The sequence below is a fragment of the Oncorhynchus nerka genome, linkage group LG14 (genome assembly GCF_034236695.1).
Source record: "Oncorhynchus nerka isolate Pitt River linkage group LG14, Oner_Uvic_2.0, whole genome shotgun sequence".
Classification (NCBI taxonomy): domain Eukaryota; kingdom Metazoa; phylum Chordata; class Actinopteri; order Salmoniformes; family Salmonidae; genus Oncorhynchus; species Oncorhynchus nerka.
Window position 1 is genome coordinate 41010640 of NC_088409.1, and position 143324 is coordinate 41153963.

Consider the following 143324-nt stretch of genomic DNA (forward strand, 5'->3'; position numbering starts at 1 on the left):
AGCTGTGGCAAGAAGGTGTGCGGTGTCTGTCAGCGTAGTGTCCAGAGCATGGAGGCGCTACCAGGAGACAGGCCAGTGCATCAGGAGACGTGGAGGCGGCCAACAACCCAGCAGCAGGACCGCTACCTCCACCTTTGTGCAAGGAGGATCAGGAGGAGCACTGCCAGAGCCCTGCAAAATGACCTCCAGCAGGCCACAAATGTGCATGTATCTGCTCAAACGGTCAGAAACAGACTCCATGAGGGTGGTATGAGGGCCCGACGTCCACAGGTGGGGGTTGCGCTTACAGCCCAACACCGTGCAGGACGTTTGGCATTTGCCAGAGAACACCAAGATAGGCAAATTCACCACTTGCGCCCTGTGCTCTTCACAGATGAAAGCAGGTTCACACTTAACACGTGACAGTCTGGAGACGCCGTGGAGAACGTTCTGCTGCCTGCAACATCCTCCAGCATGACCATTTTGGCGGTGGGTCAGTCATGGTGTGGCATATCTTTGGGGGGCCGCACAGCCCTCCATGTGCTCGCCAGAGGTAGCCTGACTGCCATTAGGTACCGAGATGAGATCCTCAGACCCCTTGTGAGACCATATGCTGGTGCGGTTGGCCCTGGGTTCCTCCTAATGCAAGACAATGCTAGACCTCATGTGGCTGGAGTGTGTCAGCAGTTCCTGCAAGAGGAAGGCATTGATGCTATGGACTGGCCCGCCCGTTCCCCAAACCTGAATCCAATTGAGCACATCATGTCTCGCTCCATCCACCAACGCCACGTTGCACCACAGACTGTCCAGGACTTGCCGGATGCTTTAGTCCAGGTCTGGGAGATCCCTCAGGGGACCATCCGCCACCTCATCAGGAGCATGCCAGGCGTTGTAGGGAGGTCATACAGGCACATGGAGGCCACACACAATACTGAGCCCCATTTTGACTTGTTTTAAGGACATTACATCAAAGTTGGATCCGCCTGTAGTGTGGTTTTCCACTTTAATTTTGAGTGCGACTCCAAATCCAGACCTCCATGGGTTGATACATTTGATTTCCATTGATAATTTGTGTGTGATTTTGTTGTCAGCACATTCAACTATGTAAAGAAAAAAGTATTTAATAAGAATATTTCATTCATTCAGATCTAGGATGTGTTATTTTAGTGTTCCCTTTATTTTTTGAGCAGTGTATATATTTTCTTATACAGTCTGTAGCTGAATTTTTCCATACAAATAAATATGTTGACAAGAAACAAAACATCCTTTATGCATGGTGTTGCAATAATGGCCATTGAGCGTTAATTAGAAATATACTTAATTGCATTAGATGGTTTCATGTGTCTTTGAGACGTATTAGAGCGCTGACCCAAATCCCTGACCCGTTTCCTCTCCAACTAGTCCTCATCAATCTGGTTCCTGTTGTTTAGCTTTCTTCTATTTTTTAGAGGTATGGAGTCCGATACATCATGCAACCTGTCCTCTACTGTCTGCTTGTCCTCCTTGCATTTTTTCTTTTTACCTTTTATTTTAGGTTCCTCCTACACCGTTCTCACTTCCTCTATTGCTCCATCCCGTTTCTTTTTCTCTTTTGGAGAGGAGTCCACCAGGTTCCGATTGGTTGGTTTCTCTATCAGAGTGTTCCATCTCCCCAGCCACCATAGTTCTTGGAGGACTTCTTCTTGGTAGTAGTGTCTGAGTCAGTCTGTTGCTGAGTGGCACCTTCTCCCTCTGAAGCCTCTTCACAGCCGCCTCCGGCTTAACTCCCTATAGAAATGACAGCAGTTTCACACCTCTCCATTTAGATGACAGCTCTCGCCCTCTTCCAACACCTTCCACTGTTTTGAAAGTTTCCTCTTGGTTGGCTGAGCGTTGTCTGTTGTATTATCTTCCACAGAAGATAATAGTTCTTCCTCTACAGGAACCACTGCCACCTCTCCAGTGTTCTCCTTTGAACTTCCCTTTATTTCCATGTTGGTACTTCTGGAGACGACAGCAGAATCAGCATTCTCTTCAGCCACATTCTCACGGGTGTCCTCAGTGACTCTTTCCCCCCCGGGTCTCATCCTTCAGTTCATCCTCGGGGATCTGGGCAGCTGGTTGGGTAACGGTGGTGATGCTATCTGGTGTTGCACCCGCTAGTTGGTTTTTCTTGCCATACTTTGCCATGAACTCTTGCTCCTGCTGCTCCAGTCTGGCTAGCTTGGCACTCATGGTAAGGCCGTATCTGGCTCCTCTGTGGCGAACAGGAATAGGGACAAACAATGTTTAGCTTCCTTATTAAAACATGCAAGACCAGGTTCAAGCCCTTCACTAACAGCATGCACCAAGATAGAATACACATTCATGTGATTTGTTTATGGTTTATTACAAACTTATTGGTGACAAGCAAAATACTTACTTGTGAGCGGTGCGTCCTCCACAAGCCTTCACCAGGTCAGCGTCAAAGGGAAATAACATTTATTATTTAAACCTGTGAGTACATAAAACCACTGTCGTTAATCTTCACATTGATATGAAAGCGAATAACATTCAAACTGATATCAATCCCTGTATGGTGGTGGATGGTATTGGGCAGTGAGGTTCTTACTTGGTGGTGCTGGAGAGTTCCAGTCTCTGGTCTTCATCGTCAGAGCTGCTGCTGTCATCTGTACTGGAAGACTTCTACTCTGGCTGCTCCAGTCCTGCCAGGAGGGTGGCAGACTAGGAGGAAGAGAAACACAACCGTTCCAGTCCATATCATTAGCCTAAGTGCAGTATATTTCTGTACTATCAAGAGAGCTCATTGGCACAGATATGAAAGTGTGTTCCAGTTAGATTTGTTTATCTGTACCTTCACAAAGCATCCATAAAATTTATCTTCCCAACATGGCTTTCGTTGGCTGCTGGTTGGAAATCATTCCTTCCTCCTCAACCAACTTCTTCACCTGCACACCATTCTACAACAGAAAGGTGGAGATGTAGCCTAGGCCCAATGTAAGTGTGTGTGTGTGTGTGTGTGTGTGTGGTAGTGGTAAAATACTCTTTCATTTAACACACCCCTTCTGAGGACTTACCTCTCCAAATTCCACTTCCAGTCTAGAAGATATCCCACCCCTCCCTTGCCACATTCACTATGATAGCATCACATACCATTCTTCTGCCGACCAAGCCCTTTACCTGTGAACAGTGAGGGGTCTTCTATTAGTGGTAGACTATGAACATTAGACCTAGTTACCATTCATAACACAGAATTAGATACAACTGGCAACTACTACTAGTAGGGACAGCAAACATTCCGTCTACTGCACAGACAGAGGCTCTAGTCTAGAACGCCCGGTGTAATTGTTTGAGAGCATTTTTTTTAACACTAAATCATTAAATTAGTGAGAAATAGATGTCATTGTTGCAATAGTTTGACACAATCATCTTAAATTGACATGTTTCATTATTTTGCCATATTGAATATTGCGCTCATTTCCCTAATGTGGACATTTTGTTAATACCTTGCATTTTCAACCCATAATAAACTCGGCAAAAAAAAGAAAAGTCCTCTAACTGTCAACTGCATTCATTTTGAGTAAATCTAACATGTGTAAATATTTGTATGAACATAACAAGATTCAACAACTGAGACAAACTGAACAAGTTCCACAGAAATTTAATAATGTGTCCCTGAACAGGAGGGGGTTAAAATCAAAAGTAACAGTCAGTATCTGGTGTGGCCACCAGCTGCATTAAGTACTGCAGTGAATCTCCTCCTCGTGGACTGCACCAGATTTGCCAGGTCTTGCTGTGAGATGTTACCCCACTCTTCCACCAAGTCACCTGCAAGTTCCCGGACATTTCTGGGGGGGGGGTCTAGCCCTCACCCTCCCATCCGGTCCAACAGGTCCCAGACGTGCACAATGGGATTGAGATCCGGGCTCTTCGCTGGCCATGGCAGAACACTAACATTCCTGTCTTGCAGGAAATCACGCACAGAACGAGCAGTATGGCTGGTGGCATTGTCATGCTGGAGGGTCATGTCAGGATGAGCCTGCAGGAAGGGTACCACATGAGGGAGGATGACATCTTTCCCTTTAACGCACAGCATTGATATTGCCTACAATGACGACAAGCTCAGTCCAATGATGCTGTGACACACTGCCCCAGACCATGAAAGACCCTCCACCTCCAAATTGATCCCGCTCCAGAGTACAGGGCTCGGTGTAACGCTCATTCCTTTGACGATAAATGTGAATCCGATCACCACCCCCGAAGAGACAAAACCACGACTCGTCAGTGAAGAGCAATTTTCGCCAGTCCTGTCTGGTCCAGCAACGGTGAGTTTGCGCCCATAGGCGACGTTGTTGCCAGTGATGTCTGGTGAGGACCTGCCTTACAACAGGCCTACAAGCCCTCAGTCCAGCCTCTCTCAGCCTATTGTGGACAGTCTGAGCACTGATAGAGGGATTGTGCGTTCCTGGTGTAACTCGGGCAGTTGTTGTTGCCATCCTGTACCTGTCCCGCAGGTGTGATGTTCGGATGTACCGATCCTGTGCAGGTGTTGTTACACGTGGTCTGCCACTGCGAGGACGATCAGCTGTCCGTCCTGTCTCCCTGTAGCGCGGTCTTAGGCTTCTCACAGTACGGACATTGCAATTTATTGCCCTGCCCACATCTGTAGTCCTCATGCCTCCTTGCAGCATGCCTAAGGCACGTTCATGCAGATGAGCAGGGACCCTGGGCATCTTTCTTTTGGTGTTTTTCCCAGTCAGTAGAAAGGACTCTTTAGTGTCCTAAGTTTTCATAACTGTGACCTTAATTGCCTACCGTCTGTAAGCTGTTTGGGTCTTAATTAATGACCGTTCCAAAGGTGCATGTTCATTAATTTTTTATGGTTCAATGAACAAGCATGGGAAACCATATTTAAACCCTTTCCAATGAAGATCTGTGGATTTTTACAAATTATCTTTGAAAGACAGGATCCTTAAAAAGGGACTTCTCTTTTTTTGCTGAGTTTATTTAGTGGAATTACATATCCTTTTACCTCAGTTTGGTGATGTTAGTATAAAAGAATATAGTCATCACGATGACATAAGATTGATTACTTAAAACAGATCAATATATTTGGTTTTGTACTCACGTTTTGTACACGCATGCTGGGATGCGCAGAACGCCGCCGTTAATGAAATGGCACGAAAAATTTGGGTCAGTCTCTCTATAATAAAGTTTCTAGCCACACCAATGGATTTGACAATCAAACTATCACTTAAATATCAGCCACCCGTCGTCACTGTTGATATCCTATGGGTCGTGATAACCCAAATGTGATTTGTTTAAGTTAACAGAAAGTGGTTTGTTCCCTTTTTTGTGATGCAGCGTCGGGAAATCAACGTCCGACATTCCAAAATATAGATATCAGCCTTCTACAAGTTCTCATCTAACCAACCATATACAGGTTATTCCAAGATTCTGTGTGGCCTTTAAATAGTGTTAGTTTAAACAGCGCTACACTTCAAACGTTTGCCCCCTGTTCAACACTTGTTTACCCCCTGTTCAACAATTGTAGCTAGCAGTCTCCTACAAAATTGTCCTCAGTGATGTACACATTATTCCATGTGGTTTTCGATATGAGTGATTGACAAATGTGTTGGGTTTCTTTTTCTGTTTAGGCAACCCTCAAATCAAAATGCATCACCCCAATGTAGCCCACTGTCTTCTACAGGTGATGTAAAAATATCTCCAGTGTTTTTAGTTTCAACAGGGCGTACCCGATGTCCCCCCCTAATCGATATCAGTGATTTATTGCCACCAGTCAAAACAGGGTTTTTGGTGCATAAAAAAATACAAGTAATATGATTACTAATGGTTGCACATGTATGATAGTACATTTTATGTTTAGGTTTTCAAGATACACGGTTTCTGCATATTGGGTATTGATTTGGACATGTTAAAACTATTTTGACATTGGGCTATTTATCCAAATGGCTTGTGGAAAGGAAGCAGTGCCAGCATCATTTAACACAAGTAATATAAATTTAACTTTCAACATTAAATTACAATGGTATTGCTGAATGAGTCCAAAAACGTGCTGTGATGGATTTATTTTGATGATATACCATAAAATCACCAATATCGCCCTGCCTACTAATGTAATTTACAAGCAAGTTCAAGCTGACATATGTATAACGTTACACTTGACATATTATCATTGCTACTGTTATTTTCACTGTTGTTTTTATTTCTTTATTTACCTATTGTTCACCTAATACCTTTTTTTTTACTTAGAAATTGCACTGTAAGTAAGCATTTCACTGTAAGGTTGTATTCGGCGCACGTGACAAATAAACTTTGATTTGAGAAACTCCTGCCCGTAATCGATGTTCATTAGCTAACAGATTGTCTATCATTAATTGACTATACTGTTACTAAATACATTTCTGAAAATCTAACATTAACGTTACCTTGTTCCCAGCCACGACGCAGTAGTTGTTACGGAGTCTAGTTGATAGGTATTCGACTAGCCGGACTGTTCCCCGGACTCCATGTGTAGGGATTTGTACAATGCACAAACAAGGCTATTGAACCTGACATTGGTGTCTGTCTTTATTCCTTTATCCAACATATCATACTGAAACAGTAGTTGTTGCTCTGCAAACTTCAGTCCACGGCTCTTTCCCTTAAAAGTTTCTGCCATTTACTTCCAAAGAAATGAACATGTTAGCTATATTACACTGCATTTGGCAGGTCTTCAGTCTCAGGTGTCAACATTTATGTATTAATTAGATAGTTGAACAGTAATGCACAAAGCATACACTATTTTCTCAAATATTATATACAAATTCCCGTTTGGAAGTCGGCAAAAAAAATAAAAAAAATACTGCTCAGTCAAAGCAGAACCCAAAATTCAGTTTGGGTTTAGCTAACGTAATCTAACAATAGTAACGTTAGCTAGGTAGTTTTAAGAGAACATTTACACTTGAATGCAAGTCATTAACGTTACTGTGCTAATAAGGGCTGGAAATGAAATCACAAACAACGACCGGAGTAATGGAACTAATTACTTTTACCTCGTCTGGTTATCTAGACTCACGTCGTTGTTCAAAAGAGATACATAAAAACGTTTTCACAGTTCTATTGAAACCATGAGATAAATTCAGCACGCTGACACGACACCGGAAAATACAAAACTTCTTGTTCTTCTTCGACGAGGTTTAACGGCAGTTGGCATCCAATAAATGTTCCATTACCGCCACCTACAAGACTGGAGTATAACTCCCTTGTACTTTGCTTGTAAATTCAAAATAAAAACAAATCACCAAATACCCTACCATCTAACCCTACACTCACCACCCTACTCCACTATTTAAATATATCTAGGCTACCTCAGGCCAACAGCCTGAAAGGACAGGTCACCACCACTCAATACACCCTGTAACTCTTCTGACGTTAAGTCTCATACAGCCAAATATCTCTCTGTAGCATCCACCACAACTTTTCTGCGACTTACAGTCCATCCCTGCAGTACAGTTGAAAATCATTGCTATAAATGCAAAAACTCCAATCTGACTGAAGCATACAGTAACTGTCAAAAGTTTGAACACACCTACTCATGTAAGGGTTTTTATTTTTACTATTTTCTACATAATAATGGTGTCAGGTAACCTAGTGGTTAGAGTGTTGGACTAGCAACCGAAAGGTTGCAAGATCAAATCCTCGAGCTGACAAGGTAAAAATCTGTCGTTCTGCCCCTGAACAAGGCAGTTAACCCACTGTTCCAAGGCCATCATTAAAAATAAGAATTTGTTCTTAACTGACTTGCCTAGTTAAATAAAGGTAAAATAAAAACATCAAAGCTATGAACACATATGGAATCATGTAGTAACCAAAAAAGTGTTAAACAAATCTAAATATATTGTATCTTAACCAGCTTCACCTGGAATGCTTTTCCAACAGTCTTGAAGGAGTTCCCACATATGCTGAGCACTTGTTGGATGCTTTGCCTTCACTCTGCGGTCCAACTCATCCCAAACCATCTCAATTGGGTTGAGGTCGGGTGATTGTGGAGGCCAGGTTATCTGATGCAGCACTCCATCACTCTCCTTCTTTGTGGTCAAATAGTCCTTACACAACCTGGAGGTGTGTTTTGGGTCATTGTCCTGTTGAAAAGCAAATGATAGTGGGACTAAGCGCAAACCAGATGGGATGGTGTATTGCTGCAGAATACTGTGGTAGCCATGCTGTTTAAGTGTGGCTTGAATTCTGAATAAATCACAGACAGTGTCACGAGCAAAGCACTCCCACACCATCACACCTCCTCGTCCATGCTTCACGGTGGGAACCACACATGTGGACATCATCTGTTCACCTACTCTGCATCTCACAAAGACATGGTGGTTGGAACCAAAAAGTCCCATTTGAACTCATCAGACCAAAGGACAGATTTCCACCGGTCTAATGTCCATTGCTCGCGTTTCTTGGCCCAAGCAAGTCTTTTCTTCTTATTGGTGTCCTTTAGTAGTGGTTTCTTTGCAGCAATTTGATCATGAAGGCCTGATTCACGCATTCTCCTCTGAACAGTTGATGTTGAGATGTGTCTGTTACTTGAACCCTGTGAAGCATTTATGGGCTGCAATCTGAGGTGCAGTTAATTGCCGATTTCTGAGTCTGGTAATGCTAATGAACTTGTCCTCTGCAGCAGAGGTAACTCTGGGTCTTCCTTCCCTCTGGCGGTCCTCATGAGAGACAGTTTTTCACAGTTTCTTCGTAGTTTCTGCGACTGCACTTGAAGAAACGTTCAAAGTTCTTGACATTTTCTGGATTGACTGACCCTCATGTCTTAAAGTAATGATGGACTGTCGTTTCTCTTTGCTTATTTGAGCTGTTCTTGCCATAATATGGACTTGGTATTTTACCAAATTAGGCGATCTACTGTATACCACCCCTATCTTGTCACAACACAACTGATTGGCTCAAACGCATTGAAGGAGGAAAGAAATTCCACAAATTCGCTTTTAACAAGGCACAACTGTTAAAACCCCTCTGGGATATGTGGGAACTAGCGTCCCACCTGGCCAAAAGCCAGAGAAAATGCAGAGAGCCAAATTCAAATAAATTACTATAAAAATCAAACTTTCATGAAATCACACATGTAAGACACCAAATTAAAGCTACACATGTTGTGAATCAAGGCAAAATGTCAGATTTCAAAAAGGCTTTTCGGCGAAAGCAAACAATGCTATTATCTGAGAGTAGCACCTCCGTAAACAAAGAGAGAATACATATTTCAACCCTGCAGGCACGACACAAAACGCAGAAAGAAAAATATAAATCATGCCTTACCTTTGACGAGCTTCTTCTGTTGGCACTCCAATATGTCCCATAAACATCACAAATGGTCCTTTTGTTCGATTATTTCCGGCAATATATATCCAAAATGTATTTATTTGGCGTGTTCCAACTTGCGCAACGTGACTACAAAATATCTCAAAAGTCACCTGTAAACTGTGCCAAAACATTTCAAACTACTTTGTAATACAACTTTAGGTATTTTCTAAAGTATATAATCGATCAAATTGAAGACGGGATGATCTGTGTTCAATACAGGAAGAAAACAAACTGACACTACCTTTCTGGTCACGCGGCTCTAACAAACAGTACACATGAAGTGACCCTCGTTTTGAACAGGACTACTTCTTCATTACACAAAGGAAAAACCTCAACCAATCTCTAAAGACTGGTGACATCCAGTGGGAGTGGTGGGAACTGCAAGAAGGTCCCTTAAAAATCTGGATTCCCAATGAAAACCCATTGAAAAGAAAGTGACCTAAAAAACAACAACATCTGAATGGTTTTTCCTCAGGGTTTCGCCTGCTACATAAGTTCTGTTATACTCACAGACATGATTCAAACAGTTCTAGAAACTTCAGAGTTTCTATCTTATCTTCTGGGGATGAGTAGCAGGCAGTTGAATTTGGGCATGCATTTCATCCGGACATGAAAATACTGCCCCCTGTCACCAAGAATTTAATTGAAATGCAAACCAGGTGACTACCTCATGAAGCTGGTTGAGAGAATGCCAAGAGTGTGAAAAGCTGTCATCAAGGCAAAGGGTGGCTATTTTGAAGAATCTCAAATATATTTGTTTAACACTTTTTTGGTTACTACATGATTCCATATGTGTTATTTCATAGTTTTGATGTCTTCACTATTATTCTACAATGTATAAAATAGTAAAAATAAAGAAAATGAGTAGGAATGAGTAGGTGTATCCAAACTATTGACTGGTACTGTTTATCACTTGTTGGCCTATCCCTCTGTACTGGTACAGATCTACTATGGTACTCACACCACTCCTCTCAAAGTCCCTCCCCCTTGACCCATCCTCCTCTACTTTCTTCACTGCCTCAGCATATGATAACTTCTGCACTCTAGCCCTGAAAACCTCAACCTGCCTCTTTCGCACTGCACATTTCTGATCCACAGTCCCATGGGCACCCCTACAATTAACACATATCCTGTGGTGTAAAGTACTTAAGTAAAAATACTTGAAAGTACTACTTAAGTTTTTCAGGGTATCTGTACTTTACTTTGCTATTTTTGACAACTTTTACTTCACTACATTCCTAAAGATTTTTTAAAAACTTTTTACTCCATACATTTTCCCTGGCACCCAAAAGTACTCGTTACATTTTGATTGCTTAGCAGGACAGGAAAATGGTCCAATTTACACACTTGCCAAGAGAACATCCCGGGTCACCCTACTGCCTCTGATCTGGCGGACTCACTAAACACACATGCTTCGTCTGTAAATTATGTCAGTGTTGGGAGTGTGCCACTGGCTATCCGTACATTAAAATAACAAGAAAATGGTGCCGCCTGGTTTGCTTAATATAAGGACTTTTACATTTTAATTTACCTTTTGATACTTATGTATATGTTAGCAATTACATTTACTTTTGATACTTAAGTATATTTAAAACCAAAATAACTTTAGACTTTTACTCAAGTAGTATTTTACTGAGTGACTTTCACTTTTACTTGAGTAAGTTTCTATTAAAAGGTATCTTTATTTGTACTCAAGTATGACAATTTGGTACTTTTTCCACCATTGCACATATCCCTACTTTCCCCAATGCTACACATTCCTTTGTCTCATGCCCTTATGCACACTTCTCACACCTAGGAACCTCCCTCCTACACACTGCTGCCACCTGTCCAAAGGCTTGACACGTGTAACAACCTAAGGCACAAAAGCTCATACGGGATAACTAACATCACTTTGTCGGGCAAAGACTCAACATCAAAACTCAAAAGAACAGACAACGACTTCTGTTTCACCACTCATGCCACCCTGTATGCGTTGCACCAAGTGACTAAACTCTGTGGTGTATTCTTTACGTTTCTGAAACAGAAGCAAACAGAACGCAACGGGGAGAGACCTAGCGGAATTTGTCCAATAGTAACTCTCGTTTGGACCACAGGAGGGTGTTGGGAAGTTGGTGGCACCTTAATTGGGGAGGACGGTCTCGTGGTAATGGCTGGAGTGGAATTAGTGGAAAGGTATCAAATAAATCAAACACATGGTTTCCATATGCTTGATGCAATTCCATTTACTTCGTTCCTGACATTATTATGAGCCATCCTCCCATCAGCAGCCTCCACTGGTTTGGACTAATGATTACACCCCCAACGTGCAGAATCGGCAACGTTCTGAACTTGTTTCCAGTTTTAGTTGATTAGAAGTGGTTTTGAACTTGCAAATAATCATTATTTAATTGGTCAATTTTGTACTTGTCAGCCAAACTGAACAGAGAATGTGTTGCATTGCCATTCCAATACCAACCCATACCCAATACATATGTGAAACTCACAGAAGGCTGCTGAGGGGAAGACGGCTCATAACAAAGGCTGGAACGGAGCTAATGTAATGGCATCAAACACATGGAAAACATGTGTTTGATGTATTTGATACCATTACACCTATTCCGTTCCAGTCCTTACCACAAGACCATCCTCCCCAATTAAGATGCCACAAACCTCCTGTTTTGAAACTACAGTCATTTGAAATGAATGTGCACTATATCCTTCCAACAGTGGACTCTTGATTAGCCTGTCACAGTTCTGACAGTGGGCCTACCTGCCCCCTTGTTCTTGCAAACCTGCTTCCTAGGGCCCCAATGGAGAAACCCCATGTTAGGGCCCCAGAGAATATTGCATTGTGATAACGTTTTCCTCAACAGCTGTTTTCCCAACATTTCCAACTTATACCCATCCTGTTTGTAAAAATGTTGCATGTTTCTTATAATTAATGGAGCCTATGGGAAGACGTTGTAATTGTTTTACTTATCATGCTTTGAAAATGTCAATGATTTATAATTAATATAATATTTTATCACAATATTTTAAAGCAGCAGCTTGCCACATGAGTAAGTCTTTCATAACCCACAAGGGGTCATATGAGATAGAGAGAGAGAGAGAGAGAGAGAGAGAGAGAGAGAGAGAGAGAGAGAGAGAGCAATCTGAAAATCAACAGATGGGCCATGATCAAGTACATCTTTACATAATATGTCATTTGTCTTATTCCATGAATTTCTGCATGACATGCGCTCAATTGATTTTAATTTAGCTTTTGAGTTTGTGTAGAGACATAGGCTACAGTTCCATTCTAACTGCGTCCCCAGGCTCAATTAGTGCACGTCCGGCAGGTGGACATGATTAGTTCCATCCTACAGGAGTCCACTCAGGCTTTGCCTCACAGGGCCCTGGTTGAGCACTCCAGCCTACAGGAAACCATTTTATTTTTTCCTTGGGCTCTTGGTTTCCTCACGACAAGGATGTGTGCACCATTAACCCACCATGCTGTGCTGTTTATCTGTGTGAACACTCGGCGGTAGGAAAAACCCACGTCCTGAAGTCCCCAGTTATCATCACCAGCCTACTGTTTACCAGGAAACTCTTCTCTTGCTGCCGTACAGTCCCTATATACCACCCAGACACACAGTTAGCACAGCAGTCGCAACATATATTGTGAGCCAGAAATACCCCATGTCAATAAGACGTGTGTCCACTGTCTGGTCATGTTTAACATTCCTGTCCTGAAACTCAGTGCCCTACTGAGGAGGGGAAAACCCCAAGGGGAAAGAAAGAATAGGATAATAAGGTATAATGTGCAGTGTGCATATTGTCATTTTTCAACAGGAGTACATTTACATGACTAAACCTTTACAACACCAGGTCTACTATGTTGAATTATTGCTTCTGTACAGTGGTGAAAAATTATTTAAAGATGCCTTCATCAAACACTGCGTCTACATGATGTCACGGATGCACTCGGTCTGTCCTCCATATGAGCCAGTCGTAGCAAACTGATGTTCTGTCTACCTAGCATGCAATGAGTTATTTAGTTTCCCATCGAGATTTCATTGCCGATTGGTCCTTACTTACAATCTGAACCACAAATTCTTGATCATATCTCCTCATCCACTTCTTCAGATCTTAAAACTAGCCTACAGTAATGAATAGCGATCATGTATGACAAAGAATTGAATAAAACTCCAATGTGCACTTTGACGTGATCACCTGCTGTATTAGTTCAATCCCACTGAAAATGTACTAACCATATACTTTAGGCCTTCAACAAGATAATAAATCAATTTTCCAATTTCGTTTTTGTTTATTGTGAAAAATCTAATTGCAATCAAATGTTTACTATTCTATACTTGTATCTCTCTTTCTCTTTCTCTTTCTCTTCTCTCTCTCTCTCTCTCTCTCTCTCTCTCTCTCTCTCTCTTCTCTCGTTCTTCTTTCCTGTCACAGTTTTTCAATTCGCTACTCGCCTCTCCTCCTCTCAATCCACAATCTGCGACGACAGACCCTCCCCCGATGGATGCGGCTGAAACCAATGCACGGAAGTTGTGAAGTTATGCTACTGCTCTTTCTTCACTGACTTCATCTGGAACTCATTTTTCACCCCTGGAAATGTGTTATAATATCTTGAGGTAGCCTACTTTGAGATCGCAAATACAGTGGATTAACAACAAATGATTTTCACCCAGGTGAGTACAGAAAACACATGCGTTTAGAAAACAAACGATAAAGTCTCTATTGTAAAACCAAGATTATGATTATGCCTGATTATTTGCAGATTATTCAAACTGTAGCGGTCATATTTAAATCTGTATGATTTTTTAAATTCTCTCCCATACTGTTGTCTTGCTTTTTTCACTGAAGTACAGCACATACAGTAAGTAGTACATCCTGACATGCCTGCTTATTACCATGTATATTAGTAGATAGTAGAAAATAACACGTGAATACTGAACATTTGTATTTGGAGTGCCGATTTTGTGAGTATTTCTTGTCATTAATGTTTGCTGGGGCATAGCCATATCCTCAGTCTTCATAACTAAACCGGGTCAATTCATATTTTGTTAAAAGGATTAGCCTATAGTCTTGATATGCAATGCATGATCTGACTATCATAGAGTGCCATCTTAATGGGTATTGTTTGAACAGGCTTGCAGGTGAATGGTTTAGCGTTCAAGTTGTTTCAATGAGGGTGCCAGTTTTCATTTTATTAAGTGCCTCTGGGGTATTCCAAGATCTTAATTGACCTTGCGGCCTATGTTGTGGCAAGGCAAGAGTCATGACTAATGGCAATGAAACGTGGAGATGAGGTGGTTGTCACTTCTAGCAGTGTGCGACACATTGTGACACGGCCTGAGTGACTGAGTCAACTTTCAACTCTTCCATGTATAGTCTGTCAAGTTGGAAACATACCAAATAGGACAATCATAGGGCAACGAAACGTGGAGATGGATCTGGCGGATCTGTCTCACCCAGTGGCTTTCATATCTATGTGGAGCACATTTCCTCTTTGGATGACACATATAAAGTTGAAGTCGTAAGTTTACATACACTTAGGTTGGAGTCATTAAAACTCGTTTTTCAACCACTCCACAAATTTCTTGTTAGCAAACTATAGTTTTGGCAAGTTGGTTAGGACATCTACTTTGTGCATGACACAAGTAATGTTTCCAACAATTGTTTACAGACAGATTATTTAGCTTATAATTCACTGAATTACAATTCCAGTGGGTCAGAAGTTTACATACACTAAGTTGACTGTGCCTTTAAACAGCTTGGAAAATTCCAGAAAAAGATGTCATGGTTTTAGAAGCTTCTGATAGGCTAATTGACATCATTTGAGTCTATTGGAGGCGTACCTGTGGATGTATTTCAAGGCCTACCTTCAAACTCAGTGCCTCTTTGCTTGACATCACAGGAAAACCAAAAGAAATCGGCCAAGACCTTAAACCTCCACAAGTCTGGTTCATCCTTGGGAGCAATTTCCAAATGCCTGAAGGTACCACATTCATCTGTACAAACAATAGTACGCAAGTATAAACACCATGGGACCACGCGGACGTCATACCGCTCAGGAAGGAGACGCATTCTGTCTCCTAGAGATGAATGTACTTTGGAGCGAAAATCCCAGAACAACAGAAAAGGACCTTGTGAAGATGCTGAAGGAAACAGGTACAAAAGTATCTATATCCACAGTAAAACGAGTCCTATATTGACATAACCTGAAAAGCCGCTCAGCAAGGAAGAAGCCACTGCTCAAAAACAGCCATAAAAAAGCCAGACTACGGTTTGCAACAGCACATGGGGACAAAGAACATCCTTTTTGGAGAAATGTCCTTTGGTCTGATGAAATAAAAATATAGCTGTTTGGCCATAATGACCATCATTATGTTTGGAGGAAAAAGGGGGAGGCCTGCAAGCTGAAGAACACCATCCCAACCGTGAAGCACGGGGGTGGCAGCATCATGTTGTGGGGGTGCTTTGCTGCAGGAGGGACTGATGCACTTCACAAAATAGATGGCATCATGAGGAAGAAAGATTATGTGGATATATTGAAGCAACATCTAAAGACATCAGTCAGGAAGTTAAAACTTGGTTGCAAATGGGTCTTCCAAACGGACAATGACCCCAAGCAAATTTGAAAGCATAATTGTGGCAAAATGGCTGTAAAAATGGCTGACAACAAAGTCAAGGTGTTGGAGTGGCCATCACAAAGCCCTGACCTCAATCCTCTAGAAATTTGTGGGCAGACCTGAAAAAGCGTGTGCGAGCAAGGAGGCTTACAAACCTGGCTCAGTTACACCATCTCTGTCAGGAGGAATGGGCCAATATTCACCCAACTTATTGAGGGAAGCTTGTGGAAGACTACCCAAAACATTTGACCCAAGTTAAACAAGTTAAAGGCAATGCTACCAAATACTAATTGAGTGTATGTAAATTTCTGACCAACTGGGAATGTGATGAAAGAAATAAAAGCTGAAATAAATAATTCTCTCTACTATTATTCTGACATTTCACATTATTAAAATAAAGTGGTGATCCTAACTGACCTAAGACAGGGAATTTTTACTTGGATTAAATTTCAGGAATTGTGGAAAAACTGTGTTTAAATGTAATTGGCTAAGGTGTATGTAAACTTCCGACTTCAACTGTACTCTTTGTATGGCTATTTCTTATTGCTATAAAGGTAAGCTATATGTCTTTGTTTTTCACCCAGCTTTACCTTAGGACTGCGAACTGGCCTAAAATCCTCCAGTGTAGTACCCAAAGAGATCTTGTGAATGGAGGCTCTTGGGAGAACCTGGCGCTGTAGCACATAGAAACACTTTAACACTCAACACCTGGAAAGGAAAGATAGGATATGTGATTTACACAGTAAGCCGCTGCCACCTGGACCTGACAGCACCTAAACTCCCATCTACTGTGGTCTTTAAGACAGCTCACCAAAATCCTCAGGAAAACACATTGATATTTGTCTGTAGTATGCTGACCTCTTTACAATTTTAGATACCCACTGGGCACAGACGTCAATTCAACATCTATTCCACGTTGGTTCAATACCATTTCTAGAAATTTTATTTGATTATTTTTACATTTTTAATTTCACCTTCATTTAACCAGGTAGGCTAGTTGAGAACAAGTTCTCATTTACAACTGCGACCTGGCCAAGATAAATCATAGCAGTGTGAACAGACAACAACACAGAGTTACACATGGAGTAAACAATAAACAAGTCAATAACACAGTAGAAAGAAAAAAGGAGTCTATATACATTGTGTGCAAAAGGCATGAAGAGGTAGGCGGATAGTTACAATTTTGCAGATTAACACTGGAGTGATAAACGATCAGATGGTCATGTGCAGGTAGAGATACTGGTGTGCAAAAGAGCAGAAAAGTAAATAAATATAAACAGTATGGGGATGAGGTAGGTAAATTGGGTGGGCTATTTACCGATGGACTATGTACAGCTGCAGCGATCGGTTAGCTGCTCAGATAGCAGATGTTTGACGTGGAAACATAATTAATTCAACCAGCGTGTGCCCAGTGGATAAATCGAGATTCCGTGTGGATTTTTCTGTCTGATGTCCATACATACTGCTCTGCATATTTACAGTACACCTCTTGGATACGTGTCTGTTTGTCTACAGACTGTTGCTGACATCAGTCAGTACTGTATGAAGATTTGGTGATCTCTTTTCTGTCTGTGGTCTAACTACAGATTCCTCTCTTCAATCAAACAGCTGGAGTTTCTCCATTGCTCTCCTCAGACTGGCCTTCTATGACCATCTGTTTCTCCATCCAAGAGGTGAAGTATGGAGGTCTGGTGAGCCATCGGATATGTTTTGATTTGGGATGACACTGGCCAGACACACCAGAGCCGAGGTAGAAATAGGACGAGTAGAGATGAGGTAGTTACAGTATATTTACTTCACGTTAATTTGATCTTCCAAATGGCAGAAACCCTCTGTTTGTAAAGGTTTATTGTAACGCCACAGAGTACACTGGGTCTCTATGTGTTTTCTTTTGAAAGCTAGGGCTTTTCATGAAAGGTTTATACCAGGCCACACACCATTTGTGTGTTGTTATTGAGTTGAGATTGTAGTTGTGGATCCTTGCTTGTTTTTTATCCAAACATGTCACTTTATGGACTCAAAACATTGTTTATATAGAAGGTGGATTAATGGTTGTACTGTACAGAGGGCCTGGGAGGTTCTTACGAGGTTTTTTGACATCGTAGTCTGGCAGATTTAATGTTGTCAAATCTACACAGCAAACTCCCAGTTGATTCATAAACCTCCCAAGGATTTCTTTCCATGCCAAAGTGATTGTCAATATTAAAATTAGTACTCGACTTGATTTGATGATTGGTCAATCTTGTCTTTTCAGTCTTTTGTGCAGATAAATCATCGTAATGGAAAACAGCAAAGAGCAATGGCACGTTCAAAAGAAGGTGACAGAGATGTAATATTCCTACGACATGATTGTATAAGTCTCAACTCCATATGCTCTGCAGCCGTGCAGATCATTTGGAGCAGATACGACTGCAGCCATGCAAGACGTGGTTTTGGACCGGTTTTGCTGTGGAACATGGATAGTTACTATAGGCTCTGGCTCAAATAAACTTTCATAAAGAACAGTTGGATAGAGGATCGGGGGGAGGGGACTGGAAAGGGCTAATGGAGTGACCACAGAGGACTTGTACTGTGGTGAGTGTCTTTGAAGCTGCTTGTGTTGTTGGTTGGTTGGGTGGGTGGGTGATGTTGGGTAGGGAGGGTGGTATTGTGGAGGAGGTGGTGGAGACGTGTAATTAAGATTTGGGGGCCTGTTCTGGTGCCTCTCGTTTCATGCGGTGTCTATAGAGGAAGGCTGTAGCAAACAGAAACCTGAGCTGTGGAGGGAGGAAATGTATTCCCTTTAACGTCTCATTGCTTTCTCAAGCCGTCTTGAGAAAATGGCTGTGCTTTTTCCACTCTTCGTTTCTTTCAGCAGCTGGTGTGAGGTCATTTATGTAAATGAAGCAAGAGCCATTTATTTTCTCAACTGTTGGATAAGAGGTCATATTTATAATATAATGTGAATTCTGAATGCTAAAATAAAGAACTGTTATGTCATGCTTGGCACCCCAGTGACATGAATTGGTAGAGCCCCACTTGATGTTTTTCCCAGTTCCTGACCTACAGCCAACCCAGTCGTCCACCAGCTGTGTGGAGCAGTGACTCCATGGCTCTCCATCATGCATTTTATGAGATCCCCTCCGCTCACAAACATTTCCATTATTCAGGTCAGGTAATAAAAGGGAGAGTTAGTCACAGAGAAATGCAGAATGAGAGAGTATCCCTCGTCAACATCACCATTATTCAAAACAACAGACTATGTTAGCGTCCCAATGGATTTGCTCTTGGAAATTCTGGGTACAGCAATGCCAGGATGGGTATGATGGTGTTGGTAGAGGATCGTTTTTGTTTTACCCGCTAGAATCTCTCCTCAGTTGTGTTTACTTGTCAGAGGAAGGGAAGGTTGGGATGCAGACCTGGGTTTACAGGCAAGATGTTTCCTATCTGCTTCCTATTGTTTGTCCTAGTTCTGTCTCCCTGCGCTCCACAGCGATGAGCGAGGGAAAGAGCTATGAGAATGTGGACTTGTGGGGGGTTTGGGAGACTGGGGATGTTTTAATTTCGTTTTCTTTTTGCACCCTGGCAGATAAACAGAGCAGAACAAACAAACTATTTGCGTCAAGAGACAGCTTGGCCCCTGTGTTTTATAAGAGGTGAGCGAGCACATGAGTTAGTAGAGTCCATATTGAGCCATCTTTTTTTAAATGATAGAATGACCTATATGATCAAGATGACCCCATTTAAAGGATGCTTTTGAAGTAGTGCTGAAGGAAAGGAAGAAGCAGTAACACTTACTTTTACAGTGTGTTAACTACAAGGAAATGACTTGGTACCTACTCATAGCTATAGCCATTTATAGTTATTAGTTGTTAGGCTACCATTAGTCCATGCTGCATTTCCACTTCAACTTATTTTTTATATATTTTTTTACATAAGTTCAGATCTCTACTGATTAGTTCCCACTTTGCACACATGAAAATAAAGTGTTACATTTGTTTGCCGTGTCCTTGATTGGCTAAGATCATACCCAAAGTGGAAGGGATGCTCCTGGCCCCTCTCCTTCCTTGCCTGCCCCCCACGTTATTTGCCCAGGACGTCCTTTGTGGTGGCAGTGGTGTGCATCTGGCCCTTGTTTCCAGGTCGCCCCCTGCCTTCCTGTTCTGTCGAGCAGACCTGCAGGTGTGACACAAAGCATTTGTTTTACCATATGATTACATTTTGCATAATGACCACATGGCTGTATTTTCCTCTTACTCTTTGCTGAATGTATCGCTTTTATGTTTTGGAGCCGAAGTGAAAAAAGTAATGCTGCCACCTATAGGTCTCGAAATAGGTTACAGCACCACAGCTGTGAAAAGCATAGTCGCAAAGACAAAGGATAGGAACATTTCTAAGGGTTCACCTTCAGGGTAGCACACGTGGCTCAAGTTCTAAAGTGACAAAATAAAAAAATGAGTTTGGTCTTTGACTTCCAAATGCTCAGAACGAGGGATATATTTTGGTTCTGTGAAGAAAAAGCTGCGATAAAAGAATCACATTAATAAGGAGCAGATTTCCTCCTCGTCCTCCAAAGGCAGTGCACCGAAGGCCAGAGGCAGGCCAGTAAATCTATTGGGTTTAACTGAGAGGAATTTACTGGCCCAGACTGAACTTCCTGGAAAAACAGAGAGGTAGTAGAGATAGAGAAAGAAAGAGACAAGTACCTTATGATATGCATCCCACTCTTAGTTCTTTCCCTTGTTACTGTCCCATTGAGTTATTTTTGCTAGCATGTCACAGTACGTTTCTGATGTGCAGTCATTCAGCCATAATGCAGACAGAGGGACGAGTCTGTAGATGCACATCTGCCTGCATGTGTTTAGGTCTATGTCTCTTCATGCATTATGCATAATGACCTAACCACATACCCTGCAGGCTTTTTACATTTAGGGGGTACATGAGGTAAATAAATGCCCAGATGGGACACCATTATTACTCCCCAAACAGGAAATGATGCCCAGAACTCATCCTGTAAATTTAAAGAAGATGAAAAACAACAACAGCCACAGAGAAAAGATATACCAACAGCTACTCAAATGGGTTCCAGCTCGCGCCTGTCTCACTGACTGCAAATAAACTTGGCAGGTAGTTACATTAGAAGTGTTGTCTTAATCGAAAGCAGATGCTGCGTGGTCATAGTCTGTTATCGTAAATTCCTCTCAGTTTCATGGAACTGTGAAGTTAAAAAAAAAATGTGAAGGCCCAGTGCAGTCAAACTTCTGTTTTGTATCATATTGTAAAGAGCTTATGAAACGAACAATGTAAAAGTATGTACAAATGTGATCAGTGGTATTTCCTGATAGTTGCTGGTTGAAAATACAATATACACAGGACCTTCTAATTAGCAGGTTTTCATGGGAGGGAGTTTGGGCTTTCCATGGCGACATGGGGTAAATTGGTTAATAGACTAATAACAAAGAGAGTTCTAAACCTCTCTGCCAATAACAGCTAGTTTTCAGTTTTCCCCTTCCCACTCTGAGCATTCCCAGACAGTCCTAGCAAATGTTTTGCTTGAGAGATAGTTTTTTGCTTAAATACAATTTTTCCCATTTGAATGGAAATCTATTACAGTAAGGTACTTAATTGTTACCAAGAAATGATTTAATATTGATATAAAACGGCTTCATTAGGCCTTTAAAGCTAAATGCCCATGGCATGAAATGTGTGGTGCTTGAACCATGTGTTATTCAAGAGGACACTGAATCAGATACTCAACCACGCGATACTGAAGGATCAGTGTATGTTACACTAAATGTTGAAAATCTTTATTTATTCCTTGGGATGTCTTTAGTTTTTCTACAGATCTGCATTGCACCGAAACTTATATATTAGGAATTACAATGTCTGTATTGTAGAAATACTTAAACTAAGGTATATTGTAACATCCAAATCTGTGTTATTGTACCTATCGGGGCCGCTGTGTGTCCTGTTGAGACCATGGTTCTGTTTGCTTTAGTGTTAGCCAAGGCAGAGGGGGGTTGCTACCACACCTTGCCACTGGAGAAGGGACTGCAGCAAACATATGGGACTAGTAGTATGAAATGTGCATGGGATTCAACCAAGGGAAAGGGGATAGTGGATAGAGATGGAAAGTGTGCGTGCACACACTTGTTGTGGGGGAGGGCATGTGAGGCCCTCCATGAAGTCACTGTTGGTCTCTGTGTGTGCACATCTGTGTTTATGTGGAGGTTTGATGCAAGGTTTCTTTGATGGCCAGGCAATTTTTGCTGTCCACATCAGTTCAGCATTTCCTTTTGTTAAAGTACATTATGCTTGGCTGTTTCCCTTAGTGAGAAAATACAGAGCAAAACATTATTGGAATACTGTACCAGTGCTGCTCTATGGCCACGATTAATTGGGTATTGATTGACAGACCGCAAAATTGAGGAAGTAGGAGAGGCAGAGAGTGTTTTTGAATATGCCACCTCCAGTGTAGTAAATCCAGATGTGCACAGTTTCAGACTACGGTGTGGTCATAAAACAGGCATGACTTTTCTAGACTTGGGTGATCATAAGGAGGATAATTGATATCGTAACAGGACTTCTACGGTCCTCAAACATCATTTGATGGCAATTTGCAATACTCCAGAATGTTATGATGAGTGATCAGATGAATTTAAATTAATTGCAAAGTCCCTATTTGCTGCTGACTGCTGAGGACTGGGGAAAAGTCATTTTCTCGGATGAATACCCTTTCCGATTGTTTGGGGCATCCGGAAAAAAGCTTGTCTGGAGAAGACAACGTGAGCGCTACCATCAGTCCTGTGTCATGCCAACAGTAAAGCATCCTGAGACCATTCATGTGTGGGGTTGCTTTTCAGCCAAGGGAGTGGGCTCACTCACAATTTTGCCTAAGGACACAGCCATGAATAAAGAATGGTACCAACACATCCTCCGAGAGCAACTTCTCCCAACCATCCAGGAACAGTTTGGTGATGAAGAATGCCTTTTCCAGCATGATGGAGCACCTTGCCATAAGGCAAAAGTGATAACTAAGTGGCTTGGGGAACAAAACATCAATATTTTGGGTCCATGGCCAGGACACTCCCCAAACCTTAATCCCATTGTGGTCAATCAATGGATTGTGGTCAATCCTCAAGAGGCGGGTGGACAAACAAAAACCCACAAATTCTGATAAAACTCCAAGCATTGATTATGAATGAGTGGGCTGCCATCAGTCAGGATGTGGCCCAGAAGTTAATTGACAGCATGCCAGGGCGGATTGCAGAGGTCTTGAAAAGAAGGGTCAACACTGCATATATTGCATCAACTTCATGTAATTGTCAATAAAAGCCTTTGACACTTATGAAATGCTTGTAATTATACTTCAGTATTCCATCATAACATCTGACAAATATATCTAAAGACACTGAAGCAGCAAACTTTGTGAAAATGTATATTTGTGTCAAAACTTTTGGCCACGACTGTATATGACAATCACTTGTGTTTATAAAGTACCATATGCATCCTTTATGATGAAGTCCACTTTTGTTTATGGAATTACATACATTTATACACTACCGTTCAAAAGTTTGGGGTCACTTAGAAATGTCCTTGTTTTTGAAAGAAAAGCTATTTTCTTTGTCCATTAAAATAACATCAAATTGATCAGAAATACAGTGTAGACATTGTTCGTGTTGTGAAACAAGAAACACAAACAACGCACAAACAGGAAACAATGACACCTGGGGAAGGAACTAAATGGAGTGACATATATGGGGCAGGTAATCAAGGAAGTGAGTCCAGGTGAGTGATGACACGCAGGTGCGTGTTACGATGGTGACAGATGTGCGCCATAACGAGCAGCCTGGTGACCTAGAGGCTGGAGGGTGAGCACAAGTGACAATTAGAAAACCCTTTTGCAATTATGTTAGCACAGCTGAAAAACTGTTGTTCTGATTAAAGAAGCAATAAAATTGACCTTTAGACTAGTTGAGTATCTGGAGCATCAGCATTTGTGGGTTTGATTACAGGCTCAAAATGGTCAGAAACAAAGCACTTTCTTTTGAAACTCATCATTCTAGTCTTGTTCTGAGAAATGAAGGCTATTCCATGCGAGAAATTGCTGAAGAGAAATTGAAGATCTCGTACAGCTCTGTGTACTACTCCCTTCACAGAACAGTGCAAACTGGCCCTAACCAGAATAGAAAGAGGAGTGAGAGGCCCCGGTGCACAACTGAGCAAGAGGACAAGTACATTACAGTGTTTAGTTTGAGAAACAGACCCCTCAGAAGTCCTCAACTGGCAGCTTCATTAAATAGTACCTGCAAAACACCAGTCTCAACGTCCACAGTAAGAGGCAACTCCGGGATGCTGGCCTTCTAGGCAGAGTTGCAAAGAAAGGCCATATCTCAGACTGGCCAATAATAAGAAAATATTAAGATGGGCCAAAGAACACAGACACTGGACAGAGGAACTCTGCCTATAAGGCCAGCACCCCGGAGTCGCCTCTTCACTGTTGACGTTGAGACTGGTGTTTTGTGGGTACTTTTACTGCTTCTTTAATCAGCACAACAGTTTTCAGCCAATTGTGCAAGTTCTCCCACTTAAAAAGATGAGAGAGGCCTGTAATTTTCATCATAGATACACTTCAACTATGACAGACAAAATTAGAAGAAAAAATTTCAGAAAATCACATTGTAGGATTTTTTATGATTTTATTTGCAAATTATGGTGGAAAATACGTTTTTTTTCTAATTTTGTCTGTCATAGTTGAAGTGTACCTATGATGAAAATTACAGGCCTCTCTCATATTTTTAAGTGGGAGAACTTGCACAATTGGTGGCTGACTAAATACTTTTTTGCCCCACTGTAATTGCAAAAGGGTTTTCTAATGATCAATTAGCCTTTTAAAATTATAAACTTGTATAAGCTAACCCAACGTGCCATTGGAACACAAGAGTGATTGTTGCTGATAATGGGCCTCTGTACACCTATGTAGATATTCCATTAAAAAAACAGCTACAATAGTCATTTACAACATGAACAATGACTACACTCAATTTGATGTTATTTTAATGGACCAAAAATGTGCTTTTCTTTCAGAAACAAGGACATTTCTACGTGAACCCAAACTTTTGAACGGTAGTGCATGTGTAGTCCGACATTATGAGGAGGGTGTTGTGTAGAGGTTTGACTGATATCCAAGTTTATAACCCCTTTTTTCTCGTTCTCAAAAAAAAAAACTTCACACCTTACAGACTCATAACTCTTCACTGTCAGGCGCCAAGGCCTTTTTTGATCATGGCATCATGTGTGAAGTGACTCAACGGGTAGTATAACAATAGGCTTGTGGGGTCCAGGGCACCACAGAGACCTTCAGACTATAGGGAACGTCCTGTTGTAATGTCACCACCATATTGTAGTAGGAGAGGGGATTTTACTACGGGGTTTGGCAGGAAGAGCAAAGGAAGGGCTAGTTCTGAACAAGCAAGCTACTGATGATGATTCATGCTGTCACAGCAGAAAAATCTACATTCCTGTGAACGTTTCAATGGTTATGATTATCAGGATGTCTAGAAGTCATAACACAACTTGTGTAATTGTGAACATCTCAAATGATGTAGATATTTATTGTTTCGTTATTCAAGACCTGTATGTCAGGATGCTACAGTATTTCTTGAGGATAATTATGGTAAATGTGAATCTACAGCGGACGATTCGGTTATGAATGAGGTTATACCATTAGTGGATTGTTCTTTTATACCAACTAAACTGTACTAAACACCTTGTCTCCAGCATGGAGGTTCATTCACTATGAAAGCTCACTGTACACGCATGGGGTCTCTAGAATAATACCACTTGATTCTATGGTAATTACATATGGTCTCTAAAATAATACCACTTGATTCTATGGTAATTACATGTTCAGAATCCTGAACTCTTACTGGAGCCTTCTAAGCGATGGTCTCACGATAATGCCAACGGTGTGGTCTTTCTACCGTGTTCTTCAAGCCTGTGTTTTCTGGTTATGGTTTGTGGAAAGCCTTTTTTTTAATTTACAAGAAGCCCAAGTGTCTCTGCATACATTATGATCCCAGTACATTACGGCGCATATAATTACTGCTCTGTATGGTCATGTCCCTCCAAAACCTCAGCCAGGGCCTCCATTTTAGGTTTTCCACCATTTCATATAGTTAAGTTTGCATAGAAAATACTATTTATACCCTGAACAGTGCTTTTTTAAATCTGAGGTGAGTGTTTTGGGGTGTACTAAACATGTACATGTGCATGTGTTTTTATTCTGGCTAGAGTACTCCGGAGTGTTTGTGTTTGTGAGGACCCCTACACTTTCTCTGACCAACGAAACCACAGTCACTCTGCTTGTGGTTATGGTCTGGAGTGTGCCGGCCCTAGAGGTAGTTTACACTGTGTGGCTAGCTGGTTGCAGACGAGAACACACAAGCCCTCACTGTGGAGCAATGTCGCAGGGATGTACTCAACTTGGAGAGAGAGAGGCCTCAACTTGGCCAAATGCCCAACACAACAAGAGAGAATATGTTCCCAGAGTGTCAGTACACGTTTCAGTTGGCCAGGCATTGATACCAACCTTATCTATAAGATGACGCCCCCGAAGAAGATGACTGACGTTTTACATGGACATCAGAACAGCGATTTACTCACCACAAACTGGAAGAAGCTTTTTCCTTTAATGAGTCCGATGAGAAGGATATACTGCTTTCGCGGGGGGGGGGGGACAGGCCCAAATCCCAGTCATTTGCGTAAAGAAAAGATGGAGAAAAAGAGAGCAAGAGAGCGCAGGCTGGGCTGCCTTCTGAGAATCCGTAGGCGGGCGAGTAAACTCCCACTGCCATCCGTTCTACTTGCTAACATGCAATCATTTGAAAATAAAATTGATGACCTACGATTATGATTATCCTACCAACAGGACATTAAAAACTGTAATATCTTAATGTTTCACCGAGTCGTAGCTGAACGGCGTCACGGATAATATAGAGCTGGCGGGATTTTCCATGCACCGGCAGAACAGAGAAGAAGAGAGGGGTGGGGGTGCGTGTCTTTTTGTCAATGACAGCTGGTGCGCGATGTCTAATATTAAAGAAGTCTTGAGGTATTGCTCGCCTGAGATAGATTATCTTATGATAAGTTGTAGACCATACTATCTTCCAAGAGAGATCTCATCTATATTATTCGTAGCTGTCTATTTACCACCACAGACCGATGCTGGCACTAAGACCGCACTCAACCAACTCTATAAGGCCATAAGCAAACAAGAAAATGCTCATCCAGAAGCGGTGCTCCTAGTGGCCGGGGAATTTAATGCAGGCAAACTTAATAAATCAGTTTTACAAAATTTTGTGCAACCAGAGGAATAGAAACTGTAGACCACCTTTACTCCACACACAGAGATGAATACGAAGCTCTTCCCCGCCCTCCATTTGGCAAATCTGACCGTAATTGTATCCTCCTGATTCCTACTTACAAACAAAAACTTAAGCAGGAAGTACCAGTGACTCGGTCAATACGGAAGTGGTCAGATAATGTGGATGCTACGCTACAGGACTGTTTTTCTAGCACAGACGGGAATATGTTTATCCAATGGCATTGAGGAGTATACCACCTCAGTCATCGGCTTCATCAAAAAGTGCATCGAGAACGTCGTCCCCACAGTGACCGTACTTACATATCCCAACTAGAAGCCATGGATTACAGGCAACATCTGCATCGAGCTAAAGGCTAGAGCTGCCACTTTCAAGGAGCAGGACACTAATCTGGACGCTTTTAAGAAATCCCGCTATGCCCTTAGACGAACCATCAAACAAGCAAAATGTCAATACAGGATTAAGATTGAATCCCACTACACTGGCTCTGAGGCTCGTCAGATGTGGCAAGGCTTGAAAACTATTACGGACTACAAAGGGAATCCCAGACGCGAGCTGCGAGCCTACCAGACGAGCTAAATGCCTTTTATGCTCGCATCGAGGTAAGCAACACTGAAGCATGCACAAGAGCACCAGCTGTTCTGGATGACTGTGTGATAACACTCTCGGTAGCCAATGTGACAAGACCTTTAAACAGGTCAACATTCACAAAGCCGTGGGGCCAGATGGATTACCAGTAAGTGTACTCATAAGCATGCACGGACCAACTGGCAAGTGTCTTCACTGACATTTTCAACCTCTCCCTGACCAAGTCTGTAATACCTACATGTTTCAAGCAGAGCGCCATAGTCCCTGTGCACAAGGAGGCGAAGGTAACCTGCCTAAATGATTAGCGCCCTGTAGCACTCACGTCGGTAACCATGAGGTGCTTTGAAAGGCTGGTCATGGCTCACATCAACAGCATCCTCCCAGATACCCTAGACCCACTCCAATTCGCATACAGCCTAAACAGATCCACAGATGACGGAATCTCAATCACACTCCACACTGCCTTTTCCCACCTGGACAAAAGGAACACCTATGTGAGAATACTGTTCATTGACTACAGCTCAGCGTTCAACACCATAGTGCCCACAAACCTCATCACTAAGCTAAGGACCCTGGGACTAAACACCTCCCTCTGCAACTGGATTCTGAACTTCCTGACAGGGTGGTGCGTACGGCCCAGTACATCACTGGGGCCAAGCTTCCTACCATCCAGGACCTATACAATAGGCGGTGTCAGAGGAAAGCCCATAAAATTGTCAAAGACTCCAGTCACCCAAGTCATAGACTGTTTTCTCTGCTACCGCATGGCAAGCGGTACCGGAGCGCCAAGTCTAGCGCATCCATTTGTTTTGTACACTGCTGCTACTCGCTGTTAATTATCTATGCATAGTCACTTCACCCCTACCTACTGTACATGTACAAATTACCTCAACTAACCTGTACTCCCACACACTCTGACTCGGTACCGGTACCCCCTGTATATAGCCTCGTTATTGTTATTTTATTAGCTTAACAACACCATAAGTCACATATTCCATGGCTGACTGTTTGGCCATGTGTAGAGCTCATGTTGATGTTCTAATAAGGCCCAAAACAACATCATTGCCATGGTACCCTTATCAACTCTCCCTCCGTTATCTATTTCAGTCTGTTCAGTGTCGCCTTATCGACAGTGCCTATGACATAAGCTTTCTACACCAGAACCACATGACCAACATTACAGGGATAGAGTCTAACACATACACCCCAACTCTGGTTTATCAGACTGCTAAGCTGCTCTCTAGGAGTAGAAGAAAAGGTGTGGCCATCACGTAGACCTCCTGACCCAATCATCTGGTATTTGGGGGCCCAATCCCCCAACCTTTTTCTTTTGGGGGGGCAATATGTGTGCCCTGTATGCCCGTTCGGTAATCCGGCCCTGCTCACACACAGGCCTTGGGCCCGATGCCTGACAAAAAAATAATATGGTGCGTGTCCCTCCTTTCCCCTAGATAGCATATGATAGCAAAATGTGTAGAATTGCTGGAAATTAGCTTTAAAACTGCAAAATATTCTCTCAGCCTTATGACAGAATGTGTAGAATAGTATTATAAAACTGCACATTCTTCTCTCTGCACCATGGCTTATTTCCCCTGGAGGTCGGTGGCCCAGGGCCCCAAATGCGGTAGTCCGGCCCTGTATGTGAGGCAGAAGAAGAGAAGTGTGAGGCAATAGAGTTGACATACAGACGTAGGTTCTGTTTTATTTTTCCATAGCAACTACTCTGATTTAACAAAGCGTTAGAGAAGTGTTTTATGACTCAAACCGTGGCATAGATTGGCAGACATCATTAAGTATACAGAATGTTACTGTATTGAAGAGGCTGTTGCTGAGAAGGGTTGTGTTGAATCATATCCAAAATGTTGACCGAATCAAACAGATTTCCTGAGGTGCAATAACATTTTTAAAGAAACAGACACCCAAAAGTGATATATCAAAGTTAAGAACAGGTCAAGTTCAATAAATAATTTTTGGTCTTTTATCTTTTGCCATAAAAGTTTAACTAGTGGCCAGTTGATAAACTTAAACCAGGGATGGGTAACTGTGATGGGGCTGGGGGCCACCATCTGAACTCATCATGAGGGGCCGCAGTGGCTCGCCGGTCTGCGTACCCACAACCATACCCACATCCATACCCACACACGCAGTCAGAGCCAGCCCTAGCCTTTTGGCGGCTCTAAGTGACATTTTGTTGGGGCCCTAAGTGACTGTCATAACAAGAGAAAAACATCTGATGCACAACCAAATTTCGAAATTCTACTATTCTCACTCTCAACAGTAAGTTGAGACCCCGACTGAGTTTAAAATATACATTTTTGTATCTATTTTTAGGTTGCTCCGTGGGTCTACAAAAATGGGCCACTAGTTGCCCATCCCTGACTTAGACACAAATGCTTTTGTCAGTTGTTAATCATTGGTCATCACAGTGTTTAGCTGGGATTGTTTTTGTTTTCTGATGGTCCACAAACATTTTCAAAGACTCGTGATCTCTTGGCCTTGTTGTGTATGTGTAAAAGCTGAGTGTTATGTCTGGCAGTGTCATGAGAAGATCAGCCGATGACGATACACATCATCTAGAATACTTCACTCAAGTAGAGGTTCCCACAATACTCTGGTCCCAAAACAAGACAGAAGTTGAGTTGAAGAGTCATGAAGAAAATAAGAAGTACAACAATATAATTGAGGAAATTAGACATAGGGATGACATACATTTGTTTTTCAATAGCAACTACCCTGATTTAACGTAGAATTAGAGAGATGTTCTATGACTCAAACCCTAGTATAGATTAGCAGACACCATTACGCATATGTCGCTGTATTGGAGAGACTGTGTTGCGTTGAATCGCATCCAAAATGTTTACGTCTGTGCTTTTTCGAGAACATTCAGCGAAACAAAAGCATCAAACAGATCTGCTGAGATACAATAACAATTCTGTAAAAGGAAGACAAAATAAGCAGACACCCAAAAGTTAAAGGTGTCTTTTTTTTGTCTCCGGGTCAAAGGTCAAAGTTCAAGAACTCATAGTTCATTCGCATGAATCCTACAGAAGACAGCACACTCTGCAGCTCCAAGCTCACTCAGCAAAATACAGCCTTCCCGAAAAGTAACTTCGCAAAAGACGAACCCCTCCTCTTTCCCTCCATATCATCCCTTTGTCACGCAAATCCTACGACAACCATCAACAGCATATGAGCTGCCAGGACAAGACTTTCCACTCAGAATGTTCCAGTGTGTAGGGGGTGAGACTTGTGGTCCGGTACCACCCTTAATGTACAAAGCCTCACTGTGAATACCTGCAAAATGTGTCATGTTCAAGAAACAATAAAAGATGTAATGGATAAATGCAAGAAATTGACCAAATCAACAGTTACGCACCACATATATTTCTGATTTGCAAAAAACGTTCATGTTTCAGAAAGTATGATTTTGAAAGATTGGGTGTGTGTTCTGTCAAGTCCCCATTCTCCCAAAGGGTTGTTGATGGTGCCTACTCCCTTTGCCCCCACACCCGCCCACCTAACATGTGGCATTACAGCGTCTAGGGAGTGTGTGCCAGCCTACCCGTGGTCGAAGGAGCCGAATCTCTCATGCACGTCATGAAGAAATTCCAGATGCAAAGGATTATGGGATGATATATCTAGTTTACAGTAACTGTGTTTTAATGGAGGGTATAGGGGGAAAGGGGGTGGGGGCTAATGCTGCAGAGTCGGGACTATAGACTGCGGTTAGAGTGACTCCATCTTATTCACTCCAACTGGCAATGCCTGTCAGCTTGAGAGCACTTTTATGGATTTGTTCTTACAGTTCATATGTAAATTGATGACACAAAGTCTAAAGCTTGAAATGGTTATATTTGTCCTCTTGATACCACTAATCAGGGGAATTGACATTCAGAAGCGTTCAGCCAATTATATCATGTTGACAAGTTTTGGTTGTTACATTACCTAAGTGATATGCATTGAAAATCATATATGATTTAGCTCAAGCTTTTTTAAATAATATTTTCTGTATAATGTTCAACTATAATGTTCAACTATAGTGTATAATGTTCAGCTTCTGAATGTCATCTATCATGAAAATGGTACAGCTGGTGACATTGACCTTTGATTGGTTGTTGTTACCTTATAAGTATCATAGAATCATATATAGGAGTTGGCTGTTGAATGGATATCAACCTCATTACAAAGTGTTGACTCTTAGCCCATGGTTTTTGCGCAGTGCAATACTGAAGTGAATAAACTGTTTTCCTGTGTCATTTTCTCTCTTTGGCTTCAATAATTTGGGACATTTGGACATTTAGAAATGGCATTCATATTATTGATCATGTAACATTATTATAGCATTTTACAATGCCAGGAGATTCCCAAGAGTAACTTTGAGAAATGACTGTGAACTTGAGACTTCATAGTGTGTAGCTTAGTTTCTTAGTCTGGCTTAGATATTGCACCCCTCTATATGAAAATCGAGTTGTTATTGGCATCCCTCTCTCCTCCCACCTTTCCTCCGTCTCTCTTTTCTCTCACTTTTCTCTCTCTTTTCTCTCTCTTTTCTCTCTTTCTCTCTATTCTCTCTCTCTCTCTCTCTCTCTCTCTCTCTCTCTCTCTCTCTCTCTCTCTCTCTCTCTCTCTCTCCTCTCTCTCCCTCTCTCTCTCTCTCTCGCTGTCTCTCTCTCTCTGTCTCTCTCTCTCGCTGTCTCTCTCTCTCTCTCTCTCTCTCTCTCTCTCGCTGTCTCTCTCTCTTTCTCTCTCTCTCGCTGTCTCTCTCTCTCTCGCTGTCTCTCTCTCTCTCGCTGTCTCTCTCTCTTTCTCTCTCTCTTGCTGTCTCTCTCTCTCTTGCTGTCTCTCTCTCTCTCTATCTCTCTCTCTCTCGCTGTCTCTCTCACTGTCTCTCTTGCTGTCTCTCTCTCTCCCTCTCGCTCTCTCTCTCTCGATGTCTGTCTCTCTCTCTCTCTCGCTGTCTGTCTCTCTCTCTCTCTCTCTCCCTCACTGTCTCTCACACTGTCTCTCTCACTGTCTCTCTCTCTCTCTCTCTCTCTCTCTCTCTCTCTCGCTGTCTCTCTCTCTCTCTCTCTCTCTCTCTCGCTGTCTCTCTCTCTCTCTCTCTCTCTTCTCCTTTTTTATTTTCTCTTTCTCACTCGACCTGTCACCAATCCACAGCCAATGTTTTTCTCTCAATTTTATTTTCCTTTGCGACTCTCTGTTCCAAAGAGTGACTAATATTTTCTACCTCAATTAACATTTCAACCCCAAAGAGAGAGAGAGGAGTAGAGGGGAGGGAAAAAGGCAAGCAACATTTGAACAGTGCCATGTGCAGTGTCTAGAATTTCACCATATACTGACAGTATAAAAACAACTCTCTACTCTAAAGAACATTTGAATGACACTAAGTGGCAGTGTTTTTACAACTAATGCCGGTTTGCCTGAGGCTGATGCCATGTAGGTGTTTGTACACATGCATATACACACACTCTCATTCAAATAAACGTATACAAGAACACACACATACATGTAATAGTGCCAGACATGGGGGGTTATTGGGGGTGGGGTTCATTCTTTTGGTAGTTGGTGCATTGGGGGTTCTTGGGGTGGGGTTCATTCTTTTGGTAGTTGGTGCATTGGGTGGGGTTCATTCTCTTGGTAGTTGGTGCATTGGGTGGGGTTCTTGGGGGTGGGGTTCATTCTCTTGGTAGTTGGTGCATTGGGTGGGGTTCTTGGGGGTGGGGTTCATTCTCTTGGTAGTTGGTGCATTGGGGGTTCTTGGGGGTGGGGTTCATTCTCTTGGTAGTTGGTGCATTGGGTGGGGTTCTTGGGGGTGGGGTTCATTATCTTGGTAGTTGGTGCATTGGGTGGGGTTCTTGGGGGTGGGGTTCATTCTCTTGGTAGTTGGTGCATTGGGGGTTCTTGGGGGTGGGGTTCATTCTCTTGGTAGTTGGTGCATTGGGTGTGGTTCTTGGGGGTGGGGTTCATTCTCTTGGTAGTTGGTGCATTGGGTGGGGTTCTTGGGGGTGGGGTTCATTCTCTTGGTAGTTGGTGCATTGGGGGTTCTTGGGGGTGGGGTTCATTCTCTTGGTAGTTGGTGCATTGGGTGGGGTTCATTCTCTTGGTAGTTGGTGCATTGGGTGGGGTTCTTGGGGGTGGGGTTCATTCTCTTGGTAGTTGGTGCATTGGGTGGGGTTCTTGGGGGTGGGGTTCATTCTCTTGGTAGTTGGTGCATTGGGTGGGGTTCTTGGGGGTGGGGTTCATTCTCTTGGTAGTTGGTGCATTGGGTGGGGTTCTTGGGGTGGGGTTCATTCTCTTGGTAGTTGGTGCATTGGGTGGGGTTCTTGGGGGTGGGGTTCATTCTCTTGGTAGTTGGTGCATTGGGTGGGGTTCTTGGGGGTGGGGTTCATTCTCTTGGTAGTTGGTGCATTGGGTGGGGTTCTTGGGGTGGGGTTCATTCTCTTGGTAGTTGGTGCATTGGGTGGGGTTCTTGGGGGTGGGGTTCATTCTCTTGGTAGTTGGTGCATTGGGTGGGGTTCTTGGGGGTGGGGTTCATTCTCTTGGTAGTTGGTGCATTGGGTGGGGTTCTTGGGGGTGGGGTTCATTCTCTTGGTAGTTGGTGCATTGGGTGGGGTTCTTGGGGTGGGGTTCATTCTCTTGGTAGTTGGTGCATTGGGTGGGGTTCTTGGGGGTGGGGTTCATTCTCTTGGTAGTTGGTGCATTGGGTGGGGTTCTTGGGGGTGGGGTTCATTCTCTTGGTAGTTGGTGCATTGGGTGGGGTTCTTGGGGGTGGGGTTCATTCTCTTGGTAGTTGGTGCATTGGGTGGGGTTCTTGGGGGTGGGGAATGGAATTCATTGTATTTAAAAAATACATTAAAAAATATTCCTTGGGGGGGACTGTGGGAGGGGTCTCGAATGGTTGAGGGACAACTATTAGAGAACTGTGGGGGGATCTTGGAGGGTTCGTGTTCACGTTTTTTGGCCTGGTGGTAGATCGGTCAACGGGCCCTTGAGCAGGGCTTTGACCCTGGTTGCTTCTGTGTGTCGCTTTGAATGGGAATCTGTTGGATGACTAATGTGATGTAGTTGTTGAGCGGCTTCACTGCAAGTATATTGTATGTTTCGAATATTCAATAAATAATACATAAATAAATCATATTAAATTAAATTTTTAAAAAACTCTCTACTCTTATTTAAGGAGCATATGATCCAATAGCGACCATTAAGACCCTATCCCACTCAGGACTGGATTGTCTTGGAAGACAAGAAGCTTTAGGATGCTCAGTAAATGTGAATGAATCACTATTTAATTAATATTGCATGGTTCAAATGATGGTAAAGATGAAATAATAATTATAAAAAGTTTCTGTAAATATGTGTGAGTTGCCTCCTGAGCTGTCTGTCATTAAATGAAAACTGTGAACGCAATCTGTGTGAAACCAAATCAAATGTTTTTCCTTAGTCTCATTTCTGAGGCTTTTGCAAGACTCATGACTGAAATTGAATGGTAATAACATGCATAAGAGTGTCTCGGTCTTGCAAGATTAATGTGACACGAGTACATCTGTTTTCATTTGGGCCTTGTTTCCATTGAAGTCCCTGTGCAGTTCTGGAAAGAGCATTGTGGGGCCCTTTTAAACATTAGGACATTCTCCAGTTGGTACGATCGGCACACGCGTGGCCCACTTGTTTAGATCTGTCACGCTTGACATTGTGAGCCAAGACGAGTCCAATGAATTTTTGTGAATATACTCAGATACTATAAATAGTCTCTCTGTACTCGTTTCAATGTATGGGACTCATTTTGTGCATGGGAACGTTTTAAGAACATGAAAAACAAATGAGCTGTCGATGAAACTATTAGAAAGTGTGTGCGTGCGTTGTGCTGTGTATTCCTAGCCTCTTTTTTTTATTGAGCCACATGAAAGTCCAATTGAGATGGTCTGCTTTGCTCATTGAAACGAACCAAAAAAGCCTTCGAGTGCAGGCCTCTGCATTAGAGGTGCAGAACCACTTCTGTACCATTCAAGGCACATAGAGACGTACCTCTGGTCCAGACTACACCCCGGACCTAATAAGTAGAGCCAAATCTGGTGCCCATCTGCACTTTTAACATACTAAATAATAATAATAAATATATTTTGCCATCTGTGTATGTTTTTTTATCTTATGTTGATTACATGAAGCAACACAGAAGAAGAATCTTGATTTTTTTTATAAAAGACGATGGAAAAAAAGACGATGAGGATTAAGCTAATAACTGTAAGTTGAATTTTATAAGAGTGTGCTCTCAGCAGCAAAGGCTTGGGCAGGAATCAGTAATCAAATAAAATACTACTTTTGGGGGGGGGGGGGGGGCTGAACCATTTTACCCTCTCTGAGCAGGGGTCTGCTACCTACTTACCAGTTATGTCTACCGACCTACCGTTCAATTTAAAGGAAACCCAAACATATAATGTGAACAGCGCTGCCTCCACTTTCAGCCAGAGCTGTCTCTCTTCACGTCTGCTCTCATTAAACCTACGTTCTCTTTCTCGTCACTTAAGCATTCCCATGCGGTTTCAAGACTTTGTCTAATGAAGATCAATACAAAAGAAAAAAGCGAATGAAAAATATTTACTCCAGTCCAATGAAGTGGCTGCTGAAGTCGATTGCTCCTCTTAATAAAAACCATATGCCTGTTCTTATAAAATTCTGTTTTTGTGGTGCAGCTTTTTAAGGCGTTAGAGTGTGTGCCAGAATGTGTATTATCTCCTGACACAGAGGACAGGAGGGTTGTGAAGGGGGATCTATCAAAAGCAGCAGATCAGTGAATGAACATGATTTATGTTACAGGGGGAATTGTGCCAAATCAACTCATAGCTACAGCTGTAGGTTTAGTGTGACTGCTGTGTGTTTGTTACTCTGATTAGGAGAATGCTTAGGCTGAAGCCCCTAAAAGGGATCCTAGCATGGCATTGTTGAAGAACCACACCCTTACATTGTGGGGGGAGAAAGAGACCTTGTTAAGGGCTAGACCTAGACTTATTTAAGTGGCTTGTTGTTCCTCTCTTTGCTTGACTGAACAAAAATGCTAAATATCTCATTTGGAATAACCATAGAAATAGCTGAATACCCCTTGACCAATTTTATGTCAACATGAGTCCATCCTCCAAAGACCGTCCCTTTCCCAAGATGAGGGGACTGGCCCTTCAGTCGACACCCATGCTATAGTGCTCCTGAACTTCCCAAAATGTCCATGGGAGTTTTTGGGGGAAAAGACCACTTTTTCTGTGCCGGCCTCCCTACCGCTCCTTGAGAGCCTTCTCCGGTCCCCATCACTGGGCGTTGCCCTAGGTCTGTGTTTTGATTGGATCCAGATGGTGTGAGTGTGGAAGGGGACATGGCAGAAGAGTGTGGAGTCTTCTCTCCAGCTCTGATTGATAATAGCTAGGATGGTAGTTGGAGTCGTATTCCTCCCCCCAAATCCATTTCTGCCTCGCTCGCTCACTTGCTCTTTCTCGCTCTCTCACAGATTCAGTGGTGGAAAAAGTATCCAATTGTCATACTTGAGTAAAAGTAAAGATTCCTTCACAGAAAATGTCTCTAGAAAGTCACTCAGTAAAATACTACTTGAGTAAAAGTCTAAATGTATTTGGTTTTAAATATGCTTAAGTATCAAAAGTAAATGTAAATGGTTAAATATACAATAATTTCAAATTCCTTATATTAAGCAAACCAGACGGCACAATGTTTTTTTACGGATAGACAGCGGCACACTCCCAACACTGACATAATTTACAAACTAAGCATTTGTGTTTAGTGAGTCCGCCAGATCAGAGGCAGTAGGGATGACCAGGGATCTTGATTCATGTGTGAATTGGACAATTTTCCTGTCCTGCTAAGCATTCAAAATGTAAGTACTTTTCGGTGTAAGGGAAAATGTATGGAGTAAAAAGTACACAATTGTCTTTAGGAACGTAATGAAGTAAAAGTAAAAGTTGTCAAAAATATAAATAGTGTAGTACAGAAAATGACTTTTGTATCTTAAAGTATTTTTACTTAAGTACTCTACACCACTGCTCAGATTCCTCTGTTCTAAGTTGCCATATGGGGAGAGTAGGGAGCGCGATGGGGAGGGTTTTGGTACGCGGCTCAATGCTGGCCCGCTGCCTTACCTCTGCTTAGTGTTTAATGCACTCTTTACAAGGGGTAATGCTTACCTCTGCTTAGTGTTTAATGCACTCTTTACAAGGGGTAATGCTTACCTCTGCTTAGTGTTTAATGCACTCTTTACAAGGGGTAATGCTTACCTCTGCTTAGTGTTTAATGCACTCTTTACAAGGGGTAATGCTTACCATGCTTTATAGGTGCTGAAAATATCATTAGATTCCCCTTGGAGTGAAACTACAGGAAGGTTTCAGATAAATGTTCATATTCTTTACATTGTGAAGTGTTTTATATCTTTGTCATTCAGATGGCGGGCTAAAAGCAAAACAAAAAACAGACAAGTATCCGTTTATCAAAGTCCGTATGATTTGATTTGCTGTTTAATGAGAGAAAAAAAGATAGGTATTTGCTTATCCCCTTTCCTGCTCATAACCTGATCCTTAATAACTAACCCTCTCCTCAAATGTTGGTCCTCATGCTTTCAATCTATAGCCTATTATCACTGCTATTGCTCCCATAGACAGGCATTATAAATATCCTCCACAACCTTTTTCCTCCCTTTCTCTCTTCAGGACCATGCAGTCACTGCAGACCTGTACCGTCCTGCTGGTTCTGAGCGTTCTGATTGGCCTGTCCTGGTCTCTGAACCCCAGGGACCCCAACGTGTGTAGCCTATGGGAAAGGTAAGTCAGTGTAGCTCATCTCATGTCATTGTACCAGAATAGAAGGGAGCACGTTTTTTGTTTATACAGTCTAGTTTGTGATAAAGAAATAGAAGTAGCAGCAGGTTTCATTGTAGATAACTTGTTGTTCGTTGTTGCACTTATCATTGAAGATGTAGCACAAAATATCAACTTCAGGTTGTCTCAACTCTAGACCATGATGGGTCCGTTCTGTCAATGTATTATTATGTCTGAGTATATGTTGTCCTTTCATGCAGCTTCACAACCTCAGTGAAGGAGTCATATGCCCACCCTTATGACCAGGTGACAGAGGAACCTTGCTCTGAGCCACGCACCTCCTACAGATGCACCCGTCACAGGTAACACAGCCTGCCGACTCACTTCCTGTTGACTTCCTGGTTGTGTCCATGAGGTCAGAGGGTAACAGGAAGTATTCTCTATTTGACTTTGTGTTGGCCAGGATCACCTATAAGACAGCATACAGACAGGCGGTGAAGATGGACTACCGCCGGAGGTACCAGTGTTGCCCTGGTTACTACGAGAGCAGAGACAAATGTGTCCGTAAGTTTAACGTCATGGCTTTTCTTTATTAGCATATCAAAACAAACGTAGAAGATTCATCCAGTTTTGTGCTTGGTTGCTGAATTGGTTACATTCTGCAGAGTTGACATGCATGGCTTGCATAATATATATACTCTCCACAAACCTTCTAGTCTAGTAAGAGTGTGTTTGTGTGTGTTTTTCATCACTAGCCCGCTGTACTAAGGAGTGTGTCCATGGGAGATGTGTTGCTCCAGACCGCTGCCAGTGTGAGGGAGGCTGGCGTGGCGACGACTGCTCCAGTGGTGCGTTACATCAACACACACACACACACACACACACACACACACACACACACACACACACACACACACACACACACACACACACACACACACTGCAGGAAAGGACAAATGACCATTACTCAAAAACTGATCCTCACACACAACACTCAATCACACATAGGGCTTTCCAATGGAAACAGCAAGGGACCAAATAAACAGTGATGCGTCATTGAAGTAAGCCACAGTCCAGAAAACAGTTTATTAGACCAGGAGGACACTATGTCCCACTGCCTTCCCTTCCTTTCACCTGCCATTTTATGCTACATCAAGTATATAACATCCCCAAAGCTTATACTGCATGCTTAGACCCAGGGCCCGGGATGTAAAATCAATATTTTCCGTATTCTGCAAGTATACACTTTTGGAATCCTATGCTAAAAAAAATTATAGTTTAAAAAAAAGCTTTATCTCAGCACAGGATTAATGTTTTACATTTTATTTATCCCAGAAACATTTTATTAACCCAGAAACTTCTAGTTAATCAATGCCAGTGTTCTTCTGAACTCAACCAGGTCACTAGTACAGTGCTGAATGGAGGGCTTAACTTAAGCTGGTGGTGTGTGATGCCTTCAGAGGGGATGATGGGAAGGGGAAATGGAAAATGTTACCCCTTTCCCACTTTGTCTCTCTCTCCTTCTCTCTCTGGGCAAACAAGTGCTGGCCTCGGCCCCATACTGCTGAGTCCTATAATAAAGCCCACTGGCAGAATGAGAGCTGACACTTCCTGGAATAGATTCTTGTGTGTTGAGCTAGCTGTGGGAAATGAGAGAGAAAGGCTGAGGTTTAGCACAGGGAGCTGAGAGAAAAACAGAGGAAGAGGGAGAGAGAGAGACCAAGAGAGAGGGGGAGAAGGGGCGGCAGAGGCAGCCAGAGAGAGTGCAAGAGAAAGAAGTGGACAAAGAGAACGAAAGAGAGACAGAGACAGAGAGAGAAATACATGTAGTTTAATAAGAGATTGTTTAGGGAAGAGCGATTGTGATGGAATAATACATATTTGGTGAGGTCGGGGGGTTTGGATACAGAAAAAGAAGACTGGTTGAGTTTTGATACTTAAGAATAGAGTGATATACTCTAGAAGGGTGTGTGAGAAAGAAGGGTATGTGGAAAAGAAGGACTGGATGTGGTTCAGTTAGATAGGTGGGAGATAATGCTGTGGTTGGATGCAGACGTGACCTCCACCACCACTTGGACAATAGACTTTGGGAAAGAAGAAAAGTGTCTCACCTTATCTTAATGCATTCCATTTACAGTACAATGGAGACTTGCCATTTTTAAAGAGCACATCAATCGAAAAAATGTAACGTTTGAACCCTGATCAGATGTAAACAAACATATCGACAATCTCCCTGAGAACAGGTCTGGGCTCTGTTATAAGTTGAGTAAGCGCAGAGGCTTGGGCACAGCCAGCTGGTCCTAGCACAGCTCTTCAAAGCATAGTTGTCCAATCCATCATGTTTCACTCACCCACACTCATGGCTGGCCTTGTCAGGCCTGGACTATGATAGCAGATAGTAGAAGGCCTAGTACCCTGCAGGTCCTAAATCTCCATTGCCGTCCTGGAGAACGCCTGTGCAAACATTATTGCTGCTCCAGCTGAGCTTCCCATAACTCAATGTGTCACACACTCCAACTGCAGCCTCTCAGCGTCTCTGCCCACACAGGGAATGAGTAAACGTGTGATTCATTTAAACAAAGAAAGGAGAAAAAGGTCTTGTTCTGAGTTAAAGTAATAAACATTTCTCTGCTATGTGGTAGTTTACGCTCCAAACCCTAATTTGGCCATACTGTCCCCTCCATTTAATTGTCAAAGAAGTCCTGCCTGAAACTGTGACACAGTACATACTGTATGTGACTGAAGGAAAGAGAGGTGGGTGGAAGATCTCACGATAAACTACGTAGAAAAGATACCGTTCCTGTAGAAAATGTGTGTGCTTGCTTCAGCTGTCTAAAAGTATTTTTCTCATAGTGGAAGAAGTAGTAGTAGTTTTTACTGCAATCGTAGTTGTGACTGAAGCAAGCACACTAGAATCCATTTAGAACCCTATGATTTGTTTGTGATCATTCCCCAATAACCTTAATGAGACAAGTATCAATTTATCATTGAATGATAGTTAGTGAGATCATCACTTGTGTGCAAAGCATCAGTTACATCACCTGTATTGGATATCTTTTTTTTCCATTGAATAGGGTTTGTACCGCAGTCCGTCTGCATTATTGATGAGACATTGGAGGAGTCAGTGTGTGTCCATGTGGGATCCTGGTTCTCGTGGAATCAGAAATGATCCCCCCCCTGACGCTCCTTAACTCTGGTTGAAATCCAAACCCTGTGCGAATCACCGGTTGGCGATAGCCGCCGGAGCCATCCCGAAAGGCCACTGTCAAATTCTCAATTTTAACCTCATCCATCTTGTTGGCTCCATGCAAATCGCCCTGTCAATCGTGATTTACAAGTCTGTAACATAAGATTCTGGAGCTATTAGGGCTAGAGTTGGACATAGACTATGTCTCTGTTTGTTGGAAATTCATGACTATACATGTATAGATTTATTGTCCCTGGGGGAGTGATCTTTACCATTGTCTTCTACTCAGGTTCCTGTGCTCTGTTGTTGTTGGGATGAAACATGACAGTCCCAGTGGTCCAAATGGAATTTCATTGGATTTGTTTTTGTTAATGTGCATTGCAATGACATCACATATAGTATACAGTGTAACACCATACAACTACATCAGGTTAAGTTAATATATAGAAAACCTTTTCAGAGATATCAGATGGAAAACATTGTACACTGGCACACCAGTCCACTGTATGGGGTTTCTTTTTTTACATGTCTGTTATCGTCTGTGTCTGTGTGTGTTTTCCAGCCTGCGATGACCAACACTGGGGTCCAGGTTGTGGTCAGCTGTGTAAGTGTGAGAACGGAGGCCTGTGCAATCCTGTGACCGGTACCTGCCAGTGTCCTCCAGGCTACATTGGGCGCCGCTGCGAGGACCCCTGCCCACCAGGCACCTTTGGCAAGGGCTGTCTTCAGAAGTGCCAGTGTGGAACTGGGGGTTCCTGCAATAAAGTGACCGGAGAGTGCCTGTGTCGAGAAAATTTCACTGGGACATTGTGAGTTGTAGAACTAACGCTCTCTCAAATAGGCCTTCAGCAGTATGTATCAATATAAAGTAAATAGAATGTTAAGGTTGGAAAGACAAAATGCAGAGGCAGTAGACTAATTGTTATACCATATCCTATGGCCTTATTCCATCCTACCAATGCAGGAAAAGAGCCCATTTTGGAACACTAGGTTAGAGCGTGAGTCATTAGTTACACCCTGTGTTTTAGATGCCCCTGAGGATGAGTCATTAGTTACAACCTGTGTTTTAGATGCCCCTGAGGATGAGTCATTAGTTACACCCTGTGTTTTAGATGCCCCTGAGGATGAGTCATTAGTTACAACCTGTGTTTTAGATGCCTCTGAGGATGAGTCATTAGTTACAACCTGTGTTTTAGATGCCCCTGAGGATGAGTCATTAGTTACAACCTGTGTTTTAGATGCCTCTGAGGATGAGTCATTAGTTACACCCTGTGTTTTAGATGCCCCTGAGGATGAGTCATTAGTTACAACCTGTGTTTTAGATGCCTCTGAGGATGAGTCATTAGTTACAACCTGTGTTTTAGATGCCCCTGAGGATGAGTCATTAGTTACACCCTGTGTTTTAGATGCCCCTGAGGATGAGTCATTAGTTACAACCTGTGTTTTAGATGCCCCTGAGGATGAGTCATTAGTTACAACCTGTGTTTTAGATGCCCCTGAGGATGAGTCATTAGTTACAACCTGTGTTTTAGATGCCCCTGAGGATGAGTCATTAGTTACAACCTGTGTTTTAGATTCCCCTGAGGATGAGTCATTAGTTACAACCTGCGTTTTAGATGCCCCTGAGGATGAGTCATTAGTTACACCCTGTGTTTTAGATGCCCCTGAGGATGAGTCATTAGTTACACCCTGTGTTTTAGATGCCCCTGAGGATGAGTCATTAGTTACACCCTGTGTTTTAGATGCCCCTGAGGATGAGTCATTAGTTACAACCTGTGTTTTAGATGCCCCTGAGGATGAGTCATTAGTTACAACCTGTGTTTTAGATGCCCCTGAGGATGAGTCATTAGTTACAACCTGTGTTTTAGATGCCCCTGAGGATGAGTCATTAGTTACAACCTGTGTTTTAGATGCCCCTGATGATGAGTCATTAGTTACACCCTGTGTTTTAGATGCCCCTGATGATGAGTCATTAGTTACAACATGTGTTTTAGATGCCCCTGAGGATGAGTCATTAGTTACAACCTGTGTTTTAGATGCCCCTAACGATGAGTCATTAGTTACAACCTGTGTTTTAGATGCCCCTGAGGATGAGTCATTAGTTACAACCTGTGTTTTAGATGCCCCTGAGGATGAGTCATTAGTTACAACCTGTGTTTTAGATGCCCCTGAGGATGAGTCATTAGTTACAACCTGTGTTTTAGATTCCCCTGAGGATGAGTCATTAGTTACAACCTGTGTTTTAGATGCCCCTGAGGATGAGTCATTAGTTACACCCTGTGTTTTAGATGCCCCTGAGGATGAGTCATTGGTTACAACCTGTGTTTTAGATGCCTCTGAGGAGGAGTCATTAGTTACAACCTGTGTTTTAGATGCCCCTGAGGATGAGTCATTAGTTACAACCTGTGTTTTAGATGCCCCTGAGGATGAGTCATTAGTTACAACCTGTGTTTTAGATGCCCCTGAGGATGAGTCATTAGTTACAACCTGTGTTTTAGATGCCCCTGAGGATGAGTCATTAGTTACAACCTGTGTTTTAGATGCCTCTGAGGATGAGTAGAGAACCACTAGGAATTAGTGGGTACTATTTATATGAGGCAGCTGCCAACGTCAGAAATCAACACAGCACTCTAATAGTCCAAGGTCCACCCTCAAAAAATGTGTTGATCCATGACCCAGGAAACAAAACTGCAAAATGTCAGCAACTAGGTAGATAATCTTGTGAATATGAACACTGTGTGATTCAAAACTTGTAAAAGTTGCATATTAATTTGTTATGTCTTTAGCATCAAAATCATAGCGCATCTTGGATAATATCCCTAGCAACGCTCCTAGCAACGTTCTGGATAATATCCCTAGCAACGATTATATACCCCTAGCAACGATAATATATCCCTTAGCAACGTTCCTAGCAACGTACCGGTCCTTCACTGATCCAGATGAACCCGTATAAGATGTTTTGTCAGCTGTATTTAGCTTACAAGGGCCATCATTGCTTTTGCCTTCTAGCCAAACTAAAGACAGCACATTTGCCAGCTAACACAGCTCTCAAAACATTCAAGGTCCCGACAGCTACATAATGCGATGTTCTGAAATCTGATACAAAAATCTATTTAGCACCTTTCAACAGCTTCTGATCTTGTATTATTCTGGGATTTCTCCGGTCCGGTACATGAGTTGCTTTCTGCAAGCGTGGACAACGGAAAGTGTGTAACAAATGTGACCAAGGTGTAGCATGCCGACCTCATTATGTTGCTAGGGGAAATGACCCAAAATGCTATGATTTTGAAATTGTATCTTTGATTTGTAATATTTAAGCAACGTGCAACGTTTACAAGTTTTGAAACACACAGTCCTCGTAAAAAATTAAAATCTAATCAAATTTTATTTGTCACATACACATGGTTAGCAGATGTTAATGCGAGTGTAGCGAAATGCTTGTGCTTCTAGTTCCGACAATGCAGTAATAACCAACAAGTAATCTAACTAACAATTCCAAAACTACTGTCTTATACACAGTGTAAGGGGATAAAGAATATGTACATAAAGATATATGAATGAGTGATGGTACAGAGCAGCATAGGCAAGATACAGTAGATGGTATCGAGTACAGTATGTACATATGAGATGAATATCATACTCATAAAATAATCTGCGTAATGATGTTTGTTTCCTGGGTCACGGAATGCCTTTTCTGAAGCCTTTTTTTGGTGGGAGGCCCTTTGACAATAAGCACTAGTAGAAGTGTTTGGCAATGCACCACTATTGATGAATTCTACTGTGTACAGTTGAGTATTTGTTGCAAGTGCAGTAATTTTATTTGTCCTTGAACAACTTTCTCTGTATGCTTATGCACTGGATCGCAAAGAGGTTCCACTAAATTGAAAAAGATAGGAACTCGTTAACTTGTACCCTACATTTCCATCTCTACACAATCTGAGTTGAGCTGCCACTCAGAGTTCTTTCCTCCATGTTCCTCAGCTGTGAGAAGGCATGCCCAAGGAGTCCATGCCCGCTGCGATGCCCGTGCCAGAACGGGGGAATCTGCCAGGGGAAGGGGATCTGTGCGTGCCCCCCTGGGTGGACGGTATGTTTCCTGATCCCTACATTGACTCAAACACAGCATCAGTGGGTCAACGTGGAAATCTTTGTCTTTTGAGGTTATCAATCAGATCCCTCTTTTAATGTCATCGTACCATGTACACTCTCTCTCTTTCTCTCTTTGTCTCCTCTCTCTTTGTCTCTTTCTCTGTCTTTCTCTCTCTTCCTCAGGGTGAGGTGTGTACAGAGCGCTGTGCAGAGGGCAGGTTTGGTCCTAACTGTGCCCATGAGTGTGTGTGCCACAACCGGGGCCACTGCGATCCTGAGACAGGCCATTGCCAGTGTGCTGAAGGCTTCACTGGAAACAGGTGTGTGTGTTTATCTAACTCTCTGCAGTAGAGACCGATGCATATGCCGTATACTCAACCTGCACCCATGGTTGGGTAGAAGTGGTTTATATCATACAGTTCATGTATCTGTCATACAGGATATTAAATAGAGTACAAACAGAATAGTTTCTGATTCAGTTCGAGCCAGATATATGTTATTCCACTTTGGTTGCGGAGCTTGTCCTGATTTGTGTGTATGTGTGGTATCTCCACAGGTGCAGCGAGGAGTGCCGGGTGGGTAGTTATGGGCGGGACTGTAAGGGTGTGTGCGACTGTGCCAACGGGTCTCGCTGCTATAACATAGACGGAGGCTGTCTGTGTGAGCCTGGCTTCAGTGGACCCCAGTGCAGAGAGAGGATGTGTAGGCACGGCACCTACGGCCTTCAATGTGAACGCACCTGCCGCTGCCACGACACACACACACTCAGGTATGGATCAAGAAAGGGTACACACACACACTGCCACATATAACAACACACACACACACACACACACACACACACACACACACACACACACACACACACACACACACACACACACACACACACACACACACACACACACACACACACACACACACACACACCCATAATAGTTTTTACATTATTTTGTTGTTTATAATTCTTAGATTTGTTCAATTCTGTATTAATTGTGCTCATCCATGTGACCATGTTCTCCTCTGTCCATTGGCTAGCTGTCACCCACTGAAAGGCGAGTGTACATGCCAGCCAGGCTGGGCGGGGCTTTACTGCAACGAGACCTGCGCCCGTGGTTACTACGGCCATGGTTGCCTGGAGCCCTGCCTGTGTGTCAACGGAGGGGTGTGTGACAGTGTGAGCGGGGGCTGCCACTGTGCCCCTGGGTACACGGTGAGTGAGGAGGACAGGCAACACTGGGGCACAGAATAGCACTGACAATAACTAAAGCTACATTTATTTGGGTTATTTACGTAAGGTAATAAACATGCATGCAGAAATGTATACTCATATTGCATATATTCTGCTTTTCTGATGTTGTGAGCTGTTATAACCTGCTTATGTCTGTTGCGTAGGGTGCTCACTGTGAGAGTCCCTGTAAGAGTGGTACCTATGGGAAGGACTGTTCTCTGGAGTGCTCCTGCTCCAACTCAGTGTACTGCTCTCCCATTGATGGAACCTGCTTCTGCAAAGAGGGTGAGTCACTGATAAGAGACAGTCTGACTGAGCGAGAATAGTCATAATATCTCTACTCCGATGGGACAAACAAACACGCAGACATACTCAACGGTGTGAGTGTGTCTGTGGCTACCTTATTGTGTGAACCAGTCAGTTAGAGCGCGATTCCATCTGTGTCGCTGAAGCGTTACAGATTGGGCAATCTAAATTTAAACAGGACTTCCTTTTGAGCCGACGTATGCAGCGTTTACCGTCACCGCAGTCACCGCTAGCTAACGTGGGAACATTGCCTTTAAAGTTCAATCACGCTGTAACCTTGAACCTCCGCGACACCGTTCCAATCCAGCCATAGGTATCAGAAGCAGACCTGTGTTTTGTTCCAAAATAGCTGCTCCTCTTTACAGAAAGACGTTTAGACAAACATACAGGCTGACAGACACAGACATGTATGATTCCTTTACAAAATGTCCTTCTCTGTCTCTCTCCAGGCTGGCAAGGGCGGTACTGCTCCATGCCCTGTTCTAAGGACACCTGGGGCCCGGGTTGCAACGCCACGTGCCAGTGTGCCAATGGGGCATTGTGTAACCCAGCAGACGGATCCTGCACTTGCTCTCCAGGCTGGCAGGGGCCCCTGTGCGACCAACCATGTCCTGTAAGTGCCAGTATAATACTGTAGCTATAACGTTTGTTAAAAGGAAACATGATCTTAATGTAACTTGGGCCTGATGTGATTTTTTTCATTGCATATATTAGTAATGTTACTCATACTAGAATCACTGTCTTTATCTCTTTACTGTAGCTCATTCTGTGCATCCATAAGCCTATATTCTGGACTTCCCCTTATCTTCAGTCCTCCTTTTCCTAAGTAAGGCTCTAATCTGCCAACTATGATGTATTTACAGTGTATCTTGCCAAAGTACAGTTTGCTTGACTCTGACTGTGCTGTGGCCAAATGGTTCAGGGATTCCCTTGACGATGCTTTCGCTGTTGGCATGTGTTTACTGTACAGATGGGCACGTTCGGGCCAGGCTGCCTGAAGAGGTGTGACTGCCTAAACGCAGACGGCTGCCAGGGTGCCAGCGGGCAGTGCCAGTGTCTGCCAGGGTGGACTGGTAAGCACCGACGCCCCCGTTGAGTTTGTGTCAGCTTGGGATGGACCTGGAAATTAGTCAGTCCAATGTGATCTACAGGTTTTAACCTCTCTCTGTGTCTCTCTGTCTCTCTCTGTCTCTCTCTCGCTGTCTCTCTCTGTCTCTCTCTCTCTGTGTCTGTCTCTCTGTCTCTCTCTTTCTCTGTCTCTCTCTGTCTCTCTCTCGCTGTCTCTCTGTCTCTCTGTCCCACTCTCTGTCTCTCTCTCTGTGTCTCTCTCTGTGTCTCTCTCTGTGTCTCTCTGTCTCTCTCTCTGTGTCTCTCTCTGTGTCTCTCTGTGTCTCTCTGTCTCTCTCTCTGTGTGTCTCTCTGTCTGTCTTGTGTGTGCTTTTCTCTCCTAGGTGCCCGCTGTGCCCAGACATGCTCAGAGGATACATGGGGACGTCACTGTAACCAGAGCTGCTTCTGTCAGAACAGTGCCACATGTCTACCACACAGCGGTGCCTGCGTTTGTCTCCCTGGTTACTGGGGACCCACCTGTCAACAAAGTGAGTACAGAAAATGTTTGATATTGATGCCTGTATAAATAAGTAGAAAATGTCACTATCACCATCAATCTCATTCATATGGTAAATTGTGTGTCAAGTTGCTAAATTGTTATGAATCACCATAATCTCTCTCTTTCTCTCAGTGTGCAGTGCAGGTGTGTATGGTGACCAGTGCAGTATAACATGCCCTTCCTGTGCCCACTCCTCCTCCTGCCACCATGTCACAGGCCAGTGTGTGTGTACCCCCGGGTACACTGGAGCCCTTTGTGAACAAGGTCAGCACTAAATCATATCTCACCTATAGTCAAACTAGCGTACATATAGAAGACCCGCAGCATCTTGGCATACTTTAGTGCTTTACATGGTCATTTTTTTATGTGTGTATTATATTTGACCTTGACGTGTGTTTTGGTGTAATTCCTAGCCTGTCCAGGGGGTCTCTATGGTAAGCAATGTACTGGAGTGTGTAGATGTGCCCACAACTCATCGTGCCACCATCAGGATGGGTCCTGCCTCTGCCCCCCAGGATGGACAGGCCCTGACTGTACTCTACGTAAGTCTGGCTCAATTGATTTTTTACTGTATCACAACATATGCCCAACTTGACCTTTGCTGATTGAAATCAATGCCATTTTTTTTTAAATAAAGAGTTCAAATTCACGAGTCATACTTTGAATCTCTGCATGTGCCTCTAGAATGCCACCATGGGATGTTTGGCCTTAACTGTGCCCAAGTCTGCTCCTGCCCACCCAACTTCTACTGCGACCCACAGACAGGGGAGTGTGTGTGTGAATCAGGACCAGGGATCGACTGCAAAAAAGGTATGGTCTCCCCTTTACCCAAATGAACAGTTACTAACATAAGTTTACAAGCTAGTAAATGACATACTGTTGCCCATAGCTACCAGACTATAATAGTTGTCTATTGAGTTGTCTATTGAATCTGCTACAATCCAGTTAAATAAGACGGTAATGAAACTGTGGTTATTATCTACCTAAGACTATTCAGCATTAAGTATTGTGACGGTGATGACTGGAGGGCCTGTGACGGTGATGGCCCTTGTTCTCTGTGCTCCACACAGAACGCTTTGTGAGTATGATGGTGCCCGTGTCCCCGGGGGAGAGGGACTCGTGGGGGGCCATCACAGGCATCGTGGTGCTGGTCATGCTGGTGGTGCTGCTGCTGGCCCTGCTACTGCTCTACCGCCGCCGGCAGAAAGACAAGCAAGCCAACACACCAACAGTCTCCTTCTCCACCTCACGCACAGTCAACTCCGAATACGCAATACCAGGTACTGTATTGATACAGCGTTGGTGTAAAAGATTACGTTAAAAAACAAATGTTTGCGAATAGTTTGACCACATAATGTATCCATACTGTAGCGCTGGCTAGGTTACAGTTTTGGTTAGGATTCATACACAGTAATGTATTTTATACACAGTGCTGGTTATTGATGTCATGTCCCTTCTTGCTCAGATGTTCCTCACAGCTACCACCACTACTACAACCCCAGCTATCACACATTGACTTGGAGCAGACCCCCTCTACCACACGTCTCCAACAACCAGGACCGCGCCATCAAGGCAAGTGTCATTACCGTCACCTCCGTCTCGAGTCAACTCTGTTACACCCGTGTCCTTTATACAGGATATGCTTGTTTGAGAGGAGCTGTACGATTTCCGATTGGTTAATATTGGTGTCTTTCAAACAGAACACCAATAACCAGCTCTTCTGTGATGTGAAGAACATGGAGAGGGAGAGAGGCCTGTTCGGGGTGGAGAGCAATGCCACTTTGCCTGCAGACTGGAAACACCATGAGGCTCGCAAAGAACCAGGTCCGTCTTTTTTACTGCCTGTTTCAAACTGCCCGTTCTTCACAAACTTTCATCCTCCATTTCATCACCTGGTATTGATTTAATACCAAGACAGGATATTTGTCTTTTATGAGTTTGCTATAAATAAATAGATTATGCTAAATGTTTCATGTTTACAGGAGCTTTCAGCATTGACCGCAGTTATAGCTACAGTGCCAGCCTTGGGAAATATTACAACAAAGGTAGTTTTCCATGCTTCCTATATATCCCTTTTCTCCTTCATTTCCAGCAACTCCAAGTTAACGTGAAATATGCTTGCTTTTCTCTAGAACTACTCTAGGCAACATGTCCATCAATCCATTTTCACACATGCCTTCCTTTTGTGGAACATTTAACAGAAAACATGCCTGAACTGTCAACCCATCACCAGATGACAACTACATGTGACCTGGCTGACCCAGAGCCAGTCAGCTCCTCTGTTAACTTTTACACTTTGCCCCTGGTTAGTAACAGAACTAAAGGACACTGGGGTTGCAGCTAGCAGCAGTTCTCTGAACAGTGAGAACCCCTACGCCACCATTAAAGACCTGCCCGGCCTGCCCTTCGTCCCTCCTGAGAGCAGCTACATGGAGATGAGGACGGCCGTGCCCCATGACAGGTCCTACACCGAGATCAGCCCTCCACCATTCAGCACAGCAACATTACGCAGAGGTGGGTTAATATACTGTTCTTCAAGACCCTTCCAATTTATGTCAGTAGTATACACGGAATATCTGGCTATGCTAGCATGTAAAACAACAAAACAGACAATTCTCTATCACTATGTAAAATGTTTAGGTTTCACATAGCATACTCAAAACAACAAAAAAATATTAGACTGTGCAAATAGACAACTGAGATGGATGGGTTTCCGTAACACATGGTTGAATGGGCAGTACTGTTTTCATGGAAATGAAAGGAGGTCATGTGAGGAAAGGGAGAGGGGAGGAAACCACAGGAATGGATTGGAAAGTCTCAGTATTAGAGCTGGAGAAAGGGTTGACCATAGCAATAACCTCATTCCTAGGCCAGGAGAATCATACCATATATTTCATAGTATGATCCTTAAATTTACCATTCACATTATTTAAAGAAAATCAGAAATATAAACTCCAGTAGACAGATGACAATTACACTTACAATGTTTATTTCAAATTTTTCAGAGCGTAGTTCCCTTGGGCAGGTCCCAGAGCAGGAGCCCCATAATCACTATGACCTACCTGTGAACAGCCACATCCCAGGACACTATGACCTGCCACCTGTCCGACGCCCACCCTCTCCCGTACGCAGGAGACTGCCCCAATGACACCAGCCCTACTCTGAACATCACAACTCAGAAGAACTACTTTTAAACGTTACTGCCAATCAAAAACATTGGTAGGAAGTTGTCTTGGGGTTATTCAAGGCTACAAAACAGTCAGTTGCAGCAGTGACAGTCAGTGCAACCTGACAAAGACAGCAGATTATGCCGATGCTTCTGTCAGTAGGTTTAAATAGTAACACTGCCCCCTGGTGGATTAAGGTGGCATTTTATCCACCGTTACACTCTTGTGATCCAGACTCAAGGACCAAGGCATGTGGGGATAGGCTTTGAGAATGCCAGTATCGCAGTTTGAGGACATACATGCATGCATTTGAGTTTGACCAAACTTGGGATTCCTTCAAATGTTATTTTCACACTGCAGATGAAGGGACTTGGCTTTTGGAGCACTTGATTTGGCATACAAGCCTTTTGACCAGAATAACATAAACCGGGACGGCAATTGAAAGACATTTTTATATCTCCATGATGTCAGTAGTTTAGTATGATGTCCTCTCAAGCCCCTTCTCCCCTCCCCTATAGACAATAGAATGTCAGCTTCCAATTAGGGGAAATCCAGAGCACATTTGTACAGCTAGCACCTCAGAATGTGTTTCAATGTAATCATGCAATATGTTGTATATAATGTACATTAAATGGCTTAACATTGTATGCACTTGTTCAGAAGCATTTTGTGCTCAGGTAGCTACTCTAATATCACACATCAAACCACAGATGAAATTTTATTAAGAAGTCAACCACAAGACGGCATTTGTTGGGAAAATAGTTTTCATTGTGTCTTCTTGAACAGAAAAGGCTGGTAAATCATCACTAATTCATTCTACCTGGATTGCATGGTTTTCCCATATTAGGTATAATCATTTCTTACAAATTCAATTGAGCATTATGTACAAAGGCAATTTCCGTACAAATATGCAACTATAGCCAACATACTCTGTAAATCTATAAATTCCATTGTCTTTAAAGACAAAATATCGCATATCTTTGGAATTGACACCTCATAATGCAAAAAGAATACATAATTTCCAATGATCACTAGCAGGTATCAATAAGGCACTTTGAGACATGATGAGAAAAGAAATGCTGAAAAGTGACAAAAGTAATTATATATGTATAAGTAAAAAATATTATTGAGCTTCTCTAAGGTATGTCTGGGGCAGTGAGAATAATCACATTTTCTCCAAATTGGTAGTGATAGAAATGTGTATGAAGTACAAAAAAAACCTTAAATATTTCATAAAGTATCAAGTATTCTCAGAAACTCTTCACTGCTTATACATCCTATAAAAAGGCTGCCAGACTACTGTACATGCCTCTATTAATATATTCAGTGGATAAATCTTTGTAGATGATTGTAGCTCATTTTTGACATACCGGTAATTGTAATTGCCGCCGCCCCCCCCCCCGAAAAAAAAAAGAATAAACATGCCCAAAAGAAAAGACACTAAGCTCAGAAAAGTGGGAGAGAGGCCTCTGGACAATAGATTCAAGACTACAATACATGAATACAGAGGATGTCAATGTAAAATTGGTATCATGTGAGGAATAGATGGTTTAAGTTTCATTTAGGTTTCCTTCTCAAGTTAAATACTCTCTGACCTTGTCAAAGTGACACCTTGATAATTGATTACACTGAAAATATAGCACCAACATGTTTGCCAATGCAACATACTGTGTAGTTCATAAATAAAGTCAACTTTTGGCCAGATAATACCATATGGTCCAACTACCCCTACGGGCCATTCAGGCTCAGGCTTACTTGTCCAAGGTTTACTTTCTACCTGTACCCATTCTTTCTGACACTACACCTGATACAAAGTTACAGAATGTACACATTGTTGCACTGCTGTCACGAAAAGGTAAGCATTGTACTTTCATTTAAAATCAACACACTTCCAACTCAGACGATTTCTGTCTTTAGAGTCTGACAAACCAGAACATCTATTTCTCAAGCTGCCACATTCCCTCAAACCTAAAAATGGAAGGTCAATATTAGAAGGTTACAGTAACATTACTATAATCCATCTGGCAATTATCTCAGATTCAAAAAGCAAAATAATCCATACAAATCATATTTTTTTGTCTAGATCTGATGAGTTGCCCTACAGTATAACTACGTAAACAAAAAAGTGTGGCATAACTGTTTTGTCATACAAGACAACGGTGAGGTCAGATAATAATTATCAGCCTCTAAGAGGAAACTATTTCTGGAGGTCAGAGGTCATGTCAAGACCGTACTCAACTTTACAATACAGTACTACTTGGTCTTCCCCATGTCTGTGTGCTCATCTCGTTTTGGTATCATTTCTTTAACAACTACATACCTCTTTCAAGCCTGTGAAAACAAGTCACAATTTGGAACCTATATCCATATTACCATAGTTGTCTGATTGTTTCATGAGTAATAATATAGATGTCATTCCATAAAAAACTACTGTCTTGTGTTCAGAAATATAAACCACTTGATGGCAGTGTCAAGTTTGAGCTCCTCTTTGTAACTATGGCTTTAGAATGACCAATCCCATCGCTCAGTCTAATACAAACCCCCATAATCCTCTAGCGGTCAGAGGGGGTTCACTCCATCTCCATTTAGTGACATTCTATGGTAGTGTATTTGGAATACCAGGCCAGAGATCCCTGGTTCCAGCCCCCATATCCACTGATTCATAGCAGGGTTTGCTGCTGTGCGTGTTTAGTGTTGTGACAGTTTAGACATGACGCAAAAGCTCACTATGGATCAAAGTCCACTGTAATGGTTAAAGGTGCTTTCTGTGCCTCTCTCCCTAGATATGGCTCTAAACAGTGAAAGCATCTGCCCAGCCCACATGCAATAACTAGAATATACAAGCTCATATATCTGAAGTGAATACACAGCTTTTGCCAAACACCAAAGGCAATCTAACCTGCAGATTATGTCATACAAAATAAGACAGATCATACATCAAACAAAGGAAATAAAAAAGTAATTTAAAAAAAGGCATCTCCCATCCATGTGTGGTGTGGGGGGTACTTGTCCAGGTAAGTTGGTGCCTGCCTGGCTTTACATGATGGAGCAGTTCTCCGGTCTGGGACCTCCCTGGAAAAGACAGGAAGTGACATAGGGGCGTTAGAGGAAGTGAGGGGACAGGAAGGGGCTGTTGTCATAACAGCAGGAGACACAGGAAAACTGGGATAACAGTGTTGCTGTGTGTGTGTGTGTGTGTGTGTGAGTGTGTGTGTGTGAGTGAGTGAGTGAGTGAGTGAGTGAGTGAGTGAGTGAGTGAGTGAGTGAGAGATGTTTGTGCTTTGAAACAGAAATAGTGTGTGTTAAAACAATATACATGATCAAACAGTACCTGTCTGGGTGAGTTGCTACCCATTATAAAGAGGGGAGACATCAGGCCCTCAGGCAGACCTCCTCCACTGCTGATGGAGCAGGAGCCACTGGACACCCCTGAGGTGGCACAGCTCTTATCAGACGGCTGGCCACATGAGCCACAGACCACCGTGCGGCTCCGCAGGTTGTAGTCACTGTCCACACCGCACGCACTGTGGTTGCCCTGCAGAGGGAGACAGAGAACAGAAGGTTCCAACATTACTGGTAAATACTAACTGTAGCCACTGAGGCAGTGGTTCCTACACTTTTTAGCACAGAGACCCAGTAATGGTAAATAAAAGTCTTTCCATTTTTCTTGTCACCCTTTAGAGAAGTATTTAAGTGTATCATTGCACACCCCTGGCCTTGTTCAGTGACTAAATAAGTACTCTACATAAATGAACCTATTTTCATCTGAAACAGGGGATCCTGAACAACGTTTTGGCTCAATAGCCTTCCTCACAGTGCAAGTATAGTTTGAGTAATTTATTTATCATCCTGAGCCTGTGTCTTTCATAAAACGTGAGACTCACATCATCGTCATCATCTTCCTGGAACAGGGTGCGTGTAACCTTCCTCTGTGCCATTTCCTATGGGAAAGAGAGGCGCAGAACAGTCAGTTTGACAACCGGCTATGACATGAGTAAGGTTTTTTACCAAATCTCACATGTATTCAAATATGTAGGATAGGAAGTGGGATGATGTTGCCAAGAGAAAGACTGAACAGTCAACGGGACAATGGGAAGGTACAACTACAAACAGGTGCATGTAACATGTGTCTCTCACCTCTCCATTGGCGCTGACCAGGATGGTTTGGAACAGGTCTCCGCTGCCCCATGAGTTCTGGGTCTTCCACACCAGGTCTGAGGGGGTGTTGTGGGTGCCGCCTGCTCCTGAAGCCCAAATCTACAGAGCGAAGAGGTACAGGACTGTCTTATGACCTGATGCATACTATAGATGCTTTACACAACAGGCCCACATTGTGACAAACATGCTGCTCTCTGTTAGAATACACACTTCTCTCAACATGGTGTACTAAAAACTGAACACAAGCATAGTTGATGACAGTGCAGACATGATGAAGGTTTTACTCACTGTGACGGTCTGTCCTGCCTTGAGGTTGAATTTGGGGGGGAACTTGTAGACGATGGGGGTGCTGGTGCCCACCTGTCTCTTCACCTGCCAGTGGCCCAGAAGCTGGTCCTGAAAGAGAACAGACAAGCATCAAGTGGGTTTCAGCCAACGTCAACTAAAAATCACTAAGTAGAAAAGTGATTGTCCTTTTACAACATCAGCCTAACATGGTGTTTTTACTACAGTAGCTTCCTTACAAAACCTGTGCATTTGACCATAACAGAAAGAATGCGACAATGGGTCCTTTCTGCTACGATGCATGTCAAGCTGACCGATGAACTCCATACCTCGTTGGCCTTGTTGCTGAGGCGGACGTACTTCCCCTCCAGGTCCACCTCGTCCACGGTGACGCGGCCGCTAGCGGAGGCCTGCTGGGCAATGCGTGTACGCGTCACGGCGCCCCCCGCCAGGCTGGAGGTCTCGCTGTCGTTGTCATTGAGCCGTCTCTTCTTGGCGCTAGCCGTGCCTGAGGAGTTGCGGCTGCCGCTGGTGGACTGGACCACTCGGGCGCTGTGGCTGTGTCCTGAGCCCGAGGTACGGGTGGTATGGGTGTGTGCTGAGCCCGAGCCGGTGGTACGGGACACAGTGACTCGGGTTGGGGGAGGGCTGGGAGACAGACGCAGTCTGGGGGGGTGGCAGAGAAGAAGATTGTTGATACAAATCTAGTGTGGGTGTGTAGGTTACATGAGTTTATTTACTTCAGTCTGTGTGTAAATGTCTGTGTGTGGCTTTCAGTGCTCGTGTATGCATGATGTGTATTGTGCATATCTGTCATGCCTCCTCACCTCTCCTCCTCTCCCTCCAGCAGTTTACGATAGGCGCTGATCTCCATGTCCAGGGCCAGTTTGATGTCCAGCAGCTCCTGGTATTCATCCAGCTGTTGCTGCATTCGCATGCGCATGTCCCCCATCTCCCTCTCCTTGTCCTCCAGGCGCCGGCGCATCGTGTCCCGCTCCCGGGCCAGAGACTCCTCCAGCTCACGTACCCTGGCCTCCCTCGCCGCCAGCTAACACACAGAGGGTTGATACCCCGGTTAGACCAACCAAAAGGGCCATATTTGACAGAGACGAGATGAACTGCGCTAATACTTTGCATTAGAGCCAACACTAGAGCTAAGATAACAGCTGTCAGAGCTCCACAGTACAGAGATGTACGGTAAGAGACTTCTGTGATTGCACCCTGTCCACCTGTCAGCCGTACCTGTTTCTGCAGCTGGCTGAGCTGGGAGGACATGCCCTCCATCCGCACGCGGGTCTGCTGCAGCTCCTCGTGAGCCGCCCCCACCAGGGTACTGTTCCTGTCTGCGGAGTGACGGGCGTTCTCCAGCTGAGACACACACACACAGAGCCAGAGAGGTCAGAACGAAACCACACTACATGTGTCTGTGCTAGGTTGGCACTGGGCCAGTTAAAGCATGTTGAATGATGCATGGACAATTACTACCGATTTCAACTGGATGGACAGCTTAGTGAAATTAAAATGAAATAACACAATCGATTTGAACTGATTTACTTCTAGTCCACGTTTGAGCTGGCCGTGTGGACCAGTGGGTTGTGCTCCCTACCTTGGAGGTGTAGGTCTTCTCGATCTCCTCCTTATAGATGCGGACCTGCTCCTCGTGCTGGGCTCGCAGCTCCATCAGGGCCTCAGCCAGCTTACTCTCGTAATCCTGCTTTGTTCCTGCACTGTCAATCTCCACCATGCGAGACTCGTGCCTGCGCTTGGACTCCCTCAGCTCCTGCAGGGAGATAGACGGTACAGGCATACTTGAGTTATAGAAGAGGGGGTGAAGAGGTAACCTCATAAAACAGACTGATCTCGGTGTTCCATCAGTCTAGTTTGTAAGGCTAGTGAAGAGGACAGATGAGGAAACAAAAGGGAGAGAAAAAAAAAAGAGTGAGATAGATAAGGAGGAGCAGATCAGAGGGAGAAAAAGGAAGAGAAAAAAGAAAGTCTGAGGTAAAAAGAGAGAGAGGTCAAGGGGAAAAAGGAGCACTAGTGTAAGAGTGTAAGGTAAAAGAGGGGGAGAGAGAGAGAGAGCCTCACCTCTCCGTAGATGTTCTTCTGGAACTGCAGTTCTTCCTTGAGGGTCTGCAGGCGGTTCTCAGCGTCCACTCTCCTCAGCATCTCATCCTGAAGCTGCTTCTTAGCATCGCTCAGACCTGTCTCCAGCTAAGGGACAGAGAGTTTAAAGTTTGATGTTCACCTTTAGGGTTCTGTTAAATTAGATCAATTATTAATAATTTGTTGATCTGAAATCGCTAAAGTTATCAAAATCGCTTTAGCGAAGGGGAAGAGGAGCTGCATGTAAGATGTCAAAGCATGACTGGGTGAAACGATAGTTCAATTATGTGACCAGAAGGTGGCGTAGGAATATTATTCATTTCAGAGTTCATTGAGAACGATCCATGGTGATGCACTGACCTTGTTACAGTACTAACCCAAAAGTCATATTCACAGTTGATAGTTCTTTAAAAAGTAACATGTTTTTCTTTATATACACTGGAAGATTATAAAACATGTTTTTTCAATCATATGCAGTTTGAACCCTGTACCTGAGGAGAGAGTATATAGTATGTGTAGAATTCAGAGTTGGCCTTTACCACTAGTCTCTTACCTTGGCTAGCTGGGCCTTTAGGTCCCTGACCTCAGCATCTAGAGAGCGTTTCTCCCCCAGGGCAGTGGACAAAGAGGCATCTTTAGAGTTCAACAGAGCCTCTAGATCCCTCAGCCGGGCCAGAGCTGCCTCTAGGTCTGACTCCTTCTTCCCATTTCTGTTGAGACATAGGTAGACAAATATATCAGTTTCCTGTTTCACTAACACGGTCTGTGTTTGAGCAACTTGTGTCTAATGCAGTATGATTACAATAAAGGCTGTTATGCATTTAGGCTCTTACAAAAAGAGTCAAACTGTTTAGTAACCTCTGTACATAAACTTCCCATTGACCAACATTATGCACATAGGTTCCAATTCTGGGATGACGTACTCACTACCACTACCTATGAAAGACTCATGAATGCCTTGAGCTGTCCTTAACTGAACTCCCATCATATTGAATAAATTAATTGACAGGGACATAATTGAATCAAGCTCACGTGTTCTAAATAAAAGGCCAACAGGCACTCCTGAGGGAATCTCAGTTAAATCAAACACTGGCTGCAGAGATCCAACTTTTCCCTCAGCACATATCCTGACCACATTCTGCGCATGTGTTTCTTTACCTCTACTTTACACACACATTTTTGTGGTGTGATAATTCTTCAAGTGTTAATGCTGAAACGCCCATGCAGCATCTGCATTCAAACCATTTGAGCTCAATTCAGTTAAATGTTTACATTTTAGTCATTTAGCAGATATTCTTATCCAGAGCAATTAGGGTTAAGTGCCTTACTCAAAGGCCATCAACAGATTTTTAACCTAGGTCAGCTCAGGGATTCGAAACAGCTACCTTTCGGTTATTGGCCCAACGTACTTCATGGGGATATGCAATTAGATCTTGAGTTACGAAGTTGTCTACAGTGTTGTTTTGAATGATAAACAGTGAGCAGATTCAAGAGCAGATGGTGTTAAACTGTAGCAGAGCCTACTTGTGTATTTTGCCTAGTGGCGCACGCTTTTGAGTTTTGGCCACGAGAGAAAAATGTGGTGTTTTGTCCTTACAGTAACGTTATACTATGCTATTATATTCGGTTATGTAGAATACGATCATCATGTGATCTTGCAGCCATTGATTCAGCTTTGGTCTAACTTTATTAAAACGAGCACTATCCGCCAGAGTAGCCTGTTCTCTACGATTAGAGCAGAGATATGCGCGAAAAGTTGAAAATAAACATGCGCAGACGCTTTGAGGCTTTCCGGAAATTTGGACCGCAGCCACGGCCTAAATCAAAAACGTTAACATTTGTTGTTTGCATGTGTGTGGTTTTTTGTGTCAGATCTCTAAAGCAGGCATCAATTTGCCATAGTGGTAAAAAAATAAAAACTTGGTCCGGACCGTGGAAAAACTATGTTGCCAAACAGAAGAGGATGGGAAAGTGGTAGCTTGAGCATCATACCAGTTTGGCAAAGGCGCTCATTGAAAGCCAAGCAGGAAATAGATTCCCCGTTATTACATTTGGCCCTTGCGTTTCAATGTTCATGATCACTAATGACGCCCATCTGCTTGGGAGATGGCTTCCAGACGGCTAACCCACCACACTCATGCTCCCCCAGCCACTGCCAGCCTACAATAATCCCCTCTCCTTCCAAATGTATACATGAATTCAATAAAAAGACACAAAATCAGAACCATATGTATACGCCAATATAGCCTACACCAGTACAAGAACACACAAAGTATACAATGGAGTAGAAATTTGCTCTGCCACATACAGACTAGCCCTTGTCCCATCTCAGATTTCACAAAGGCCCAGAGAGCACGAATGTTCAGCAGGATGAGTGATTGATGGACTAACAGTTGGCATCCAACCACATTTACCGGCACCGGCCACCCACACAGCCCCAACCATTTGCATGAAAACAAAGACCCAACACAGCATCCTTCATGCACAGGAACACAAACACCCATACATATATTACAGTGATAATGGACAAGATCCAGCAATTAAAATGTAGAGGCATATTAGTCTGAAGGGTCCATTTAAAAACATAGTCTGCATATTTAATCAATAATAGCTTAGCTATACATGTGGCAGTAAACTGCCTACTCTGATCTGAATTAATTCAACCATTATTCTTGATTTTTAGAGGCTTAAAGAAACTCTACCCCGGTCTAGATTTGATTTGATCTCGATTTGATTACTCGTTTGTCATAAAGTCTGACACTGGGGTCATATTTAGCTTATTTTCCACCTGTGTGGATGGAGAGGACCAGTCTAACAGCTTGTACTGATAAGCCTGACTGACAGAGAAACACAGGAGAGTTCAGTGGGATGGAAACAAGGAGTCATGTGAGGAATGTGCTGGTACTGTTGCCGGACAAGGCCAGGCAGAAGTGAGGAGAGATGGAAGGGGGGTTCCTGGAAGAGAGGGATAAGAAGAAAGGAATTATTTCCGGTCAGCTCCTGTGCTGAAATATTTCCACTGAACTGCAAAAAGAGTCACTGTTTTAGATAGCATCTGTGACATAAGAGCTAGGCCTCACACATACACAGGCCCTCATACACCCAGCTACTTGGAGGGCATGAGACAAGGTAGTGTGAAGACATGTCCCACTAAATAGCAACCTCAACCAAAAACAAGCGAATCAAGGTGGACAGCTTAGTGACTGGGGACAAATGAAACAGCAGTTACTCTACTGTTATTGTCTTTTTTACAATGTGAATGTGAATGACCTGAGTATGGCAATATTGGGTGTGATGTGTGTCAGTAACTTTGTTCATCAGCTGTAGTGCTGAGGATATAGGTGATAATGAATATGAATTGCATTGTTGATCCGCTCTAGTGTTGAGGATATGGATGCCTGTGTATCCATAACTGCCAGTAAGCCTGCAATGCGTTTGTTTGCTCCAGGATGTCGACTTAACGGAATGCATGACCTGGCTGAACGTCATGCCTGAGAGCGTGAATGTGTGTGTGCAAACTGAATACATTTGTAGAGCAAAATGTACTTCGAAAAAAGTTTACATTTGAATCCATCCAAACTTGGACCCCACCTCAGAAACCGGTGTGGATGGAAGTCTGTTTATCAAAACAGCATGTGTTGGATGTGGACAGTTTATGCAACTGAATTTTAGGGGATAAAATAACCAAACCGGTGTACTGTATTTATAGCATATAGGGTGTGATGTGTTCAATTGTCACAATTACTCACAGGACATTGATCCGGGCATCTAGAGACCATGTAAAGAAAAGGAGTTAAGGAAGCCTACAGTTAACGGTCTATTTAGATAAGAGAAATTGTCGATGATGCTTCAAAAACACACAGTAGCCCGACTGTTTCTCCTGTGCACATTACTGTTGTGATAATCTTGGTTACCCAGAAGTAAAATTCTCTTGCGAAAGTTGGCCAATTCCTGTTTTACTTCTGGGGGGGAATGGCGTTAACAATTGTGATTATCTTTGTGCAAAGGAAGGAAGCAAAGTTTCCTCCCCCGGAAATGGAAACTCTCGGCTAAACCCCTACCTTCCGCTAATTCCCCCAGTGTTAATCATGGCCAAAATGCACATTTTATATTTCATGGATTTTTACAGAGAGACAATTTGACTTTGTGGCTGTGTAATCTAGTGGAAACTGTTTATCATCCACACAAGGGCTTGAAAAATCGACCACACCAGTTTAAGCACCGCAGTCACCCAATCCTGATTCGTCCAAGTAATCAACGACGAAAACCACAAACCAGGAACTGCTGCTGCTCGTAATCAAATAATTCTGTGAGCCTTGACAGATTCCTGCCGTTTCATCTGTCCACCAGAGATTACTGTTGTGACAACAGTGTTATATCAAAGCTCACACAACTTTAAAAAAGGGCAAAGGACAAAGAGCCGTCTCAAAACGTTTTCCAGTTTACATAGTGAGCAGCATAGCTACTGCCGAATGACAGTTTAGTGAGAGTGAGAGAGAGAGGGAGAAAGAAAGGTGAGGAGAGAGAGAAAAGGGGAGGAATAATAAAATGAAGGAATGTGTTGGTTCAGCCTCCACTCTTGGGTGACTCACTGCTATCTTTGTCCGCCTCATTCCTCCACTCTTGGGTGACTCACTGCTATCTTTGTCCACCTCATTGACGACAATGGAGCGAGCCCACCCCCAAAAAAACAAAACTACGGAAAACCCACAACCTGGCTATTTTGCTGTGCCGTTGCTATGACAACAGAGGCCTACTCATCTAAAGTTTGGCATTTCCCCATATTTTGGATATAATGGATAAACACGTAGAATTTCACTGCCGATGCTTACTTTGAGCATATTTCAGAGCTAAACTCAATCGAAAAAGTTTCCTCCCTCATAGGCCTATTTCGAAAAGCTTTCCTATTAGGCTCCTGGTGGAAAATCTAGCCTATAATTACTACAATATGACAGATGCATCATGCGGGAATTCCCACAAAGTCTTAAAGTATTTTAATGTCCTGGCAGCAGTAATACCTAAATAATGATTCACTATGAAGACCAGCCAGAAACCAGAGACCGTATCTGTTTCCCATGAAGTTGATGTTAAACAGATTGTATGTACTCTAAATCATATTTTAAAGGGTAGGAAGCATATGAACAATACTAGACACTTCATTTTAACCAGGGATACATATAGTTCACATCCAAATGACTTTTTACACAAATACTACAGCGGCATGATTATAGACAACTATGAACGCTCCTATACTCTGTGTGTGTGTGTGTGTGTCCGCACCCATCCTCTGGTCCCCTCATACTACCACACCCACTTTCTGACTCTCACACACACACACACACACACACACACACACACACACAGTAAATTACTTGCCCAGTTCCCCGACCTTGTAAACACAGCCATTTCCCTATCAGTGCAGGCTAACAGTGCACTGTAGTGAGGCAGTCAACGCTAAATCACCCCACTAATGGGAAAGGCCAAATCTCAATGGAGTCACACAGTCAATCAGGCAGTGCAAAAGGCCCTCTGGCCTCTCTGTGCTATTAGGGGGTCTGTTAGGAATGAGAATGTAATCCCCCCTCCCGTGTTACTACACAGTCTTCCACTGCACAGAGTTGTAATGGTTGATTGATCTTATTGGTACGGTGCGCAACTAAGGAACGACACCCCGCCCGTCTGGCTGGCATGTGTGAACACGTGTGGGTGGGTTTCCTTGGAAGTTGGAAATTACAAGGGGTCCTCCGTCCCTAAAGACGATCTTTGGGCTCCCATCCCTATTAATAGCTATCCTTCACAATCCCATTTTCCCAATACCAAAGTGGTAAGTTTAGGACACAGAGAGCCTAGAGGGGAAAAGGCTGTTGAATAATGGGGTCTTAGTGCAAACAAGGTCCAGAAATAGCAGTAGAGAGTTTTTCCAAGACCAACAGCCAGACTACACAATGTGTCAGAGTTTCAGGAGAATGCTGAAAACAGCATTGATTAAATGAAAACTTTATATATGAACCGCACATTTTAAGTATTCAGACCATGGATTGGTTCAACTTACTTCTGTACTGATTCAACAAAATGTTTAAGTATGTCATGTATTATTTCAACTAAAAGGTTGTTTATGTGAACATCATTTAGAAGCACTGTTAAGAGGACATGGAGATCTCTGACATTAAAAGAAAATATTATAATCCAAAGTACAGGCTGGCACATGATCATGTCTCTTCTGGGATCAAAACACAATGGAAAGGATTGTTTTCATTCCGTGTGTGTGTGTGTGTGTGTGTGTGTGTGTGTGTGTGTGTGAGAGAGATAAATCACAAGGGGAAAACAACCCAGCCATAGCCAGAAGCCACCCACTCACCACATCCATATGGGCAGATGGGAATAGAGTTCCTAGTGTTGTTTCACCACCAGCATCATGGTGCTCAAGACTGCTTTCTTCCTATGTGTTTCAAATAGACAAGCAGTGTGGGGGGGGCGAGGTTACAGAGGGGAGGCCATAAACAGCCTACACATGGGTCATGCTCAGTAGGTACAAAACGTTTTGAAACAGAAAACTAACCCCCCCCCCCTTCAAAATGTTTTTTTTTCCCCCCTTGTCATGTCTATTGAACATGACCCTGCTTTTTGCCTCCCATAATATCCCCATTCAAACACATGGCCAGCAATGACCAAAAGAAAGCATCTCTCCCACAGATAAAGCTTTTTATGTAGCTCTGGCTCTGTGTGTACGTGACACAGGCCTGGTTCCACTTTTAATGATTAGTTAGTGATTCACCATGACATGAGTCAGAAGCCTGGTGCCCTTTCATTCAGCATGTTGGCATAAAAGCTAGCTATTGTTTGATTGTCTAGCCCCGATAAGGTAGAGAACACAGGTTAGCCAGTTTGTCCTTGTCTATTACCACTTGTAACACTCGTTTTATAATACTTCGACTGTCAGGAGTGTTACCGACACACATAAAGTGATGTAGCTATGTAAATCAATTCTTACAGCTCTAAATGCATTTCAAACCTGTAGTAGCCTGTATCACCTATGAGCTTTAGTCACATTTCAGACGATAACACTAATGAAATGAATTGAGATTGCTTGGAATCAAACTACTGCATACTGACAAAGTTTAAATACATTTTAACCTTGGTAGAACATACGCTCCATGTAGATGAACAGCAAACAGTGTGTGACTGGCTTTGACAGAGCAAACAGAGTCAGTGGGGACAGAGCTTAACTGATCTGAGGCCAAGTGGGGTGGTGTGTGTCGTCGTCCCCCCCCCACACCCCACCGAAATCTGGTTGGCCACGCCAATGGCCCCCTCAGAGATCTGATCGGTCTTCTCTGAAAATATATTGACATGACGGGCACCGAGCATCTCACCGGAAAAAGCATCCGAGCAAGCGAAACAGCACCCCTCTGTCTTAGTATGTGTAGCCCATGTATCTGATCTTGTCTGGCCAAAGAGTATGACATGTCCATACAGCATCAGATACATGGGCTACAGATACGAAGACAGGGGGGCGCTGTTCGCCTCGCTTTCGATGCTTTCTCTGGTGAATTGAAGGAAAATTATGAAAGACCGTTAGACACAAATGAGAAATCATTTTAAAAGGGTTTCTTTTTTTAATTGTTCATTTTTGGAGACTTTGTAGGCTGAATGTCATTACACTTATGGCGTTTGTAAGATCCCTTTCCATTCAAATGGTGGCTGCACAGTGCACTGTTCGGATGCTGGACTTTGGAGTAGACAAACATGTGCAGGTAACCTACTTGACCTACTTTTTGATGCGATTTGTTTACCAATCAGGTGATAACATCATCAGACTGGTTGTGTTCATGACACATTAAAAGGGAATATACAGTTAATTTACTATAAAGCTGATAAAAATACATTTGTGCACACACAAGAACACATAGGAGGTCGCTTAAGAAAAAAAAGACACCCCACTGAATGTCACGGTATAAATTTGCTCTCTGGATGTCACTTTCAAGTGAATTTACTGCTGTATGCTGCTCTTCTATAAAATCCTGACCTCAAATGCAAACACTTTTGGAATTGATTTATTTGAACAGGGAAATGTACCAAACTTAAGCATTTAATATGTGTTGAACCATTATCATTGAAATTTGTAAACCCCCCCCCCCCCAAAAAAAAAATACAAATCAGGTTCAAAATGGTATGATCCCCCTAAACTGGGTCTGTGTCCCACCTTGGCCACCCCATTCAAAATGTTATGAGCACGCCACTGAACAGATTCAGAGCTTAACTGATCTGAGGACAATTACCCCATGCAGCTGCCTCGAGTTAATGAAATGAAAATGAAAGCTCTGCTGTGGTGCCATGTGAATAGATGGGGAGTGGTGCTAACGTTAGCATTATGGAACTAATACAGCAGACTGTGTGGCGCCTAATAGGAGGAGCAGTGTTAGCTTTAACATTCTTTAGCCTATTCTAGCCAATGGGAATATGTCTGTAACAGCACCCAACTGTTAGATGCACTATGCAGAAATCGCGCCACCATTTCCTGGTTGCTAAAATTCTAATAGTTTGCTTAATTTCAGTTTGTGACAAAACAAGCAAGTATAGTGTAGAGAATCATTGTACCATCTAAATTGCTGTGAAATATATTTTTCATAAGCAAAAATATTGTATTTTCAGCTGTTGGAAGCTGGTGTGGAAAACCGAAAAGTAAACGATGCAAAAACTAAACTTAAGAAGAGGAAGCATAGAAGTAGTGCATAGAACAGCTCTACCGCTTCTTAGACTTCCTTTCAACGAGAATGACAGATCTATAACCCACATTTCTATGTGAATTTGGTCAAGTCGCCCAAAAAGTTACATAATCCATCTTTAATAAGTTAAGATTAGTTCCCTTCTGCATTACGGTATGTAAACGTCAGTAAACATTTCCTTAGTGAACACTTGCATTGAGGAGTAGTCTATAACAGTAGATCGGACAATATTGGCCTGCACCTGGTTACACATCACAATCCTTTTAAAGCTTGGCTTGTATAGGCTCCAGTAAACAAGAGTGATGTTTAGTGACACAAAATGCTAAACATCTGGAGGTCTTCCTGAATGTTCAAAATGCTCCATGCAAAACATCAAACTCTGTTGAAGGAAATGAAAACGCTTCAGACATATTGATAATCTCAAATGTACTTTGAGCATTCAGAGTTGTGGTAATCCACTGGCAGTTACATTACTGATCAGATAAGAACATTTGGGGGTCGCATCCACTTCATCCACTACCAAATGGGAACTTCCCAGTGTGTTGTGTGTGTAACTTACTTTGAGGTGAGTGTGTGTGTTTTAATTTGGGTACATACAATGTGTGTGTCTAAGTATGATGTGTGTTCGTGTGGAGTGAGCATATGTGCAGAGGCCCAGCATCTTAAAGTGATTTACCCTGTTAGAGAGCGGATGACTCATTCAGCTTGGCTGGGTCTTGAAAATAATCAAAGTGCTATGGAAACTCTTATCCACACACACACTCGTTCCAGCCCGCCAATGCCTTCTCCGAACACAGTACTGGTCTACTGAAAGGCCAAACACTACTCTTTAATTATCAAAACTCAGCCCAACAAAGAGAGCTCTATATAGCAGACATCACATGTACAGTCTTAGCACATGTGTTTTCCATAGCCATGTACTTTGTTAGGGCCAGTGGAGTGAGTAGCCACGAGACTAGGCTAGGTATACTCCCACTTGCCCCACTCAGACCCCTAGAGCCTAGGGAACACTAAGTTGAAAGACAAAACAATGTATGAGAATAGCCATCAATTGTAGAACCTTCATATCAGACTTACTATTAACAACATTCCATGTTTTATAACTACAGCCACTGGAAGTCAGCCTTCAAGCTCCCTATTCATTACTAATCAATAAACTAGTTGAACAGCTGCTGAACTAACTACTAATGACACAGTAAACACTTGTAAAATGCTCTCAATGGGGCGGCAGGATAGCCTAGTGGTTAGAGCGTTGGGCCAGTAACGAAAAGTTTGCTGGATCGAATCCCCAACCAGAACTGTCGTTCTGCCCCTGAACAAGGCAGTAACCTAGGCCGTCATTGTAAATAAAAATTTGTTCTTAACTGACTTGCCTAGTTAATTAAAAGGTGCAATTTTTTAAATAAAAATAATCAACGACATGAAAACTGGCTGTTCATTTATTTATTTTACCTAGGCAAGTCAGTTAAGAACAAATTCTTATTTTCAATGACAGCCTAGGAACAGTGGGTTAACTGCCTGTTCAGGGGCAGAACGACAGACTTGCCAGCTCGGGAGTTTTGAACTTGCAACCTTCCGGTTGCTAGTCCAACACTCTAACCACTAGGCTACCCTGCCGCCCCAAAATGACAAACAATGTTTCTATAACACATTTTTTAAATATACTTAAAACATTTCAATAAGCCTGAACCTGTCTCTCTAATAGCAGGTCACAGAACAGGTTTCATTTGTGGCCTACACACCGTTGTGGCTAAAATAAAGTGTGTCACCCAAATCCAGGGAGCCTGTGGTCCAGACAGACTTGGTTCTGTATAACTTGAGAAGGTCACACTGTGTCACATGATACAGGCTGAGGTCATGCTGGTAGAATGACGCTGCCCTCGAGGGAGTTTTCCGAGAGAATAGAGATCCAAACCTCCTGGGAGAAGCTGTAGTATAATAAACTGTCATGGTACACATTTCGTCCCTGAGGAAAACGAGTGGGGAAAAGGCTGCACACACTGCTGAGTTTCTATCTGTTCCATGAAGAGCGAGCGCTTTAGAAACCAAATATTGATTCTTTGTGCCTCACGAACTGTAGCAAAGATGGATTCTATGTTGAATAAGACATTTTTCTTCTTATATTCAATTCAAGTTATGTTCTGCACAATTAAGGATGGGCACCAACTATTGCTTTCTCTGAGGTGTACTTCTATTGTGAACTTTAGACATTCATATCCGGAGGGATTGAGCCAAAAGCCTTTATTGAGAGGTTGTTTGAGTGCAGAACCAGAGTATTTGAACAGCTTTGATACATCATCATTCATTGGTGGGGAGAGGATGTTTGCTCTTGTCCATTTTAAAGGGAGAGTGACTTAATTCAAACACTTTAGCATAACAAATGGACTTCAATGGGTTCCTCCTGTCGTCCAGCTGTGTGTCAGCCCGGCAGAACATTCACATGATTAAATGGAAGTAGAGTGCAGTAGACGTCAGCGAATTGTTTAGAGTTTCCCTAAGCTAAATGTAGCCGTACAGCCCTTGGTTACTAGTGGTAACCAAACTATGTGTTTATAAAATATTTGGGCCTACAAATAGACCACTTAGCCTCCTTGTATTACCATCCTTGTGGGTACCGGAAATCCCCAAAAGGACAGTAAAACAAGGTAAATTCTCCCCACCAGGACAAAGGCTATTTGAAGCTTATGGGTTAGGTTTAGGGTTGCAGGTTAAGGTTAGGTTTAGAGAAAATAGGATTTTTAATGGAAATCTATTTTAGGTCCCCACAAATATAGTAAAACATGTGTGTGCGAGCACGAGCACAGAAATGAAACTGAGACAAAAACTTTCTTAATGAAGGAAATGTGTTCATGCTATATGATAAGTGTACTTCCTGCTGTGTTCTCTGATAGCTCCAAAGTGCTACAAGTTGGCATGGCAGCCACTCCAACACAAAATACATTACAGTACATAAAGAAGCCAAACGACTTCATATCAGATTTTCCATCATTCAGGTCATTGGAATGAAATGGTTAAAAAAGGAAATACGTTGGGAAACTTCACACTGCAACCATATTAATTCTAATGAACATTTATCCTGCATACCGTTCCCTCAATAAACAGACAAAACATCTATGTGTGTAGATCTAGAAGATGTTATCTGTCCTGTCCCACCATTAGCTACACTTATCTGTTACTCTTTGCCAACAGGTGTTACACACAGCAACCTTGGAAAAGAGTCTGGAAATGGGAGTGGGTATTGACTTTTGAACTCCCTCAATGATCTAGCCCATTCCACCACCTTTGATTCCAAATGCCTACAACTCCGACCATAAAAAAATAATTGTTCTACAGTTTGCAATAGATTAGCGAACCATCTTTACTTCCAGGGAGTGAAAGTCAAAAAGCAATAGGTTTTGACAATATAATTCAGTGGCATTTTTCAACAGGTGAACCAACAATAAGATCTAGAAAGAACACCGTATCTGCAGAGCATGCATGGGTCTCACTGTATATTGTCAACACAAAGCAGCCTATTCATCGTCTGGATGGGGAGACAAGGGATTGTCCTGCCAATGACGACCAGGAGCAGGTTCCCCCACACATGCTCCTATTTCACAGCCACAGATGGAAGGCACTGTGGCATGAGACTAGCGTCCGCCGCCCCTCTTAGGTTCCAGAGGAGGAGCATCCACAGTGGATAAGTAGACCTTGACGAATGTGGGAGTGTGGGCCAAGCCTTGGGGCTCATGTTGAAGCTTAGCAAATCATATTGCAGCATAGCAGCGTCTTAGGTGGGTAGTCAATATTTTTAGGCTAGCCCGCTTGTGTTCTAGCCTAGCGATTCTTACTCTATCCTAACAGTGGAACATGCTTTAGCCAAATAAGGTTTGTTTTTATCCCCCCTGGCAAATCATTTACAAGCTAGACTGGGTTGTAGACGAGCAGTTTACATCCTAGTAGCCCAATGGCGATGGTCTGTCCTCAGGGGAGTTGCATGTGTCTGTTGCGACAAAGACGACTGTGTGGCGTGGCCCAATGGCATGTCTAAGAACAGGTGTGTATAGTCACAGGCCGTGGTAAGTGACAGTTACATCTGCTGCAGCACACTACAAAACAGGGCTAGAGGGCTTGGCACTGTATAATGTAGGGCCTACAGTAATGGGGTATTATAATATTTGAATGACTAAGAATATTGATGAAAGGGACATGCACACTTTATTTGTTGGGACGGTATACTGCTCTGTCTCTGATAAGAAAGTTACATTTACTTGCAAGTCCTCATAGGGCACCAGCCAAAGGTAATAACATGGTGTTGATAGGGAACTGGATGATACGTATTAACTATTAATAAAGATGGCTCGCTGCTCTGCCCCAGAAATCCAGACCTAAAGAAAGGCCACAGCCAGCAGCTCCCTTCCCACAATCAAGGCCCTGAAAAACCTCTGAGTCACCACCCTGTCACACGCCCATGCCAAGACTCCCCAGCTGCCATGGCAACCAAACACTGGCAAACACACCGGCTGCAGCGTAAGAGACCGAGGCTGCCCACGCAGGCCTGAGAGATACATTTCCACCACACGTGTAACAAATGATTGGTTTCCAACGGAAGTTATAGGCGCTGTTGCTATTCTTCACTCAGCTAGGGACCTTACGGCACAATGGGAAAGAGAATTTAAGTGAACTGTAAAATTCCATTCACTCACCAAACAGAATTGGTTTTTAAAGAGAGTCACTACTCCTCAGACAGCCCAACTCACTCAACACACTCAAGTCAAGACCCAGAAGTCCACACCCTGACCAAGGTCGGCACTCAAACCCACCCCAGAGCCACACCCTCACCTGCAACGTTGGGCACACCAAACACTGTACATTCCATCTTGACAGATACACTGAAAACACCAATTGAAACATTAACCCAGTGAAAACACAATGGCACTATGGTTGAACAAGTAAGACTCCACCCTCACGTGTCTGTACAGACACCATTGCTTCAACATTGCAATTGCACGGTGTTGAAAACCAGAGTCATGCCAATGAGAAGCTGTTGAAGACAGTGTTTGCATAGCTTAAAATATTCCTATTCTCTGTTTGCTACTCCCTGCGGAGGGAAGCCCCATGCATAAACGAGGGTACGTTAAAGAAGTTTTAAAAAAATAGTAAAATAACAAGTAAATACAACTAACACTTTCAACTGTCTTTCATTTTCTCAGACACACTGCAACCCGATTTGCACTTTGCCAAGACATTCAAACATTCCTGTGGAGTCATTGCAGGCCGTTGCCTGCTCGTAGGGAGAGAGAGAGAGAGAGCGAGAGATGTGAGCTATTGTCTAGTCTGTGGGCACATTTACCCACTTACATTTACATTTACATTTAAGTCATTTAGCAGACGCTCTTATCCAGAGCGACTTACAAATTGGTGCTTTCACCTTATGACATCAAGTGGCTGTTCCACTGGATGTCATAAGGTGAAAGCACCAATTTGTAAGTCGCTCTGGATAAGAGCGTCTGCTAAATGACTTAAATGTAAATGTAAATGCACTTAACTCTGGTAGACAGATCCCTTTAACATTCTCCCAAAGGTCTAAGTCTAACCTACACAGCCAGTTCCGATGGCTCAGTTGGTTGGAGAATGGTGCCAACATCAGAGTTTGGATTAAAGCATATTTTATCTTAACCTGGAAACCTGCTTACAGGCTTTGATTGAAATGCGCTGTGTAATAATGCATTGCATGCATGGGATTGTGGGAGGGTTGACTGTCATTACACTCGTAAGTCAAGCTAAACAGAGCGAGCTGTTTGTCAGGGCGTGGCCCCGTGGCTGGGCCCTTTGTCATTACCATGTAGGGGAATACAGTATTACTACCCAACCTGCTGAAAACCACCAGGAATGTACACAACTAATGTCAGGCATGTCGCTCTCCACACCTCTAAAGGATTTTAGAAGTCGGAGTTTAAGGTAGTGTGCATTCTGGTGCAAAATGGATGTTGCATCACCCAGGTGTGGATTAGAAGCACTACCACTCACATCCTCAGTGGCAAACTGCCTTGGAATTAAAGGTTGCAATGGTTTAAATTCAATTATTTATTAGTAAAGGCTTATCTGACCAACGCTCTGACAAATGTGCCAGCATACTAGGTATCCAGTCCAGGGTGAAAATGGTTTCAGGGCTGGTGTACTTATGGTTTGGAAGAGAAAGAGGAACATGATGTAGTAGTGGAAATCTACTTAATTGAGAATGACTGTTGTGAAGGACTGGAGTAAGAGCAGACCTGCACTGGTTGATGAGTCAGAGCCAGTACAGGGAAATAACGTCACCACAAATGAGGTATAATGAAATGAGATGGTGTCTCGTCCTCTGGTTTGCATATGCCCCTCCCTATCATCATATAGGAGGTTGTAGGCAGTTAAATGTGTGTCAGTGAGATTACATGCTGAATCACAATCACTTTCAAATTTAGACTAAATTAATTAGCCACTTGGCCAAAACCCAATGTGTCCCTCGGCCAGAAACTTACAACAGGGAGCATGGCAATAGACTAACTTTATGACACCACAATTTGATACAGGATTACCCATAAACCTCCTGCCTTTCTGTCCCCATCCCAGGGTTTCCCCTAATAATACTCCTGCAAACCCATCTTTGCTAGCTCTCTTGCCCCATACCTAGAACATTTGGCCTCAATTCAACTGAACATTTGTTTTTGCAGCCTTTACATGCTGCCTACAAAAGAAATGACCTAAACCCTGCCAACCCAATGTGTCCTACCTGACTTTGAGCTCCTTGTAATCCTCCTTGACTTTGCCTAGCTCCAGCTGCAGTCGGGCGCGCTCCTTGGCCACCGAGTCGAGGGTCTTGCGGGCGTCGGCAAGCTCCGTCTCATAGGCCACCTTCATGCCCGTCACCTCACGGCTGATCTCGGTCTCCGACTCGGTGATGCGCAGCCGCAGCCCAGCATTCTCTATCTCCAGCGAGCGCACCTTGTCGATGTAGACGGCCAGCCGATCGTTGAGGTTGCACAGGTCGTCCTTCTCCTGCAGGCGAGAGATGCGGGTTGGGGAGAGTGGGGTGGCAGTCCCACCGCGGCTGGCTCGTTTCTGACCCGGAGATTCCATAGTGGACATCCAGCAGGTGGTTCAGGTGGTTGGCTGGGAGACAGGCTGTGGAGGGAAGGATTCATTAGTTAATCAACATCTGATACAGCAAATGTTAGAACAAGTATAGCGAAGCCTGAGGGAGGAACCATGTGAGTTAGCATGTGCCAAAATAGAAAATAGTAAAGGAGGAGGGGGTTGGGGCTTAGGCGTATAACAGCTACGCATCTCTCTCACCATCAGAGAAGCCCTACTAAAAATGCTGTTTGGGTGGTTAAGCAACTTTAGCTCTCTCCTGAGCAAGTCTAATTCCCACCGTCTGGCGTCTGCAGTGAACAGGCAATTAGACAATTTTGATAACACACAAAATATGTATTCAAGAACTACAGAAGCATACAAAACAATGAACAAACATTACACAAGCAAAGAATATCTGCATCATCTCCCTTGTCCGCCAACTGCTTGTTGAGACAGAGTGAAGAAGTACTAACAGCCTGCTAATTATGCCAGAGTCACTAATTCAGAGAAATCTGTCCGATGGTTGTCTCCCTCCACTTACATTCGGCTTGCCTAAATCTCAGTCATTACACCATGGCCTTGACTCACTACATAAACAAACACAGCAGGATGCCCTGATTAGGAGATGAAGAACCACTTTCTCAATGTTTAGATGGTCAGAGGCAACAGTGAAATGACTGTCAGAAAGTACTGGATGAAAGGCTTTCGAAGCCCAAAAAACTAGCTGAGATTCCACTCTGGAACTTTGATATCGCAGTAGAGTAAATTATGTTTCCACAATATATTGACAATTAGCAATACAAAAAATTATATATATTTTCAATATCCATGTTTATATTTTTCAATATTAAAAAATGTATGTTAAAAATAAATATTGAAATCTAAATACTACTCCTATTACAGAGCACGCTGTAAAGCTTCTTATGCCACCAATTCTTGCTTTGTAGCATCTACAGATTAAACATTATGGAGTCTTAAAGGAGGCCTTGGTATGCCCGAAATGTCATAAATATGCCAACTTTGACTAATTATTTCTCAATTATGCTTTTAGATACACATTTTAAATACACACTGAATGTACCAAACATTAGGAACACCTTCCTAATATTCCACCCCCTTTAGCCCTCAGAACAGCCTCAAATCTTCGGGGCACAGACGCTACAAGGTGTTGAAAGCGTTCCACAGGGATGCTGGCCCATGTCGACTCCAATGGTGCCGACAGTTGTGTCAAGTTGGCTGGATGTCCTTTGGTTGGTGGGCCGTTCTTGATACACACGGGAAACTTGAGAGTGAAAAGCCCAGCAGCGTTGCAGTTTGACACACACAAACCGGTGCGCCTGGCACCTACTACCATACCCTTTTCAAAGGAACTTAAATAATGCTCTTGCCTATTCACCCTCTGAATGGCACACATACACAATCCATACCTCAATTGTCTCTAGGCTTAAAAATCCATCTTTGACTCATCTTCTCCCCTTCAACTGCCCTGATTGAAGTGGATTTAACAGGTTTCATCAATAATGGATTATAGCTTTCACCTGGTCAGTCAGTCATGGAAAGAGCAGGTGTTCCTAATGTTTTGTACACTCATTGTACATTAACAATCCTTCTTCCAAAGGACTGTTGTATGGATTTCATTTTGAGAAAATCCCCAAAAGCATGGTCTTTTTTGTCTGGGTTTTGTGAGGAATCACTCAGATGTAATCTATTTCATTACTCGTGCAATGATACAGCATTTATGATAAATAAGTAACTGATGAATGTGAACACCTTAGCACTACATATAATGCACATGTGTCAAGCCCTTTCCATAGATAATGAGGTACTTTTGGAAAGAGTAACTACTACATTACTTTCCCCAATAACCATGCATTAGAGTAACTTACACTGAATGACTTATATACTTTGAAAAGGTCACAGCCGAGTTGTTATCCTACACCCCCAACCGGTCAACAACGAAAGTGAAATTAAATTTGAACTGTACACTGTAGCCGTCAAGATCAAAGTACAAGCAGGAACCTATTCTCACATCTCTGTTAGTGTGGGCTGACATTCACAACTGTCAGTCAAAGTGCAACCAGAGCCAAAACGTCTTTACCTTACCTTAGTGGGTGTGTGAGGTTGTGAGTGGAAGCCTCCTGGTGGAACAGTGTGTGTGTCTGCACAGCCGGACTCTCTGGAAGTTCAGCTGCCGCTGTGTGTTGTAGATAGGTGTTCTTCTCTGGGTCTGAGGTGCCCCTGTGGAGTATAGGGAGGAGGATCAGTGCTGTCTGTGTGCCTTTGGCTCACGCTCTGGAATGGCTGCGTCACAGTCTCTCCCTGCACATGTATCGCTGAAGAGAGAAAGAGAGCGGGAAGTAGGGAGAGGGTGGGGCAAGGAGGAGCCAGGCTGGAATAATACAGATAGAGCCCACACACAGCACAGCAACTACTTAGCTCCCTGGTGTCTCTCTCTTACTCTCTTTTCCTTTCTCTTTCATTCACAGTGGGCTCACAGACACAGTGATCCCAACTGCTTGGACATGTGGCCTGTCAGTGAAAGCTCCACTTTCAAGTGCAAACAGACAGAGAAAAATGGTTGGATGGAAAATCCACCCTGATCCATTCTTTAACTGTACGGAGCTGTACAAATTTGTCTAGTCTGTAATTGCAAATCATCACCTTACTGTCAGCTCACAAAAAAAAAGATTGTTTGCACCATTTTTTTAAATCAAAAGACCAAAAATCCCCAAGAAAATAGTCTGTTACTGCTATATTTCCAATGAAGGGTACAGCACAGTACACCAATACAGTAATTCCCATAGGTCATCTTCAAGCTCCCAGGTCTCTTTATCATCTCTGCTCGAAGATGGATCTTGTATTTATTGCCTCGGGGTGGAGTTAATGAAAGAACAGGTCCAATCAAGTCCAATGTCAGGAGGGGATGGTTATTCTGGTGTGTGTGTGTGTGTGTATACTGTTGATGGAGAGTGTGGGCATGGCATTGGACAGGCCCAGTAGCTATGGGAGTACCCTGGCGAAGCTCTAGCAGTGGAAAGGGCCTGTAATTTTGTGGCCTTCTCTCTCTGAGTCACATATCCCAGCACAAACAGCTCACTGTGTTCAGCGCTGCCCCCTTTTTTTTTACCCCTTCCTCTCTCCCATTTCTCTCCCTCCCTCCCGCTCACTGTTCTTTCTCCTTAGGCATTCCCCCTAAAAAGTGGTGGAAAAAGTACCTAATTGTCATACTTGAGTACTATATAAATAGTAAAGTAATGTAAAGACACTCCAAAAAACTACTTAAGTAGTACTTAAAAGTATGTTTACTTACGTATTTTACACCACTTCCCCTAACAAACAACAAGCTTGTTCCAAATTAAGTATTTACCCCAAACTCTTACACTGGACATTGGACTATACTAAAAAAGCAGCAAATAGCCAACTCTTTGGGTGGACTGCATCTGTGCCTGAACCATAGAGGACTCAAAAAAACATAGTACTAAGAAGCTACTACTGGGTTTGCTTCAAATTGAGGCGGCAGGTAGCCTAGTGGTTTTAGCGTTGGGCCAGTAACCGAAAGGTTGCTAGAGCGAATCCCCGAACTGACAAGGTAAAAATCTGTCATTCTGCCCCTGAACAACTGACGGCCTGTTCCTAGGCCATCATTGTAAATAAGAATTTGTTCTTAACGGACTTGCCAAGTCAAATAAAATGTTACATAAAAATTCACTTCATTTTGGTACCTGCACAAATAACATAACCATATAACCCTTTGGGTTAACAATAGTAGGACCGAGACAATACCAGAATCACAATACTCATTAGTATCGTGGCAAGGAAACCAAACACAAAATGGATTTTACGTCTTTAGGAAAACAGCCCTAATTTCGGAAACAAACATTATGTCATCCAGAGAAACATTTATTTATTTTCCAAACTATAGCACATAATATTTTACATACAGTTGAAGTTAACATACACTTAGGTTGGAGTCATTAAAACTCATTTTTCAACCACTCCACAAATGTCTTGTTAACAAACTATAGTTTTGGCAAGTCGGTTAGGACATCTACTTTGTGCATGACACAAGTAATTTTTCCAACAATTGTTTACACGCAGATTATTTCACTTATAACTCACTGTATCATAATTCCAGTGGGTCAGAAGTTTACATACACTAAGTTGACTGTGCCTTTAAACAGCTTGGAAAATTCCAGAAAATGATGTCATGGCTTTAGAAGCTTCTGATAGGCTATTTGACATAATTTGAGTAGATTGGAGGTGTACCTGTGGATGTATTTCAAGGCCTACCTTCAAACTCAGTGTCTCTTTGCTTGACATCATGGGAAAATCAAAAGAAATTGGCCAAGACCTCAGAAAGAAAATTGTAGACGTTCACAAGTCTGGTTCATCCTTGGGAGCAATTTCCAAATGCCTGAAGGTAACACGTTCATCTGTACAAACAATAGTACGCAAGTATAAACACCATGGGACCACGCAGCCGTCATACCGCTCAGGAAGGAGACGCGTTCTGTCTCCTAGAGTTGAACGTACTTTGGTGTGAAAAGTGCAAATCAATCCCAGAACAACAGCAAAGGACCTTGTGAAGATGCTGGATGAAACAGGTACAAAAGTATCTATATCCACAGTAAAACGAGTCGTACATCAACATAACCTGAAAGGCCACTCAGCAAGAAAGAAGCCACTGCTCCGAAACAGCCATAAAAAAAGTCAGACTATGGTTTACAACTGCACATGGGGACAAAGATCGTACTTTTTGGAGAAATGTCCTCTGGTCTGATGAAACAAAAATAGAACTGTTTGGCCATAATGACCATTGTTTTGTTTGGAGGAAAAAGGGGAAGGCTTGCAAGCAGAAGAATACCATCTCAACCGTGAAGCACAGGGGTGGCAGCCTCATGTTGTGGGGTGATTTGCTGCAGGAGGGACTGGTGCACTTTACAAAATAAATGGCATCATGAGGGAGGGAAATTATGTGGATATATTGAAGCAACTTCTCAAGACATCAGTCAGGAAGTTAAAGCTTGGTCGCAAATTGGTCTTCCAAATGGACAATGACCCCAAGCATACTTCCAAAGTTGTGGCAAAATGGCTTAAGGACAACAAAGTCAAGGTATGGGAGTGGCCATCACAAAGCCCTGACCTCAGTCCTATAGAATGTTTGTGGGCAGAACTGAAAAGGTGTGAGCGAGCAAGGAGGCCTACAAACCTGACTCAGTTACACCAGCTCTGTCAGGAGGAATGGGCCAAAATTCACCCAACTTATTGTGGGAAGCTTGTGGGAGGCTACCCGAAACATTTGACTCAAGTTAAACAATTTAAAGGCAAAGCTACCAAATACTAATTGAGTGTGTGTAAACTTCTGAACCACTGGGAATGTGATGAAAGAAATACAAGCTGAAATAAATCATTCTCTCTATGATTCTGACATTTCACATTCGTAAAATAAAGTGGTGATCCTAACTGACCTAAAACAGGTAATTTTTCTAGGATTAAATGTCAGGAATTGTGAAAAACTGAGTTTAAATGTACTTGGCTAAGGCATATGTAAACTTCCGACTTCAACTGTATATCAGGTTTTAAAGGACCAAAGACTGTTCTGCTTCGTGTTCTCATTTTTGCCATGTAAAAAAAAAAATATGATACTGGTATCCTCACAGCCCTAAACAGAGAGATCAGACTTTTGGATGAAGGCTGTTGCTTGATGTAAAACCAACACACAAAGCGGGTCCGCTGAAATCCAGGGTCAGGAGTGAATGCTCTAACTCTCTGAGGCACTCATCCAGTCAACAGGCAGGAACAGGAATGACAACTTACGAGACATGACAGGCAACATGTGGCATGTTAACTCTGCAGTCAGCCCTTTCTTTCGGTTTCATTCTCTTTCCATTCCCCTATAGCATTCCAAGAGGGCAGCAAAAAACAAGACACTGTTGAGCAATCTAAATGTTTTCTTTTTTACGAATGAGATACTCGATTGAATGCTGATGCACTACGTACAGGATGTGGCTGGGGTTATAGCATCAATTTAGACAAGTGTGTCTGGGTAAGCTTCATCTAATATTTTTATCTGGACACTTTGTTTACCTGGAACTTTTCCTTATTGTAGGCTACTACCACTTTTAGTCTTAATCTTTACTACACTACTCACTGTTTAGCACATGACCTCATGTGAATCCTTAAAGAGATGGGTGGGCCTGGTTTAAGAGGATGTGAACAATACTGAATGGGTGTAGACAAAGGAAAGCTCTCCAGTAGGTACCAAAACATTCAAAGGCCCTTTTCTCAAAAGTGATTTTACAAGCATATAACATTCAAAGCAGAATTACTTTCCCATAGTTCCTAAAAAAAAAAATGCTGTGCATGATATATAATGTTGTAGCTTCGAATCTCTACTTTTATCCAAAGTAAAAAACACAATTTCAAATTTTGCTACATAAGACCGAATCCAGGTGGTGAGTCACATATCATCTAAGGCCACAGTAAAACTGCAACTAGTAATCAAAGTATGGAATATTCACCCTTAACGGTAGTATCACTTGTTACATTTGTCACTGCAAGGCATATCCTAGTTTATTTCATACTTCCACCTTGGTTTATTTTGTGTTAGCTTATGAAATGAACAAATGGCTACAGAAAATAATTTGACATGCAGCTGAGACAGGTTGCTATAGGCTGTTTGCTCTGGTGTAATTTTTGTGACCAGGATCAATCTCTACAAAGTTCAACAAAAATAAATGTAAAGATACATTAGCCTACTTTGTATTAAAGTTTCAGTGTATGCTAAAATGGTTTATACTCTGTTGTATGAATGGCTTTTGATGCATTGTCCGACTAGTATTAACTGTAAATCCTTTACCCTCGGGGGAAGAATGGCATGCTTCACTTCAGATGCTCTACTCTTCTGCTCCTGATTTACAAAATGTATCAGCAGAGTACAGTAGGACTACATTGGCAGACGATGTGCTAACTTTGTTTTGTACAGGCATCCTCCCTTTGGGTGGGTCCAAAAGATACAGGACCACAAGGGACAAAGGATCAAGCCCAAGGTCCCATTTAGCATAATTAGGAACATGATGTGATTATGAAGTGTCCCATAGGAACAGATAAAGAGGGTATAGGGCTCAAAATGGAAAAGAGCTCCAATATGCCTCTTCCTAATCCTAACCACTTGTTTTAATGGCTGGCTGAATATCTAGTGAATGACTACTGAGGCTGATGAGCAGGCCCAAAATATGGGTTGGGAATTTAATGTAATTCATCTCTCATAATTCGCCAAAAAATTAATTAATCTCTCATAATTCGCAAAAAAAGTAATTCATCTCTCATAATTCGCCAAAAAATTATTTAATCTCTCATAATTCGCAAAAAAGTAATTAATCTCATCATTCCATTCGTCTGGAATGGACATATTGGTAGGTAGTACTTGACGTTTGAGAGACACGTGGCCGCGCCCCCTGCCTTTTGTTATCCATCCAGTCAAGACAATTATTCCTCCTTCAGTAAACACAGGCAGAAACAAAGGCATAGGCGCCACCCACCGGCCAACTGTTGATGAGAACTCTGACTGACGTAAAGTGCAGGAATTACATTTTAGGAAACATATTATAGAAGGACGGAAACATGCTGATTTAAAACAGCAAACCATTTCACCTCAACAGAATATGACCAGATTGGCTTCTATGATAAAACTTACCACAACCAGTTGTGGACTTTTTGGTTTGTTGACTGATGAAAGAAAGTCACTTCAAAAACATACGCATTTGTCACCATTAAGTGAAATGTAAGTAGCCTACAATTTGTTTGAAATACTGATGTAGCCTAATTATAAACTACCTGGCATACGGTGTTACAGCCATCTGCAAATTTGATTAATTACGTTGCTGCGCCCGCTAACGTCTTCTTCTCTGGTATCATGGCGTTTGCTCATTTTGTTTGTGCATGCCGCCACCTGCTGTGCGGTAGTGTGGTCAATCACGTTATATTCATTTTGTGACACAAAAATAAAAAAGGAAGGGGGAAAAGGAAAAAAACGTCACCACGAACCCTGCACCTATAAACAGGTTTGTAGTGCTGAGGAAGCTTTTTCATTGTGAGAATAGACAGGAAATTAATTATTATAAATTCTGAATCAAATATTCAATTACCGCAAAAATTCCATGAAAAATAATAGAGTGACAAACCAAATAGAGATCCACAGTGGAGGTGTGGAAATCTTGGTTTCAAACAGGGAAATAGTTCCAATAGTTTTTTCAGTGTTAATTTTTCCCACGGGGAATTTTAGAAACACTTAAAAGGGGGCTTTATTTCGTGTAGTCTTACCCTGGCGTGAATTTTTGATAACCATGTAAATCTCTCAGACAAGGTGATGTTTACCAATATTTTCAGCTCTATTTACTATCAGATTCAAAAATGCTAATTAACATCAAAGTAGACATCATGCAATTTACATGGTTACACATATTTACACAGTTATCAAAACCGCTGAAAAACATTCCCACTGCATGATGCTGCCACCACCATGCTTCACCGTAGGGATGGTGCCAGGTTCCCTTCACACATGATGCTTGGCATTCAGGCCAAAGAATCTTGTTTCTCATGGTCTGAGAGTTCTTTAGGTTCCTTTTGGCAAACTCCAAACGGGCTGTTATGTGCCTTTTACTGATGAGTGGCTTCCGTCTGGCCACTCTACCAAAATGCCTGATTGGTGGAGTGCTGCAGAGATGGATGTCCTTCTGGAAGGTTCTCCACAGAGGAATTGTGGAGCTCCCTAACCAAGGCCCTTCTCCACCAATTGCTCAGTTTGGCCAGGCAACCAGCTCAAGGAAGAATCTTGGTGGTTCCAAACATCTTCCATTTAAGAATGATGGAGGCCACTGGGTTCTTTGGGACCTTCAATGCTGCAGACATTTTTTTGGTACCCTTCCCCAGATCTGTGCCTCGACACAATTCTGTCTCGGAGCTCTACGGACAATTACTTCAACCTCATGGCTTGTTTTTTTTGCTCTGACATGCACTGTGGAACCTTATATAGACAGGTGTGTGCCTTTCCAAATCATGTCAAATTAATTTGACAACTGTTCAGGGAAGTCAGGAACCAATACACGCAGTCAGTCAGGAAAGCTAAGGCCAGCTTCTTCAGGCAGAAGTTTGCATCCTGTAGCTCCAACTCCAAAAAGTTCTGGGACACTGTGAAGTCCATGGAGAACAAGAGCACCTCCTCCCAGCTGCCCACTGCACTGAGGCTAGGGAACACAGTCACCACCGACAAATCCATGATTATCGAAAACTTCAACAAGCATTTCTCAACGGCTGGCCATGCCTTCCGCCTGGCTACTCTTACCTCGGCCAACAGCTCCGGCCCCCCCGCAGCTCCTCGCCCAAGCCTCTCCAGGTTCTCCTTTACCCAAATCCAGATAGCAGATGTTCTGAAAGAGCTGCAAAACCTGGACCCGTATAAATCAGCTGGGCTTGACAATCTGGACCCTCTATTTCTGAAACTATCCGCCGCCATTGTCGCAACCCCTATTACCAGCCTGTTCAACCTCTCTCTCATATCGTCTGAGATCCCCAAGGATTGGAAAGATGCCGCAGTCATCCCCCTCTTCAAAGGGGGAGACACCCTGGACCCAAACTGTTACAGACCTATATCCATTCTGCCCTGCCTATCTAAGGTCTTCGAAAGCCAAGTCAACAAACAGGTCATTGACCATCTCGAATCCCACTGTACCTTCTCCGCTATGCAATCTGGTTTCCGAGCCGGTCACGGGTGCACCTCAGCCACACTCAAGGTACTAAACGACATCATAACCGCCATCGATAAAAGACAGTACTGTGCAGCCGTCTTCATCGACCTTGCCAAGGCTTTCGACTCTGTCAATCACCATATTCTTATCGGCAGACTCAGTAGCCTCGGCTTTTCGGATGACTGCCTTGCCTGGTTCACCAATTACTTTGCAGACAGAGTTCAGTGTGTCAAATCGGAGGGCATGTTGTCCGGTCCTCTGGCAGTCTCTATGGGGTGCCACAGGGTTCAATTCTCGGGCCGACTCTTTTCTCTGTGTATATCAATGATGTTGCTCTTGCTGCGGGCGATTCCCTGATCCACCTCTACGCAGACGACACCATTCTATACACTTTTGGCCCGTCACTGGACACTGTGCTATCTAACCTCCAATCGAGCTTCAATGCCATACAACACTCCTTCCGTGGCCTCCAACTGCTCTTAAACGCTAGTAAAACCAAATGCATGCTTTTCAACCGATCGCTGCCTGCACCCGCTTGCCCGACTAGCATCACCACACTGGATGGTTCCGACCTTGAATATGTGGACACCTATAAGTACCTAGGTGTCTGGCTAGACTGCAAACTCTCCTTCCAGACCCATATCAAACATCTCCAATCGAAAATCAAATCAAGAGTCGGCTTTCTATTCCGCAACAAAGCCTCCTTCACTCACGCTGCCAAGCTTACCCTAGTAAAACTGACTATCCTACCGATCCTCGACTTCGGCGATGTCATCTACAAAATGGCTTCCAACACTCTTCTCAGCAAACTGGATGCAGTTTATCACAGTGCCATCCGTTTTGTCACTAAAGCACCTTATACTACCCACCACTGCGACTTGTATGCTCTAGTCGGCTGGCCCTCGCTACATATTCGTCGCCAGACCCACTGGCTCCAGGTCATCTACAAGGCCATGCTAGGCAAAGCTCCGCCTTATCTCAGCTCACTGGTCACGATGGCAACACCCATCCGTAGCACGCGCTCCAGCAGGTGTATCTCATTGAGCATCCCCAAAGCCAACACCTCATTCGGCCGCCTTTCGTTCCAGTACTCTGCTGCCTGTGACTGGAACGAATTGCAAAAATCGCTGAAGTTGGAGACTTTTATCTCCCTCACCAACTTCAAACATCAGCTATCTGAGCAGCTAACCGATCGCTGCAGCTGTACATAATCTATTGGTAAATAGCCCACCCATTTTCACCTACCTCATCCCCACAGTTTTTATTTATTTACTTTTCTGCTCTTTTGCACACAAATATCTCTACCTGTACATGATCATCTGATCATTTATCACTCCAGTGTTAATCTGCAATATTGTAATTATTCGCCTACCTCCTCATGCCTTTTGCACACATTGTATATAGACCCCCCCTTTTTTTTTCTCTACTGTGTTATTGACTTGTTAATTGTTTACTCCATGTGTAACTCTGTGTTGTCTGATCACTCTGCTATGCTTTATCTTGGCCAGGTCGCAGTTGCAAATGAGAACCTGTTCTCAACTAGCCTACCTGGTTAAATAAAGGTGAAATAAAAAATAAAAATTTAAAAAAAAAAATTGAATTTACCACAGGTGTACTCCAATCAAGATGTAGAAACATCTCAAGGAGTACCTGAGCTCAATTTCGAGTCTCATAGCAAAGGGTCGAAATACTTATGTAAATCAAGTATTTCTGTTTGTTATTTTTAATACATTTGCTCAAATAAAAAATGTAAACCGTTTTCGCTTTGTCATTATGGGATATTGTGTGTAGATTAATGAGAACATTTAAAAAAAATCTATTTAGAATAAGGCTGTAACGTAACAAAATTTGGAAAAAGGGAAGGGGTCTGAATAATTTTCGAATGCACTGTAAATATGTAGGGTACAGCGGGCTAGGTAGTGTAAATGATGGTTTCTTCCCTGTCTTCTCTCGGTGGTGAGAATGATGAAAAACTGTAGGCTACATGTGTGTACTTCGAAGGCCTGTTGAAAAAAAATCTTAATTCAACTTTGATGTTCAATAAAACTTCAAGACCCCCTCTTGTGCTGGGCCTGTTCTAGCTTGGTATGTCAGGGTGGGAAATTGGAAATGTGAATCGGGCCAAGATGGAGGTAATAATGGATTTAGATTATAGTCCAATGAGATGCATGAATAGGCTACACCACACCAAAAGCTTGATTTTATGGTCGTTTTAAAATGAATTGCCTGCAAATTATGTTGATGATTAAATCTATGCAAATAAATTCTATGAATTGATCATTCACCTCTGTTTTATTTTATTCTGTAATAGGGTATATTGTAACCATGTGTTCAAGCTAATTAAATCAAAGTTCATTTAGCGCTGTCCTTTTAGAACTACCAAGGGTGCTCCAATCATTTAAAATCACAATCATCATTATCTGTTGGCTATACCTAATAGTCCTGCTCATCACTTATTATATTATTACGAATAGAAGATTATCACTTTTCACAATGGTGCTCGTTTAGTAAAGTTAGGTCAAAGCTGAATCAATGTCTCGCAAGATCACATAACAGAACCGAATATAATAGCATAGCATGTCTACAACGTTACTGTTACACCAAAAACACCTCCTTATTTCAAACTAGATTTTAGGATGGTTAGCTGACCATCCTAACCAACAACAAAATATCCTAAGCTAAAACTCAACAGAGCCACTAGGAAGTATATATGCTTTCATTGAAACAAAATACAAGAAAGGCTAATAGTTTGATGACACCATCTACTCTAATTCACTCACGAAACAGTAATTCAAGAAGATCGAAATGCATTGGTAATTCCCATGAAACTGGTTGAGATCAATCAAATGATTGACGTGCAGATGCAGTTTCACCAGTAAAACGTGAAGATTAATCATCTAACTGATCCTACACCGGGCCAATGGCCAGGTAGGACGGGACTCTTACGTTCAACAAACCTTGTAACTCTTCTGCAGTAAAACCTCGTACACCCAAGTACTTACTTCTCTGCAGCTGCCACCACAACATCTATTTTCTGTGATTACGTTCCATTTCTGCAGTACAGTTGATAACCATGGCAATGAACGCTAAGAAGCCAACCTTACTGAAGCACAAATTCATATCACTCTGTATTGACCCTAGGCCTACTACTCACACTTGACCCATCATCCTCTACTCTTTTCACTGTCTCAGCATACAACACTTTCTGTTCTACTCTAACCCTGCAACCTCAACCTGTCTTTCTCGCACCGGGCACATCTGATCCCCAGCAACATGGGCACCCCGACAATTGACACACAGTTTTTTACACCGATACTACACATTCCTTCGTCCCATGCCCTCCTACACACTTCTCACATCTTGGAATCTCCTTCCTACACACTGTTGCAACATGATCATAAGCTTGGCATCTCTAACACCTTAATGTGTTCGGCACAAAAGCTCTCACTGGATAACTACATATCTTTACATTATTTTATCAGGTCTGCTTCAAAACTCAAAAGGACAGACAATGTAATGTCTTCTCAGTTTCACCACAAGGACTGCACCTCACAAAAATGGCGGGCATCACAGAAACAGGGAATTTTCCATTTCAGTTGTCTAATCTCAACAATTAATGCCACCCAAGTAATCACTCCTTTCAAAGGTGTACTGCTCCGGAGAGCAAAGCAAGTCACAGGTCTTGTCCCTAGTCACATTTACATTACATTTACATTACATTTAAGTTATTTAGCAGACGCTCTTATCCAGAGCGACTTACAAATTGGTGCGTTCACCTTAAGACATCCAGTGGAACAGCCACTTTACAATAGTGCATCTAAATCTTTTAAGGGGGGGTGAGAAGGATTACTTTATCCTATCCTAGGTATTCCTGAAAGAGGTGGGGTTTTGTCCCTAGTCACGTGACGTGAAGAGTCTGCTTCCTCTGGACGGAAGAAACACAGAATATCGTCACGTCCACTTCGAGCTACCTTCTGTCCTGTCTGCTCCCGCTCCCCTCTCTGGCGCTCAAGGGTGCCAGGCGGCCCATCATTACACACACCTGTCACCATCGTTACGCGCATCAGCACTTCATGGGACTCACCTGGACTCTATTACTTTATTGATTGCCTCCCCTATATCTGTCACTTCCTCAGTTTCTTCCCCGTGTCTGCATTAATGTTGTTTTGTTCCCCCTGTCCAGACGCGGTTCTTATTTTGTTCTATGTCCGTTTGTCCCTAAAATATTCACTCCCTGTACTTGCTTCTCGTCTCCCAGCGTCTGTCCACACAGAATGCAGAAACCAACATTGCAAGCACCAGGGAGTTTTAATTTTTTTGGGGGGGGGGTTGGTTACGTCGGGTCCGGGTGCCACTGCCGAAGGAACCAGGGGTGCCTCAGCTGGCTCGTCAGGCTTCCATGCCTTAGCTGGCTCTAGAGGTTTTCTTGCCTCGGTTGGCTCGGCAGGCTCCCATCCCACATCATGTCTCAGCTGGCTCGTCGGGCTCCCACGCCTCAGCAGGCACGTCAGGCTCCCATGCCTCAGCCGGCTCATCGGGCTCCCAAGCCTCAGCTGGCTCGTCGGGCTTCCACACTGCAGGCAAGCCCGTCAGGCTCGCCCAGGTGGGACGTCAGGTACTGACACGCCTGCTCCTGTTCTCCTCTCTGGCGCTCGAGGGCACCATGTCGCCCATCATCACGCACACCTGTCACCATCGTTAGGCGCATCAGCGCTTCATGGCACTCACCTGGACTCTATTACTTTATTGATTGCCTCCCCTATATCTGTCACTTCCTCAGTTTCTTCCCCATGTCTGCATTAATGTCATTTTGTTCCCGGTCCAGACACTGTTCTTGTTTTGTTATATGTCCGTTTATCCATTAAATCTTCACTCCATGTACTTGCTTCTCATCTCCCAGCATCTGTCCTCACACCTTCACCTATTTAAAAGTACCCAACTTATTTTCTACCCAGCCTAAGGCTACATATGGATCAGCCAAAAGGCAGGGATCCACTTTCTCTAAAAACTTTCCTCCCACTGGTCCCTGAAGTGGCAGGTAGTAGATTACGTAAAAATACTTTGTAACTAGTTCAAATTCCAATTCAAGAGGCGAGCACCCTGACTGAATTGTCGCTCATTTCACAGTAAAACAGTTTGTTTTTAATAGAAAATGGGGTTAAATATAAGGCAGATTATCTGTAGGCAAGCTCTGTGTGTTTCTTAGTTTAAATTGAGATTTTTCTTAAATTATCAGCCAACGTAGTAGGCTACGGCATCTGGGTTCGGTTTCTGATCTGGGCCCGAAATCCCATGGTAGATGAGAGTATCTTAAGGCTAAGTTCAGTGTTAGAACCATAACATCCTATGATTCTAAGATGAATTTAGCCTTAAGATGCTTTTTGGAAACCGGGCCCATATCACCATGGGTCAAGGGCAAGGCCAGACAGAGGAGGTGAGATGACATTTTCACTTTTTCCCATTGCACTGATCAATTAGCATATAACAGCATTTGGTGTCATCAGATTTCCATAAATGCAATAACTGAAATCTATCCATAATGTTGTTTGAAACAAGGGTCTGGATTATTTAATATACCTAATCTAAATGCCAGAAAATAATGACCATGCTCATAGAATTGAAAGAAAAAATGTGTGAATACAGAATCTGCATTAATATTGATACTGTAGGCTACATTGATTACTTTATTACCTACATTTATCTGTGGTTTTCTTTCGTTTTCGTAACGGGTCGCTAAACAACCTATGGGAACTCCACACGATGTGTAATATGTGCAGGGTCACAAAGCCTTGGCACACACATCCATGGTCTCACATCACCTCTCCGAGTTGGGACTAACAATTCACTCGGAAAAGAGTTATCTAGTCCCCACTCAATGTGTGCACTTTCTGGGCTTGACATTGGACAATCAAATCTTTCGAGAAACACTCTCCAGAAAGAGTGGTATCTTTGACAAATTGTCTTTCAACATTCAAACTGAGAAAACAGGTGACAGCACTAGAGAGTCAGAGGCTCCTAGGACGCCTAGCTGCTGCAGTCCATTTCGTACCATTAGGCTTGCTCCACATGCGGCCAATACAGCGTTGGTATGACAGAAAGGACAAACACAAAACGCTGGCAATTTCAATGAGTACCCCAGCCCCAACTAACACACCTGACTCCAATAATCAACTAATCATGATCTTCAGTTAAAAATTAAATGAGTTTAAATCAGCTGTGTTTGCTAGGGATGGGGGAAAAGTGTAACACCAATCAGGCCCCTGAAGGACTGGAATTGCCCAGGCCTGCTCTACGTGAACCCTGTATTCCTAAAAGTGGAGGGTGTTCAGGTGATGTGTCGACCATACAGAATCGCCATCTTCCTGACCAATTTCTGTCATTTTGACTTTCCTCCAGGAGCTTATGACTGCAGGGAAGTCCCCATCTACATTGAAGGTGTATATGGAAGCCATCTCTATGGGTCATGACCAGATTGCGGTTGCATCATCATGGGCACACCTTCTAGTATCACAATTCATGAAAGGTGCCCTACGGCCCCCCAAGGCTCCTTCAGTACCCTCATGGGAGTCAGGTGTTGTCCTACTATCACTTATGAGCCCACCATTTGAGCCACTCTTCACTTGAGCTATGTGAGCTCTCAGTCAAGACTGACAAAACCAGTATTATTTGCTAATGTGCTTTCATCATCACATGCTAACCAGCCCTTAATCATAGCAGCATTTCACCCACCTCCCCACTTCTCACAGGAGAGTTGTGAGTTGCATTCACTTTGCCCGGTTAGGGCATTGAGTGCCTATCTTGCTACAACAAGAACTGTTTGTCAAACAGAACAGCTTTTTGTGTGTTATTGGGCTAACACCAAAGGGGAAGCAGAGACTGGCACATTGGATTACCAATGCAGTGTCAAAATCACACGCTGCAGCAAGTAGACCAACTCCAGACAGCCACTTCATGGGCACTGTTTAGAGGGGCTTCACTGGACTCTATATGTGCTGCTGCAAGTTGGGCAACAACCATGACTTTCATGAGGAACTAAAGACTCAATGTTATGTCCACACCATCAGTGGCGTCTGTGCTTCTGGACACTGCATGCTCTTTGAACACAGATAAGTGAACACACCGTGAACCTTGTACTTATCAACCATCATTGAGAAAATGAATACAGAGGTCGTCTAGTCTTGGTGCTGTTGCACCCAATTGAAGCCTCATGTTGTAAGTTCTAGCTTTCAGCTTGCGTGTGTATACGGTTGTATACCACAGTTGAAATTTTGTGTTACCCTGTTGAGTAATTATATTATGTTGCATCCTGTGGGGGATATAAGGACATCCCAGGGACTCATCTGGAATAAGTTAAATGGTGAGTCATCCCTCTCTGTTGTTCGAAAGATCTCTTTGGTACAGCCTTTCCCATAGGTCGTTTGGTGACAACGAGTTACGAAAATGAAAGAGAACGGTGGATTATGGATGTAACCTTGGTTCTCTGAGTAGAGTAATGGGTCACCAAGCTTTCATGTCGTTCCTCCACCTCCGTGGAGTTCAAGTGATGTAATAGACAGTATGTCACACTGCCTTTTATAGTGATAGGTCACGTAGGTACAGTAAGGGTGTGGCGTGACTTTAGATGTATACATATTTGATATTAAGCATCTAAATCACATCCCGTGAAGGGGAAGGAGTTCCCATAGGTCATTAGGCGGCCCCTTATTCTACTCAGAGAACCAAAGTTACATCTGTAACCCAACTTTCTATGTATGTACACTGCTTTGTTAGGCATTATGACTTTGGTCACCTAGAAAAAACACACAAAAAGACCAGAAAAAGTACAATAGGTTAAAGTAACTGTCAGTGGTGTAAAGTACTTAAGTACAAATAGTTTAAAGTACTACTTAAGCAGTTTTTGGGGGTATCTGTACTTTACTATTTATATTTTTGACTACTTTTACTTCACTACATTCCTGAAGAAAATATTGTACTTTTTACTCCATACATTTTCCTCGACACCCAAAAGTACTCTTCACATTTTGAATGCTTAGCAGGACAGGAAAATAGTCCAATTCACGCCCTTATCAACCGAACATACTATATCATCCCTACTGCCTCTGATCTGGCGGACTCACTAAACCAACATGCTTTGTTTGTAAATGATGAGTGTTGGAGTGTGGTTTGCTTAATATAAATAATTTTAAATTATTTATACTTTTACTTTCAATACTTAAGTATATTTTAAACCAAATACTTTTAGACTTTTACTCAAGTACAATTTTACTGGGTGACTTTTACTTTTACTTGATTCATTTTCTATTAAGGTATCTTTAACTTTTACTCAAGTATGACAGTTGGGTACTTTTTCCACCACTGGTGTCACGCCCTGACCTTAGAGAGCCGTTTTATTTCTCTATTTGGTTAGGTCAGGGTGTGTGGTGGGGTGGGAATTCTATGTTTGATTTTCTATGTTTTTGTTTTTTATTTATTTTGGCCGGGTATGGTTCTCAATCAGGGACAGCTGTCTATCGTTATCTCTGAATGGGAACCATACTTAGGTAACCCTTTTTCCCACCTGTCTTTGTGGGTAGTTTACTTTGTTATAGGCATCATAGCCTAAGTTAAGCTTCACGGTCATGTCTGTGTTTTGTTGGCGACATTTACCTAATTAACAGAAATGTATGCTCACCACGCTGCACCTTGGTCTCCTTCTTACGACGCCTGTGACAACTGGTAACTGTCCAGTGAAAGTCTCCATTTAAATGTTTTATATTCTGTTAACTCTGTTCTGTTAACTCATAACCCCAAATAATGAAAGCATAAAGTGGGAAAAAAACACTTGTATCTCAAACAGACCATTTAAAAAAATGCTTGCTAGTTCCTCAGAGAATGATGTCATCCTCAGCTGGCCAATCAGCGGTCTACTGTCAATAATATTATTTATGATCAGTATATGCCCACACCATTCTGTTGTTGAGGTACTCCCGAAACATTTCAAATCTAATCAAATTGTATTTGTCACAAGAGCCGAATAGAACATGTGTAGACTTTACTGTGAAATGCTTATTTACGAGCCCTTTCCCAACAATGCAGTGTTAAAAGTAAGAAAAATGTATAAGTAATAATAAAAATGTGCTAAATAAAACAAGGAAAATAGTAACACAATAAAACAACAAAAACGAGTCTATATGCAAGGAGTACCGGTACCGAGTCAATGTGCAGGGGTATGAGGTAGTTGAGGTAATTGAGGTAATATGTACATGTAGGTAGGGATAAAAGTGAATCGGCAATCAGGATAGATAATAAACAGAGTAGCAGCAGCGCATGTGAGGAGTGTGAAAGAGTATAAAAAACTGTCTGTGTGTGTGTTTGGCGTCGATGTGTGTGTGTGTGTGTGTGTTGGAGTGTCAGTGTAGTATGTGTGGTGAGTGTGTCGGTAGAGTCTAGTGAGTGTGCATAGAGCCAGTGAAAAAAATATGTATACAAAAAACACAGGAAAACTTATTTTTAACATATTTCATTACTGTTTTTTGAAAGGAAAACAATTTGACACATTGTAATTAATTATAGGCCATATTTGATATCAATCTGACTTCAGTCTCTTATGGGTGATGTCATTAGAGAGCGGAAAACATGAGGTGAGGTGAACCGTACTCATCACTAGGTGTGTCACTACCTGCTGAGCATTGATGTGATCAGTTTGCTAAGAGAGAGAGAGAGGGGGGGGGGGTGGTGACCTAATACCCAAGAAAAGCGATGAAGTCATAGCCACCTGACTCATATTCCCAGCTGAGACCAGTTTTCCCAATCTCCATAAGCCTGTGTGTGTGTGTGTGTGTGTGTGTGTGTGTGTGTGTAAGAGAGAAAGTGAGTGAGTGTATGCCTGTCCAGGGAGTTGTTGGGGAGGATCATGCCTTTAATAGCGAAAGAGGGTGTTGAATAAACCTTGGTGTGGATATGTTTGTCACACCAATCCTACCACTCTCCTGTTACAAACACATTCCCTCACATACAGTAAATGGAGCTTGCCTTGTAGTGAGAGAAACACATTAACAGCCTCACTCACAAAGAAGTTTTATGGGGCTGTATTTATGGATTGCCGTTCATTGAGAAAATGCTGCCGTTTCATTGACAACTTCTAGAGTGTTCAGGGAAAAAACACAATCATGTGGATAAAGTCAAAGAGGCAAATAAAACCAGTAAGGACCAGGTTTAAGTGAATAACATATTGATAAGTGTCATGTTTGTCTAAGTCAAGATAACTGATTATTGTTTATGTGAAATAATCTGCAATATTAAACTGATCCTCTTACAGAGGATTCTATTGCCGTCTTGTCTGCACAAAGCTGATGCAATGCAGGGCATTTTAGGCTATATTCAGCTTAGAATGAGATATTAGTGCAAGATATGACATGGTGTCATCATATGCAGGAGGAGTTACGTCATCCACATGTGCTGGTTCACTGTATGACATCAGCATTTGGCGCCAGGCCAACATATCCATTGTGCTCATAGCATCATTCAGGAGACAGCGGGGCACCAAACATGTCATGAAAGGACATCTGGACATGAAAATCAAAGGGATGCCCCTTGGGGGTTTCTTAAAGATGTCTTTACACTCCATTAAGTCCACTTTGAAAGACAGACACTGTCCATAGGTGGATACGGTGTTTGCATGAGTTGTTGGACAAAGAGATTGTTGTCTGTCTCTGTGGCACAGTAAACCAAAGCACCTCCCCACAGATGCAGCTTCCCTTTCAGAGGGTGCAGAAGGGAGACAGGCATAATCAAACAGCCAGATGGTCAAGATCATTGAGAGTTTTTTTATGTGGGCATGTAACATGACCTCAGCACTCTGGGTTTTATCAAGCATCCTCCATACACGCACAGCTGATGAGTTTGTACACTCAAACTACTAGGTAATAACATCTGGATGTAAACCAGGCCTGCTGCGTCTGACCTTTTAGCGGCATACTGTGTGAAACTTGTACTGGGTGGGGTCAGATCAGGATCCCTAAATGTAGGTTTATAGAGAGAAATAATGTAAGGAATACAGTATCATCACAAACAGGCCCATAACCCAGAGCCCCAGACACCCAGACAGACTGGGGTGGGGGGGAAGATTATCCCTGATCTGTCCTCTTTATTGATTGGGCCTTGGGCTCCCTGCAGACCCCATTAATGGAGGCAGATGACCTCTTGGACAACACTGGCTCTGTGTGTCACTGAGAAGCTGTTCCTTCTCCAGCGTCTGCCACAAAGCCTCTCCCCCATCCTCACACTCTCCCCAGCCCTCAAGCCTCTCTGCTGGGATAGGGGGATACAGATCCCCTCCCCCAGTCCTTTATTCATCCCCAGCAATCCGGCTGTTGGTGCTGTTGTTGTCATAGAGGCCTTGGGGTTAGGTGGACTAATACAGGGTTTTTAATCCTGTATTCCTTTGTACATATTAGTTCCCCTCTCCTCATGGGCCAGCCTTGGGAGAGCACCCCTTTCTGATTAGCACCCAGGGCAGGTGTCAGAGTCTAGACTCTCTAGACTATGATTATGCACAGGTACACCTGAACTGACCATATGTAGTGACTCAGTCAGTGTCTTATGTGAACAGAAGAGAAAGTTGAGGGATAAAAAATAAAAAAGGTTTGAACTATTTACAAATTAATTGCAGAGATTATGGATGAAAAAATGAGCTCATCTGCAGACTCAGGCACATTTACAGTACATTAATGTGAACACTGGAATGTTTACTGATTCATGTGAACTGTCCCTGTTAAATAAATGGCATATAACTAAATAAATCATTAATTAAATAATGATTTATTGAGTAATTGTTTCTCAGTTTCATACATACTCAAATTGTAATGGTTGTAAAAACAATTATGGCGTAAACATCATCATGGTTATAAATGAGTTTTTATCAATGTATTAGGCTAAACATTCAATATGAACATGTAATACTGCTGGATTACCACATTATTAGGTATAGTTTGGGTATAGGGATTTGTGCCCATGAAATTAGTGGCAGACTGTCTGATCACATACCCAGTCTGTCACATCCCAAATGAAGGAGAGTTGTTGTTGTTATCAGTAATGTAATGCATGACAGCCACATACAGTACATGGTGACAAGTGATTAATTGAACTCACTCAGTGGGGTTCAAGTCCTCAAATAATCTGGTTAAACCAGTCCAGCCAAACCATATCCACTTTGATAATACAATGAGAGCATCAAATCATTCGATGATATTCATAATCGGTTAGGCTAACTATAGTTTTGTCAGTGCTGAACATATCACCCATTTGAGGGTGGCTTTGGTGACAAACGTCAAGGTTTCCACAGTTAGTTCGAAGGACACCAGCAACAGCAAAATAACATAATTGCTTATGCGAAGTGCACAGTAAGAGGTAATGGAAACGGTAAATTACCGATCAAATTAACCGTATCGTGGTTGGTAAGAGAACAAGCAGTGATGCCCCCCACAGTTACCACAACACTGCCATGCGCACCCACACTGCGCCCGCGACAGGCACTATAGGCTACATTAGATATAGACTACTGTTCCGCTCCAATTCACTATTGAGAGTTTGTATTGTTCACTTGTGAAATGAGACATTGGATACATTTGAACTTAAAACACTGGAGATAGATTGTATTATTCAATTGTACTATTATTTGTATTATTATTATTACTACTAAGCACATGTGTCTTTGTGTTATTATACAACCATGCCGCCAGGCGTGGCTTCTCTAGAGGACATTTTGGTATGTAGATTTCGCGAGGCAAACGCGGTTCTTTGTTCGCGCCAGGCAAGAAATGCTGCAAGCAAGAGCTCTGCTTACGGGAAATATGTAAGGACATTTTTTTTTAAAGATCCCTGCTGCACAGGGTCTGCAACGCCTGTCTGACAACTCCCTTTCTCATCTCCTCCTCACCCCTCCTCCTACGTTTACAGCCCCCATGCGCAACGGCGCCCGAGACAACAACGCGGTGACCTGCCGCAACCCACGACGAGTGGGGTGGGCGGAACCCCGAAATATGTCACTTAACTCCTTCATCCTAGATAGACAAGAATAACGCAAATCCTCCCCAATACAGTGAACGAAGTCGTTAAGGTTTCACAAATAAACTCCATCCAAAGTCCATCTATCCCTCAGTAGGCTACTGCGTCCCCACCATAGATAATACAACATTGGCAATATACCAAAACCCAAATAGTAACTTGAATCGGGAAACAATCCTAAATGCATCCACTTTTGACATTTTATTGAGGGGGAATTATTAAACTATAGCCCATGCATCCTTGTACAAGTAGCCTACAGTAAAAAGACCGTTGCGGTCTTGCATTGCAGGGATGGGGAATGAGTAGCGTTGCTTGGATCTAACGCATGGCTGATATGGACAAAGGAAAGGTGGAGGGAATATTTTTTATTTTAATTTTATTTTTTCTCCATACGTGAGGAAAAACGCGGGGGTTGGTTTCTGAGATGCCACAGGCTTGGGAACCTGAGACGGAATGGTATAACGGGAGGGCGGTGCGTTTTGTCTCAGCAAGGAGGGGACTGTGTACCAGACGGGGTGGAGTGATGCATCGCCTAGCCCCTCTCGGTTCAGACGGCCTTGTGTCCCGTTTGCCTAGAGCTGAGAGAATACTGTATTGCAAGTAGGCCTATAGCAGACAGAGAGAGGGGCAGGTCTATGGGAGGGACTAGCGCAGAGGCAGAATTGGAAGGAGGAGGGGGCGGGGAGGCGGCACGGGTGCTGTTTCTCCAGTCTCTTTCCCCTGTCTTTGTCTCACACTCTTTTGTTAGCCATGCCTAGCCTGCTGGTTCTAGCAGGGATCATGGAGAAAAATGGGGGCTACGGCGGGGATCTAGCCGGCTCCGGGTACGGAAGCGAAGGTCTCCTAGTGCCACCGGACGAGGAAGAAGACGACTCCCGTGCCCTGAGGGTCGCGCTGGGCCAGCTGTCTCTACTGGGGCTTGGTGAAGGCGAGGACGGTGGTGGGGCTCCTGGAACGGGAGTACAGGATCGGAGTAACAATAACAATAACCATCACAACCATACCAATAATATTGGCGGAGGTATTGGTGACACAGGGCTTTTGCAAGGGAAGAACAAGTTATGTGTCCTGTACGAGGGTTCTTCAAGTGAGACGAAAGGACGAGGCTGCAACATAACAGAATGCGTCCCCGTGCCCAGCTCAGAACATGTGGCCGAAATAGTGGGGAGACAAGGTAAAGATTCCAATCAAATGTTCCTATTGAAAGTTATGTTGCAGTTCTGAGCTTAATGTGTCTCACAGTAGTTTGTAGGGTGTTTTGATAACGCTCTATAACTGTTACGTTAGCTGGTGTTATTGATATAGAAAAGGGAGTGGTGTTATTTTTTGTTGTATTCTTCTACACAGGCTTCCTTACCACTCTTTGGCCATGGTAACAAATCTATTTCAAGTTAACATACAGTGGCAGAAACTGCAACATTGTTGCAACTAGGCTCAGTTCTATTGTCTGTCTAGTGAATTTCAAACGTGGGGAGACACAAAGCAGGACTGTAACCGTTACCTCATGGGCGCATTATTCTACATCCAGCCATCAATGTCAGCTCACAGACGCACACTTCAGGCAGGGATAGCACTTGCTTCCTTTGTCGTCTGAACGCGCGAGACTGTTAAAAAAAAACGCAACGTGCTGCTGGTAACGGAGGAATCTCGTTCGCCCTGAAATGTTTACAAATTATTTACTCTCTTTATTGTGAATAGAGCTTGTATTTGAGTGACGATTGATGTTTTCAAACTGTTGTTTTCGGTTTCGTAAATTCAAATTATGTTAATTGTTTTTGTTGCTGACTGCCCCAGTGACACAATTAGACAATGGCTATATTATCTTTTCTTGAGCAGTTTAAAAGTGAATTCCCAGATTTAAGATGGATATATCTGTGTATTGAGTAATTGTCGAAGACCTCGACATGAACTTGAATGACAGCAGCTGTCAAACAAAGGTGTGAAAGTGAGGGGAGGGGTACCTTATTAGGCAGTGTTACCAGTAGACACTTGGGATGATCATAGGAATCGAAGCGTGACTCAGCCAGAAGTTGGACCAACGTGTCGAGTTGAATGTTGTGTGGTTCTTATATTTTCTGATATAAAATAATAACAAAATATGTTGCCTTTTTAAAACCTATTGCCCATATTGTTATTGTGATCAACTCAAATTGGCTATTTCTCAGACTGTAATATATTGATTCTCCAGATTGCTTGTAACCTGTGCAACTCTCAGAACCAGCAACTTATTGCTTTGTGCTACATGGTTGTTTTTGTTTGACTGCACCTATTGTTGACTGGCTCTGTTGTGATGAGTCCAAACGATACAGAGGGGTTGGTTAGACAAGCAGGGATAAATGGATGGGTCGATTGTTGGTGGGTCAGAGGCACTGGGCATTAAAAGGGAGTCACACCCAAACCAAGGACTCCCTTACATAATGGGGGGGGGGGGGGGTTAAGGGAAACCAATTCAGCCAGTGGATCCTAATTCATGTTTTTGGGGTTACACAAATCCACAGGTCCCCACAATGTCAAGTGGGTCCAAGGCAGCAAAGACCATTTGCTTCAACTCCATTTTTTCCACAGATGTGGGGATCTGGTTTTTGTTGTGCCGTTAAGTGCCCTCATCTTCCTGTGCGTCTCCTGTTCGTTACTCTGAAGTGTTTTAATAGGGTAACTGAAGACAGCCGGAGGGTGGATCCAGTGAGCACAAGTGCAGCAGAGGGCTTTGTGTTGACTGAGAAGTACTGATTTTGGGGATTGGAGATGAGCTCTTTTGATTCAGGGCCTCGTTAGTTAGTTCACATTCAATGCCCTCCTTCCCAGGGTCGACTACTGCCTGGTGAATCTGGCAAGTCAATGTCCCGTCCTGGAGAGGAGAATGTTATCATTTTCTCCTTTGTCAAAGTCATTTGAACTGATTCCAGGGGATACTTTTTGTGTCGTCTAGGGCTGTAATTATTACGACTTTAGGTCAAGGGTGGGTTTGCTGTGCATGCGCCACTAACAATGCACACAGTTCTGGAAAGCATGCTCTCCAAATGAAAGACATGGCATACAGTTGTGGAATGATCTAGAATGATCTTTGTCATTTGCCTGAAGGAAATTGTAAAGGTTCCAGTGGAGTCCCTTTCTTTGTCTCCTCTGTTCATAGTTTTAAGTTTTACGTCGCCTATTGGTCTCAACTTAAATATTCACCTTCCTGCTACAAAGGATCACAAAACCTTACATCTATCCTAGGGTAACACATGGTTTAACATAATAACATTGTGGTTATTGCATGAGTTATAACTGTCATACATATATGTTAAATAACTATCATACATATTATAAAGCCTGAGTGTTCCATCTAACACCATCATGTTTGAACCCCAACTAATATCACCACCGCCATCAATAAATAAATAATAAATGTAGTTTGAACTCTTCAGCCCTCAGAGCCTCACTGAGTCACTCAGTCAGTGCCATCCAGGCTTCTGAAGTTAGTGCCCTAGTAAGTGGGGCTATTTGGTAGCATTAGGGAAGCACATCTCCCTCGGTTAGAGGTGTTCAGACATTTGATCCACACTGCTAAAGTCCCTGCCCAGGGACTGCAGTTGAAAATAAGCAGGCTGTCTAAAACGGGTACTTTTATAGTAATGTTGATTCATGTGCACTGTCCCTGGTAAAACAACATTTTAATAAAGAAAGTAAAGTAAAGCGTGTTTAGGCTACTGATGTAATGGTGTGCTGTGATTTGTAGTGCTACTCAGAAAGACGAGCTGAGACCTGACCATTGAATAAATTGCTAGTTATTGTTACCAGACCACGGACATACATACAAGTCTCTTAAAGTCACTGCTAAGGGGAGACACTCAGGGATTCTTAGGCGTGGAACATAAACTTGCATTTCAGAATGAGAACGGTAGCTGCACACCTGCATATATGTCACCACAGGCTGCCGTAGTGGGGCGTTGCATGCCGTTTCCTGTTGGGTGTAATATACAGTGTACGGCTGTGTTTACCATATCCCTCTTGACCTCAAGAGCTCTTAACCACCCTACTCTACAATTACTCATTTTTTATTCCCCTCTTGTATTATTACCTCATCTCAGTATTAGAGCCGCAGGTAATTTGACATGATATAGCATTAGCCTGTACTCTCTCAAATCTAGACTCTCGCTAAAAGCACTTAATATTGTCAGCTTTTACACACTGATCAAAATCAGAACATATGCACTGCAATAGATGACCCAAAAATGATGTATGTGTGGACTGGAGGTACCAGACTTGTCAGTTCAAGGAGAGGGGCAGGTTGTTCGTGGCAACACTGTTGAATGCCTCCATAACTGTAGCCATAGCACAGAATAGTTCTGATGTCCTTTGGAAATGGGTACAATAACTCATCTGTTTAGCAATGTTAGAAATAGGAAATGAAATAATGGGGTATTCTAATTTGAGGTCTACAGTCTCTTCAATTATTTCAGATTGTACAGCAGATTGAGACTTGATGCCATGTGAAAACATGTGACTTAGTAATGATAATCTTGGCAGAAATGGGGGAAAAAAAGTGTAATACTGTAAAATGTTGTAAAGGGGATAATGACTAGTGAACATTGCTGGACTGTCTAAAAACTCTGAAGTTGTGAGCATTTTAGACCAAAATTTGCCATCTTTTAAAAAGGTATGTCAAAGGTCAACTATAAATTCTGTCTTTGTTTCCATAGAAGAAGAAAAAACATTTAAAAAATGCTTTGTATTACCATGTAGTAGTAACAATCTTAGCTATTCGAAATTCCTCATCTTCGATGAGTGTTTCAGAAAATTGAATAAAAATTGTGTCCGTGGCTTTTTAAAAACTTTGTCTTTTGTTTCTGCAGGTTGCAAGATCAAAGCCTTGCGGGCCAAGACCAACACCTACATCAAGACCCCCGTGAGGGGCGAGGAGCCTGTGTTTCTCATCACGGGCCGAAAGGAGGATGTGGCCCTGGCCCGGCGCGAGATCATCTCTGCCGCCGAGCACTTCTCCATGCTCCGAGCTTCCCGCAACAAGCTGGGTGTGTCCTTCAGCGGTTCCCCGCCTGCGCCCCTGCCGGGCCAGACCACCATCCAGGTGAGGGTGCCCTACCGCGTGGTGGGGTTGGTGGTGGGGCCCAAGGGTTCCACCATCAAACGCATCCAACAGCAAACCTGCACCTACATCGTCACCCCTAGCCGAGACCGTGACCCCGTCTTCGAGATCACGGGATCACCTAGCAACGCCGAGAGGGCCCGTGAGGAGATCGAGGCGCACATCGCATTCCGAACGGGAGGTCTGCATGACCACAACAACGAGAATGACTGCTTGGGGCCGGATGGCGGCAGCCCAGTAGGCTCCGGGGGTCTGGAGAGCCGCCTGCAGCAGGTGTGGGGTCTGCAGGGGGGCCAGCGCAAGCCGTTGACCAGCAGCTTCCGCCAGAACTTCTCAGATGCCATGGTTGGAGGAGAAGGAGGTGGCATAATCTACAGCAAGGGCAACTTCAACAGCCCTGGAGAGAAGCCCTGTTCCTACTTTGGCTCAGAGGGCACCCAGAGTTGGGGAGACCCAGACTACCCAAAACAGGTGGCCTTCTATGCCCAGCAGCGCTCCAAGAGCTTTGGAGGCCTGCCCCTGCCCCTGACCAGACTCTCTCCAGGCCTTCCTGACCCCTGTGGAGGGAACAACGGCAACTCCTCGGGCACTAGCATCACTATTCTGTCTGGCTCTCCTCATGCCCAGGCCCGCCGTGCCCATAGCGAGCCAACCTCGGGCGCGGGGTTCCCTGGACGCCTCCCTGTACCGGACTCGCCACCAGCCATCCTCCGGGACTGCATGACCTGCTTCGAGAGCAAAGTGACGGCCGCCCTGGTGCCCTGCGGCCACAACCTCTTCTGCATGGAGTGTGCCATCCGCATCTGTGAGCTCAACCATCCAGAGTGCCCGGTGTGCCACACCCTGGTCTCTCAGGCTATCCGAATATTCTCCTAAAAAACACCACGTCAGTTTTTAACATTCGTTTTATCACAGTGTTTGTTCTACAATTATTTACTATTATTATTATTATTATTATACTTTTCTTTTCTCAGAAAATGTTTTTTAAAAAAACAAGCAGATATTTTAGAAGGCACTGCTTGCTTTACTAAAAAGTATAAGAAATATTTTGAATTTTTTCTTTTATATATATACATATATATTTTATAAAAGTTTTGTTTATAAGAAAAGTATAGTACCTAGCATTTTTTCAGTTTTTTTTACTGCTGCTGTTTTTCATTCACGAATCACAGTGTGGGCGGAGTAGGAACGTGAACATTTTACGATTCAGATTTATTTCACCATGAAGTGGTTTTATATGGAGAAAAGGAAGGAGGTGATAATTGAGGTTCAGTTTAACTCCCTGGTATCTTATCTGTACCTGAATGATATGGGAAGTCAAAATCAAACAGAAGGAAAAAGATTGAATCTTTCATTGCACCTTATAATCGTCTTAGTTTCGGATAGTCAGATTAATGATTGTCAATCATCCAGAAAAATGACGTAGCTGATGAAAAGGCAAATCCCTCAATGTGGCTCAAAAAAATGGAACAAGCTTTGATATTGTCATTGAAAGTCTAAATTTGTTCCAATCGAAGGACAGACTATTCCATCATTTCATCTTTCTGACATTTGTGTCCCTTTACAAGCTCGTTGTTATACCTGGTAGTCCTCCCTAAACACCTGTTAGAATGGTAACAATATGGGACAGAATAGCAGACAAACGCCTTTCTTTATGCAGATATGTCTTACAGATTTCCTTTTTCACAAAGAGGTGAATGAATGAATGCTACACATTGTATTGCTGAAATATCACTGCAGTTTGGTGAAAAGTTTCAGCGATGCCTGTTCCTCGTGGCACTTGAAAAGCATGTTTCTTTCGCCGGTGTTAAGCACTGATTTCATTTGTGAGGTCAAAAGCCTTGGAATTCGTCCAGTTGGCTAATTTGGGAGATCCATCTCTCCGACGGACTAGTTTCAAAGCCAACTTATACCCACTTTATTGTCTTATGTGGTAATTTAGCTATTATCTGAACGATGTAGGACAAAAACGAGAGCCACTTTTGACAGGTATCTCTCTGAGGTTTGCGCAGTTAGAGCGTCAGCCATTAGAGTGGACAGAAGCTGAGGAAAACACTGAGCTGTTCTCTGAATTGGTAATAGAGTGTGCCTAAATGGGCAAAAAGCTCCTAGAATACAGTACCACCATCCACAGAGCTCCTCGCCACCCCCGTCCAGCAGCTTTGTATTTTAGCTCAGAGGCCTCTAATTATCAGAGCTGTGCAGAAGCAGGTGTTTTTCTATCTTTTTTTGGGAGTGGCTTACCCCCCCCCCCCTCCCGCGCTTACTGTTCGATCGTTGGCTGTTGAAGGTAGTAATGACTGCAGCTGACCCAGAATGCATTGCCTCCCTGAGTGGGGCGTATTGTCTGGGCCCAGCGGTGGCGTGGGCCCGGAGTGCTCGGACACGGCCCGGAGGGACTCATTGATAATTAGGCAAATTGGCCAGTCCAGGTGCGGACCGTGTGGCGACCCTGGTGCTGAATGGGGGGGATGAGACAGAGTCCCGGCGTGGGCTGCTGACCACCCCACCCCTCTGTCACAGGCACAGAAGGTCCAGTCTGGGTGCAGCTGGGCGAATGGGACCCCTCCTTCCATATCCCCCTCCCTCTTTCCTTCTCTGCTGCTCTGAGCTATCCCTACTGGGGAGAGGGGCCTCCTTTGTCCCAACACTCAGGAAAAAAGCAGCATATGAAAGAAAGAGACCAAATGAACAGGCTGCCAGCTCTGAAATGAGAGTGAGGGGACTTTGGAGAAAGAAAGGATATCTACAGTGTCAGTAGATTCAGTAATTACCTAGTGTACAATTCTGACACACAGATCCAATTCTTTGAAATGCCCCACTGAACTAGATGTCTCCATGTGTTCTCAATAACATAAGGGTATGAACACATGCAGACATATATCATTTAAGAGTACGAGGAGTCTGATCACTTGGAGTTCATCGCCCCCCCCCAATTTGGATGGAGGCCTTTGTGACAGAGAGCGAGTGCAGATCGAAGTTTCCATAGAGAGCCCCCCCCCCCTTTATCTCCTGTCTGTATGGGACATCCTGCAGCTGCCCACTCACCACAGACACACAGGCTTAGCCAATGGCAGACTAGCACTGGGCCTTCAGAATGAAATCAGACGATTGTAATTGACAGGAAAGCGGAGGAAACGCCCCATTTAGCCACCACTCATGCTGAATCAAATTACACACCCTTTGCCTCTGCCTTAGCCCCAGCCTGGGGATTTCAGAGGGAGGGAGGGGGGATTAGAGCCGTTGGAGGATAAGAGGGGGTTTTTTTGGGGTGGAGAGAGAGAGAAGGCTGCTCTCAAAGAAAAGAGAACCTGCAGATCTAGTCTTTGTGAGAGGGGTAGTTAGAAGGCTGCTGCCTCATGTTTGCTGGTGGTGGCAGGTGAACAAGGACATGCTGGTGATTCAGCTGGTCTCCCACTAACACTGCATCAGATCGCTCTATTAAGTTGTTTTTTCTGGAGAACTCTTTTGCTCAACTTTTGTCCATCAAAATAGAATGAATAGTTACAATAGACTGTTGTCCCTAGTCTAGGCAGCAACAGAGCCCCCCTTTTCCCCATTGTATTGTCAGCAGACCACTCCTGTTGTCCATGGACTGTGAAGAAATAGAACTGTACTTTCAGAGTATCTAAATTCTATTACATATTTAGAAATTAATTGACCATTTATTAATGGGGAGAACTGCACAGTGGTTTGGTCTGAACTGTCAATGACAATTTCAAGGCAGTATAACGCTGTTAACTGAATATAGTATTTTCTATTCTTTTTTATTTTGTTTTAAGCCTGAATATTTTGTATTAAAAGATAAATATTGCTTTCACTTTGGCATGAAAGTTTAGTGACATACAGTAGGCCTTCAATAGTATTGCCCCTTAAAAAAACTTTCACGTAACTGTTTGTCAGAAAAGAATGTGAATCAACCGAGTTGGGTGGGATTAAATGGAATTGAGAAATTAGGCTCTTAAACCCTTTACATTAAAATATAGAGTAAAGCACCTTATTATAAGAAAACACATATAATTAATACCAAACCGACCACTGATGGTGAATATTTCTTCATAGATTTTTGAAAGACATGCACATACGGTTTCCCTATCATGTTTTTATAATATAATTATTGTTATTCCTTGTAGTAGTGGTATTATGGGAGACCTCTCATCCATTCAGTCAGTACTGATGACTTGGTTGAGTTTGCACTGGTTTAATGTAGAGGGCTTTTTAGAGAGTCTCACTGTTTTAGAGGCTGTGGGAGAAATTTGCATTGTGCTTTATGAGAAAGGATTCTGCGCATCTGTGTATATATATATATATCAGTAATTTACATCCAGTCAAATGCCTGCTATATAAGTGGGATTTTGATTATTTTTACAAGGTGAAAATATCATTTTGAATTTGTTTGTTTATGGACTTTTAAGATCACTTTGATTTATTTATATATATATATATAAAATGTCCCCTAATCCTTAAACATAAAGACGTATATTGATAGGCTACTTATATGTATGGATCTAATAAACTTAAGCATTTCATCAAGTCAAATATATAGATAAGAATACCACAATACCACATACTGTAATGATGAATACAGGGCTGTATTGATGTTTCCACTGACATATACCAATACATTCTCTCAAATATGTGAAGAAATGTGTTCTAAAATATTCCTAGATCCTTTTGGATGAATCAGGTTTTATGTACATTACGATGAAAAGCAATAATGTCAATACTGCAACAGTAAACAAAAGAGCCAGTGTAGTAAATTCATAGAATTCAGCACCATCCATAACGCAACCTTGATTCATTTGAATATTATTCAATTTTTGGTTAATATCTTCTAAAAATGCATATGGATTTATGCCAATGTAGGATGAGTAATGTAATTAATTAGTAACAGTTTCAGGCACAATAGCATGTTTTTGTTGCTTTCCTACGTCTTGCTTTTAGTAATTTTTGACTGCTTAATCCCGTCTTTTTAACATTGAATATTAATAAGACTGCAAGTATACCTCAAATACAGGGTGTGCCAACACCAGTGCAACCTCAAGAGTTCCTCCTCTTAGTATATGTGGAATTTTGAGATCACAATACCTATTATTTGAAAGAAACCAATTGCATTGTACAAGTAAGCTTTTCAGTGTAAACATACAATGCTTTTCAGGAACATAACATGAACAATTGAGGCATTTCCTGTCTGTCAAAAGCAGGAAGTCATAACAACTTAAATCACATACTAAAGTAGACACAATGGCAAGACAGAAGGTTGGATTATTTCCATAGGATCTATCTAAGACCTCTTCCATATGAACGTATACTGATGCCCAATGCATTGAGCCAAACATTTTTCATCACTTGGGAAAGTAGCATTTATTTAACATGTATTACTCTGTATTTATTTATGTTTAGGGAGAAACGTTTATAGTTACCATAAGCATATCATGAGGATATATTTAAGTTTTTAGATTGGTTCCAAAACATATGTAGCTGATTTGATGGCACAATTTAATTATTTCTTTATGCTGTCTGTTATAAGTAGTCATTATCCATCAGTTAGCTGATTTAAAATAAAAGGTCAAAAGGTAGCCAAAGAACAAAACCTTGGAAGAGGTTCGAGGACATCTATAGAAATTATATTGCTAATCGTAAGCTTACAATTCTACGAATGTTAACACATTTCGACCTTATCATAGTTTGGATTTATTGATGAAGGTGGCTGAGGTCAATACAATATTAATCAGCTTTTGTTTTTAATAACCCACTAGTGATAGTTTTGTCAAAAGTCATACAGCATACAAGCTTCAGTCAATATCTGTGAAATGGAGCTTGTCTCAATAAAGACATCCTGTTTCAGTTTGGTCTTTTTTTTATGCTACAGTAGCTTCAGTGATCAACTATCCAATCACTGCCCAAAGACACCAGTCCTAATGCATCACCCTCTTAAGTTGTATTTATATTGGTATTATTGCCAACTTAGATTTATGAATAATGATGTCAATAAGTTTTGTTTCATCACAGCTCTTAATATGAAAACGCTAGACTTGTCTTAGGAAGTTTATGTTTCTTCAGAATGGGGCAGGGACACATAATAAATGAGAAAAATAAGGGTTAGAGATTTGTCTTTGTTTACAATTCTGTTCAAATTCATGTTGAATTTCAGCTGAAGGGCTAGATTTGTCTCAAAGACCCCAGACTGAACAATAGTTGAATAATGCATAAGAAAGTTGTTAAGATTACACAAATACCCTGCAGTACCTTTGTTAGAGTTCAAAAATAATACTGCGGTTTTAATCTAATATTGTTTCTAGTTAACTTTATTCTCCATGTCGAAGTATGATAGCTGAAGTTTAGTCCAGTACATAAGAGTAAAATTAAGATCCCATGGCATTAACATATTTCATCAACATAACCACAAGGTGTATAAAAAGCTTTAAAGAAATTAAGATGGACATGTATTTAATTCCATATATTTACCTTGAGGTGTAATTGATATAGAAATTCAAATAATGACTGTCTTATAAGATGAGGTATAGCTTGATATATGCACCCAGTCACCCAGTATATGAAGTACTCCACTTCCTTTAGTGGAGAAACAAAGATGGCGGTGAGAACTCTTAGGGGGATGTCTATTTCATTCACTTTTTTTCAATTGTTAGTGTTCTTTATAATATATTAAAGTAACCGTAGAAACTATGAACAGTTTTCTTCTCTTTAACAAATGTACAACTCTTTATGCATTATGTATAACACTAATAGCACCCCTTTCAAGGAGTGATAGGAAATCCTTTAAATTGACGCACTTAAGCAATTATTCTGACCTATCATAATCACAAGATGAGCAAGTAATGCATTTGAATGTAAAATAAATTACCATTGCACTCTTTTTACCTTTTGGTTTATACATTTTAAAGTGAGCTGGAAAGAATTTGTGAGAAGGTTTCACCGCAGTCTATAGAGTTCTTCCACATGCATTTATAGAAAGCAACTTTAAAAATGAATATTATTACAGTTTCTTAAATCTATTTTGCTAACATGGGTTATTATTTCATAGAAAGACGAGGATTAAGTCAGTTTCAGGATGTTATTTATGAAAATCTTAAAATGAAGAAAACATATTTATGAGTAACCCAAGAAATTTGTTTTTTAATTAAAAATACAAGAAGTTAATATATTTCTAAACACAGGAAAGTTGGTTTCTACTAACGGTTAAAAAAATAAAATACCTTTTATTTATGAAAGTTATGGACTCACCTCCACACTGTATTTCATTGTAAATGAAATATAAGCTGATGTGGGTTCCCCATAACTTATATTTTAACTTCCGATATGCACTATTTAAAAGAACACCAGTGCATTCACAGTGGAATTATGACAGAAAATAATATAATATTTTTAGGATTTGGAGGTATTTTAGTCACTGAGCATCAATATTGTGCCTCAATTACACATGTATTTCTTGCATCAGCACTCTCTCTATGCTGCTTGCTTACCCTTTCCCCTTTGACTAACCCCATACTGACTGGCCCCATTACACATTTCCTCTGGAGTCTTAACTTGCTTTTATTAATCTCTAACTTTTTATGCTAACACAGCTTCAGTTGTGATTGCAATGCTGAGAACGAGTGATTCAGGTGTCCCACAGGGGCACATGTTAAACACATTCAGATAAACACATTCATATGTCTACTACTTGGGACCCTTTGTGATTGGTAAGGCAAGAGAGGACATCGTCAAAGCCTTAATGAATGATTACCTGAAAATTGGGCTCAAGTTTCTTCGTGAAAACATGACAGGCTGAGAACTGAGCTGAGTGATCAATAGTTTAGCACATAGGCACACTGTGTAGTAGATCTATGGTAACCAGCCACACACACACATTCATATCCGTACTAGTTTGCATGTATCTTGTATGGTCACCTAGACTGGATAAACACCACAGATCCTTTGTGTTTGGTTTTAACACAAGGGGTCTGGGGCTGGTTGTTCCTTGTAGAGTTTCATAGTTGGCGCCCCTTCAGAAAACAGAAAAGGACAAGTGTTTCAGGTGAAGCAAAGAGAGGCCGTTTCTGTCCCCATGTGACACGGTCAGTATTTTACCCTTTTCATTCTCATCCCAGTTCTATAAAAAGGGAAGGAAAGCTTGATTGTCATTCCTTCACGTATGGATGAACCTAAAAATGTATTTATTTAATCTCAAAACTAGGTAGTTAAAAGTGAATATTTGTCGTACAATTCAACATGTCAGGACGGTATTTTCCGCCACAACTGACTGAAGCAGGGGGACTGAAATGACCTTCACGTCGTCCTCTTCTGAAGGGGCCACCACAGTCTGACAGTCTTTGGTAGTGTTTCTTCAGATTCTCCCGGCACCGTAGAAGTGTTTCATACCGGTCTATAGTGGTCTTAGTGCATTAGTTTTGGGTCAGCATCTCCTGGCTTTAGTTTCTGGTTTCTCTGTGATCAGTGAGAGAGGGTTTGCCATGTGGCTGGCCGTCACTTTGATAAAATAAAAAGTCTTCTTTGAACTGTTACAGTGTGTCATGCCCGCAAGAGGCATGTGATATTGCAGGTTTATTTCTTAGCACATGTTTTTTGTGAATAATTTGATATTTTATTATTGTATCTGCGCCATATTAGTTTTGGTTTCTGTTTTTTTTGTTCAAAGATTCAAGATGTATTGTAAATGTTTCTAATAAAACAAAAATGAAATCACTTCCGATGGATGCTCTGCTTTGTCGCATGAGTATTTAAAAAAGTTGCAGTTGTGAAATGGCAAACAATTACCATACAGTAACTCCACAGTATGCCATTTTTCAATTAAAAGTAGGCACATAAGGCATAAAATAAGGAGCAAGACTTAAGAAATTACATTTATTTATACATATGCAATCTAAATATACACATGAGAATGAACATTTTTAAAAACCTAACCTTTACTACCCAATTTACTATTGGGAATGCCACAACTCAGCAGGATAATGACTGTTTACACTGTTGACCTTTTGGCTGTGGTAATGGCACCCTGAAACTTTCCCCACACCTCCCCTCTTTTGCCAATCTATCAAATCTATAAGGGCTAGCATCCTCCGTAGTGCTTACTCTTACTAACATGACAGAACTACACACACCCAGAAAAAAATAGAAAATAAAACCATACAAAGAGACCTGGGATACTCTTATGGGATATCCCAGAAGGCATGATACTGTTCCAGTTACAATGGAGTTAATTTACAGTAAAACAAGCCGTCTTGGGTACATCAGAGACCCAGCAGCGGGCAAGGCTGAGTGCCCTTACTACCCATCTCTTGCAACATGAGCTGTCCATCCATCCAGGACAGCAGGGAGGGCTCCACTGAGACCACGGTATATGACCAGCACCACTACAACCAATATCCCCTCATCACCCTCCCATATCTCCACAGCCACAGGGAAAACGACAGCAATTCAGTTAAACCAGAAAAAAAGGATGCTTCACGGTGGTAAAAGAGCAAGACTGGTTTGTTAGCAAAGAAGATATAGGCTTATGTGAGAAAAATTGCTGCGCACAAAGTACTTTGTAATGGGTTTCATCAGAAGAGCAAACTTTATTCTGTGTAAAGACAAAGGGAAGTCGAAGTGCACTGATAAAATGGACATGAAGTTCTCCACGGACCCCCATTTTGTGCAGTTTAGATTGGCCTGACATTCGACCAGGTACATTTGGGATGAGATGGCATAACTCCTCGTTTCCCCATTAGCCAAGGGTAGTTACATTTAATAACTCCATCATTAAAGGATTTGATTACCAGTGAAATCAAGAACAAAAAGATAGAGGACACCCGTCATATATAGTAAGCAGCTTCAGATCAAACCCACCCAGTGTTGCATGTTAGCACAAACCCTTTGGTCAAAGAAGACCTCAATATAGTGTTAAATAAATATCATTGGGACAAACTCAAATAAGTTTGGGAGGAGCTGACTGACAATGGAGAGAGGGGGGGGGGGGGGGGTTACACTTCAGTGAAGTCAGGTCTTCACTGCCGAATCTTATTGCCCTTTTGCTGTGGAATTGGGTGTGTTCACAGGCTTATTAAATTGAGCTGACAATGGGGGGGGATCAGTTCACAATGAGTGAGACAAAAACTGTGTAAAGATATGGTGGACCATGCCCTAACATGCTCAATTTCTCAATTCATGTAAATTAATTCAAATCATGTCCTCTTTCATATTTTAAACCGATCAAGTTAAGGCATAACCATAAAGCTTATTGAATTAGATGGGGACAGACTTCACAGAAGAAACAATGCAGAGGCTACAGAAACACTTGGTTGCCCCCCCCTTTGTCTCCCTGTGTATCTCTCCCCTTGTTTCTGTCTGCCTGTATCCTTGTCTCTAGGTTTCTCTTCATCTCCCAGTCCTCCCTCCCCGTCTACCTGTCTGTCCCTGACTCTCCCTGGCGGTGGTGAGGCCTCAGTTGTTCTGGCAGCAGGCACTCGACTTGGCAGCGTTCTGCGTGGGCTGCACCGTGATCGGCACCACATTGGAGTTGGGCGAGAAGTCGGTGTCGCTGCGGCCCGTCATTTGCCTCTGGGACACGATGTTGTAGATGGCTGCAGGAGACAGACAGAGACAAGTGAGAACACAACAGTCGCTGTTGGGTTGTTAGGTGATGAGAAAGGGAGCGTGTTTCGTCAAACACTACAGTGGATACAAAACTCACAACAAGATGGTAAATGCAATGGGGACCTAACAGCATTTCACTTTCCAGGGTTGTGTAAATAAATACCAAAACAAACATAAAATGGAGAAAAGTTGTCATAGAAACCAGCAGCACCCTGTGGCTCCTAGGGACTGAACTTCTGCACCTTCCGTAGGATTACTCGAGTCTGGCACGCAAAACTAACTTCAGACTGACTCATACATGCCACTGACTGATGGTGAATCCCCAAGTCACTTCCCCGCCTCTAAATTAGCAAGAGCTTGAAAACAAACACACAAGATGACCTAAGCTAACCCTTAATCTGGTATTTCAACGACTAGCTAGTCAGCATGCTTCCCGGGTCAGGGAGTCTCTAGTTCAATTCCTACATGGCTGTGTTTGAGCACGGCTATGCACTCTGTTCTCCTCTCTTAAATTAGCTAATTAGAACTATCATTAGCGCAAGTTTCTATTAATGAAAAATTTGTTGAAGAGTAGAATGACTAATTGTACAAATGCAGGCAGTGGGAATTGTATGTGGAGGGAGAAAGCAGAACACAAATAACAGGGAGCATGCTGACAGACATTTATCAACTGATTTGAAAGCCTCAGTGAGAGGCTTGTTCCTCAGACACTCTTGGGTTTTTGAGTTGGCCGTTACTCATTTTCTATTTTATAGTGGCCACGCATTAACAAGGGCCTTTCTAAGGTGTGGCTAATACGTCAGTAAGTTGCTCTTGTAGAAGTACTTCATGTGAGTTGTTCTGGGTATGAGGGACTAAATTGTGTCTTCCTAAAATGATGAGACATCTGGAAAGCTCATATTTGCATTCCAATGTACATATTGCAACCAGACCCAAAATAAATGCTTTAGTGGTTTCCTGACAAACATCAGATCTGATAGACAATCACACTTTGTGTGATCCTCAGAGTGTCCTTGGAGCATGCCAATTACAGATGCTTTTGACCTTAATAAAAATGTCAGGTACTGTTCAATTTACTGCAGACTAATCTTACAGTAGAGGTCTCGTAATAACCTGGATTTTGCTGCCATCTATTGGTGGAAGATGAATCACCGCTGAACAAATGGATTACAAAGCTCTGAGTATAAATAAATATATATACACTAAAGGAACGTTTGGTATGGCCGTTAATATAAGATGATGTGTGAAGGGGGGGCCTTTACATGGACAAGTGACTCTTTAAGCCTTTTAAGTGTAAGAGTAGGCCAGCTCTTTCACAAGATGGCATGATTCTGTGTGCACTACAGGGTGAATACAAGCTGCTTTAGGGCAATTTCCCTTTGAAATGTATACCAAACAAAAACCATTGATTTCAAAGTTGAACACTATACATAAAAAATAAATGTAACAATTTCCTTCAAAAATGTTACAAAAACACATTTACAGTAAGAACTGTGCAGATACAAAGTTTGGTAACAGAATAAAACGGAGGGAGATTCTACCATAATTCTGCAGTTGTTCCAATAATTTACTGTAAAAAAAGTAATCAATGGTTTTTGTTTGGCAACCATTTTAAAGTGAAAAATCGGAGTAGCAGTGTAATTCCGTAATGATGGAACCGCCCCTTGTTAAATTCACAAGCAGTTCTAGTGTATATGGTAGGCAGTGTACACTAACCTGTGAGAATGGTCTGGAAAGCCAGCTCCACATTAGAGGAGTCTAACGCCGAGGTCTCCAGGAAAGACAGTCCATGCTTCTCTGTGGAAAGTGGAGATTTTTTTTTTTTAAATAAAAAATAAAAAAACAGGCATTATTCATTGTCCGTACTAGTAGGCACTTCATAAAACAGCCGTCCAGTCATTATACGTCACCAATGAGGCTATTTTCAACAGCCACCACAGAATAGGCTAACTGATAAAAATGACATGATGTCGATGACCCTTCGTAGTCGTGCTGCATGAGCCAACCCTGGTGACAAATCAATAACAGAAATTGAACGAGAGCCTATGGTATCACATGGCATGCTTGTTTACTCTACACAATGACGTCTTCTAGAACAATTCCATTCAAGAACAATTCCATTCATTCATATATAGCCACTCTTATCAAGAGAAATTTACAAGTCAAAGTGTATTCCATGCATGAAATAAGACTCAAGGTCATAAGTAAACACTTGAACCATTATGCAGAGCTACAAATGATAAGTATGATAAGCTGGAAATGTCACATTGGAGTGTGTAGAGTAGCTAAAATCACAAGTCATAATGGAGCCAACTCAACTGGCTTTTTTTCAATTGCTGGGGATGTGCATTCAGAACCAGAAACAGCTGTTAATCACTGACAGAGGCAGCCTGTTAGGAGCTCTGTTGTCTCCACATCAAAGAGCAGCCCCAAGGGGGAAGTAGACAGTGAAAAAGAGTAGAGGGCATTCCCTTGTCCACTGCGAGGCTCAGGTGCATCACTTTCTCCAGGCCCAGATTATTTTTGAAATGTGTTTGAAATGCCCTTGTTCCAATAGGGAAAGCAAGATTATGGTAATACTTATTTTTAAAAATTGTATTGTGTTGTTCAACTTGCCGCATTGCTTTATATCCACTGCTATCGCGAATAAAAAAAGTAAAAATTATTGAGGGAGAAACAACTCTCCTGTACTGTCCCCTTGGCTTGTAATGCTGTAGTAGAATCAACACAAACATATCAAGTAGCTATAAAACTAGTTGATGTAAGGGTACCTGCCAAGGCCTTGGCCTCGTCCGTGGGCACGGCCCTGAGGTGGCGCAGGTCACTCTTGTTGCCCACCAGCATGATGACGATGTTGCTGTCAGCGTGGTCCTGCAGCTCCTTCAGCCAGCGTTCAGCGTTTTCATACGTCAGGTGCTTGGCGATGTCGTACACCAGCAGAGCCCCCACTGCCCCACGGTAGTACCTACACAGGGGACAGGAGAAGGAAACTAAGTGTTACTGGGAGCAGCTGAGCATTGGCTGAGTCAATGGAGTGGTAGATTTAGTTTGTCATTCCCTACATGAAATGCTATTGCATACATCATAAGCAAAGGACTCAAAGTTGTCAACAAGATGAGAACATTAGTAAATTAGCAGAAGTAGGCTGGAATGTTCTGTACGCACAAACATCCCCAATGGCTGGGTTTAAACAGGAAACCCAAGTCTGATATTTTTTCTATTAGTCAGTCATTTGACCAATCCCATCAGATCTTTCAGAGCTCATTTGTGAAAAGATCTACAGGATTGGTCAAATGACTAATTAGTTAAATAAAGATCAGAATTGGGCTGCTTGTCTAAATGTTGCAAATATGTCAAAAGATGCCTGGCAGACAGACACAAAACAAAAATCTCTATGCGTGCAAGCTGTGTTAATACTCACGCGGAGGTGATGGCTCTGTAGCGTTCCTGTCCTGCCGTGTCCCAGATCTGGGCCTTGACGGTCTTGCCCTCCACATGGATGCTGCGCGTGGCAAACTCCACCCCAATGGTGCTCTTGCTCTCCAGGTTGAACTCGTTACGGGTGAAGCGGGACAGCAGGTTACTCTTCCCCACTCCAGAGTCCCCAATCAGCACCACTGGAGCACAGAGAGAGGAGTGAGGGCATGAGTCAGACAGACACCACCAGAATAACGATACAATATATTACCCACTGTACAGGTGTTGACAACTTGTTTCCTACGATGTAGGAATAGGAACACTCAGTGGGGGTAAAACAGGTCTGACAAAGACAATCATGGTAGAAGAGACGACAGCTCCTGATTGGGTCTAAGAGCATTGTGCCATGTGTCTGCTGCTCTGTTAGTGATTAACGGTCTACTGAGAGGGCATGACTGTACTTGACTAATACAATAAACAATATTTGTGCAAAACACAGGCCATCTGGCTTGTTTTTGCAATAGACAAAAGACCCATGACATGAAGTTTCAAACTTTGTGAGGGAGCGCCATGAATGACCAAAGATTGATTTAATTGACCAAGAAGATGATGCCTTGTGAAGTTCAGCCTATTCACTTCTGAACCCTGCCCTTATGTGTGTTGGGAAAGAGGATTTTACAAGGACTGAAATCCAGGTGAGTCAGGAGGAAAATCCTAAACTCATAAGTTCACCACCTTGTTATTAGGAAATAGGAACTGGTTGTGTGTTGACGAGGCCTTATTGACACATCTTCCACAGAATGTAGGCAAAGCTCATCACATGAAAATACTAGTGGTGCAGCAGACAGGTAGAAACCTGCCTACCAATTGACAATTGCGCCGACTGACTCAAGCTAGGTGAACCTAACAAAAGTTAACTTGTTCCACAGGCAATTCATCGGCAACACTCCATATAAGTTAGTAACATGAGAACTGTGACTTTGTAGTTCCAAGAATATCCTTGTCAGCTGCAAGAAGGACTCTGAACTACAATTCCATTAGACTAGCCTATCTTCCGGTCACGCCATCTGGTAACCGTGATAATACGGTGGCTGAGGAACGAACAAAAGCATTATGCAACTTTTAGTGTACTTGTCACCAGAAACATAAGATCACCAATTTAGGCTACGGTATTGTGTAGGGTGCATTTCAGAGTTCTAAAGCTACAACCATTATTTAATTATTGGACGCCATCATCACATAGCTTAGGCCTAAAGTCTAGTCCCTCTTCCTTAAAAATCTCAATTCTGGCCTCCCGAGTGGCACAGTGGTCTAAGGCACAGCATCACAGCGCTAGCTGTGCCACTATAGATTCTAGGTTTGAGTCCAGGCTCTATCGCAGCCAGCCAAGACCGGGAGACTCATGGGGCGTCGCACAATTGGCCCAGAGTTGTCCGGGTTAGGGGAGAGTTTGGCCGGCAGTGAAGTCCTTGTTTCATCATGCACTAGCAACTCCTGTGGCAGGCCGGGAGCCGTGCACGCTGACACGGTCACCAGGTGCACAGTGTTTCTTCCAACACATTGGTGCGGCTGGCTTCCAGGTTAAGTGGGTATTGTGTCAAGAAGCAGTGCGGCTTGGTTGGGTTGTGTTTCGGAGGATATACGGCTCTCAACCTTCACCTCTCCCGAGTCCATAACCGGAGTTGCAGCGATGAGACAAGACTAATTACCAATTGGATACCACAAAATGAGGGAGATAACAGGGTACAAAAAAAGATATATCTAAATTCTATTTTCCAATACAGTATAAGGAAGTTATTTTAAGTAGGTCTATCTGATCTAGAAGTCGAATCAACAAGAAAGCATTTCATTATCTGTAAAGAGAGCACTCAGTTTAAATAACCACTGTCATTTAAACAATAAAGCTGGTCAACTTGCTGTGCAACATTTACAGGCTCCTTGTCGGAAGCAGTGATTCAACCACTCACCTGACTGACTCATGCCTAAACAGTGAGGGTGCAGTAAAGAAAGAAACTAAACGCAGGAAACTGGAGGGGGAGGAACCTACTGGTTATGTGGCCTACTGACAGTCCTCACTTTAGGCTCTATGGGGCAGTGCATTCTAGCTGTGTAGCACTGAATTCAGATAATTGTGCTATTTGGCCAGCACCAAGGTATTTTATCTGAAAGTGAAGTTATGCTCATCTTCCCTACTGTCAGAGCCCTTCTGTATAGGGACACACACACTCACTTGAATCATGCAGGTCTTTCCAGTTTGTCAACGCATGTTCAAATGTAGAACCCCAAACAAACAAAGGACACTGTGCACTTTATTTCCCTTGTCCAGGACAAAACAACCCACAATGAAAGTAGTTAGTGTAAGTAAGTACAGGGGAGCAGTAAGTATCCACTATCATTGTAAAATACCAATTGTTGCTGTATTCTTACAAATGTAGGCCTACACATTCTCTTATGTAGGCCAAACAATAGGCTACAGTGCATGTGCACAGAAAAGTCTGGGAAAGGTATGACTAGACAACATAGAACCCAAGGACCAGACAAGTCATGTTGAGAAGGGGCCAATAAGCTTTCACTCTATGCTATCGGTTAGATGAATTAGGTATCATTTGGCCAAGGTCATCTTTACTCTACTTCATTCAGATGTAAACAGATCATGGAGATGACCGCTTTCTCTAAACCCAGAGTGACCCACCACGACACCAGGTCAATGGAATCCCTACAAACAGAATAGTGCTTAAAGGCTAAACCATGTGGTCACTGGTCACCTTAGGGCAATCGGTTTGAGTAAATATATTTTGAGGTGTCATCCTGCTATAATCAGTGGGCTATATGACTCCTGTTGACCAATACTTCCTCTCCTGATGATTGCGTCATAGGCCCACCACAAGATGACTAAACAGATGTCACTTTGGATAACTACATGGTGCTTATTAAATGTCTGTGTGCAGTGAGTGCTGTTGCAATCAACTAGCCTACTACACAGTTGTATCCATATTTCTACTGAATTGAAACAATAGTTAGAGAAATTCAGAGTGAAGTTGTTACCGTAACTGCTACGCATTACCGTATGTCATTGAGAATTGATTTTGGCAGCGCTCGTTACGTAGTTGCAACAACACAGTCCGATTACTTTTGACAGGGCGGAAGCGGCGACAAAAGAAATGTATTATATTGAAATCGGTGTGGCGCTGAACCGACTCTAGGTCGAAATGACTACACTCACGACATGGCAATGTCCTAGTAAAGTATCGTAAACACACTCACCTTTGAAAAGATAGTCATATTCGTCTTCTCTATTCGTCATTTCTTCAACGTTTCTACCTATGGAATGTGAAATGTTCAAACCTTCCCGTGGTGGTTTCTCTGTTCAATTCGACAAAACTTCTTGCATTTATCTCGCAACCGACCGCTTCGGTAGAACGAACAACCGGGTCAAAAAGGAAAATTATCACTATGTCAACGTCTCTAATATATTATTCGACTATAGGTCTCATATTTGACTGTGAAATTTTAAAAGACAACAAACTACCTTTCACAAACTTTCGACTCCTCTTCCCTACCACTTGTCATTTGCCATTTCCGAGCGACGTAACATCGAGTTTCTAGCCCCGCCCTTTACCCAGTTTCGACTGGCCAAACGACGACAGATACCGGTCACTGGCTTTCCTGTGATTGGTCTATTTTGTTGTCATTCATGATTTGCCTCCATTGATCCTACTCATCGCCTCTTGGGTGACGTCTTCAGTCTCAAGCCTTCCAGGTATGCTGATGCTGCGTTCAAAACAACTGGGGACTCGGATCTCGGAAATCTCCGGCTTCAGTGCGTTCAAGACAACTGGGAACTACTGGCACAAGCTCGGACACCCATGCATACCCCACAAGACATGCAACCAGAGGTCTCTTCACAGTCGCCAAGTCCAGAACAGACTATGGGAGGCGCACAGTACTATAGAGCCATGACTACATGGAACTCTATTCCACATCAAGTAACTCAGTTCAGCAGTAAAATTTGATTTAAAAAACAGATAAATACACCTTATGGAACAGCAGGTACTATGAAGCAACACAAACATAGACACATGCATACAAACACGATAACATACGCACTATACACACATATACACTTGGATTTTGTGTTATATATATGTGGTAGTAGAGTAGAGGCCACACAATATGTTATGAATGTATTGTAATGTTTTTAAATGTATTACTATCTTAATTTTGCTGGACCACAGTAGTAGGCAGCAGCTAATGGGGATCCATAATAAATACAAATGCAAAACTCAGGGAAAAAAAATTCTGACTGGGACAAATCTTTTTGAATGGTCATCCAACTCGGAAATCCAGGTTGGGAACTCGGACCTCTTTCTACAGCTCCGACGTCAGGATTTGACCACATTCTTTCAAAGTTCCCAGCTGTCTTGAAAGCACCATGACCCACAGGTTTAATGGATCCTTAGCACAGTATCATAATGACATCACAGCACTGCAGCACTTGAACTGCAGGCTATGCTTATGCAGCTAAATAAATGCAATTAATATATACTTTTGTGTCTGGATGTAGGCCTATTTATTGTATTTTTTTGCACCTTGGGTCTGAAAAAAAGCACTTTACAAATTAAATGAATTATTATAGGTTTAGCTAAGGGCGACTTATGAAATCAATATGGTCAATGTCTGATCATTAATGGGATATCTTCATTATAATCAAAAGTAATCCTCACAGATGGAAAATGTAGGCTATTCAATTATGTTCTTGTCCATCAGTTGCCATTTGTGTATTATACTTATTGGCATATGCATTTTTAGATGTATTATTATGATCAATTGGCTATTATTGTGAAGGAAATCAAATGTAAAAAGTGATAATTATAAGGCAAGTAATAATGAACCTGGCATTTGAGTGCAAAAAAATATTCCTGTATTGTTGTAAAATCACCCCACAATAAGAATACACCGTTTTTGAACAATTAAAGCAAAAGATAAAAAATGACATGTAACTGTACTTTAAGTAAACAGAGCACAAACAACAGTGACAGCAAATTTAATTAATCAAGCTTTGTGTAAAAACATAGTTTTGGCACTTGTTGTCCAACCTCAGTCACTAAAAATGCAAATATTCTGTACATCACTTGACTACCTTTAAAATAAAATCATCCTAAGCAACGTGGAAGTTTACACAAAAATGCTGTTTGATATATTTTTATATTCAAATGATTGCTGGATTCTTTGGGGGTAAAATGTACCCCCAGCCATGTACATAGACATTACATCATCTTTAGGAATGGAAAACTCATTCTGTCTGCCAACATGTAACTATGTCACATCAGAGTGGTCTTACTCAGCATCATTCTTTTCAATCAGGCTTGCACCCTTTGGGCACACTAACTAGAGGAAGATGGAGTGCTCTATTCCACATGGGGGGGTGGTTTGTCCCATCAGAGGTTCCTACAGCAGGGCTTCTTCTCTTCAGGGTCGCCTGCAGCTCTGGGGACGGGGCTGGCCAGAGACACGGCACTAATGGACCCCCGGGTCACTTCTTTACTGCTCACCTTCCTGTGAATCTCTGATGGAAGAGGCACAGGAATATAGTGTGAATTCTGGTGCAACAAACATTGACCACAAACTGCCAGTGACAACTGCTTACACAAAACAATAAATGTGGCACAAGCATTTTGTTCTGCAATGCCAACTTTCCACTCAGTTTAACTGATGAATTACTGAGCATTGATTGCACTTCTTTTACACCAAAAAACAAGGTTAGCTAGAGAGCTAAAAACAAACAAATCAATAATAGAGTTGGTACTGTAAATATATAAAAGTCAATTACCTCCAAGGACATTTTGGAATGCAGTCTCAACGTTTGTGGACTCCAAGGCTGATGTCTCTAAGAACAATAGGCCATTCTTTTCTGCATATAGCAAGAGAGGTAGTGTTTACTGAGTATTTTCTCAAAATGTAGGTTTGTCAAATTTGGGGTGAACTAGTGACTCATGCCCAGTGCTTGATATGGACTGAAATAGGTTCTGGTACTCATTTTGGGTGCTGATACTGTTTATATTTACAATAGGTGCAGGAGCTCAACAATACCTTTGAGCTAATATTCTATAAGAGGAACGGGCGCTCAAGCAGTAGAACATTTGCGGTGGCGGTACTCAGATCCCAAGTCAAGCACTGCTCAAGCCACAAATTTGAACCAATAAAGGCTATTGGCTGTTGTGAATATTAGTATATTAACAAGGCAAAACCACAATTCACTATATAAGGGAACAACATTTTGAAGTTTATGCAATTTATTATGTTTATTACAATGGAGTCATTGTTATTATCCTAGGATATATTCATGGTGTCAGAGTCTTGGCAGCTGTACCTGCAAAGTCCTTGGCATCCTCAGTGGGCACTGATCGCTCTGACCCCAGATCAGTTTTGTTGCCCACCAGCATGACTACGATGTGAGGGTCTGCATGGTCATATAGCTCCTTAAGCCAGCGCTCCACACTCTCATAGGTCAGATGCTTGGTGATGTCATAGACCAATAGCGCTCCGACAGCTCCTCTATAATAACTAGGGAGAAAATATGAAAAAAATATCCATATCCCATTTTTCTCTTGAAATGCCATGTAGGCCTCCATAGTACGATACATTGAACCGACAAAAGCATTGTAATATTCTAATAGACTTGGTTTTTGATTGCAGAAAGACATTTCTAGGGAAGGAAATGTGCATGAGGGAATTATTCAGTAAAGTATTTACTAAACTCTTGACAGAGAAGAATTAATCCTGCTGTGGTATAACATATCCTCAGATTTTCCATGTCATTAAATTGAATGGACACAGTTTTATTGTTTTGAAACGTGTTTCCATGCCATTAACCCTTCCAGAGCCTTTACAAAAGAACAAGTCAGGAATTTCTGAAGTCAGAGAAGAAAAATGTTTGGGTCTGGATGTGTATTGAATATGCCCAGCCATAATGGATATTTAAACCAAAATGCACAAGTAGTAAATGACTGGAACAGTGAACCTGCTGTTTATTCCTCCAGGCTATCTGGGCAAAGTGTGAAACCAGTGCCTCCCCACGTGGAGTGTTTGGGCCTATAATACCACCCAAGATGCCCATACAATAGTGAGAAATGGTCCCTTTGTGTGTGTGTGCGCGTGTACGTGGGTCCACAGTTTCACCCAGATTACTCACGCAGAGGTGATGGCCCTGTACCGCTCCAGCCCAGCCGTGTCCCAGATTTGAGCCTTGATTATGAGACTTTTCAGTTGAATTGTGCGTGTGCTGAACTCCACCCCGATGGTGGTGCGGCTGTCGTGGTTGAACTCGTTCTTGGTGAAGCGGGAGAGCAGGTTGCTCTTGCCAACGCCAGACTCACCTATGAGAACCACTGGAGAAGAAAGAAGGGCATGAGTTCTAGTGCACCAGAAACATGTTTGAATATGTGCTTTACATCCCCTGTGAGTCTCTATTATGTGAATGAAGGGGACTAGGTGTTTCATCCTAGATGTAGAACACTTTATATTGCCATAGTGCAGACGCACAATAGTATCAGGTGTAGAACCTCAAGGTGCCATTTCAGGGCACAACACATATGGAATTACAATAATGAGAGTAAGTAATGTTTTTTTTCACACAAAAACAATGATTCTTCAATGTCTCTCTTTCTTTACTGTTAAAATCTAGCTCATGTCATCCCATTGATTAACACCAACTCATAACTACAATAAGGCTGCTCCCTGAACTTCCTGCAAATAGCATAACTCTTAGGTGAGCCCTAGGTGTGTCCTCAAACAGCCCACTCAATATCACTAACCCTACCCTAAACCCTCAGTCTTAGTCTGCTGCTCATTATATCATTAGTACTCTCTTCACAACGGTGTTCTATGACAGAAACAGCACCACACCTGTGCAAATAGTTACTGGGACAATTATGTTAAGTGAGGAATGTAGAACAAAACATCTGAGAAGTAGCATCAAAATCATGGCTCAGGTGTCTTTAAAATAAATTATCATGCTTGTTCGTGTTAATTATCATCTAGGAAATGGGAGCTAATATGTTATTATCACGCTGTGTAGGTTAAGAGATATGTAGTATATACAGTGATGAGGGGTCAGTTGTTGAAGAGAACCAAAGGAGAACCAGCGAGTGGGGGGGGGGGGGTTTATTGCATTGCTCTTGGGGAATTTCCTGTAGTGAAACAGGCCTTCAAAAGAGGAAGCAACTAATAAAATCAGGTGGTACAGTTCACACTGATACTTCCCTCTATCTATCTTGCTGTGAGCAATACTGAGTCCAAACAGAAGAGGTACAAGGAACAATGATGCCCCCCTATATGTTTCAGTGACTCATGTGTTTGCTTCTAGAGTGTGAGCAGCTGACTCAGAAAGCCAGCCTTGGCTTACTTGACAAACATATAGGAAAATATGACCACATGTCACAATGACACCATGATTTCAACACAGCTGACTGAGCTGAGCCAAACACCAATTTCTGCTTTAATCTCAACCGTGAGAATGTGAGCTGAACCAAGATAAGCATCCAAGTTCCATGGCGCACCAGCAAGAAAGATATAAGGAAACCAAGAATGTGATAAACGGCAGTGTGCAGAAGGTTAAAAAAAAAAGTGACATGTTTATTCAGTACGGTCACCTTTAATACATATTATATTTATTGCCCTCCAAACCACTAGTGGGGATAAGATTAGCAAGTATTGATTATCTTCCATGCATGCTGATTTATGCTACAGAGCTTTTAACAGGCAATAAGATATTTGTCAAAAGCAAAAATGTTGGGATCATGCCTGTTCATGTTCCCAGACTTACATTCTAAAGCAACTATCCAGTTTCTGGTCTCCGAACCCAGTTTAGATTTAACCTGAGGTGTAAAACAGGCAGCAGGAAAGAACGTTTACGAGATGTTCTACTTTGGTTTGTTTTGGGTAATTGTTCACTCCATTGGCAGATCATTGTTCTGCTTTTGGTTTTTATTAGGTGAGATGAAAATGTTGCCATTTTCCCCTCCCATACTCAGTAACCTCTTATGCAAACAATATCCCTGGTTTCCATGGTAAATAGGATAAGAGGCCTTGAAGCACTTTACTGGCCTGGTTTGACTTTATTCTGAGGCAAAAGGTTATTAAGTAAGTTGCGTGAAAAAACTCATTTAATAATAATTCAGATTTACTTGAATTGATTTATGACTGAGCAGTTCCCTCAACTTATTTACATATAAAAGCTTAATTTACGTTTAGACAATCAAAGCAGGGACTCATTTAGATTTTACTTCATGATGTCTGGATGGTTTCAAAAATAAAGCTATAGTAGAATTAGGCCTAGTCCTTCGTTCCAGAATGAATGGCAGAAACATCCATGTGGTTCAGTGAAAACACAAAATTTAACGTCATCAACATCCCCTGGCCCAACTAACTGGGTTTTCTTGTTTCCCTAATCGACAAATCACTTCACCTCATCATGCACATCACCACCTCCTCTACCATGCCTGTAGCATATAGGACTTAATAAGTCATGTAGTGAAACAGTACACATGCTTCTCTGGTGTGACTACAGACAATAATGGAAAGAGTGATAGGATCAAATATTCAGGAATGTGTGTTTTCATGGAATGATATTGACAAGCTTGTGAAACTCACCACAATAACAGTTGGAGGTCAAGAATGTATTCAGTTACATACAGAAATAGCATTCAAGTTCATAGAAATACCAACATTCTTGAAGTAGCACTGTCTTGACTCGTAAAATACCAACAGTAGCATATTAATGAACCTCAAGGTTAGATGCATTCTTAAAAGTAATGGATAAAACTCCTAGACCTGGGCTCGTATCCACAAAGCGTCTAAGAGAAGGAATGCTGATCTAGGATCTGTTCATACAGTCATATTCATCATGACCTAACATGTTAAACAGATCCTAGATCAGTACTCCTACTCTGAGACGCCCTGTACTACAGCCCTGTTTCAGGACACACCCTAGACTTTTTCTGTAATTTCAACACAGGTGGGAGTGACCTGCATCATTTCTGTGTGGTATATGTGTTACTAACAATCTACGGTGTGCTTTTGATACTGTGCTGGCACTTAGCTTCTAGCCTTAGCACACACACACCAAGTAACATAATTCAATGGTTGTCTGTACTGAGCAACACTGCACTAGCTCTAACTACAAACAAAGTAGGTTTCAGAGTCACTCTGTTGACATACAAATTATATCATCATGGTGGCTCAGTTAGTAGAGCATGGCACTTGCAACACCAGGGTTGTGATTTCAATTCCCATAAAAGACCAGTAAGCAAAAAAAGTCTGAACATGTATGCAATCACTACTGAATAAGTGTGTGTGCTACATTATGTAAATGTAGGACATCAATCTGTTAAATGTGAAAGAACAAGGACTCACCCTTAAAGACAAAGTTGTAGGCCTCATCTGAACCCATGAGGTACACCTTCAGTGGTCCAGCTCTCAAGAGTGTGAGGGGAGAAAGGAAAGATGACACTTCCCCAGAAGCCACTCACCCTAATCTTCAGATTTAAAAGAGCCGCACAAACACTTTGCAAGTCACCTGTCCCCCTCTACGTTTAATAGAAACCTAGATTGTTTACAAGGAACTTGCTCCGCTGTGTCATCAGGTAGTTCTGCTGAGGAATGATGGGGGTTGGGGGAGTGGCTTGGTGTAAGTCTATGGCAGGTTGAACAGGTAGGACAACCACATGAGCAACTGTATGAAAAAAATAGATACATGCCACCTGCTGGACAAACGAAATGATTGCCTTCAGGAAATTACTGTTTCCCTATCCCTTTTACATGGCGAAAGACAATCATTGCTTCCTCTGAGGTGTATTCACAGGACCTACCTGTCAAATAGAACCTAATTTATTGCAAAACGTTTTACTACGGTATGCAACTAATGAATAAACCCCTGGTTCTGTTCATCTCAAACCAGGAACACAAAGTAACAGCAAAAGGGACCTAGAAACAGTATTGATAAAGTTCTGAATTGACAAACACAAATATATCAGTAATAACAATACTGTCAAACTGACAAGGTAATGCAATATTAGGTCTGTTCAGCAAACCTGTAATGTCAGTTCTGCAAAAAACTCCTTGGTACCCCTGGAAATAAAAATCTAACATATGAATCAAATGGTTTTATGTATTTCATATCTTTGGAGACAAATACATATAGATTTTTCATTGGGAAAAAAAACAGTTTATGGATAGCCTGTTACAAAGGGATATCATAAATGTTATTGCGTGGCAACAGACAAATGTAATATTCTGACTAGGGTAAACAGCGAATGCCTTAAAGTTAATGTGTCAGCATTTTCAGCAGTTGAGAAAGGAGTCCTCTTACAGGCAGTGAAATTCATTGAAGATTTACATAGCCCGCCTTACACAATGTGTGAACTTGACATTTGAACTGCATGCCACAAACGGCCAAATTACTAAACTCAAGCATTAAGTTAGAGCATACGGAGTATAAATACAGTAATCAGAAGACAAATACTCAGTCCATTCATACACAGACCGCAGCGTTTCATGAAGACCAGGTGAAGCATTTACATAAGCAACAAGTGTTCATGTATTATCACGGGAGACAAAATTGAAGACAACACTCCAGCCAGACTTCCCCTATGATGCAGCAACTTGGGTTAAAGGTTCCTCCAGGTACAGTACCAACGCTTCAGCCTAGAAATACCATACAGACAGGAGATATATGCTTAGTATGGTATGCAGATCTGGTCTGTGCTCATGGCTCTTTAAATGACATACATACTTGTTCTCTTCAGGAATTAGTCATTTGTGCTTTGTCATTTCAAATACAACACAATTTACACACCAATGTCATCCACACTCAAAGTATTCTTCCTCACCTTGGCTTTAAGCATTCCAAAGCCCACTGTCTCTTTGGCATACATGCACAGCAGTAGGTTAGCTACCCGTGTGATGGCCACCCTGCCTTCCTGCAAAGATAAGATAAGAAAGGAATTGATAAAAATGCATGTACATTGAATTTCAATTCACCTTTGGTGGTACTACCTCCCAAGCAGCCAAATAGCCTAGGTCATCCTTTTCTACCACTATTTAACTAACGTTATCGGGCATAGGGCTTAATTTCTCTGGAGCCTCTGACTGTGATACTCAATGGATAACCAACGCAAGGCAGAATGATGTAACAAACATTTTGTTCATGGATGGTAACTAGACCATATAGTTCAAACTAACCATGCAATCCATCAGAATGAATTTCAGTTTATCTTCGTTAAAAGCTTGATGCCCGTTCTTGTCATAGGCCGACCAGATGTTGCTTGCAATGGCAGCGGTCACTCGAGCGTCAGTGTCCCCATAGCCAGAGTAAGCCAAAAGAGACCCTTCATTATTTAACAAGCTGTGGGGAGAACATGTAAATAAGTTAGCCAGAGAGAGTGTTAGCTAAGACTTACCTCCATGTAGGTAGCTGTCGTTACAAGTCATCTTAAGAACAAATAATTAACCGATTTAGCTAGTTAGAAGAAAATAACGCTATATTCACGTGCCTCTGCCACTCAGTACATTTACATTTACATTTAAGTCATTTAGCAGACGCTCTTATCCAGAGCGACTTACTTACAGTGTGCTTTGTACTCCGCTTGTATTTGCCTGGCTGAGAACTTGCGTCAATGCTTTTGGCCGCAACATGGTTGGAGTGAGCAATACTTTGCAGCAACTGAATTAATTTAGGCGAAATTATGAAGTGTATTTTACCATCCAGTTCAGTGACTTCTTCTACAACAACACAATCCAGTCAGCTGACTCCTTCAACTTCCTGATACAAATCGTAATGCATTATGGGAATGGCAGTGGGTGCGTTCCAGACGATTGAAACCGGTCACTGGAATAATATATTCAAAGTGCACCTTTAAAGCTCAGATCTGCCCCAATTATAGAATTGATATCCTTTTCATGTTGCTCCTGAGATGTTAAACACTTGTCTGAGTAAGAGGACTGGGAGGAATCTGTATTAGAAGAACAGAGTTAACTGCAGTATCCTGACTGTGGCTAATTGCCATTATTGAAAGGAACAAAATGGCATATCAGTTAAAAATTCTTAATAGCTACCCTGAGTAATCTCTTTGCAGAGGCCGGATGAGTCTAACACTAGCATTGCTTTAAACTTCACAGCCCAAGCATAATTGATGAGACTGAACTAGCCCGTCATGTTTATAACTTACAAAGCTTTCCTTTAGCCACCATTTTAGACCAGGATCTTCAAAGTTATATGAAATTATCATAAATTGAAGATCTAAGATATCCATGCATATTATTCATTTGGTCATCATGGAGGAACAAACAAATCCAAGCTCCACTCTGGTGAATGTTAAAACAGCTTAATTTCCATTAAGATATTTGTTTATTACAGTTCACAATTTATATTTTCAAGCTTGGTCCTTTAATGAGCTACCAAATATGCATGGTCACCACTAACTTTCCCACCTCTCAGACTACACACAACAAATCCCGTACACGTTGAACAAATCATCCATATCAAGTTCATGTAATTTCATAACATAGACAATGTAGACTAGTGTTAATCACACACCTGGTCCTAGAGGGTTGCAGTCAGTGTGAACAGGCTAAGTCTACAACACTAACTACTCATCAAGATCATGAAAAGCTGAATCAGATGTGTTTGTGCTGGGCTTGCACTCAATTTCAATTTTACTTTGCCAAAAGGGTGCGGATTGGCGTAAGCTTGGGCTAAATGGAGTTTCCACCACCTTTCTCACTGCAGTCCAGTCTAGTGCTTTTAAATCTGAGGTGTGATGAACAAGTGTGCATTTTGAGAAGGATTGATCATCTGAATTCAGCATAGGGTACATCCCTCCAGGATCAGGAGTGAAGACTACTAGTGTAGACCATGCTTTTGAACTAAATGAATCACCACCACACTTGAGCACATTTCTTGAAAGGTATTATTAGAATAGATAACAGAGTGAAGGGACTCCAAGAAAATGCAGAGCTGAACAGATTTTCTTTAACTGTAGGTACTGCAACTAATATGTATGGGTTTAAGAAAAATAATTCTCTATGCCATCAGTACACTTTGTCATTATAGATTCAACAAATTATTTTGGAATATATTGCTGAAACCAATACATACATTTTTATCAGGCACTACACCACTGCTTGTATGAAAATACACAAAATGGTTAATGTAAAAGGTGTCTGCATTTTTATCATTGCTCAGATTAAAAACATTGGAGGTCTGATCACTTAACCAGAGCCTAAACTGTTGAAGAATTTACACTCAATAGCATTCATTGACTCAATGTAGCATTAACTACAGAGCTAACCAAGCTACCTTGTTTGACCTTCCAATCTGAAAAGCATCCCTTCCAAAAAACCTGAAAGTGTAAGCAAACAGCTGAACCAGGGGCGCTATAGTGCTCAAACAGAGAGTCCAACAGCCTGTATCAGTTTTAAAGGAATACATCAAAATGTCAAGAAATTCTTAAAGCAGAAGGTAAACTGAAGGTGAGTGGTAAAGAAAAGAGAAGGTAACTTCTACAGCTCCTATAATAAATACTAGCCAATCAGGCATGATAGAGTGAAATTAAGTAAAAACAAGCAGGCTCTCATGAAAATAAAAGGTCAGAGGAATCCCTCATTCTATGATTTCAACACTCACATCCCTCCAAATTTCAACTTGTTACCGGCTAAACACAATCCATTAAGACGGGTTAAGTTGGCAACCTCATGCATTTCCAGCAAATGGGCACAGTCATTTCAGAAATAGTCTCCCATAGTCAACAGAGGAAGTAGTCATGTTAGTGGTGCAGCGATGTCATCATTCCACAGGGTTGATATGAAGTCTCTCCAATAGAAACTTGAATCTGAACACCCACTTCCTGCCCCCATATCTTTCCTACGATTCACAGATCAACCAAAGAGATGAATAGTAATTGGAATTCAATTGAGTCTGAGGGGCTTGTCAGACTGTGATGGACTGTGTTCATTTGTCATCTCCCACTCCAGCACCCCCCCCTCCCTAACCCTTCTCTCCCGGTAATCTCAGGGGGGTAAGGGAGTTAGGAGGGCTGGGAGCCCAGCAGTCTCTCAATGGCAGCATTGATGTCTCCCCCCGTGGCGATGAGGGCCTGCAGGTTGGCCTCGCGGTTGATGAAGCCCATGGCGCTGAGCTGGTCCAGTTGCTGCTGAAACCGCACCTCCGGGGTTAGGGTCTGTGAAAGGGAGCATAGCCAAAGTCATTTTTATATGAGCCTGCATGAAAAATGTTGCTAGGGTCCTATTTGAGTGACTGTTAGGAGACAAGTCTCAGTGCCAGTATTAATTGGTTTTAGGTCAATGAAGCCAGTTGAAACACAAAGCTAATGCTAACCCACTGGACAATAGCAAAGTATAGTTACCAAGTAGAAAGTCAGAAATTGTGTTTACAGCTCAATGACATACCAATGAGCCGCCTCCTCCCCCAGCAAACATCTGTAACATCTGCTGCATGAGCTGCTGCTGTTGCTGGGATGGGTTAGTGGCAGCGGTGGGATTTGAGCCCTGTGTTGGGGGAGGAAGGTTTTCTGGGGCCACACTGCCTCCTGTGGTTGGAGGAATCACTGGGATTTCACCAGGAGCCAAACTAGGAGAAGAACCACAGTTAACCTCTGGGATATTCGGGACGGTAGCGTCCCACCTCAACAACAGCCAGTGAAAGTGCAGGGCGCCAAATTCAAAACAGAAAATCACATAATTAAAAATCAAACATACAAGTATTTCACACCATTTTAAAGATAAACTGTCCCAAAGAAGTTAAAGTGGCATCATCAAGAAAATCAAATGTATAAAGCACGAGTCTCTCCAGTAAACATCTACTGGATAACAGATGGTACAGTACCTGGGCATGAGCCCGGGGGCTTCCGTCTGTAGGGTCTGCAGGCCCTGCTGGATCTGCATGAGAGCCTGCATGGCCCGGGGGTTAGTCATCACGGACAGTGACTCAGGATTCTGCATCTGTAAAATAACCATCCATTTGGTCAATCCAACTGATGTTCCATTTAGTCACAGTTAGAAACTCAATGCCTTCCATAACACTCTGTCATCTTTCTTTTTTTCACTATGTGGAACTAAAGTGCATAACTGGAAACAGAAATCTGACCTGTTGGAGAAAGACCGGCATCTGATGTCTCAACTGTTCCTGTAACTGGGTGTTTCCGGCAAAGAGGGGGTTGTTCAGCATTGCCTGAGGAAAATAGTAAAGGATTAAGCAATGATTCTACTCGTCACACAAAATAGCCTAGAATATTCATCTTATCAGTATGATTCAGGAATCCTACTGCAGAGAGGGATAAAGTTGTGCAGACCTGCGAGGCGAGTTCAGGGTTCTGCGCCAGCGACTGCATCATACTGCGCATGTAGGGCGCAGACAGCATGTTCTGCATGAGCTGGGGGTTCTCAGAGATCTGCTGCATCAGACTCTGCATGCCAGGGCTACCGAACACACCTGGACAGATTATAGGGAGTGGAATGAGAGAAACAGACGAATCAGCTAAGCAGCAAAACAAGGGTTATACTCAAGGATGGTATGTTAATACAGATGTAAAGGGAAATATAGTTTTGCAGATTGACTAAAAGGTGAAAGTGCTTCTTCTGAGGTAGTGGTCTTACCATTGCCCAGCCCAGAGGCGTTAATGCCCAGGGGGTTGGAGGCACTGGGTGCAGTCCCGCCAGCGGAGGAGGTTGTCGTCGTGGAAGCGCCAGTCCCCCTGCTTTCTGAGGGGGACGTTCCAGGGGGTCCCCATGGGTTTGGTAAGGGTTCCCTGTTCTCTGTTCTGGAGGGCTGCACGCCAGAGTCTAAGTTGCCCCCCAAAGCAGAGAAGGGATTGTTTCCAAACTATGGATGAAAAAAAGAAAGGAAAGTGGACTAAGTCACACAACCGGACTTGATTCAAGACAATTGTCTACATATGGTATTCGCAGGAATAATAGCTACCTGCTCTCTAGCGGCACTGAACATAGGCTCCTGGATGTCTGTGTACATCCTCCGGAGGGCGTTGTATCCCCCAGGAATGCTCTCCAGGTTGCTAAGCGCCCGGTCCTGGTTACGCATCATCTCTTGCATCATGGCTGGGTTCCTTGCCAACTCCATGGTCTGAAGAGAGGAAGGGAGTTAACATTATGCATCTGCGCATGAGCCTCCTCACATCCATTCCTCCCACAATTTGAGAGTGGTGCAGTTTAAGTCTAGTTTAAAAAAAAGTCTAGTTTAAGGGTTTGGGCCTATGTACATTTGCAATGTTACATAGACCCCTTTTTACATTTAAACTACATTGCAAGCTAACTACATAAAAAAGCAAAATGGTTGGAGTAATATGCTCTTCAAGCATTGGTTCTTTAGAGGGATTCAAGTAAAGACAAGACACACAATGATAACCCAAAACCAAGTCTATTACACCTTGGGCAAAGGACCCATCTGAGCACCAGACCTGACCTGTCTCATAAGTTCAGGGTTGTTGAGCATGTGGGAGATCTCAGGGTTACGCTCCATCAGCTGCTGCATCTGAGGGTTGGTCACAATCATCTGCCTCATCAGGTCTGGGTTAGACATCATGTTCTGCACCAGAGGGTTGTCCATGATCTGAGACAGCATCTCTGGGTTGGACATCAGCTGTCTCTGCATCTGCTGCTGCATCTCCATGAAGTTGGCTGAGCCCATGCCCATGCCTGACAGGCTAGATAGGTCACCAAACCCACCTATGCAGACACAAGGGGGCGGTGGATTACTGGAAGGATATAGGTTAATGCCTAGTTGTGTGGATGTTGAGTAGGTGTAAGGCGATATGGTCGTCTTTCTGTGAGATGGTTTAGTGGGGACAGGGTCACTAACTCAGTAAGTTGGGTGGCTGTGTGGAGGCTGGGGTAGGCCCAGTGCCTGGTGTTGTGCTGGCATTGGGCACTGCGCTAGGATTGATGCTGCTGTTGGCCTGGGGGGTCCCAGAGCTGGATGCAGAGGACTGGGATGTGCCACCAACTGTGGTCCTGGAGAAAAAGCAAGGTCATTATCAACCTAAATGTTCCCATTATCTATCACTCACACATACAATGGTGTTACTAGAATAGTGGGCAAGCAAATAGTCTTACTTGGGAGCAGTCTTGATGACAAGGTGAACAGTGAGTCCGTCCTTGATGCCGTGTTGGTTCAGTGTGTCTCCATCCTTTAAGATTTTGCCAGCAAAAATCAACACCAGCTGGTCCTGTTTGGCATTAAACCTTTTGGATATCTCCTCTTTAAACTGTATGCAAGAGACAGAATGAAGTGGCCGGTGAAGACAAATGGGAATAAAGAGGATAGATACAGACCCAAATCATTCAGTGTTGGTAGAACAATTTTTAAAGTTATATTGGTTTAGCTATCTCGAAATCTATCGTTAGCTAGCGAACTACGTGAATCTGCTAGCTGTCGCTTTTAGTTTTACAAGAACCATGAGGTCAAATGTTAATGGTTTAGGAAGTCACCAAATACAGCATTAACCATGCCGTAAGATTACGATCAGATTCCAGAGGGTGGGTATAATTTGTGGAACCTTCCAACATGAATATGTTCCATAACAAGGTTGCCCACAAACAACGCATACAAAGTTGTATATCGCCAGAATAAGATACCGGGTAGGATGTGGGCTATTTCACAAAAATGTTAACTAACCACATTTACTCCGACAAACGTCTGTCACTCTGGTGGACAAACATTAAGAATAAGCTACGTGGTGAGTTAAATTGATCCTGCTACTGTATGCGTTGTTTCCTGTTGGAACGTTCCACAAATTATACTCACCAGTTTCCCAATTGGCTTTCGCAATGGCCGGAGCCTCCATTGGCTAGCCGGTTATCAGCTAGCTTGACCGCAGCTAAAATTAGCTAGCTAGATGAGACTGACAGCGACAAACGTAGCTGGCTAGCTTGCTCACAAGCTAACGTTAGCTAGTTACGTGGTTAGCTAGCTCATGCTTGTTATATATGTATTTATACATTGCCGATTGTGCAAAACACGAATCAAACTACCGATTTAAGGAAATGGACAAGGTGAAAAGAAAGATTACTAGTTGGGAAATTGGGATAATTCTTCCCACTTAACATCGTAAACTAGCTAGGTAATAGTTAGCAAGTTGGCTAGCTAACTTCGATATATGCTTGTTAGCCACAGCATGACTTGCATAACTGACTGTGTAAATAAATGCGAATACCTGTGCGACAGAAGAATCCTCCGAGATCGCTATCTCCTCTTTATCTTTCGGAGTTTTTACCGTGACCACGATCATGGTCCCGTCTGAGGCAGCATTTTCAACAACGTTGGAATCCACAGTGGGATCTGTGCCGCTGTTCTCCGCCATCTTTACACCTCTTCAAATTCACTACATCCAGAGAGGAAGAGGTGAAGCGAGAGGTTTTACTCAGCCCAAAATATGTCCACGAAAATACGATTCGTTTGTATGGTCATTGAGTGTCAAATTTGGTTAACACAATTTTGTATATTTTATTTGCTATGTGGGGGATAATTGTATCAATAGAAGTTTCGTAATGGTGTACGGACGTGGCATTTCGGCATCTTTGAAAAAAAACGACTTCATATCGGAGTTGTGCCTGTTGTCATAGAGATATATAGAGGACTCATCATATATACGTTCAAGCACGGACATTGCCATATTGAGGACTTCTACCATTAAAGCGGTCAACTAGGTGGGGATTCCTATGAGTTGGGAGCAGTTAGCTGATGAAGAAGATAATTTACTACTTTAAAATGTAGATAGCCTCAAAGGTGCTGTCACAGACACTATAATCGCACATACAAAGATGAGTCCTCTTATCTATCTCTATGGCCTGTTGTACACACTCGTTCGGGCCATTCATTGGCTAGAATGTTCCCACCTGCTCTCACATCGCCCGCCTTCCATCTTTGAGAACATGTACTTCCATTGTTATAGCGGTCACTTTACTATCTTGTCAATATAATAAACAATCTTTACTACATCACAAAACTAGCTAACAAGATTCTCAAGCTGAGATGAAAGCAGTATTACCTGAGGTTTTTGCAACGTTGAAGTCTAGTGGTGTGGGGGTGTCATTGCATTTCACTTAAACGTATGTGTGCTACTCAATGATGTATATAAACACAGATGTAAATCATTGGTCCAACACTGTCAAATCTAAAATTGTAATGCTGAGAAAAAAAGTGGGTAAATACTTTAAATATTATATTTAAAGGGGCAATCTGTAGTTGCTACATGCATTTTTGGACTAAAGAATGAATTATATAAATTGATTCTTGAATAATATAATTTATGCCTCATGATCTTAGTTTAACTGTCACACCCTATCAAAACCCAAAATATAAAACAATGTTTGTAAACAATGCAAACAAACACTGCATCCTAAAAACTTGGTTGAAAAGAAAATGTTAACTCATGGATGGTCAGTCCTTGCACCATCATGTTTATGAGTGTGAGAGTGGTTATATTTCGCCTGGCCCATCCCTCAACTTTTTTACCATACCATTACAGAGTTGGGGTGTCTACTTTGTTATTGTTTTAACTGCAAATTGGCCCTTTAAATTATTGGAGTTTTTTCGTGCGGCAATGAGCATAAAATCCCACAGGCATTAATTTAATTCTTTAATGACATGAGAATTAGGTTTAGAATGTGAATAACAGCCTATTAGGCCTAATAACTCAATCAAAGCACTGCATGACCCTAATGCATTTTACCTAAAGTCATATCTTTTTTTGTAATATATATTAATGAAAGTTGTGATGGAAACAGGAAGTTTCGGTAGGCTTCAATTTTATAAACGCCAACAGATAATTTGTTCATTGGACATGGTGGGATCTTTTTGTGACGGTAAAATAAATTATGCGAGAAATGGCGGTGGAAACGCCTTTATGCGCAAATATTGATTTGATATAATAATTATCATATGAAAGCACATTTTGATGTGGCGCGCGCGCAGGGGGAAGGGGGTCCCGGGTGAAAAGGGTTGGGATCCCCTGGTGTAGATAATCATTGTAGGCATACTATCTAAACCGGAGGTGTCAAACTCATTCCATGGAGGGCAGAGAGTCTGCGGGTATTTGTTTTTTCCTTTCAATTAAGACCTAGACAACCAGGTCAAGGGAGTTTCAATTCTAATTACTAACCTTAATTAGTCAATCAAGTACAAGGGTGGAGCGAAAGCCCGGCTCTCCGTGGAATGAGTTTGACACGTGACCTAAACTGCTGTGAAATATATATTTTTTCCATAATCAAAAATATAGAATTTTCATCTGTTTGAAGCTGGAGTAGCCTACAAAACCGAAGGTAAAAGACGCAAAAATGAACCTTAAAACCGGGAGCCATAGCCCACATAAAACTGTTCTACCGCTTCTTAGTAGGAAAAAGAATGCACTCCCCACAAGTCTTTGCGAAATAACTAACATGTAAAACATCGTAGACTTGCTTTCAATGGGAATGACAGTAACAAGTTACATATTGCAGCTTTAAGCGAAGAAGTACATTTTGTGTGCACTACATCCTCACGCATGGACTTTTATCCACAACAAGCCTGTTTGGTGGAAACACAACTGGTGGGAAAATGTGCATATCTTTCTTTGTGTATTTGAGAATATTCATATGGAAATCTGTTGCCAATTTGCTGGAAACCTAGCTATCGACGTTCTTAACGAGGCTCGTCTCACATTGGTGACCGCAGATCAAAGCTGAGAATGTACCATTTGACTTTATTTAAAAACAGTTTGCTTATATTTCTCAAAACAGTATGTAAACACTACGAGGGCACACCTATCCTTTATCAGTATGCTATAATTTTGTTGCCAATCTGCAGAGGTCAGAACACCAGCACCCGTGTGAAACTCCTTAGGCCAGAGCTGTATGTGAGTATCCCAGTCTTTAGCCAGGTGAAACATTTTATTTCAGTCTTGGTATAGGAAAGCCATCTAGAAAAGGTAGGCTATATAGGAAATCAGGAGTATGATTTTTGGATTTGCATTATATTATTCATGTTTTTTGGCAGGTTGTTGCATGTTTTCCTCCTTTAACGTGACCACTGAGAAATGTCTGTTTTATATATATATATATATATATATATGGTAATCAGGCAGGTGATTGAGTCTGATGACAGGCGTGCGTTATACTCAGCAGCCTGAGGACCCCGAGCACCAGAGAGGGAGTGTACTGACATATGGCTTTGGTGCAATGACGTAATTCACAGGAATACACAGATATTTATGAAAAAGTAACCATAGTCTGGACTGATATTAATATATTTTTTTATCATGGCGTCTTTATTTGGCTTTTCAATATTTTACCACCACTACCACCCTCAATCCCATGCTCCATTGGCTGATTATATTCTCCCATCTGTGTATGAAACAGCATGGTACCTGAGTAAAGGCTCTCTTCAACATTTCAGTCTCTATCTAGCTAATCACCTTTGATAAATGGTACGACATTAATTGCAGAACAAGGTGACTTTGGTAAAGTGAATACACTGCTCAGGAAAGTGCAAGGTGACATCTTTTTAGACTGAGTTCATACACCATTCATAACCCTCTAACACCAATATTTCAATGACAAACGAGTCAATCCTTTGTTGTATGATTTACTTTTAGAGGTTTTTGCCAAGGAAAGGACCTCTTCTTCAATGACAAAGGACTCCTACTCCCAGAATCCTACAAGATTGGCTGGATGGAGGCTATTGTTGATGACAAATGAATCTCTGATATCACCATACCTGGCAAAGAACAACTGTTGAGTCCTCGCTTTGTGTGTGTGTGGTGGGGAGGTTCTTCAGTATGACAGGAATCTATTATATGTTTATGATTCAGTGAGGGAAGGGTTAATCTCTCAGGATCTCTTTAAAGTGAGGAGGAGGGCCTGCTGGGAACTAGCTGAGACTGGCTGAGTCCTCCCTACAAGCTACTTCCCTGTAAGAAAACCAAACTGCGCAACAAGCAGACTAGTCTGCCACTGTGATTGCACAGGACCTGTAGAGGTGTCCATCTCAATTGCAGGAACGGGTGAGCTCACTTTCTCTCAAATATATGTTGAATAATACGTTTTGAGTGAATTTAAATCTGTGTAGTTTCATGCTCTCAAAAAGAAATGTAATTACAAAATAGTATAAAAATAGATGATATTAAACAATTCACACTGCAACGTAAAGCAGTTATAATCAATGCAAATATTTGTCATGGTTTACATTCTCTCGTGAGTCAGGGGATGGATTTGATTGGGGAACACCCAATGGTTGAGTTTGTTTTGCATGGCCGGGTGGGCCTGGGGGGCAGAGTTTGCTCATTTTAGACCATTCCATTGGTCCTTAAGTGAAATCTCTACACACCCGGGGCACCGGGACATTCAAAACGAACTCCACCACTGACAGACAGATGTATAACTTCTTGGTAGTACTGTATTTTACACTACTGTTTAATCTGGTTTACTGGGACATTATATGGTATGTGTACTTTCTGCTGCTAACTAAAAATAAACACCATTTGTAAATATCTGTAGCCTACTTGGTACAAAATGGGTGGAGTGCTTTTTAATTCAAAATGGTTGCCATTGATGTTTTTTTTTTTTTACCGTTATTATTGACTGTATGTTTGTTTATTCCATGTGTAACTGTGTTGTATGTGTCAATCTGCTGTGCTTTATCTTGGCCAGGTCGCAGTTGTAAATGAGAACTGGTTCTCAACTAGCCTGCCTAGTTAAATAAAGGTGAAATTAAATCAAATCACCCAGGTGGGTGCTATACATTGTAAGTGGATGATGTGAGTTTCCCAGAAGAGGGGGTTTCATGTTGTGCACTTCCTTCATGTGTCGCAGAAGCTCTAAACCCACTCATCACCACACTTCATGACATGCCCTATCTCCTATCATCTTTCAATAAGGCATGAGATAACTGCAATTTAGTAAAGCAGAGCAACAAAATAATGGGTAGATTCGCTTTAATGTAGTCCACATAGGATGGAACCTGTTTGTCACTATGACCCAATACACACTGTAGCAGTGACAGTAAGATAGCCCTTATTTAGGGCATATTCAGAGTGCTGTACAATGCAATACATCCTCAAACGAAATGGATAGTTGGTCCTTTCAAAAAAAGTTGTATCCTCCCGATACAACACAGACTTCATCAGATGTTATTGGAATGAATGTGCACCTTTTAACATCATGACTTACAGTATAAGGCATACACTTATTTTAACATTAAGATGATTGTTCTGCCTTTTGTTTTAGAGCTGTGTAACCAAGAGTGGCCAGCATGTCAGTGACTGTGACCAAAGGTGGAGGGGTGACTGTATTTACAGTGAACTCTAAAGAAGGAAGCAGTTGGCCCCTGCTGTGTCAAATACTTGGGACCTTGTGCTACAGCCCAGCATGCTCTGTGTCCCAGGGACTGAGGAGGCTCCAAGCAAGTTCCCAGTCAGCTCTGGGGGTGGGTGAACTAAAATAACACACACACCACAGCATACATGTCTTTCATCACTGGGTTGCATTTGTCAACTGAAGTGAGAGTTTTCTCAAATTATTATTTTCTTATTTAAACAGACTATACAGATCATGGTGGGAGTACTCAACATTGGCTTGGGAGCGATCCTTGTTAGCACTGATTATTCTAGCTCACTGCGATGGATTGGGGTTCCTTATTGGCTTGGTGGTGTGGTAAGCTTACTTTATTTTGTTATTGTTTACCATGTCATCATGTTTAGTATGCAAGCACATGATTTCACTTGGAGTTATAACCACAGTAAACAAAACATATAAGTAACTGCTGACCCACATTTAAGGAGTCTTTTTTTAATAAAATGCAGGGTTGAAGTCAAAATGTTTTATTTATTAGGACAAATAATGTGTCGATTGTTTAGGTTGTTCGTATTTGATTTTGATATGTGTGCCTTCTTCTTAGTTTATAGCAGTTGGCATCATGTGTATCTTGGCTGAGAAGTTCCCCAGTCCCTGCTTGGTGAGTTCACTGATGCACATGCCTTAACTCTTTCCTGTCATTCCTTAGCCTCATTCCCTTCCTCCATTGAACAATCATTCAATCTGATCCAGCTGAATTATAATCATCAACTGAATATCTGAGACATCTAGTACTTACTCAGTTGAGTCAAACTTGTTTTATATTCCCTGATTGTGTTTTAGGTGGGCATCAATGTGTTGATGAACCTGTCAGGTGCTGCTCTGGCCATTACTGGAATTGTGCTGTATGCTGTAGACCTGGCAAACTACCATTTCTGGTGGATTTGCAATGATGACCACTACAACTGGCGAGATGACTACTATGGTGGCCAGGTGACAAAACCCCCCAGTGATCCGGAGAGGGATATACTCTTGGCGAAATGCAAAGATGCCAAGCAGATTGCACAGGTGAGTGCTTTACAATGAAGTTTTTTTTATGATATTCATCATGTGAGGAAGGTGTCCCTGGTCTGTTCTAAGTAAAATATATGAACATTTGATTAGATGGATCAAACTGCTTGATTTAGCAATGAACATGTGTGTCCATAAACAGAGATAGTGGGTACCATGTTTAAAGCACATTCTAATAGCTGGTATGCCAGTCTGTTTCTGTATTCTCCAGTGTTCACCAACACCACTATCTTGCTAAACAATCCAGTCAACTGTCAATATGTTCAAATCCTCCTCCATGTGTTTGTTCTACCATTAGATGTTGATGAGTGCCTTGGACATTGTGCTCATCGTCCTTGCAGTTCTTCAGCTTTGTGTCACCATAAGTTCTGCGGTGTTGGGTCTCAAGGCTTTGTACAAGAATGGAAAGGAGGGAAAAGAGGTATGAACAAAGAACCCTTGAACAGAGCGAATACAACAGCCATACAAATGGAAGTAGAGTTACAGTTAATCTCAACCAAGGTAATGTTTGTTGTGTCCTGCCAAGTAATGTGTAACTTTGCTCTGATATGTTGCAGAACATCCGGGACCTGGAGCAGTATAAGCCTCTGCTGGAGGAGGTCACCACTAACCCTGCAGCTTAAAGAACACTGATCTGATCTGATATACTTTATTGACCACGTGGGGAAATTTGTCATGGACGATTAAAGAGTGGTGCTGCTTCCACATGGAATACATAAATAAATAGAATCAAATGTATTCTACATAAATGGATCATCATACAACCACCTCCACACCCACACATTTGTTGTTATACATACAGAATGTAGTACATATAGTTCACTTACTTAATTTACCGTAACGCCTACAGTGACTTTACTTTGTGTAATTGACAACTGACACTGATTGTATGTCTTCATGCTTTTTGTATTTGTCATTTTACCAAAACTGAAAGGACAGTTATAAAGGGGACTATATCAAGTTAATTACTGAATTGACTGTTGTATATGAATTTTTTTCTGCATTTTGATAATTTCTTACTATCTTTTATTCTGTTTCCCCCCTTCAAAAAAAATAAACAAACTCTCTTAGCTCAAGTTTCAAAACAGTTTTACTAAACATTGACATCAGGTGGCAGTCATGCCCATACAAACATAACCTATGAGCAACCAATGGTGTTTCTTGGAGGCATATACAGGTAACTGCCAAAATAAAGAAAACAGTGTCTTAAGGTCTAAGCCCATAGGTCGCAATATCTACTAAGTTAATATATGGAATTGTTTTAAGATGGTCATAAAATTGATAATTTAGCCATTTGAATTTGAGGGTCCCTGTAGGTATATAAAAAATATATATATTTGAT

The 143324-nt window shown here is 42.4% G+C and overlaps 9 protein-coding genes and 1 pseudogene across 12 annotated transcripts in view; 4 read left to right on the forward strand and 6 right to left on the reverse strand.

The window, feature by feature from the left end:
- The window catches only part of LOC115141078 (uncharacterized), a 15460-nt gene extending 14220 nt beyond the window's left edge, over positions 1 to 1240 (forward strand). Inside the window, exon 12 of the mRNA XM_065027200.1 lies at positions 1 to 1240. This exon is cut by the window's left edge and continues 827 nt beyond it. The gene's annotated coding sequence lies outside the window, so the exon portion shown is untranslated.
- Positions 1136 to 6435, reverse strand: LOC115141080 (G patch domain-containing protein 4-like; annotated as a pseudogene).
- A 7354-nt stretch (positions 6436 to 13789) lies between these two features.
- On the forward strand, positions 13790 to 52939 carry LOC115141081 (platelet endothelial aggregation receptor 1-like). 3 transcript variants are annotated; one of them, XM_029679690.1, is made up of 23 exons: positions 13790 to 14000; positions 38596 to 38706; positions 38964 to 39065; positions 39167 to 39267; positions 39459 to 39551; positions 42453 to 42699; positions 45872 to 45977; positions 46163 to 46299; positions 46536 to 46748; positions 47018 to 47192; positions 47375 to 47495; positions 47966 to 48129; positions 48487 to 48589; positions 48968 to 49114; positions 49258 to 49389; positions 49539 to 49667; positions 49810 to 49935; positions 50196 to 50405; positions 50591 to 50697; positions 50826 to 50949; positions 51108 to 51170; positions 51436 to 51639; positions 52131 to 52939. In XM_029679690.1, exons 2-23 carry the CDS (start codon positions 38600 to 38602, stop codon positions 52271 to 52273), a joined length of 3054 nt encoding a protein of 1017 aa, XP_029535550.1. In that variant the 5' UTR covers positions 13790 to 14000; positions 38596 to 38599; the 3' UTR covers positions 52274 to 52939. The 3 variants fall into 3 exon arrangements, with proteins under 3 accessions (XP_029535550.1, XP_029535551.1, XP_029535553.1); XM_029679691.1 differs by having other exon boundaries at positions 51442 to 51639; XM_029679693.1 differs by lacking the exon at positions 51108 to 51170.
- A 58-nt stretch (positions 52940 to 52997) lies between these two features.
- LOC115141082 (lamin-A-like) lies at positions 52998 to 82523 on the reverse strand. 2 transcript variants are annotated; one of them, XM_029679694.2, is made up of 14 exons: positions 82359 to 82523; positions 76766 to 76900; positions 74319 to 74710; positions 59395 to 59551; positions 58824 to 58949; positions 58342 to 58515; positions 57978 to 58103; positions 57563 to 57783; positions 57065 to 57401; positions 56739 to 56846; positions 56430 to 56549; positions 56177 to 56233; positions 55624 to 55827; positions 52998 to 55364 (listed from the first exon to the last, which is right to left on the reverse strand). In XM_029679694.2, exons 3-14 carry the CDS (start codon positions 74672 to 74674, stop codon positions 55329 to 55331), a joined length of 2022 nt encoding a protein of 673 aa, XP_029535554.1. In that variant the 5' UTR covers positions 74675 to 74710; positions 76766 to 76900; positions 82359 to 82523; the 3' UTR covers positions 52998 to 55328. The 2 variants fall into 2 exon arrangements, with proteins under 2 accessions (XP_029535554.1, XP_064856146.1); XM_065000074.1 differs by lacking the exon at positions 82359 to 82523 and having other exon boundaries at positions 76766 to 77091.
- Positions 82524 to 98190: 15667 nt separating this feature from the next.
- LOC115141083 (RNA-binding protein MEX3A-like) lies at positions 98191 to 111247 on the forward strand. The gene is made up of 2 exons (XM_029679695.2): positions 98191 to 98626; positions 102291 to 111247. Exons 1-2 carry the CDS (start codon positions 98203 to 98205, stop codon positions 103415 to 103417), a joined length of 1551 nt encoding a protein of 516 aa, XP_029535555.1. The 5' UTR covers positions 98191 to 98202; the 3' UTR covers positions 103418 to 111247.
- A 145-nt stretch (positions 111248 to 111392) lies between these two features.
- Positions 111393 to 120145, reverse strand: LOC115141084 (ras-related protein Rab-11A-like). The gene is made up of 5 exons (XM_029679696.2): positions 119819 to 120145; positions 116559 to 116754; positions 115909 to 116102; positions 114854 to 114934; positions 111393 to 113124 (listed from the first exon to the last, which is right to left on the reverse strand). The coding sequence occupies exons 1-5, from the start codon at positions 119856 to 119858 to the stop codon at positions 112985 to 112987; spliced, it is 651 nt and encodes a 216-aa protein (XP_029535556.1). The 5' UTR covers positions 119859 to 120145; the 3' UTR covers positions 111393 to 112984.
- Positions 120146 to 121582: 1437 nt separating this feature from the next.
- Positions 121583 to 127611, reverse strand: LOC115141086 (ras-related protein Rab-25-like). The gene is made up of 5 exons (XM_029679697.2): positions 126968 to 127611; positions 123747 to 123942; positions 122925 to 123118; positions 122385 to 122465; positions 121583 to 122120 (listed from the first exon to the last, which is right to left on the reverse strand). The coding sequence occupies exons 1-5, from the start codon at positions 127002 to 127004 to the stop codon at positions 121993 to 121995; spliced, it is 636 nt and encodes a 211-aa protein (XP_029535557.1). The 5' UTR covers positions 127005 to 127611; the 3' UTR covers positions 121583 to 121992.
- Positions 127612 to 127701: 90 nt separating this feature from the next.
- Positions 127702 to 129381, reverse strand: LOC115141087 (ragulator complex protein LAMTOR2). Its single transcript, XM_029679698.2, has 4 exons — positions 129180 to 129381; positions 128795 to 128957; positions 128443 to 128532; positions 127702 to 128257 (listed from the first exon to the last, which is right to left on the reverse strand). The coding sequence occupies exons 1-4, from the start codon at positions 129245 to 129247 to the stop codon at positions 128201 to 128203; spliced, it is 378 nt and encodes a 125-aa protein (XP_029535558.1). The 5' UTR covers positions 129248 to 129381; the 3' UTR covers positions 127702 to 128200.
- Positions 129382 to 129920: 539 nt separating this feature from the next.
- On the reverse strand, positions 129921 to 136175 carry LOC115141088 (ubiquilin-4-like). The gene is made up of 11 exons (XM_029679699.2): positions 135799 to 136175; positions 134699 to 134850; positions 134445 to 134596; positions 134049 to 134311; positions 133551 to 133709; positions 133226 to 133451; positions 132922 to 133061; positions 132717 to 132800; positions 132456 to 132571; positions 132020 to 132200; positions 129921 to 131790 (listed from the first exon to the last, which is right to left on the reverse strand). Exons 1-11 carry the CDS (start codon positions 135943 to 135945, stop codon positions 131638 to 131640), a joined length of 1773 nt encoding a protein of 590 aa, XP_029535559.1. The 5' UTR covers positions 135946 to 136175; the 3' UTR covers positions 129921 to 131637.
- A 3287-nt stretch (positions 136176 to 139462) lies between these two features.
- Positions 139463 to 142955, forward strand: LOC115141090 (uncharacterized). The gene is made up of 7 exons (XM_029679702.2): positions 139463 to 139623; positions 140846 to 141044; positions 141158 to 141271; positions 141516 to 141572; positions 141755 to 141979; positions 142281 to 142403; positions 142540 to 142955. The coding sequence occupies exons 2-7, from the start codon at positions 140871 to 140873 to the stop codon at positions 142603 to 142605; spliced, it is 759 nt and encodes a 252-aa protein (XP_029535562.1). The 5' UTR covers positions 139463 to 139623; positions 140846 to 140870; the 3' UTR covers positions 142606 to 142955.
- The last annotated feature ends 369 nt before the right edge of the window (positions 142956 to 143324 follow it).

Coding starts and splice junctions, on each gene's coding strand:
- LOC115141086 (XM_029679697.2), bottom strand. CDS start 127,004: ATGGGTTCAGATGAGGCCTACAACTTTGTCTTTAAGG. Junction 122,466..122,924: donor GGATGCCAAGGACTTTGCAG/GTACAGCTGCCA, acceptor TGCTATATGCAG/AAAAGAATGGCCTATTGTTC. Junction 122,121..122,384: donor ATTCCAAAATGTCCTTGGAG/GTAATTGACTTT, acceptor CTCTTCCATCAG/AGATTCACAGGAAGGTGAGC.
- LOC115141088 (XM_029679699.2), bottom strand. CDS start 135,945: ATGGCGGAGAACAGCGGCACAGATCCCACTGTGGATTCCAACGTTGTT. Junction 133,062..133,225: donor CGCCTCTGGGCTGGGCAATG/GTAAGACCACTA, acceptor TAATCTGTCCAG/GTGTGTTCGGTAGCCCTGGC. Junction 132,201..132,455: donor GCCCCCGGGCTCATGCCCAG/GTACTGTACCAT, acceptor TTCTTCTCCTAG/TTTGGCTCCTGGTGAAATCC.
- LOC115141084 (XM_029679696.2), bottom strand. CDS start 119,858: ATGACGAATAGAGAAGACGAATATGACTATCTTTTCAAAG. Junction 116,755..119,818: donor ATATGACTATCTTTTCAAAG/GTGAGTGTGTTT, acceptor TCTGTGCTCCAG/TGGTGCTGATTGGGGACTCT. Junction 114,935..115,908: donor CGAGGCCAAGGCCTTGGCAG/GTACCCTTACAT, acceptor CACTTTCCACAG/AGAAGCATGGACTGTCTTTC.
- LOC115141083 (XM_029679695.2), top strand. CDS start 98,203: ATGCCTAGCCTGCTGGTTCTAGCAGGGATCATGGAGAAAAATGGGGGC. Junction 98,627..102,290: donor CGAAATAGTGGGGAGACAAG/GTAAAGATTCCA, acceptor TTGTTTCTGCAG/GTTGCAAGATCAAAGCCTTG.
- LOC115141082 (XM_029679694.2), bottom strand. CDS start 74,674: ATGTCCACTATGGAATCTCCGGGTCAGAAACGAGCCAGCCGCGGTGGG. Junction 57,402..57,562: donor CTGGAGGGAGAGGAGGAGAG/GTGAGGAGGCAT, acceptor CCACCCCCCCAG/ACTGCGTCTGTCTCCCAGCC. Junction 55,365..55,623: donor GTAGCAACTCACCCAGACAG/GTACTGTTTGAT, acceptor TGTCTTTTCCAG/GGAGGTCCCAGACCGGAGAA.
- LOC115141087 (XM_029679698.2), bottom strand. CDS start 129,247: ATGTTGCGGCCAAAAGCATTGACGCAAGTTCTCAGCCAGGCAAATACA. Junction 128,958..129,179: donor AGCGGAGTACAAAGCACACT/GTAAGTAAGTCG, acceptor TTCTCCCCACAG/CTTGTTAAATAATGAAGGGT. Junction 128,258..128,442: donor TTGGAATGCTTAAAGCCAAG/GTGAGGAAGAAT, acceptor TGGTATTTCTAG/GCTGAAGCGTTGGTACTGTA.
- LOC115141081 (XM_029679690.1), top strand. CDS start 38,600: ATGCAGTCACTGCAGACCTGTACCGTCCTGCTGGTTCTGAGCGTTCTG. Junction 49,668..49,809: donor AGGCCCTGACTGTACTCTAC/GTAAGTCTGGCT, acceptor ATGTGCCTCTAG/AATGCCACCATGGGATGTTT. Junction 51,171..51,435: donor TGGGAAATATTACAACAAAG/GTAGTTTTCCAT, acceptor GCCCCTGGTTAG/TAACAGAACTAAAGGACACT.
- LOC115141090 (XM_029679702.2), top strand. CDS start 140,871: ATGTCAGTGACTGTGACCAAAGGTGGAGGGGTGACTGTATTTACAGTG. Junction 141,272..141,515: donor CTTATTGGCTTGGTGGTGTG/GTAAGCTTACTT, acceptor CCTTCTTCTTAG/TTTATAGCAGTTGGCATCAT. Junction 142,404..142,539: donor ATGGAAAGGAGGGAAAAGAG/GTATGAACAAAG, acceptor GATATGTTGCAG/AACATCCGGGACCTGGAGCA.